The sequence below is a fragment of the Cygnus atratus genome, chromosome 1 (genome assembly GCF_013377495.2).
Source record: "Cygnus atratus isolate AKBS03 ecotype Queensland, Australia chromosome 1, CAtr_DNAZoo_HiC_assembly, whole genome shotgun sequence".
Taxonomy (NCBI): domain Eukaryota; kingdom Metazoa; phylum Chordata; class Aves; order Anseriformes; family Anatidae; genus Cygnus; species Cygnus atratus.
The window spans coordinates 20,742,828-20,887,006 of NC_066362.1; the positions used below are offsets into that span (position 1 = coordinate 20,742,828).

At 38.3% G+C, this 144,179-nt stretch overlaps 3 long non-coding RNA genes across 3 annotated transcripts; 1 reads left to right on the forward strand and 2 right to left on the reverse strand.

Annotated features, from left to right (window-relative positions):
* Nucleotides 1-15,305: 15,305 nt before the first annotated feature.
* LOC118254291 (uncharacterized) lies at nucleotides 15,306-21,522 on the reverse strand. The gene is made up of 4 exons (XR_004780645.2): nucleotides 21,468-21,522; nucleotides 19,598-19,847; nucleotides 18,926-19,462; nucleotides 15,306-15,693 (listed from the first exon to the last, which is right to left on the reverse strand). It is a non-coding gene; the product is annotated as an uncharacterized LOC118254291 (long non-coding RNA).
* Nucleotides 21,523-22,550: 1,028 nt separating this feature from the next.
* On the reverse strand, nucleotides 22,551-42,458 carry LOC118254289 (uncharacterized). The gene is made up of 4 exons (XR_007708719.1): nucleotides 42,335-42,458; nucleotides 42,058-42,153; nucleotides 26,333-26,433; nucleotides 22,551-23,139 (listed from the first exon to the last, which is right to left on the reverse strand). It is a non-coding gene; the product is annotated as an uncharacterized LOC118254289 (long non-coding RNA).
* Nucleotides 33,217-105,437, forward strand: LOC118254288 (uncharacterized). Its single transcript, XR_004780641.2, has 5 exons — nucleotides 33,217-33,328; nucleotides 69,583-69,736; nucleotides 72,921-73,095; nucleotides 98,141-98,220; nucleotides 103,424-105,437. It is a non-coding gene; the product is annotated as an uncharacterized LOC118254288 (long non-coding RNA).
* Nucleotides 105,438-144,179: the final 38,742 nt, after the last annotated feature.

Here is a 144,179-nt window from a genome sequence, read left to right on the forward strand (position 1 = left end):
CCCCACACCTTCCTTTCAGGTAGTTGGAGAGAGCAATAAGATCTTCCCTGAGCTTCCTCTTCTCCAGACTAAACAACCCCATTTCCCCCAGCCACTCCTCACAGGACTTGTGTTCCAGGCTACACTATTCCTGATACAAGTCAGGATGCCGTTGGCCTTCTTTGCCACCTGGGCAAACTGCTGGCTCATGTTCAGGCAAACATTGACCAACACCCCCAAATCATTTTCCTCTGCATAGCTTTCCAGCTACTCTGCCTCAAGCCTGTAGTGTTCTCAAACACCTGTGGGATTCATCTGGTCAAATGTACATGTTTATAGTACAGATATCTGTAAGCTAGCCTTCTGAAGGCCTTTCATATCAACATATCAACAGTCACTTTTAGGATGCAAATTATCTTGTCTTAGGAGACACTTAAAATCAATCAGGTTATGCCCTACAAGTCCCACTGACTGTGCAGAGAGCTACTTAGACATCGTCATCAAGCATGGTAATCAGCTTTTAAACAAAATTCCTAATACATTACACTATCCACTGGGGCATCCAGCTTGCTCTAGAAAGGCCTGTGTCTCTCACACACCATGTACCAAATCTCCCAGCCTCATGCAGAGGTCTCTTACATCCTACAATATTACTAGCCATTTATGTAAGAAGCTGAGTAACCCTTACCTGTGATCAGCCAAAGAGCTTTGCATGCTTTAGATTTTCTCATTGATTAGACTTCCTTTGACTGTAATTACACACCAATAACAGCTATTCAACTCACAGGCTGACACCAACATATAGATGCATACAATTCAGTACTGACCTCAGACTGAACACTAACTGTACAGCATCCACGTTTTGCATTTGACTCAGCCAGCTGAACATAAACAACCAATGTTATTTGAGATTTTATAGGGTGTCCAAGAGAGCTACATGGCCCTGACACTGTAACATAGGACTTAAGAAAAAACATGTCTTTCTCAAGTGATGGGTAGAGGCCAGGCAGGTCTCCCACTATAAAATAGCACTAGATGCCCATTTTTAGGAAATTAGGGGAGAATTCAGTTGTTTAAACATGTGTTAAATAATATCAGGTCTCCTTGCTGGCTTCCATATTCTGCTTCAGAGAGTGTAAATCAACCATGAGACCTGAACAAGATCTAGTGTCTATACATTATTTCACACAAAAATGTCTAGTACTATTTCATTTGTCCTACAGCATACTTCCTGGCTTCCCTGTACTGTTCCTGAAAGACGAGTGTCCTCTCAGTACTGCCTTGGATACCTCAGGACATTTCAAATGACACTAGACACTCCTAAGTCAGCAAACAAATACTGCCTTTAGAGTTACGTGAGAATGAATCAAGTCTAATCCATTTTACGAATGCTCAAGCATGACATACTACTTCAAGATTTTGACTATTCTGTGCCCGTATGAAAATGCAATACTGAACACCAAGGAAATTCTAAAAAAGAAGGATATTTCACAGCAAAAGAACAACTGAGTAAGGATTTTCAGATTTATACATTTTATTTTAGCAACCAATCTATAGTCTATACATCACTTTGGGCCTGTACTGGCCTTTAACATACTTTAACTACTTTAAATATAAATCAGTTAGTACACCAGTACTAGTTGATTTATATTTAAGCCCTTTGTTTTTACTTTTACTAAAAATCAAAATACTCTTAAAGTACAGAATTTGGGTGAAAAATCCAAAGGATACAGAAAATTCACTGTATTTCTTTAAAGATATATCAATATTGTTCCTAAAATAATTAATTAATTAATTAATTGATAATGTGACTTTTTAATTTTCCCCTTCTTCATATAAATAAGAAAATAGGTAAACTAATGTTGAAAGTCTCTGTCAAAATAGATATGATTTCTTGTCACTTTTACTTTCACCTCAGTTTCTTCCTTTGCCTTCTTCAAACATTCATTTTATTGTATCTCAATATAATACAAAATTGTGCAAACCATAAAAAATTTACATGTACAAAATATATCTAATATGGCTGTTGAAGAATTATAATGATTGCAGTTTCTATTTGTATCCTAGGTTGTTAGATATACTGATATGAATACAGTAATGCTGACATACTTGAATATTGTAAGTTATCATTTTTTTCCAGGTTGGCTTTCACACGCCACAATTTTGAGAATTTTTAAGGACAACAGAAATGCTAATGTTGATAATCAATACATTTATTTTATGCAATTAACTGTATAAGGCTACTGCCATTATACCAAGTCAATGTTGCAAATCTCAGTTTTCACAAGGCCAGCGAACAGATCTCAGCTTGGACCTTTTCATTTTTGTTGATAAGATGCTTTAGCATTATTCAACTGAATCCCAGGGTCACTCTGATCTCAAATTATGTGGTTATTTCCAAAGTACAAGTTGTTTCAAGGGAAGCATGGTCTGTTTATTTACTGATGCATGTCCAGATGTGCTTTTCAGACTTTAAAGAACAGAATCAGAAGCAATTCAGCTAAGTCCTAAATGAATAATTCATCTTGTTCTTGCACATTTTTAAGAGAAGTGACTTTATTTGTTAGCATTTTGCCAATGCAATAAAAAATGTTGCTAACTGGGATTTGTGTCATAAGTGTTTTGGTCACAGAGCTTGTCATGCTTGCACACTAGGTGTTTCATTAATCAAAGGTATGCTAGATTGTCAGACTTATTGAGGACAGAAAATCTGGATGCCCACTGATTTGTGAGTGTCATCAGTAATTTCCTTCCTCAGCTACTGCTGGCTTTAGAGCCAGCCTGACATTTTCAGTACAAATGAAAATGTTACAAAAATGGACTGCTCCTCTGTTGTGAGGTGGCACATTTAGAAAGTCTTTTATTTCATTTGTGAGCTCATATGCTGGACATGTAAATATTGGCATATCCAAACTCATGATGTGAGGCAGGCCTTATGGCCCTGTATATTTTCAAAGCACTCCCTTGTTAATGCAGTACACAAGCCTAAGCAATGAGGCAAGGCTGGGGAGCCAAAGTCTGATTAGGTTCACCTAGTATGAAATGTCTGCATGAAACTGTCAACCTTTGTTCAAGCAGGAAGTGATTGGCTGTCTGCGATGGTAACATGTCTCATCGAACACTGCTGAAAGGTTCCCTTGAACATGCAGGACAGTACCCGGTCCCAGCCACTTGTTCAGGAAAAATGACTGGAGAAGGTACTGAAATGAACTTCTAGCATGAAAAAGTGAATGAAGAACATTTCTTCTAAGAGGAATATGCAAGGATCTGGTTTCTCTAGCCTAGCAAAACAAAAGTTGAAAATTATATGACTTCTCCCTTTAAATACACTAAGAAGGAAAATACCAGGGAGGGACAAGAGTCACTTAACTTTAATAAACACTATGTTGGCACAAAAACAGAACACAGAAAACAGGAATAAATTTAGGCTACACATCAGAAAGAGATTAAACTATTAAAGCAGGAATGTTCTGGAACAGCCTTTCAATAGGAGCATTTGCACCTTTTCAGCTAGAGCTTGATAAGCTTATACAGCTTGATAAATTCATGATGTGCGTGAGTAGAGATTACCTAACCAAGAATTTGACCACCAGCTATAGCTGGTTTTCTAAGCCATACATATTCATAATTGCTGTTCATGGATTTATTCCGCTTTTAAAAGAACCTCATTAAGTCTCTAGTCTAACTTCCAACTGGGTCTTGAAAATCCCAAAGGATGGAGAGAGACCATATCATTTCTCTGAGTAACTTCTTCCAATGTTTTTCTGTCCTCATGGGGAAATTATTTTCTTTCTTACATGTAGCTGGACCTGTCTTGTTTTGATTTAAGCCCTTTTTCTGCCATTCTCTCACCTTTTATGCTGAAAATTCTGGCATCACCTTCTAAAAAGATTCTCCTCAGATATTGGGTGCTGCAGTACAGTTCTCAAAAAGTCATCTTTTCTCCAGGCTGGACAACCCACCACACACCTCCCATGGTCTCTTCTCACAGAGCAAGCATTGCAACCCCCAGTCATCATAGTGGACATCTGCTGAAATCACTCCAGATTATTGATGACTATCTTCTTTTACAGGGGACACTAAAACTCAGTGCAGTACTCTAGATGGGGTCTGATGAAAGACAAGTAAAGGGTGATAATCCCTTCCTTCTGTGTGCTGCTTTTGATCCTGTTAATGCAACCCAGAAAGCTGTTAGTCCTCTTTGCTGCCACGGCACTGCTGGCCTATGCTCAACTTGCTGTCCACCAGACCCCCAGGTCCCTCTCCCCAGAGCTGTTCCTCAGCTCTAAGTCCCCAGCTGGTATCATTGCAAAGGAGGGTCTCCGCAGGTGTAGGGTGTATTTGCCTGTGAATTTCATAAGATGTTAGTTCATTTCTCCAGCCTGTCTACATCCTTTAGGATGACAACTCTGTCCTTGAGTATCTCCACCGGTCATCAACAGTTTGTCATCATTCACAGAGTTGATGAGAGTTCACCCTGATGTCTTTCCAGGTCCCTGATAAAGATAGCAACAAGACAGATCCAACCCTTGTGATACTCAACTTGTTACTGAGCTTCAGGTAGGCAATGACCCACTTACTACTGCTGTCTGAGCCCAATCATTGAATCAGTTTCTACCCATATGGTTGTCTACTCATTCAGATTATAACATTCTAACTTGATATAATATCTTGATTTAATCTTTGAATCTACCTTCCTAGTCATTCCAGTTCTCTTGTTCAACTTGTTTTCTTGTTAGTTCAGTACTTGTAATTTCCCAAGATCTGTAGAGAAACATTTTAATGAATGGGGGGTCCAGGGACCAGAGCTAGTTCCAATTTCAGAGCTGAAAAACAGTTTCTTTAGTGGACAAAATTGAAAACGGCCTTACCGATAAGGTCATTTGTTTGAGTAGAGAACAGTCGCAAGGTATGAGCTTCTCACCTCATATTAGACATTTAAGAAGAAGCCAGTCATCCTGGATTCCCATGATGGTCAATAGAGTGAAATAGGTTTCACTAGAGGGTGATACATTTGATTTGTTTTAGACTTGGGAAGAAATACATCATTCTCTGGTACCCTTATTTCTCTCCATGGTCCATAGTCTTTGAACATCTGAATTAGGACAGATTAATCTACTTCCCCATGACCAGTATCATCCAGGAGATCCTGATAGATTATCACAATATTCTGTACCTCACTTATGATCTGTATTTGCACATAATGTATATAAAGGGTCCATGCCATGGTAGAGAGCAGTCATTTAATTGTGATAAATATGATATAAAAAGTTTGAAATTATATAAACTGATTGTAGCAGTAAAGATGTATTTTCACCTTTTAAAGAGAATAATCTGGACTGAAGGAGTGGGAATATAAATAAAGTGACCCTTAGACATAATCAATCTTTATGTTAGAATGATGTCACCAGACACTTCTTTTTTTTTCCAAACCGTATGACATAACTTGTTCATGTATGTGCTTCTGTAGTTTCTACAGGGTAATTCAATAACCTACTCTGTTTCATTATTAATTCTGTAAATACTATGGTTAGCTATTTTTTAATCAAAATTAATGGTTGCCCTTCCCAAAGGTTCTTAGACAAACCAAGCTGCCTGGACTTATTAGCAGAGCTTTAAACTAGATTCAGCAGGGGAAGGGGATGTGCCTCTGAGTGACAGAAAAGAACGAGAGAACACTCATACCTTGGGAAGCAACAGAGAAATGCCTGTGAACTGTCCCAAAGGAATTAGGGAGGGCTCCTCTAAAAAGATGATGTGGCTGATAGCCCAGCTGAAGTGCCTCTGTACCTATGCATGCAGCATGGGAAACAAGGAGCTGGAAACTACAATGCAACTAGAAAACTATGACCTAATTACTATCATAGAAACCTAGTGGGATGAATCACACAACTGGAAGGGGCAGAGGAGTGGGGACATGTGGGTGTTGCTCTCTATGTTAAGAAACAGATAAATTGCAGAGCTACCTCAGAAAGAGCCACAGTCAGGTTGAGAGCTTGTGGGTAAAAGTTTAGGACAGGACCAATAAAGGACACCTTTTGGTTGGGGTCTACTTGAGGCCAACTGATCAAAGAGAGTCTGTTGACAAGGCCTTCCTGCTTCAGCTACAAGTGTCATGCTCGTACACTCTCATCTTGACGGGGGATTTCAGCCACCCAGATGTCTGCTGGAAAGCTACACAGCAGGCTGTAAGCAATCCAGAAGACATCGAGGACAAGTTCCTTGTCCAGGTAGTAGACAGGCTTCAGATGGAAATACAGCTATTGTTACCTTAGAAGATTAAGTCCATTACCTTCCCACGGAAAAAAAAAAAAAAGAGAGAGAGAGAGAGAGAGAGAGAGAGAGAGAGAGAGAAGATGTATGAATACAGCTAGTCTATGGAGTTATACTGCCAACATATTAGTAGACTAGGCATAATGTCTATATGCCTACCATTGTGTAAGATTTAAATATTTTATATTGTATAGATTTTTTAATAAGAACTTTGAGCTGAAGTGTGTTGAAGAACTGTCTAGCAGGGTGGAAATTTTGAATGAAAGCCCTGCCAGTGCAAAGAAATTCCCAGACATGGGTAGTAACAACAGGAGCAAATCTGAGGCATGTCTTACAAAGAGAAATATGTTAATCCCTCTTTTCCACTGATGCCCAGGGGAACCAGCAGAAGAAATATTCATATTCAGGCTCCTTACTTTGTATGTGAAGCTCAATATATAATAGAAAAAAATACATAACTCTCATTTTTAATATATCATGGGTTCTTTCTTACTACTGAACTGGTATGGCCTCACCTGGGCATTTATCCTTCCCTGGCAATGAGCACAAAACCCCTTAACTGTAACACCAAACACACAGTGGGACAGAAGTTCTATTACCATTACATATTTTAACACATGAAACCTTGAGGGAGTCTTATGTTCTTCATCCCAACTCACAGTAATGCCATGAGTTACCATTTCTCTGAGTTACTTTAATGACAGAATTTGTGAAGCCACAGAAATTATACTCTCAAAGTTTTACTTTCAGTACTAACTCTTGAAGCGTCTTGCTCCTTAGTTTGCTGATTCAGTCAAAATAAAATAGCATAAATCTCCAGCATTTGTATTTCCTCAAAAAACATTGAAAGCTCTTTTCTGTCCTGTCATGGAACTAAACATGTCAGAAACTCTGCTCCTTATTGACTTGACTACTCTGTCTCTGATAAATGTAATCTTACCATGCGCACAGCCATCCATAAAGCAACTATCAAAAATTTACTCGGACTATTCACATCCTTTCTCTATTTCTTGTCCACTGCATCGAAGAAGGCCTGCCTGTTTCTACTCTTAAAGCTCTTTGTAATTTCTCCTGCCCTGGTTACCATTCATTCATTATGTTAGAGTTCAGCTCCTGCCTACAATTGTCTTGTTTTTCCAGTCTTATTTGTAAACTTTTGAGATTTTTTTTCCATGTTGCAGTGAGCATCCATAAATATTCATTGTTTTTTGCTTGAAAACTCTCTATAACTGCAATACATATACAGACTTGTACTTGTTATGCTCCTAATATATCAAGGCACCAGAAATGGATCACTGGTTACTCTGCTCCTCTGTTAACCTGTACTTGCCTACTTGTCTTTTTTTTTTTTTTTTTTTTTTCTTTCTTTTTAGGCAGTCAGCTGTAAAGGTAAGGGCCCTGAAAGATCTATAGAGACCATCTATCTGTTCTGTGTTTCTGCTTAGTGTCACAATTGTAAAAATTACAGCTAACAATAGTATTAGGAATTAAATGAAAAGCGGTCTCTATTTAAGTACCCTTAAATCTGCAGACAAACAAATCATGGTAACTGATAGGGAAATATCTCCGTTTATCCCGTTTTATTTTGTTCACCTAAATTTCAGGGAATTTTGGAGGCAAAACAATATTTTGCTATTAAGCAAAATACCTATACAGTGTAGTATCTCTGAAAGTGATTGGAAAGTTATTTGTTTTGCTTTGTTTACAACCCTGAATTTCTATACATTCTTGAAAGAATAGAGGGAAAAACTCCAGAGTTTTATCAGAGTACAAAGCAATGTGAATTAGCAGAGAAATTGTTGGACAATAAGAAACACAATTTCTGTTACTGGGTGCATTGAGGAAGTGTGTCTCATTGCCCAGACAGCAGGATGAAAGTGTTTTCCTTCTATGCATATTACAGATTAAGCACTGTAATATTTATAGCAGTCTTTTTTCACATTCCAGGCTGCAGGCTTCCAAAAATAGTCTTTCAACAAGGAATATTATTAAACCTTTAATATTTTTTTTCACTGTTACTATAATATTTTTCCCACAAAGGGAAACCTCTTTCTCCTCTGATACAGTGTGGCTAATCATTAGTTACTTTCTTTTTCAAAGCTGCAGACTCATTATAAAAATGTGAGTAGCTAGCACTTAGACTTCTAACTGAAAGCCACTTAAAGCCATTAGATCTATGAACCCTGAACTCCTTTGCAGTCTTATCATTGTTAAGGTATAAAGAAACTGTCGTACAGTGTTGGTAAGTATATCCACAAACCTTCTTTGTGCTCAACAACACCAATTTTATATATAATTACATGTTATAAGAGACAGGGAACATGAAATACTTGTAGAGAAGACAGCTTCCAATATTCGCAACTTCTAAAAAGCAAGTGATAAAATTTTGCCCAGCAAACTGTAATGGCTTAAATGCCAATAATAATAAGTGCTTCTTACTATGATCAATAAAGATTGACAACAAGAATAAAATAAACCAATACATCAGTGAAAGAAAGCAAAATTGTCAGCATGTATTATATTGGTGAAGCTGAGAGTAAATGTGTAGGTGCTTAGGCAAAAATTAAATTAGCCAAGTGAAACTGAGAAGCAAAAAAATCATAGGCCATTGTGGCAGATTACAGGGTAATTCCACAGAATTTACTGTACTTTGACAGAGTAGAAAATATTAAGTGGAGAATGTAGGGAAACAGCCTTTTATCAGCTAAGTTCAATTAACACCAAGATAACATTTCATACTAAGATTCCTTTTTCATTTAGAGGAAATAAATAAAATATGTTTTGTATACAAGTGTAACAGATATGATCACTGCATTTTACAAGCATTTCATTCTGTCAAATACATGGTCTCTATTACCGTTACTTCCTTCTCAGATACTCAGGGTAAGCCACTTATGTAATCGCTCCCTAGAATACTTCAGTCCATATCATCCAGGGATTACACAAAACTAAACATTAGCTGGTTTAAGTTAACCCATTGCATTTGGATAGAAGCATACCGTGGATGATTGGATTGATTTGATGAAATTATTTTAGATGTTGCCAGGATTTGCAAACAAGCTAGACAGAAATGATTTTCATTCTGGGAAAACTGACCAGGAGGTCTCATGATGAACTGAGAGTAAACTGAAGTAACAAAACAATGCAGTAGTGTTGATCACTCAAACGATTCTTCTTGGATAGATCTCTGATCTTGTTATGATCTTGTTCTCTTCTGTGGAAGACCAAATGCATTTGGGTTCACAGTGTCATGACTCTGGGCATGGTCCTGGAGCGTGAACTCCACCCCAGTTGTGTCTGCTGTTGTGGATGGAGTGTTAGTGTCTCAAGTGTTTCATTACCTCCCCACTATCAACCCTACTCAACAGTTCATACGTGGATTTTACATGTTTTGTCGGAAAAAAGGAAATCTTCTTTGTTAGTGCTATAAAAGGTGTGTCCTTCATGTCCTTCAGGTCCTGTTTAGATTTTGAGAGATGTTGTAATGTTAAGGTTTAAAAACTGTTGCTTCATGATAATAGAATGAATAGGGTGATTTCACCATAAAGTAGGATGTTAATGATTACAAATATGAAAGATCCAATAATGATTGCTGCATACAATGTTTTATGTGAGAAGCACTTGTAGGAAAGAATTGTGTCAGATGTTTACAATACAGAAGTGAAATCTAAGAATTAGAGAATGTTTGTACATAAATTCCTTTCATTGACCTAAAAAGAATCATTTTTACTCTACAAGAAACAAAGTTCAGTGAGAACAAACACTACCAGAAATGTGATGGATCCCAGTACAAAATGTGTTTTTTCAGTGTGTATTCAGCACAGAATTCTTCATAATTTTCCACATTTCTGGTATATTTATTCTATGATATATGAGACATTCTCTCTCTTCCGTCTGCTGCCAGTGACACGGTATTTACCTCTGTTCAAGTTCTTCAAGCCATCAGTGCCATCTTTTCTTTATGTAAGAAGCTTTCATTGGGGAAATACCCTAAATGGAGAATTCTTTTTAAAAAGAAAATGCCTCATCTCATGCATCAATTCTCCACTCAAAAATTCTTTTATACTGTAGTTATTTCTGTCTTGTCATTCAATTCAGATTTACTCCAATTTTAATCCCATGGACTATGAAAGAGTGCGGTTTCCCTACTTTTCATCTGCAAAGTCACTTCTCAGCTCACAAACCCACAGGCAGATGTAAGCACCATTTCATTCAACTTAATTTTTATCACGCACATGACTACACTTAGAAGACCTTTACAAATATCTGATCTAAACTTCTTCTGTAAGCAGTTAAGAGGGAGGTTTCTTCGAGATAAACTTTGGATATAGAAGCGATATATAGAAGTGTTTATGTGACTTCCGAAAGCACTTCCCATCAGAAGACAATGAAGCTTGTGCTTTGTTATCATTTAGGTGTTTGTGATAATCTCTAGCATCAGTTTAGCACTTTTGTTTGTTGGTTGCTTCAGTTCTGGCTTCATATAGATTCACATACTGGGATTCTATTCTTTTATTTAAAGAAAAGAAATCAAAGTAACATTACCTTGTCCCGTCCTCTGTGAATTCAGTAACTTGACATTCAAAAAATAGTAGAGTTGCTCCTATCCCATTTACCATTCTTTTTTTTTTTTCTCTAGAAATCTTTGTAATCATTTCTCATTATTCCGATGCACAAAGCATTTAAAGGCTTCATGAAGAATAGGTGAAAGGGTATAACCCTTCTTCACAAAGAGGAACTTTCCTATTGCACCTCCAGAAAATACTTCTGGCCTTTTTCATTGTTAACATTACGTACAACACTGTCTTATTTCTTACTTGTGCAATGTTGAGTGTACATGTAATGCCCAGTGCTGCTGGAAGCCTGTCAGTTAGGATTTATCTGAGCAGCCTGAAGGAATGCAGAACAGAAAACATTTTTTCTGCTGACCTACACAGGAACACATTGCAGCTCCACTTAGTTCTTCCTGCTGATTGCTGTGTAAGTGCTAACCAGATGGAGAGCAAGCCACTCTCCTCAAGGACAGAGAGCAGAGCCTTGTACCCATGGTGTATGGATGGCAGCAGTAATATACCATCTTTCCAACCACTCTTATGAACACAGTGACCTCCTGCTTAAGGAAAGGAGTTTGCTTTCTTCTGACTTTCCGTCATTAAAAAACAATTCAGCATTTGTGTAGTCTCCTCTGCTCACCAATCTGGCTGTGCTAACAATGATTCAGCACCTATAAGAAAAATAAATTTTATGCTGTATGCATTTTTCAGAAGTTGGGACATAATTAAGCTTTTTGATTCTGCTCATTAAGATAAGCCTGTCTCCTTCCTCACCTACGGCATAAAGCTGGCATGTGCATATATATTTATTGTAGAATAAATGGTTATCATTTCTACAGTTTGTTCTAAAATCAGAGGAAGAGTGAACACAAAAGAAAGTCAAACCAAATTGATGAGTGACCTGAGACAGGAGAGCAATCAGTTAATCCAGGGATGAGCATGGTATAGAACCAGATAAGTAGATTAGATGGAGCAAAATCTGGATCAGACAGCATAGAGAGAAAAATAAACAACATAAAATAGCAGCCTTCACCACTTGACTAAATAATCCAGAAGTCTTCTGACAATGCTAGCAAATGGTTGTATAATTTTAAGGCTGCTTCATAATACACATGTGCAGAGGGACAAAATTAAAACAGCAGCATTCTTTTAACTCAGGAATTAAATTTTTTAATTTTCATGGCTGTTTTTGTTTTGGTTTGTTTGTTTTTCTTTCAAAGTGGCTGGGCTTGTTTGGAGATTTAGTATATAATTTATATGAATCCCAGTAATTTATCAATTTATAATCTTAGTGCAGAGAAATCAGAATAATAAACTGCAAATCATTTCCAAATTAGTGCCACTGACATTCACACATTTTTCTTCCAAATCCCTCCTCAGACATCACTTCTCCCACAAAAATCATAAATACTAATCTATTCAACTATTTCTTTAAAAGAATAACTTCTGGATTTCTAATGGAATGAATGCATTATGACCATTTGTCTTGAAAAATGCTAATCTGCATTTGAGAAACATGTTTAAATATGTTATACAAATATATCTGTAATTGTTAGTCACTTAGGTGTAATTTTAGTAGAGTATGAATCTGTTGACTGGATCTTGGAAAGATGAGATGTTTACAGAATCACAGAATCACAGAATCACAGAATCGTCTAGGTTGGAAGACGTTTGCAATATCTGCAAGTTTAATAATTTTGTGTTTTCAGTTCTGTCCATGCTAAGTTGAAGCCACAAAATATTGTATTATTAGATATCTACTTGATAACTTCTTGGTGCAGGTGCTAAGGGAGCCAACTAGGAAAGATGCCCTCCTAGATCTGTTCCTGGAGAACAGAGAGGGTCTTGTGGCGGATGTCATGGTCATAGTGACTGTGAAGCGGTTGAGTTTAAAATTTTTGGTGACAGGAGGAAAACTGAGACCAAAACTTCAGCCCTGGATATGGTGAGAGCAGACTTCAAGCTGCTCAGGAAACTAGTTAGCAAGGTCCCCTGAAAAACTGCTTTTGAAGGCGTTGGCGTCCATCAGTGCTGGTCAGCCTTTAAGCACTGCCTCCTAAAAGCAGAGGATCAGGCAATTCCAAAATATCAGAAGTCAAGCAGCCAGGGCAGTAGGCCAGTTTGGCTGATCAGGGATCTTCTTCTGGAGCTTAGGCATAAAAAGAAAGTGTACGGCTGCTGGAAGATGGGTCAGGCAATGTGGAAGGACTACAAGGATGCTGTTTGCATTTGTAGGGAGAAAATTCGTGTGGCCAAAGCCCAACTAGAGTTGGAACTGGCCAGGTCTGTGGGAGACAATAAAAAGGGCTTTTTTAAAAACATGTCAATAGAAAATGGAGGACCAGAGAAAACATTGGTCTGCTACTTGATGGGGATGGTCACCTCACAGACAAGGACATAGGCAAAGCAGAGACGTTTAATGCCTTCTTTGCCTCTGTTTCAATGCTGATGATGGGCTTCAGGACCCCGGGTGCCCTGAGCTGGAGGACCATGATGGTGGAAATGATAAACTCCCAACTGACCTCAAATATGTGCAGGATTTGCTACTCCACCTGGATGAATACATGTCCACGGGTCTGGATGGGATTCATTCCAGTGTGCTTAGAGAGCTGGTTGATGTCATCGCGGGACCTCTCTCAATTATTTTTCAACAGTCTTGGGAATCTGGAGATGTCCCAGCTGACTGGAGCTGGCAAATGTTGTACAAATTTTCAAGAAGGACAAGAAAGAGGACCCTGGCAACTACAGGCCTGTCAGTCTCACGTCAGTGCCTGGTAAAATTATGGAGAAGGTTATTCTTGAAGTTACTGAAGTGCAGCTGGGGGACAATGCAGTCATTGCTCCCAGTCAACACAGGTTCATGAGAGGTAGGTCCTGTTTGACAATTTTTATTTCCTTTTATGATAAGATCACCTATCTAGTCGATAAAGGGAAACCAGTTGATGTGATCTTTTTGGATTTCAGTAAAGCTTTTGACACAGTTTCCCATAGGATCCTACTGGACAAAACATCCAGCATACAGCTAGACAAAAACATCGTATGATGGATGAATAATTGGCTGAAAGGCGGGGCTCAAAGGGCTGTGGTAAATGGGTCAGCACCAGTCTGACAGCCAGTCACCAGTGGGGTCTGCCAAGGCTCCATTTTAAGGCCAATTCTCTTCAATGTTTTTATAAATGATTTGTATGTAGGACTAGAAGGTGTTTTGAGCAAATTTGCTGATACTAAGCTCGGAGGAGTTGTTGGCTCTGTTGAGGGTGGAAAGGCCTTGCAGAGACATCTGGACAGATTGGAGAGCTGGGCGATCACCAACCACATGGAGTTTAACAAGAGCAAGTGCCAGGTCCTGCACCTGGGATGGGGCAACCCTGGCTATACGTACAGACTGGGCAACGAGATGCTGGAGAGCAGCCCCGCAGAGAGAGATCTGGGGGTCTTGGTTGATAGTAAGTTGAATATGGGCCAGCAGTGTGCCCTGGCAGCCAGGAGGGCCAACCATATCCTGGGGTGCATCAAGCATGGCATTGCTAGTTGGTCAAGGGAAGTGATTGTCCCGCTCTACTCTGCGCTGGTCCGGCCTCACCTCGAGTACTGTGTGCAGTTCTGGGCACCACAGTACAAAAAGGACATGAAACTATTGGATAGTGTCCAGAGAAGGGCTACAGAGATGGTGACTGGCCTAGAGGGGAAGACGTATGAGGAGCGGCTGAGGTCACTTGGTCTGTTCAGTCTGGAAAAGAAGAGGCTGATTGGAGACCTCATTGCAGTCTACAGCTTCCTCATGAGGGGGAGTGGAGGGGCAGGTGCCAATCTATTCTCTTTAGCGACCAGTGATAGGGCCCGAGGGAAAAGTGTCAAGCTGTGACAGGGGAGGTTCAGGCTGGATATCAGGAAGAGGTTGTTCACTGAGAGGATTGTCGAGCACTGGAACAGGCTCCCCAGGGAAGTAGTCACAGCACCAAGCCTGTCAGAGTTTAAGAAGCGTTTGGACTGTGCACTTAGTAACATGGTCTAAAATTTGGGGTAGACCCAGTGATCTTTATGGGTCCCTTCCAACTTGGGATATTTTGTGATTCTATGGTTCTATGATTCTATGGTATCTACCAAATTCTTAGAGATAGTCCTTATTAGCCTAGATAATTCATTTGGAAATATTACCAAGACAACAATTCAGTACATTCTGGGATCTTCCTGGTACATTTTATTCCCTGCAAGCCTGAAGATGTCAAACCATTTTATGAACAGAACGGATAACTTTAAAGTTTGAAGGTTTGAGTGACTTCTTAGTATGCCTTTATTAATTTACCTGTTCCTACTTGGGAAATTCTATTAGAAGTGCAAAACATCAGTTACCCCTAATTAGCAGTAACATTTAGAAAGAGAAATGTAGGCATAAAATCAGTTGCAAAATGAACTCTGAGATTCAAAAAATACCCTTTCTCCAATAATATTGCATCTTTGCAGTAGGTCATAAGTCATAGCAACAAAATAATAAAATGTAGATCCAGAAAAGAATACAGTGTAATATAGGTGACTGAAGAATCTAGTCCAGTTTTCTCTCCTTTCTTACACGAAGTCTTGGATATTTCAATAAAACCGACTACTGCTCTTAAAATATGTAATACCAATTAATTGAGTTTTTTATTGCAATATCTTTGAGTCATTGCTATAATAGAGTAATATGAGATACATTTTGGAATATTTAAGTCATATCAAATTAAATGTTAATCCTAACTTTTTATTAAAGTTTTTGTTTGCAATAATATATCTTGCAAAAGCACTTTCATCTGTCTTCTTTCTTTTATTAGGGTCTTCATCCTGTGTTATAACACCTCTTTTATTCATAGTAAGAGGTACCATACAATATGAAGAATCCCCAGCATGCACACTGAAAAAGAAAGACATGTTAAGAAGCAATCTCATTGATTCACTGTCCAATGGAGACTGAAATTATTAGCTGATAGAAATAGAATTCATAATATTATCTAGAGGATATATTTTGTCCATATCAGCATTTAATTGGCTACTCTTTGAAAGATGAGAACTAGTTGTAGAGAACCTAAATGAGGAAACCAAAAATGACCAGATGTTGATGAATCCATGATCCACAATAACAGATTGAATGAACAAGAGTTATTTAGCATAAACTCAACAATGAGGAAGGAAATCACAACATTCCTTCGTAATTTGTGGCTTCCTGTTCTTTCAGCTATCATACCGATCATTTAGGATCTCTGGTAAAGGTCTGGTTAACAATTCCAGTACGATTTTAACAATCCTTATTATTGGATTTCTCAAAAGGAGTCTTAACATAAAGTTATAGATATTTATAGATAATATATTATATACCTGCACCTATATAAGCAGAAATTGATTAGGAGTACTTAAATTATGTTCTCAAGATTTTAGCAATGTAACAGAGATTCTCAGTATTCACTAGATAATGATTGATAAAATCCATCTACCCTTTTAAAAAGATAGACAGATAAAATCTAGATCTAGATAAAATCTACCTCTACCCTTTTATCAAAATTAAAACTCTCAAAACTTTTTCAGAATGGACAATCCATGTATTTCAAAATACTTCAAATGCATTAAGCAATATAGCACCCTGTGAGTAAAGGAACATTATTCTTTCTATTTTACAAATGAAAAAGATTAGATAGGTTGATAAAAGAAATCTGACAAGAAATAAAGGAGAAGGGGGAGGCTGCATTGCAAATGATGTGGGTGTCTGTTACATTTCAGTCTTTGTATAGAAGTATTTCTACTCACTATTTTAAGGATCTGCTACATTAACAATAACATTTCCTTTCCCTTCACCTTTTAGAACTTCCATAAATGTCTTTATTTCTGATTTTTTTCCTTTTGACTCTACAGAGTTATTGTGAATTGCACAGAAGATCCTTAGTCAGGAACTATAATCATTTTAACATATATTTACTTAGCAAAGTTGAATCTTCAATAGCATCATTCAAAAGCACATGCTGCAAATTGTGTGAATATTCTGTTTCTAATACTGGCTGTTATACTATCTCTTCCACATAAATGCATGCCTGTGATTTATTTTGTTTTTTCCCAACTGAGAGTCAAGATATTTTTTCTCATCTTCTTTCTCTGTCTCTGAGCCAAAACTCTGGGGAGGTTCATTCCACAGATAACTTGGTCAAATCCACTACCAGCAGAACTGGGCACAACTTCATACTCTTTAGTAGAGATATGACTAATCATGAATTGTACCATTGAACTTGGACCAAAAGTACACTTATTTCCAAAAACAATAATGAATTTCATGGTTTCATATTACAGAGAAAGTATAGTCAGTTCCAAAATAAGATCATAATTTACTTAAGAGAGAGCTTTCATTATTAATGACCAACTGAGATCTGCTTGCTGTGCTTTCTTCTATTAATATGATGTGTGGTCATGAATACAAGGCATTGCCCTTATATCAGTATAGCTTTTTTCACATTCCTTTAGAGGAATGTGAATGTTTACCCATCTTGCTGTCTGGTGAGCTGTATTTCTATTTTCTTTTCTCATACCTGCCAAGTTGTACATTCTTAAGCATCACCACAGAATTGATAAGAGCTTTGTAGCATGAACTCACACATACCATTTGAAAACATCTCATCCCAGACCAGACAGATACTGACAGTTTGAACCATGTCAGTCCAAACATAAGAAAATATATATATACACTATACACAACTGAAAAAAAAAAAAAAAAAAAAGTGAACTTCTCAAATATTCCTCTTACTGCAATCAATCATCTAAGACTCAGGGGAAACCTCAGGACTGAGGTGGAAACCAACCCTGAAGCTTTTACCATCAGCCACCTACTACCTTCCCACCAAAAGGTTTTGAAGTGAGATCCTTACACAGTTATATTTCCACTTGGACCTCTTTCCTGGGAGCTGCATGCTGAATGAGCTCTTGTAGTTCACATATAATTTTTATTTGTGTCCTCCCAGTTGTTTCTACTGTCATGGATTGGGGCAAAGTTTTCATGTCTATAGTTATTTCATAATTGTTTTCTAGGAGACACCAACTTATTTCAACATACAAAAGTTTTGTACCATATCTTTGTATTATTTTCTGAATTATCCTATCTCAATTCCACCAGAGCTCACCCTCTTTCTTCCCATTTCTTTTTTCTCTCCTCTCATCCTATGTGGTCACTGCTTAACGTGCAGAATAGCTGACTGCTGATGTACCAGTGAGGATGAAGCAACAGCGGATAATATTCTCTGCAATATGAATTTTCTGCTAACAGTTTGGAAACTAAATGTACAGTTCTGTAGGTTCAGCAGCTCTTCATGCCATGTAGAGTTAAATGCTCTGTGCATACACAACTTCAGTGATGAACCAGAATCCATGAATGCTTTCTTTGTGCTGGTCATAAATCTGCTATATAAGCTGCTGCGAAGCATAGTTAAGACAAAATATTCTTTTAAGAGCTGAAACTTGTTTGTCCTCCCCCTCCCCCAATTTTAGTACCACAGAAATCTTGTAGGGATTATGATGCACATCTGAGATCACTGAGTGATTACTGCCACCTAGTTAATTCTCCATGCAATTAGTTATATGCAAGTAGTAGAAATGAAGAGCCAAGTCCTCAGTTGATATATCTGTCTGGAAATAATGAAAAAGTGAGGACATTGAGTCCTGTCTCCATTAAGGAAAACTTGCTTTCTGCCATACATTTATTTGTTGGCATATTGCTAATCATTTGTTTAGATGTTTATTTCTCCAATTAATAGATCTTCTTGCCTCAGATATCCTCATATGTGTGCTGAGTTTCCCCTCTCTATTGCAAGCAAGTGCTATACCACTTTTCAAGGTATTTTGCCTCTGTACTATAATCACAGCCACTGAATTCACAAACAAAAGAAAGAAAACGGCCATCCATTACATGGTGAGAATAGGGGTAGATTGTGCCTGCTCTACCCACTTGCTAAAGGAAATCATTCACCATTCGTAAAGATTTGAGACAAGGATATCCCATGATAACAGTACAAGCCTCCCTGTGACCCTACACGCTTGATTAGAGCAAAAGTCAGACATTTTATCATTAGTATCAATGTCCCACCACTGATATCGTTCTTTCCAATACTCACATTCTAACGCATTTTTTTTTACCAACTCCACTGCCCACCTCCTTCTCAGAACTCTCAGTATGAAGTGGAGAGCACAAGCCTGGGACTCATCTGTTCCCACCGTTGGCCTTCGTGGTGTGTCTTGTGGCAGTAAACTGTGTTTCTATGAAAAAGAGACTGGTCTGTGCACTCAGCTTCCCTCTGTCACAGGAATTATATAGCCCACAGCAGCTGACAGGAACCAGGTATTATTTGGCCAAGCACCTAAACTTCTGAAGGCTCAAGCATTTTACAGACAGAGTCCAGAGTCAATCTGAGTCCAGAGCCTAGCTGGGGAGAAACACCCTCTTTCTCACCAGGATCCAGCTCCCTTGGAACAGCGCCAGCTTCATCCCATTAAAATTAAATAAATTCTGCAGACAATCTTCCTGGCCCACAAATATTTTAATCAGGTCAAAACCTTCTTGTGTACAATCAGTTCTACCTTGTCAATCCAGGAGAGAAGAAAAAGCCATCAGAAGGCCTGGTGAGAACTCCGTATGCTAATTGCCTTTCAGACTGGAGAAAAATGCAGAAAAAGAAAAAAAAAAAAAAAACAGAAAAAAAAGCTGATTATAAAAGAGGACAATGAAAAATTAGTTGCTTTGTCTAAATGCTTCCAGTTGTTGATAAATGCTCACTGTTTAGTCTCACCGATTTTTTTTCAGCCTGCAGCTGCAAAGCCTGTGTTGCTCGTGCCTTGCCATGACTGACGATCTGACTGCGTGCCAGACAATCACCAGTTCCCGCTCTGCTGTCTGTTTCAGTTATTTTTTAACAGCATTTTTTTCTCCTTTTCTTGAACCTGATGATCTCACACCGGAAACTCAGCTTTTCTCCCAAAGAAGAGGGTCTTTTGTGATGGCAACAGAGCACTCTTACAATCAGCTGGGAGTTTTCCTTACTTAGGCAAGAAAAAAAATAAGGTCAAGAATTGACAGAGTTCCAGCAGTGCTTAAACTCTAACAGCACAAAAAAGCTATTTAAGGAGCAACAAAAACCTAAAGACACATTTACTCTGAGGTAATGGTGACATAATTTTTTGGAGAATAATTCCCAGTTATTTTAACCTATTTTTTCTTGCTGCATTCAGGACCTAAATGTGAATAGGATATAGATGTAAACTTTACATGGAGACAGTGTGTCTCACAAATCAGCGCAGAAATGTTCAGCACAGAAATGGCTCTTTACCTTGACAATAAAGGCCAGTTTGATAGTTTATTTTCTTTATTCCTACAATGAGTCCATTGAAAAACCTTCATCATTTTTATTCTGCTTCAATGCCTTACAGTTTTCTATCCCTTGTAAAGGAAATAAAGTTACTGAAGGCAATTTGGAGGCTCTGAATGAGATCTTGTTTTGAAGTTTTATAATGATTTCATGAATTTATTTTGTACTGCAAATTACAGTCTCTTGATTGCTAACATGAGACTTTTAGGTTTTTATTAGCATGTCTGTGGCCAAGAGACTGGTCAAATTTACTTTAGCCTTGATTCAAGCTTCAGCAGTGCCCTCACTTTACAAGTAAAAGCTCCCTTTGTGTTCAGAATATCTTTACCCTGCTAATCTAATTTTTCTGCTCCCATTTTTCATTTCCCAGTTGACTGCTCCATGTTCTGCTGCACAGACATTCCTGGAGAGGAGTTAGTGCCTATTTCTTCTGCCATATGGGAAAGCAAATCTACTTTTCACCACTCATTTTGCCCTTTAGAAAGTCTTTTCAATTCCATTAGTATTGCACGAAGGGGTAGAAGTGATCCAACTCCTACAGGAAGCCACCCCCTGTGCCCCAGAAAGTATATGAGCTTTTTCCCAGATGGCACAGAGAAGAGGTAAACCAAAGCTTCTGAAATGCTACCAAGACTTCCAAATTAACATTTTGACCTTTATCTTGTTATAGTAATCTCAAATTATCTTGCATCGGAGGCAGAGTGTAAGAATGAGGCCAGTTTTCCACTCAGGTAGCTTAAACTTTCCAAAAGGTGTTCACATTAGCTAATTTAGTTATACAGATAGACACAGAGACAGAGACAAAGGTAGAGAGATAGAGATAGACAGATATAGATAATTCTTCAACAGTCAGTAGAGCAGAGATGTTCACAACATTAGGCCAGTTCAGAAGAGGATGGATGGGGGGGGAAGGTGTTTTTAGTTTGCTTTTGTTTTCTAACTGCTCTAGTCTGCTAGTGATAGGCAATAAATTACATTAATTTCCCTATGCTGAGTCTGTTTTGCCCATGACAATACTTGGTGAGTGATCTCCCTGTCTTTATCTCAACCCTTGAGCCCTTTTCCATCATATTTTCTCCCCTTTTTCCTTTGAGTAGGGGGAGTGAGAGCGGTTGCAGTGGAGTTCAGCTGCATAGACAGATAAAATCACCACAGTAGCCCCTGACAGAATCTGCTCTGCTGGGGAGTATATAAGGACCAGAGCCTTACGGAAACAGGACAGGGACTTGCTAGGAAGCTTGCTGCAACGCAACATGAGCTTAAAGAAAAGCAAAAAAATAAAATAAAAAAATACCTGAGCTTTAGCTGGGATCCAGCTCTTAGATCACTATTTAAAATTTCCCATTGCAAAGCCTGGTCAGCTCAGTTCTTCAATGCTGAATGCATCTAAATGTTAAAGAAAGATTTGTCAAGAATAAAACCGCCCTACACAGGTTCAGGATTAGCTACTGATCGTGCATGTTAGGTTAGATTCTTTTTGAATATGCTCTCCTGAGTCCCCCAGCCTTCTCCTCACTATTGAAAATAAGTAGTGTACGTCAGCAGAACTGCATCTCTTTCACATTGCTTCTTTCTTTTCTTCCACCTGAAAAATAAAGTTATGCACAGAGAAACATCTCTGACTCTTCAAAAATATCAAAGAAATTCAAACAGTTTTTCAGACAACATAACATTTTAAGAGGATACATGGCATTATTGACAGCATCTCTGTCTTGTTTAAGGGAACACAATGACTCCAGACATTCTCAGTAACAACAGACTCTTGATTTGAATAGTAACAATTTGAAATATCCACTGGGTAGATCATCTCATCCTTTCTGCTAATACAGTATTGTTTCCTCTGTTACTTTCCTTGGTGCATCATTCTGTCTTACTTTGATGTTTGTCTTGATAGAATATTTCTTTGCCAAATAGGTCTATTGCTAGTAAATACAGCATATTTAGTCCCTATTTTCTTGTGGTTTGTGGGATCCCATTTTTTTTCAAAAAGAGTTATATTTCACAAGGCCACCTCCACTAAATGAAGAAAAAGAAAAAAAAAAAAACCCTTGGGAAACCACCAACAATTTATATATTTTTCAGAACTTGAGACCAATAAGTGTTGGTTTGGCAAATTCAGGCTGCAACTGTCATGCTATGTTCTTGTAAAGACTCAAACATGAATACTAGTCAGATATCATCCCCTCATTATTTTAGCACATTTGGTCCTGAAATAAATTCCAGACATTCAGAAAAGAATGAAAATGAAAGAACTGAAGAAAATATTTCATCCATATTTTGGGCAAGAGTTGACATTTATTTATAAATAATAAGCAGAAAACTGAGCTGAAAAATTGCTCTTTTTATTCTTGGTTACTTAACTGTTCATGATACAGTAAAGCCATTGTCTCTACAAAATAAAGTTATTTAGTTCTTTCATTATTTTTTTTTTAGTAATCATGAGTTAATTAAACTTCAATGTTTTGTATAATATAACAGCTGGATTTGAATCCCCCCGGATATAGATTGCAAAGCCAAAACCACATTGATCTCCCAGTGTGTGAATAAGATGAAACCAGACTCTTACATGAGAATAATAAGCACCACACATTTGTGATTCACATTTGCAAAATCAAACCAAGAAATAAATTGTGAAAATGCCAAAATAAACCAAGCTCTGTTCAATCTATTTTCTGCCATGTTTTCCTAAAGCAATAATTTTAATGTGATTGTGTTGTCTGGGCAAACATCTATCCCACTGTCTATAATGATTTTTAAAGCCACAGGGCAATTTTAGTCAAGTTTGAGTGAGGGATAAAGGTCACTAAGTCACAAAGTCACATTTCTACAAATTTTGCAAGAACTATTAACCAGGTGTGGGAAAGAAACACAAATTGCACTTCCAGTGAGGAGATGGTAAAGGAAACTTGTTCATCATACATTTTGGTTGATACCAGTCAGCTTCCCAATCATAGTTATAGGTGAGCCTAAAGGGGAAGAGAGGATAATATAGGAATGTAAAGTGATCTGGGGTAGTTCAGTACCAGAACAGAAACTTTGTCATATACAAAACATGTCAATAGGAAAACACATTTCTTTAGGTCAACTGATTACAGAACAAAATGTTTTTCCCTAAATCAGCAATTCACTTAATCTTTTGTTGCTGTTATTATTTTTCTTCTTCATTTACCCAAGCAGTCAGAGTTCAGGATCCTACTTAATAAATACCTGAAATTTCTGCAAATCTTTGTGAATCTGTGATCTTTTACCTGATCAGCCGAGAACTGTATTTAGCATAATATTCTGTGATTCTGTAATATTAGTGTTCTTATTTTCAGTACTTCCAATAACACAGAATCAAGATTCTAATGCTAAGCATGTGGGAAAGGTTGTTTTTGTTTTGTTTTGTTTTGTTTTACTTCTAGAATGCATAGCTGGTATTAGACAAAAATGCATGCCTAATCAAAACTTTGCTTATAGTGATCCTACAAATACTAACTTGATGTTCATTCTATTAGTAGTCTTGAATCACTGTTTGCATTTAGTTTTTTTACTGATCTGGCCTAACCAATAATTATATTAAAGATATAACAAACAGTAGCTGAAAATGTAGACGTTCTATAAGAGGCTTAATGTTCTTTTAATAGAAAACACTTCATAATTTTGGATGGGTATTACTTTTGTACAAAAGTGTGCATAATCATATTGGACTACTTAGTAAATGATTTACCCCTAAGGTATTTATTTTTTACTACATGAGTCTCACAGCTCCAAAGTGAACCTAAGTACGACATTACTGCAGTGACTGTTGAGCACATTCAAAGGCCTTTGGGACATGATCTGCAGAAGGACTTAGGCACCTTACTACCACTTGAGAACATAACCCCAGATTTTAGGTCTAAAGGCCACTGCTCAGATGCTACTTAACCTTGGAAGGAGTTTAAATTTGGCTGCTGCTTAAGTTTAGACCCAGAGCTAAAATGGCATGATGCCTTTGACTTCAGTGGAGTTACATTTGTTTACACCCACTAAGGGCATACCTCAAAGTTTAATGACTCATTACAAGTTCAGAGTACCCATGACACAAAGGTACATTTTAGGTTTTAAAATTATTTATCATGTTTTGTTTTTTTAAGTAACTGATCAGTGTTCTGAAACAATAGCATTGTTTTCGTTCTTTTCATTTATGTGAGTACCAAACAATTTGTGTTATTGATCCAGGCTTAGTGTTACAGCAATTTCTTCAGTGATTTGTTAGATTACGTGCTGTGGCAGTTGTCTATACCAGTGATTATTGTTAACACAGCCTTTGTCGTTTCTGTTCATTTCACAGTACAATGATTATAGTTATTATCATTACTATAATTATTGTTATGAGTGTCAGATTGGTTAACAGGTTCTATAAACACAAACGTTTTTTTTTTTGATATTTGTCAAATGAAGCAATATAAAATCACACTTGTTTTCTGTTCAAACTATTTTTACATTTTATTAGTTGTACTCTTATTCATCCTCTTTAAGGGAAAAAACAACAACAACAACAACAACAAACTTCCAACACGCTGATGAGCCTATATAGCTGAAGCCTTGGCTTTTGGCTGCTGGAAAGAGAAACATTTAGCAGTACATATGTTTGTTCTGAATAAAGTAAGTACACTTGGATAGAGTAGGATATGCAGAATGGAGATTTGCTGAATGGCAAGGTGCTACAATGACTACCACCAGCTGGTAAGCTCCAGCCTAAGAAAAGTAAACAGGAAGCATATCATAAAACTCTAGGTTTAATGTTAAGTATATATATCCCATCTCCTCTTCTGGCCAAAACCAGCTCTCAGGCTGCCTGCAGACACAGTCCTCAACCTTCAACCGGTGTGTCTACATGGGTGGTTGCAGTCTGGCAGGGCAAACCCTAGGAACATGTAGGACTACATGCCTGAGTGCACCCACGGATTTGGTCTTTGGACATGTCCCCTGGGTAGTCAGTTATCCATCCTGTGGGTCAGCAGGCAGGTGGCTACCACCACATCATAAAATCATAGCATCATAGAATCATTAAGGTTGGAAAAGACCTCTAAGATCATCTAGTCCAACTGTCCACCTACCACCAGTATTGCCCACTAAGCCACGTCCCTAAATACCCCGTTTACCCTTTCCTTAAACACCTCAACCCTGCACTCAGAGCAGCTTTTGGTGGTCGCCCATCAGCAGCTGCAGAGCCAGAGCCACTGAGTCACAGTCAGCTTATGCTTTCTGTCCCTCTGTGAGGACATTTACGATGGATGAGGCTGGAGGGATCCCATCAGTGGGGCAGCACAGAAGGCCACACCACCTGTCAGACACACTTCCATGGACCTCATCATGATACAAAAAGTAGAATGAGTACAGTTACACACTGCTTGCAGATAGTTTTCCCCAGCTGATGCAGAATTGAAATTATTCATATAATAATAAAACATTATTTTACCTCAAATAAAAAATAATCATTGGTGATTACAGTACCATACTGAATGGTGAGGATGGGGATACAGAGTAGGCTACTTAAGGTAATGTTTTGCTGTAGTCTAGTGCTGGCCAGGAAACAAGATCTTTCAATCTAAAGAAACCAAAGAAACTTTTTTGTTCATAAAAAATATTTGTTTTGTTTTGTTTTGTTTTAAGGTTGTAACTCTATTAGCAAAAACATCACTGGAGATTTTTAATGCTTTCACTGTGTCTGTTGACCTTTCCCCTAGCCATGAGAATTCTGATTCATCTGCAATACATTTTCATCATTTTACTCCAAGCTTTCAGGTCTGCAAGAAATTTAATAAACTAGTTTGTGTGTGTTTATACTTTAAAATGTGCTTAAGTAAAAATGACATCCATGTAATTTAGGTATGTAATAACTTCTTCACTGCATTGACCCTGAAGGTCAAAAAGCCACCGATAGTAGTTGGAGGTATTGTATTCTGATTCAATTTGAGTTTTAAGGTAGTGTACAGATCAGGTTTTGTTTTATCTGATCCAGCTCACCTACTATCCCTGCTTAAGATACAGTAAGACAGCACTGTGTCTTTACAGACCAAAGACAGACAGAAGGAAACCAGAGAACCAGGGAACGGAAAGTACAGGAAAGAATAGACTTTTCTTGCTGATACAATTAAATAGAAGACAGTTGTTGAACCATTTAATGTGTCTCACCTCTGCATGAGAAAGCCATAAATATTCTAAGGAGCAGGACTACTTTTCTTCGCAGTGCTGCACAATGGTGTGTGTTGAAAATGACGTGCACAAGACCCCATCTGTGAACAAATGTTTAGTTAGACCTTGAGTTCATGCACAAAGAGCAATAAAAAATTAAGTAGAGAGAGAAAGAGGAAAAGAATAGTAGACAAAGCTCATATCTCTGTGGGTTTATATAAAACCAAACAGAAACAGGAGGCAATATTGGTAGCTTTAGTATTTTTAGTACAAAATATTAATGATGGAATTTCTGGAATAATATATTGGAATTTAATATCCAGGTATCCATATCATAGTTATAAGTAGAGGCAACCAAGGAGAAGTTGTCCTGATGTTCCTAGGACTTACAGCTTCCTACATTCACAGCCCCCTACTCTTTATACTTATACCCTAGGAAAGGGTCTGATGCTCAAGGAATCCCAGCAGAAGTCTCCCTTACAAATATCCCTGTAACATCAGGATTTTCTTACATGTCATATCATGCAGTATCCACTGGCATATCCAAATGTCACCCCCAGCCCATTTACAGTGTAAGCCAGGGTCAGATCTTGCAAAGGAAGAAGGAAATTTGTTCATCTGCCTAACCACCACTCTATAAAATAAAACCTAGGAAAATACTCTGATACCCAGTCGCCACACCCTGGAAGGGAACTGAGGCCAGTATGGATGTATTTCTGCACATGAAGTGTGTGTCATCTCACTTAAATTGTGGTGAGACCCCTCTGATCCTCACCACCCATATGCTTTTATTCACTCTATGGTCAGAAAATGCCAGATTCCAAACCCAAACTACTTTACATACTTCTGTGGACAGCTTTCTGCTACAGAAGGGAAAGAAGAGTAAGCAGGGAAGATTTTGATGTTTTTGTTTGTTTGTTCATTCAGTTTTTTATTATAAACTTATACACAGAACAAGAGCAGAACTTGTGGGGCCTGTGGTTGCCCTTCGAGATTTGGGTGTCTTTAGTATGTGAAGAGACTAATCAGAAGCTGCTGACTAGCACTTGATGCCTGTGATGAAAAGAAAGCTTAAGCCTCAGAGGAATCAGGTGGTTGTATTGGTTGACAAAATAAGGAATCTTTCACAGGTGATGGTAGATGGGCACCTGATCTTGCGGGCACCTGATCTTGCAAGCACCTACTGCATTCATTTTTTAAGTCTGCTGGCAACCAGTGTGGCAGGTGCATTGCCACAGAATAGCTAAAATTTGCAATATCTATTGACCTCCCCCAGCTTGAGAATGCTTGGAACAAGATTAATCTAGATCTTTATAAACCAACCCATAAACTTTCAAGTCCATAAGAAATGTATTGAACTGTGTGCATTCCTGAATTTTCCTGCGGTGCTATGGAGTGGGTGATGCCAGTAAAATGTGCATGGTATACTAATTATTATGCCCCTGCTCTCCAGATGGCCACTAGCTTATTCCATGATTTACTTTTTATCACTTTTTTTTCAGTCTTTCCAATCTCAGTTCCTACTCTTTTCTAGCATATTGCAAGGATATATTTCTTATGACTGAAAGATGGAGAGGTTGATGCTGCTTTTAATGTAAAGGAAAAAGAAAAACATTAAAGAAAAAGTTACAAGCTCCTATAAGAATTGCTGTCAGAAGCTGTTCTAGAGATCAGCCAAGACTTGAAATGAAGCAGAAAGTCCTGAGATATGACCTGTTGTGTACAGGGCCTAGAAATAGAACAACATTGCCAAGAATCTCTGTTCTGAGAAAAGGTTACTTGCCCATTTGTTAGATCTATGTACACTTTGGGATTGCAATTGGATTTTATGGGCTGTCTGACTTTTTTCTCAATCACAATGTTTTTTAGTGTATTTTTGACTCATATTTCCTGTGCTAAGGAACCATAGGGTAACACTTGTGTGTCTGGAAGATAGAGTGACATACAAGCTAGATATATCTGGGTTATATATTGTGTATGGTTTGTGGTCTAACAGCCAGAAGTTGGTGAAACTAAGAAAATTATTTTGACAAACATTATATAGAGAGTAAATAAAAACAACAACTTAGGGGTGAAAAAAACCTTAGAAGTGGAATCAGGGCTTAAAACACAAAAGCAAACTTTATGCAAGACATGGAAACGAACGCTTCGGACAACAAGACTTGTACATTTATTTACTGTTCCCAAATCAGCCAAGTTTTCAGGACACCAATAAGATAGTACACAGCAGAGTTACCATCTGCCAAAGGCAAATAAAAACTTTGCTAAGAGATGAAATTGAAAGGACACTAGTCTGAACCCTGCAGGCACCTCTAATGTGCTCCACTTCGTGGCAGAAAAGGCAGGGAGCCCTGTGCAAGCTGGTACTCCAGGGACTTCCAGTTATGTTTAGTCTGAGGATGTGCCCACTGAAAATAAGAGAACACTAATCCTGTTGCATCTCCTTCCACAGAACGGTAACAAGCTAAAACTATGGAGCTTATCAGAGAGACAGTTCTGGAGCTCACTTTGAAAAAGGCAGCTGAAGAGTCCATGAGCTTATCACTGGGGATTCTGCCTGAGGTGGGGTCAGACAGACAGACACAGATTTCTAGGTTGGAAGAGACCTCAAGATCATCGAGTCCAACCTCTGACCTAACACTAAGTACTCCACTAAACCATATCGCTAAGCTCTACATCTAAACGTCTTTTAAAGACCTCCAGGGATGGTGACTCCACCACCTCCCTGGGCAGCCCGTTCCAATGCTTAATAACCCTTTCAGTAAAGAAGTACTTCCTAACATCCAACCTAAAACTCCCCTGTCACAACTTTCACCCATTCCCTCTCGTCCTGTCACCAGACACATGGGAGAACAGACCAACCCCCACCTCTCTACAGCCTCCTTTAAGGTAACTGTAGAGAGCGATAAGGTCGCCCCTGAGCCTCCTCTTCTCCAGGCTGAACAAGCCCAGCTCCCTCAGCCGCTCCTCGTAAGACTTGTTCTCCAGACCCCTCACCAGCTTGGTCGCCCTTCTCTGGACTCGCTCGAGCACGTCCATGTCCTTCCTGTAGCGAGGGGCCCAAAACTGAACACAGTACTCAAGGTGCGGCCTCACCAGAGCCGAGTACAGGGGCACAATCACTTCCCTAGACCTGCTGGCCACACTGCTTCTTATACAAGCCAGGATGCTGTTGGCCTTCTTGGCCACCTGAGCACACTGCTGGCTCATATTCAGCCGACTATCAACCAATACTCCCAGGTCCTTCTCGGCCAGGCAGCTTTCCAGCCACTCATCTCCCAGCCTGTAGCTCTGCTTGGGGTTCTTGCGCCCCAGGTGCAGGACCCGGCACTTGGCCTTGTTGAACTTCATACAGTTGACCTCAGCCCATCTGTCCAGCCTATCCAGATCCTCCTGCAGAGCCTTCCTGCCCTCGAGCAGATCGACACACGCACTTAGCTTGGTGTCATCTGCAAACTTACTGAGGGTGCACTGGACGCCCTCATCCAGATCATCGATAAAGATATTAAAGAGGACCGGCCCCAGTACCGAGCCCTGGGGGACACCACTAGTGACCAGCCTCCAACCGGATTTGACTCCATTCACCACAACTCTCTGGGCCCGGCTATCCAGCCAGTTTCTAACCCAGCGAAGCGTACGCCAGTCCAAGCCCCGAGCAGCCAGTTTCTTGAGGAGAATGTTGTGGGGAACGGTGTCAAAAGCCTTACTGAAGTCAAGGTAAACCACATCCACAGCCCTTCCCTCATCCACCAAGCGCATCACGTTGTCATAGAAGGAGATCAGGTTCGTCAAGCAGGACCTGCCTTTCATAAACCCATGCTGACTGGGCCTGATCGCCTGCTTGCCCTGCAAGTGCCGCGTGATGACCCTCAAGATAATCTGCTCCATGAGCTTTCCTGGCACTGAGGTCAAACTGACAGGCCTATAGTTCCCCGGGTCTGCCCTCCGGCCCTTCTTATAGATGGGCGTCACATTGGCTAGCCGCCAGTCAACTGGGACCTCCCCCGATAGCCAGGACTGCCGATAAATGATGGAAAGCGGCTCGGCCAGCCCCTCCGCCAGTTCTTTCAGTACCCTCGGGTGCATCCCATCCGGCCCCATCGACTTGCGCACATCCAAGCTCCTTAGCAGGTCGCCAACCATTTCCTCATGAATAGCAAAGGCCACATCCTGCTCCCCATCCCCTTCCACCAGCTCAGGGCACTGGGTATCCAGAGAACAACCGGTATTGCCGCTAAAGACTGAGGCAAAGGCGGCATTAAGCACTTCAGCCTTTTCCTCATCCTTAGTAACTAGGTTTCCCCTCGCATCCAGTAAAGGATGGAGATTCTCCTTAGTCCTCCGTTTCGCGTTGATATATTTGTAAAAGGATTTTTTGTTGTCTTTTACGGCAGTAGCCAGGTTGAGCTCCAGATGAGCTTTGGCCTTTCTAATTTTCTCCCTGCACAGCCTCGCTACATCCTTGTAGTCCTCCTCAGTGGCCCGCCCTTTTTTCCAAAGATTATAAACCCTCTTTTTTCTGCTAAGCACAAGCCGCAACTCTCTGTTGAGCCAGGCCGGTCTTCTTCCACGCCGGCTCGTCTTTGGGCACGTGGGGATGGACCGCTCCTGTGCCGTTAAGATTTCCTTCTTGAGGAGCGCCCAGCCTTCCTGGACTCCTCTGCCCTTCAGAACCGCCTCCCAAGGGACTCGGCCAACCAGCGTCCTGAGCAGCTCAAAGTCAGCCCTCCGGAAGTCCAAGACAGCAGTTTTACTGGTCCCCTTCCTGGCCTCGCCAAGAATAGAGAACTCTACCATTTCGTGGTCACTCTGTCCAAGACAGCTTCCGACCACCACATCTCCCACCAGTCCTTCTCTGTTTGTGAAGAGAAGGTCTAGCGGGGCACCACCCCTGGTAGGTTCACTGACCAGGTGTGTCAGGAAGCTATCTCCCACGCTCTCCAGAAACCTCCTAGACTGCTTTCTCTGTGCCGTGTTGTGTTTCCAGGATATATCCGGGAAGTTGAAGTCCCCCACGAGGACAAGCGCCGACGATCTTGCAACTTCTGTCAGTTGCCTATAAAACTCCTCATCCGTCTCCTCATCCTGGTTCGGCAGTCTATAACAGACCCCGACCAGGATGCTAGCCTTGCCGGCCTTCCCGCAGATCCTAACCCACAGGGATTCAACCTTATCATTCCCAGCCTGGAGTTCCACAACATCAAAACACTCTCTAATGTAGAGAGCCACGCCACCACCCCCTCTGTGCTGCCTGTCCCTCCTGAAGAGCCGATAGCCAGGCATTGCAGCACTCCAGTCGTGGGAGCGGTCCCACCACGTCTCCGTGATGGCAACCAAGTTGTAGCCTGCCCGCTGCACAATGGCTTCCAGCTCCTCCTGTTTGTTACCCATGCTGCGTGCATTAGTGTAGATGCACTTCAGCTGGGCCATCGCCTTCTTCCCCAGCCTAGCCATTGTTTCCCCCGGCACAGCTCCAACAAGCCTTGTTTGAGCCCCGTCCCCCTTCTCGCCTAGTTTAAAGCTCTCTCTATGAGCCCCGCCAGCTCCTGGCCTAGGATCTGTTTTCCCCTTGGAGATAGGGACCCGTCTGGGGCCATCAGGCCGGGTGCCGAGTAAAGCTCCCCATGGTGAAAAAATCCAAAATTTCTGTGCTGGCACCAGCCTCTGAGCCACCTATTAACCACGTGAGCTTTCCATGTCCTCTCCGTGCCTCTCCCTTCCCCCGTAGGGATAGACGAAAACACCACCTGCACTCCCGCTCCCTCCACCAATCGTCCCAGCCCCCTATAGTCCTGTTTGATAGCCTTGAGGCTTCTCTTTTCAAGATCATCACTGCCAGCCTGGACTATCAAAAGCGGGTAATAGTCAGAGGGGCAAACCAGGTTTGGAAGCTTCCTGGTAACATCTCTGACGCTGGCCCCAGGGAGGCAGCAGACTTCCCTATGCGTGGGGTCAGGCCGACAAATAGGGCCCTCCGTTCCCCTGAGGAGGGAGTCGCCCACAACAATCACCCTTCTTTCTTTCTTGGTGGAGGCAGTCCTGAGGCGTGGAGTCAACTTCCTCACCTCAGGCAGCCTCCTGGGTAGGCTTCCTACCTCGTCCTCACCCACCGGCCTCTCAAGCTCCAGGGCCTCAAACCTATTGTTCAAGGGCACCTGGGAAGGCGGCGCCAGAAGGGGAGGGCATCTCCTGCGAGGTCGAGAAGGGACCCGTCTCCATTCCTCCTCAACTCACAGGTCCCCTCCCTCTGCCCGATGGCAACAGGGCAGGGGGTCCACCCCCCTTTGGGGCGTCTCACCCTGGTCCCTCTCCCTCCGGTCCTGCAGGGAGTCGCTCCACCAGTCTATCTCCCGCTCGCACTCCCTGATATCCCTCAACCTCTGCACCTCCTCCTTGAGTTCCGCCACCATGCGGACCAGGTCGTCCACCTGCTCGCACCTCATGCAAGCAGTCCCTCTGCCTACCGCCGATGGCAGCAAGAGGCTCAGACACTCCCCGCACCCGGAGACCTGAACTGCCGCATGCTTGGACGGGCAGTCGGTCTGGGTGTGTACTGACTTCCTAGAGAAAGCACCATGCCTGGTGGAGACCATTGCAGCCCAGCTGACGGGAGAGTGCCGTTAGAGGAGGTGTCCCTATGGGCGGGTGTGAGCGCTCCGCCCTTCCTGCCCGCCCTGCCTGCGCTAACTGCCTCGCTAACTGCCGCGTCACTCCCTGTTTGCCGGCCCTGGTCGCTCGCGCTCCCTAAGGGCTGCCTTTGAACGGCCGGGGGGAGGAGCTGTCGCTGACGCTGCTGGCTCCGCCTACGCCTCGTCAGCCTCCCTCACGAGGGCTGCTGGTGCTGGGCGGCTCCCTCATGTAGGCTCGATGCCCAAAAAATAGCCCTGCCTGTCCCGATCCCGCGCGCCGCTGCAGCACGCGTCTGCCCCGGAGCCGGTCGCCTCGGCAAGTGGATCTGGTCCTGCCAGAGTAATTTAATTCAGAGCCAGTGTACAGGTAAGAAAAGGAGCATTCTGAGACTAGAAAGACTTCTGCTGTCCTCCAGTAAATAACACAGTTCTCAGACTGAACTACCACAATTTGTGCTTATTTTACAATTTCACCAGCAGGATGACCAGAGCACTAGATCTAGGATTTCTGGGAAGCAGGGAGGGAGAGAGAGTTGTGGTAGTGTGCAAGGGAAAAAAGACTGAATACAAAAGCCACAGAAACAAAAGTAACTTACAACATGAATGAAATCAGTTTCACATTGCAAGGGAAGACTATGAGGTACAGGCATGAAAGTGAGAAACCGCAGGTTTCCTTCAAGAATTACTTGTGGGAACTACTAAATTTGATAAATTAGGGAGACAGCAAAATGTGTCCCTGTCCCTGAGGGTACAAAACTGATGATACCTCAGAGACAGGAATAGAGAGTGCCTGCTGAGCTCTGTCTTAACACATCTGACCAGATGCAAAAAGGAAATGACAAAAGCTGCTGTGGTGGATCAGAGCTAAAGGAAGTCAGAGTCCAAGCACTGAGAGCAGGGGAGGGAGAGGAGTCTAACTGTCTGACCTCACAGGCAATTTACCAGATCAGAACCTATAAACAGGCTAATTCTGACATAATCACATCTATAAACATATCCTCCCAAGCAGATGACACACATCTCACTGATGCTTTTGTTCACCTCAGACATTGTTCACACAATGTAACTTGATACTCATTTGGGCGAGCAGCCTGCCTGCACATTAGTGTAAAGATACTTGTACAACCAGGGAAGGTGAAGTCTCAGTATTAATTAGAATTAATGGATATACTGGGCAATGGTGTAATTTAAAGCATATTTAAATGTGCTTGTGTATTCTTGTAAAGTGTTTTGCTTATTTTTTAAGTTTGTGATGATATCTATGAAGAGCAACATACTCAATTACCTTGGCGTGCAGTACAGTGACCTGTTTAAAAAGCTTTGTTAATCAAAGAGTATGAGATTCATCCATTCTAAGGCCAAAAGAAACCACAGTAATTTTATAGCCCCATATGACTGCAGAAATGGAAAAAAAATGGGGCCAACAAGAGCTGCTTTTGGCCCAGGCCAGAAAAAATACTTAAGCTTTGTTACTGACCTTACCCTGGCATCCTTCTTATTTTCCATTGACTTATCTTATCCCCTTTTCCAGCTCTCTCACCTCTCATGTAAAAACAAAATAACTCCACATAAAAGCCACACAGAGGGAACCAACATGACTGCAAAGGGAGAAACTGAGAAATGGCAGTGTAAGGAGCAGGGGATATTAAAGAAAAGAGCTCAAAGGGACTTCAGTTCCTCAGATGAACAACCCCTGCTATTACTGTGTCTCTTCAGTCCTGCATTCCTCTTCCATAATGTAGGTGATTGATACTGAGCCTGAGGAAGTATCAATTATGATTTATCTTTTGCAATTTAGACAGTAGTAACTAAATACATTTCATTTAACTATTTTCAGAGCTAAGTCCTTTTGCTTGGAAGAATATCCTCATCTTCAGTAAAACTGCTCACACTCAAAGCCTCCCTTAAGACTCTTTCTAACTTAATATTAAGTCCATTTCACCCTTTAGCACATTACTAGCAGAAGCAGAAAAAATGTTCACTACAATTCTAGAAATGGAAGGATGCTGAAACCTAACCTGTGAACAACCTTTCCATTTTCACAGCTAAATGTTACAACTACCCTTTATTTCTTGACAGCCTGCATTCTTGGCTCCCAGGTGTAAATTCTTTGGAAATCTGAGATGCAAGGCTTTCAACTATATGCTGAAAGCTGTAAATATCAGGCACAATTTCCTTTTATTTTAATGAGTGAGTTGTCATGGAAACTTTGCAGTGGACTGTGGGCTTCATACTTAAAACTCTCGAGGTTTCTGGCAGTTCCCTGATGGGTCCTGTCAACTGCTCTTTTCACAGGAAGTGATAATAAAAATTCGCTTTCCTGTTCAGTGAACCTTGAATGAACTGGGGGAGAACAACCTCAAATCCACTTGCTTCCTCTCACTCCAAATTTCATATGCATGACTGATAGCATGCTACTTAACCCTTTCTATAACTTTGTAAACAGCTGAGATGTGTAACAGTTAAAATGTCTGTATTATTACCTGATATTGAAATTCATTAGAGTTTTCCATGAAATGGGCATAAAAAGCTGCCTTCTTACAAATTTATAAATGATGACCTCTAAGTGAAGTTGGGGAGTTAAAACGTAAAAGGACAAAGCCTTAACTGTTCTAATCAGAATACATTTTTTCTTCCCAGATTTATTTCCTGAGCTTAAAACATTTCAAAGTAATGGCAGAATGAGGTTAATTTCCTGTTTTCTTACTTTTAATATATTTTTTCTCTGTAAATGTCATACAGAAATATGTCACATTAGTGAGACAAAGACAATAAGAAAGCCTAAGCATCCTTTTCTGATACATGATTAGGTATTTTTCAGCAAGGTTCATATATTCAGAAAGTTCTCCAGCTGTACAGTACTTCACTGTTATGAAATGATTTTATGAGAACTATTCCCTCAAGGCTCCTGCTTTTACTGCTGAGGAAAGATTCCTGAAATCTGTCCTGAACATGATCACCAAAATGCTTGCATATCAGGCATATAAATGCTTGCATATCAGGCATATATGCTGCTGGTCATGCTTTTTCTCTTGTTTTTCATATTTCTCAGTTTCACTGCTGTCAGTTTTCAACGCATTGACCCTAACAGTGTCTATTAAGCTAACTTGTCCCTCTCATGGCTGACCTTAGATATGTCTGCAAGGGAAAGCAAAGAACTTCTTGAAACTGGTGCCATTATTGAGTATTTGCTAGATTGAATTATTGAGTCTCAGTAACAACTCTGGGAACATTTTGCTTCAGCGTGTGCCCAGCCTCCCTGGAAGGTGAATAATTTCAGCAAATAGCATAAGTCGGCTGTTGTGCCCTCTTTTCTATCAGTTGCATCCCCAGTACATTGCACAGTCAGATTTTTAACCTTACCATCTTCCCCTAATGTTAGATTCATGGGGGGAACTCCTATAAAGAGAGAGAGAGAGAGAGTGAGAGATAGATAGACAAAATAGATATAGATAGGTAGATAGATAGATAGATAGATAAACATTCTAGCTGCCTATCCACCAATATCTGAGCCAAGTAATAAACAGGAGAGAAAGTAGAATTGCTCACTCATGGATGTAAATTCAAGACAATACTACTTAATCCTGCTGCAAAGTTTTGCATGATTAAAAAGTTAGAAACATTAGTTTTAACTATTTAGAAAACATCAGATAGCAAAAGGAGAAAGGAAAATGAGAAGGCATTACCTGCCACTGACAATTTACAGGCCAGTGTTCAAACAGGTAAATGGGCTCAAAGTTAGTGCTTCCTTTCCTCCAACAATTTACATGGGTAAACTATATCCATATATGCTTATATACAGCATATGTAAAGAGGAAAAATAAATATATATACACCATTAAAAAAAAAATGTCAGAGAAGATACCTTGTGTTTGCTACCTGAAACATTGCTGACTAGACTATTCCTGAAAAGTCTACAAGGAATATTGCTACTTTTATGTGAAACTCATTGTGGTAGATGAATGGGAGCTGCTTGAAAAACTGAAGCATACTGCCTGAATAAGCAAAACTGATCACAACTTGAGCAGGCTGAAATCCTGATCCATAGTTAGATACTTATCCCTTGAAAAGAGAAGCAACGGAAGCCTCAGGCCTCAGTGAAGGCCTTTGTTCAGAGGACAGAACAGAAGTCAGTGAAGGGAAGGTCAAGTAAGATGCAATCAATAGAAATAAGATACAAATATTTACCAGTAGATGTGTTTAATTTTTCTCTGCTATAATTTTAAAAATCAAGGTTGCCTACAAATCCAATCAGTATTTTGTAGATAATCCATAGCTACTATTCTTGAAGGCAGATGCAGTAGAAAATCTATGGTCTCATACAGGAAGGACGACTAAATTATGAAATGGTTTCTTATGACATTATAATCTGAGAAAGTGATTATCATTGTGTAAACCACAGAACCTTCAAAACTCGACTCCAGTCCCACACCACCACCACAATGACAAAAGTTCATGCTTGTTCACACTTTCATGAAGTAGCCCACAGTACACATCACTGCTATAACCCTCCTTGTCCAAGTGTAGCGTCTGCATTCTGATTTTGCAATGGTGTTCAATGGCGTTGGTACAGTTTTGTCTGCACTACTGTCTGTATTTATACTGACTCCCAAGCCAACTTCAGTTCAGGTGCAGAGACACCCCACAGCACTGGGTAGGTGTAGACCTTTCATAGATCAATAGCACCAATGACCCCAGTGCCTCACTTCCCTAAAATATTATCATAGAATCATAGAAAAGACCTCTAAAATAATCTAGACCAACCTTTAACTTAGCAATGTCAAGTCCAAAATTAACTATGTCACTAAGCACTACATCTAATTAGGGACATAGTTTAGTAGGTAGTATTGGTGGTAGGGGGATGTTGGACCAGACGGTCTTGGAGGTCTTTTCCAACCTTACTGATTCCATGATTCTACATTGACCTTAGTATCTGAAGTGTTTAACCCAGTGAAGCATACACCCATTCAAGCCATGAGCAGCCAGTTTCTCCAGTAGAATGCTGTGGGAAATAGTGTCAAAAGCCTTGCTGAAATCTAGGTATATCAATATAATCATCTTCCTATAAGGATGCAGCTGAAAATACCGGGAAGTGAAAAACTGATTTAATTCATGCCTCACATGCTAAACTTACACACAGTTTTGCATTCCTTTTTATAGGAATTCCATACTGGTGATTGAGATTCTTTTCTCTTGGAAAAAATATTAAAATAACAATCAGCTGCACTGAGTGAACAGTTTCTGTTTTCAAATACTGTCTCTCCAGAACACTAATATTTTAGTGGTCTTGTTTTCCATTTGATGGTACGGTTCTTTCTTCATGTTAAACCACGTTGTGATGCAGCAAGACCTTGCATTTTGTCTTTACACAATGTGACTATCCCCATTGACTTCAAGTGGCCTTGTGACTTCAAGCTGTCACAAACATAAGTCATCACAATGTCAGTCAGACCTTTAAACAGCAACTATCTGGTCTTGCTACTTCTGCAGAAGAATTCAGTCATTTACATACTGCACTTTTGAACCCACAGATCCCATGCTCTCTGCCAGAGGTTTGAAGAGAGGTGGGGAATGAAACTAAATCATTCTATGTATTGTTAGGGCCCACTATGAAATTCAGCCTGCTTTCTGTTTCTTCCATTGTACAGTGTTTTAATTAATTTATTAGTAAGCTTAAAGATGGTTAAAATTAGCGACAAGAGGTTCAATAGTTTAATAAAACAGCATGGAAACTCTAGGAAGCACAGATCTGTATTTCTATTCATACATCTCAGACACTTGCCTTTCAAACAGTGCTTATGTGGTAGTTTTATAATCCCCTCATATTTCTATTGCATGCATAAAAACAAAACAATTGTTATGGCAACATGCTGAGAATGTATTTATAGTGTTTCACGCAAATAAATAGAGGTTGGCAAACCACAGGGAGAAAATGGACATTAAATTTCCTCAACTGAAGAACAAAAAATGCATAATGATGTAAAAAAAATACATTCAAAAAGTTTGCTTGATGCTGCATGTCTCTGCCAGTTATCACCAAAGTGGTTCTATTTTCTACAAAAATAAAGGTAGTAAGCATGGCTTAAAAACTGTTCTAAATTTCCAATTTTACTTTTAAAATTTACATCACAATTAAAAAGATAGGTGTCTGAATTCACATAGTGTGGGAAAAAAATATTTTGTTACAGAAAACCACACAATTTTTTTAATATAAAAATCAAAATAGAGAGGCAGGACACTAGTTCTTATAAATCATTCTGAGACTAGTTAATATCATTGTGAAGCATTATGTAATGAAGCCTGGAAAAAATAAGGGAAAATGTATATTTATGTTAATTCACATATCAGTGTTTAGAGCAAATGAAAAAAATAATAATAATAATTCTAACACTAATTCAATGGGCAACTGGAGTATTGTAAACTGGTGGCTACAAATTGATTTCTTAGATTAAGTCATCTACTAGATGAATTCTGTTTCTCTTTGGCTAGATGACAGGAAAAAAAATAAAACACTATCTTGCAACACATGCATGTCAAATGGGTATTAGCAGGTAATCTGATTAGGTGGAATCAGTACAACATCTTTTAGACAAAGATTTTACCTTGTTCAAGTCTGAAAAGGAATTCAGAAAGCTGCCTGACTAATTAGAAAATGCATTCAATAAAATGTGGATGCTTAGAAATAGGGATAGATAGTTTGGACATGAATTAATATGAATTATGATTCTAGGGTTTTACATTTTGAAACCTACGCCATCTTCTTAGAAAACTGGCCAAAATAGACAGAAAATTATGTACTATGCTGTTAAGTTTGAATAATGGATGAGGTTATTGCCCAAGATGTTTATATGATCTGAAAGATTTAAAGCATACAGACTAATAGAAAGACTTGGACTTGTTTCTTGCTGCTTCACAGCTGAACACAAACCTCTGTAGTTTGCATCCAGGCATGGTGGTTCATCATGGGTTCATCATCCAGGCATGGTGATTCACCCCAATTCCCTCAACCACTCCTCATAGGTCATCACCAACTTTGTTGTTCTCGTCTCGTCTCCTCTCCTCTCCTTTCTTCATGCTTGAGCAACTTAATGTCTTTCTTGTAGTGAGGAGTCCAAAACTGAACACTCAAGGTGTGCTCTCACCAGTGCCACACGCAAGAGGACAATCAATTCCATAGTGATGCAGGCCACACTTTTTCTGATGCAGGCCAGGATGCCACTGGCCTTCTCGGCCACCTGAGCACACTGCTGGCTCTTGTTCAGCCAGTTTTCAAACAGTACACACAAGTCCTTTTCCGATGGACACCTTTCCAGCCACTCTTCCCCAAGCCTATACTGCTGCAAGGGATTGTTATGATCCAAATGCAGCACCCAGCAATTAGCTGGTGATGAATTGAATGTCTTGTGCCTGGATGTGGCCCAGCCTATACAGATCCCTCTGCAGATCCTTCCTGCCCTCAAGCAGATCAACACTCCCACCCGACTTGGCATCATCTGCAAACTTACTCAGGGTGCTCTTGATCCCTTCATCCAGACTGTTGATAAAAATATTAGACAAAACTGACCTCAAGACTGAGCCCTGCAGAATGCCACTGGTGATCAGCTGCCAGAAGATTCATTCACTATGGTGTTTTGATCCTGGCCATCCAGCCAGTTTGTCACCCACCAAAACTGTACACCTGTCTAAGTCACGAGCTTCCATTTTCTCCAGGAGAATATTGTGGGAAAGTGTCAAACACTTTGCTAAAATCCTAATAAAAAACATCATAGCCCTCCCTCATGTACTAAGCATTCTTGTCATAGAAGGAGATAAGGTTAATTAGGCAGGACCTGCCTTTCATAAACCTACACTGGCTGCTTCTGATCACTTCATTGTCCTCTATGTGCTCTGTGATGGCACTCAAGATGATCTGCTCTGTAACCTTCCCTTGTACCAAGGTTAGACTGACAGATTTGCCACATTGCTGGCTGATAACTGACTTTCATTAAAAATTGCATTGTTTTAACATTGCCAGTTTCACAGTACCCAATCCTGGAAGAGCAAGAAGTTCCCAGTGTGCATCCTGGTCCAACTGTTCCTGTGCATGCTCTACCACCACCTCCAGGCACAAATGAGCTGACCCATCTCTTTGTGGGGCTGCACCATTACCAAGATCACTAAATTTATCTGGCTTGAAACTAATTCTTTTTTATTATTATTTTCCTTTTTAATATTTTTGACCTGGGTTCATTCACTGTTTCATCTGAGAGCCTCATGAACACTTGCAATTGCACATCTGAAGGGATGAAGGGGTTGGGAATGCTTTAAACTGTTATTGTCACTGAAGCTGACATACTGTGAAGCTACAGCTTGAGGAGGGGAGCACATGGTATTTTCCCATATGAAACCAATATATCACTACATTAACTATTTTGTATCTCCAACAATACTACATTTTTGGTCATTGTGGTCAATGGGAATTGGATTTACACTGCCCACAGAAAATATTTGGTAATAATCTGCAAAAGAAGAACAACAAAAACCTTATTTAAAAACATTAACTGAGATGTATTGAGGATCTTTTCTTACAAGGCAAATAAAACATTTCATATAAATTCTATTTTTTTCTCAGTGTATCTTTTTAAAACTTCTATTTCTAATCACCTGTGTATGACTGATAATATCAGTCATCTCATGTTTCTTTATAACTGATGAGGATCAAAAAATGTACTGGGCATTCTCAGAAGTAAACAGGTGTTTAATACTAATTTATTTAAAAAAATAAATCTTAATATAAGGTAAATAATAAACACTCTATAAGATATCAGCAAGATGCATGCTGAACTCAATAGGAATCGTGTATGGACAGATCTCAGTATAGGATCCCTATTTAATGATGGTCAGTTCCTCATGTTATTCAGCACTTCCAAGACTGATCAGGAATTAAACACAATATTGATTTTAACATATCTTCCAAGCCTCTCAAAAGAACATAAATAATGAGTGGACCAAGCCAATCACACAAAGCATTCTTCTGTTGCTCAGTAAATTCACAGAATACATTTAAACTGAGCCAAATGCAAAGGAAAAATCTAGAAAGAGGCAGACTATACTTACAGAGTGAAGAACTACATCCTGGAAAGCTGATATTCAGCTGAGTAATGATGGATGAGCGATTTGACATGCATTCTCAGTGGTTTGTATAACATTCTTCTGCCATGGCAAAAAAAAAAAAAAAAGAAAAAAAAAAAGGCATAATTATAAGTCTGCATAGTCAGTTGAGGCTAGCACTGGAACGTGGTATGACATTTTCTTATTGCTAGGTTTTTAAAATGACATTGGCAAATCATGCAGAAAACAAGCCATAAAGATATTTAAAGTTGGAAGGAAATACCTCACTGTGAAGACTGTAACAAGTCCATCCATTTGTTTTATCAAAAAGAAGACTGAAAGGTGATTTGATTGCATTGTATGAAACCTTGTGGAGAAATATACTGAAGAGAATCTGATCCAGTAGAGAAAAACTGAAAATAGACAAATTCAAATGGGAAAATAGGTGCTCTCCTCTAAAATTGGTGGTAATAAGTCAATGAAGGAAATGACTGAGGGAAAAGATGCATTCTATAACTGTTGATGTCTCTGGATGATGTTTAACTCAAAAACATGATATGGTTCAGCAACACTCCTGATTTAGCCCAGAGGATGCCCAGCTGGGTAGATTCTTTCCACCTGTCATATCAAGGTAAAACAGATGATCTGGTGTCTCCTTTTTGTTATAAACTGTAAAAATACCTGCTTTCAGTTCCTGGAGGTGCTTTTACATACCATCACACGAGCACAAGAAAATCCGTTGTCCAGTGGTAACAGAACTGTTATTCTTAACATTGTTTTCAGTGTTATTCTGAACGAGATGCAAGTCTTAAATCACTTCTCTATAAGAAATATCTGCAGCTTCCTATAATGGAGGTTGGCAATTGTTGGCTGGCAACAAAAAGGCAATTGGCCCATTCTCAGGCTTATGTTTTCATTATTTTCTCTGATTTAGAAGACCTCTGATATTATTCTTAACAGTGATGAAACAATGACTTACTTGTGTCTTCAATAAAACTCTGATTTTGAACACTGGCCTGATTGTTTCTAGAACAAGCTCTATGACCTTAGTGAGGAGAGGAAATTTACTCATATGTACATATTTATCTCTAATCTGATTCTAATGCTTAAGAGTCTCATAAAGGCAGAATTTCTAAAAATAAATAAATAATAATAATAATAATGTATGATTCATATTGGACCATTTAAGTATGATATCCTTTAAATGATATAAATACAGAAATGTGTACCTTAAAAGAGCAAAGATCAAGCTAGGGCCTTCAACATTTCTGCTCTTGAAATCTATTGTCACTGAGACAGCAGCCAAACAGTGTTCAAATTAGCCTCAGAAAGATTTTGGGCCACAAAGTGACTCAAGACCTTGGGTATTGCCATTGCTGGATTTAGGCTCCTAGCCCTGGTACTGGAATTCACACCCTACAGAGGTGCTTGTACAAAACATGCCATGAAGGTGGGGGTGGGATAAAAGCTGGGAAAAGGACTGTGACAGCCAATGCAAAGAGCAGAGCAGAGGCCTAAATCAATCAGTAAGAAATATTTAAGAGCACTAAATCCTGCCCTTCCTACAGGTTTCTGCATACATATGAGACTGAGCTTTCTGTCTGACTGCCAGTTCTGAATACAAGTGTCAAAGCCCTTCTTCAGGCAGGGATGACCAATGGCCTTTCACTGTGACAGCTGTCCAAGGTGGAGCTGGTGGAGGTGGCAGTGCTCGCCTCTCGTACTGCAAGGTTTTATGCCACTCACTTCTTCAGATGAAATTGTATCACTGAAGAGAGAGAAAAAAAAAAATAATAAAAGTAGGATTCTACAAGAAAAAAAACGGTTGACACTTCCTAATGCAGAATCTGACAACCAAGGAAGTCCTCAGTCCTGAGGGCTGAACTAGAGGAACATGCATCTTGCTGGCATGAAGTAACAAGTATTTTGGCCAGACACTACAGCAAAACCTTACATCTATGTCCTTAGACTTCCCAACCTTTGCAGCATTAGCCTGGAGGTTGCATATATCTTGAATTTATGTATTGTTATTACACCCGTGTCCCAAATAGCCATTCTGTAGGTGTACTGCTTAGATCCAGCTGAATTCTGAACTGTTTCCAAAATCTAGCTACACATCTCCACATTGTCTCAGTACAAATTTAGGCCTCCTGTGTAGTTGCATTAACATAAAAGATTTCTGACATTCTTGCCTGCCTCATACTGTCAAAAAGGCAAATGAGTTACATGAGAATGACCAAGACATGCCAAGGTCCATTCATACTTCAAATAAGCATACCACAGAGTGTCTGCAATGTCCCCAAGGCTTTCCCTTCCCTCCCTCTTTTTTCTCCTAGATAGTGATGAGGAAAACATATTCTGAAAATACCTGGAAGCATAAATTCACACACTGGGAAAAAAAAGAAAAAAAAAAAAAGAATTATAACCCTTTAAGCAAAACAGATTGACAGTTTACTTGAAAAGAAGCATTTCTAAACACAATACTTCATTAACCAGCTAAAATGATAACTTCTTTCCACAAATAAAGTGGTGTCTCCCTGAGAATTACATTCTAGAAAAATGCTGCCATTGACATTGTGTAAAAGTGACAAAATACTTTGCTTTGACAGAACCGAGAGAACATTTCATTTTATGTTTCAGAGATTTATACTCATGGATTCATATTTTCAGGGCCAAAAGGCTCCATTAGATGTTTTGCATAACACACAGTTGAATCACAACTCCTTATTCTTGTATAGTTTTCAGCATTTTCTGTTCAACCTAACATTTATCTTTCAGAGAGGCATCTAGGCTTGATATTCAGAAAGATCAGAAAGAAGTGAGAAGTGTATTTCTTTTCTTCTGTTTTTTTTTTCTTTTTTTTTTTTCATTTGGTTTGGGGAAATTTGCAACCAACTTCTTATCTTGTAGCTTCAGTCATTTTTATGGATGTTTGGAATATTCAAAATATTTGAAAACAGAACAACAGATTGCATATTAACTGAAATAATTGAATTCTGAGCGGTTAGTGGCAAGGACAAAAACAGGAGAAGTTATTTGCAAAGTAAAAAGTTTGTGGATACACCTGGAGAGTTGCTTTTATTTGGATGTAGCTCTTTATATTGTTAGTTCGTGTTTTTTTTTTTTTTTTTTTTACTTTTTTTTTTTTGTAGATGTTACACAGATAATGGTAATTCGTGAACTACTTTGTCATGCAGGCCCACTTTATTTCTGTGGTTGTGAAAAATTACCTATCCATATTCCTTCAGATTCCCAATTGCATGTAAATGCTGAACTAGTGCCCTCTTTAGAATTATTTCAAAGTAATCTGAGGGGACACTACTACAAATTAGATCTAATTACATAAAGTACATTATAGTTGTGGTTGTAGACACTGAGTTTGTTCTTTCAAATTTGCACCTTTACACAGGAAATTAGTCAACATTTCATGCACAAGCTTATATTTGCCAAAAGGGCGTAAAACTTTTTGGGAATAAAATGAGGATGTGAGCAGAATGGCAACCAGATTAAAACATGTGAAGTAAATCTGGATATTGAAGAAAACTGTACTGAATCTTCTACTGACCAGCAGTTAGAACAGATGTACCCAAAGAATTTTTAGCATTTAAATTATGTGAGCAAAAACAATTTGAAGTTTCTGTTTAATTTTTCCTCTAACATTAATCTACTGAGAAGTTCAAATGAGTAATTGATGTGATAATAAAATTCACATTTCTTTTTCTGGGGGAAAAGTTTTATGCAACAATGGAATGCTAATAATCTAAGAAATGTTTTGGATAACTTCCTTACTGGTTTAATTTGTGGTTTTAAATTAGACAATAAAGGAAAGGTTTAACAATAGCTGCTTTAATATGACTTAAATACTGCATGGACCTCATCCAGGATATGGAATGCAAGGAATTTCTCTGCTGCCCTTCCAGCATTCACTGAAATGAACGAACAGAAAAACAGTTACCAACAAACATGCGTAGTCACAACCCACCAATATATTTTCATCTGTTTATGCCTGCTAGTAGATTTTCATCTTCTGCATGATAGATGAAATTAGACTCTGAAAAAAAGTTATTATTTTCTCCCAGCTATATGTTAATATACCAAACAAAATCAAATGAAGTTCTGTTGCCTTTATTTTTAACATATATTTTTTTCTGTGCATTTTAGGTTTTTTGAACATTAAAGATATTCTGAGACTTCATCAAAAAGCTATTTTCTAGAAAGTTACTTCTATTTGTGTCCAGTGCATTATATTAATAATAACAAAACTAGAAGATGGTGTGGTTATGTTTAGAATTTAAAACACCTGTGTCAGTACGCACACAGTATCTCATGCTCAATACTGAGATTTAAAAAATAAATAAATAAATAGAAAATTAGAAGAACTAAATTTTTAATGAATAGTACATACATATATAACTGCCTGGAAATGACTCTAAGCAACCTACAACTTGGCTCTACCACAATGGATTAGATATTTAGTGTAATATCTAGTAATTTTTTAGCAACACTTTTAAAACAATTTAAAACACACATGAAAACACTTTGCTATATTTAAGACGTACCCTAGATTTATCTAAAATAAATAAATAAATAAATAAATAACAGCACCTCAAAATAAATAAATAAATAAATAATTAGCTTCAGCAAAAGTCATTATGCTAAGAAAGCACTTGGTGACTCTGAAGATTTGCAAAGCAAAATTGAGCATTGTAGATATGACCCCAAATTTCTTGTCTAACAGAATAAAGGTCTTACCAGATTCTTACTTACAAACATATCTCAGGATACATGCAGAAGGAAGAAAAAAAATAGTTGACTACAAAGAATTTCCACTTAACTTGTCTTACTACCGCAAATTCACTGGAAATCTTTTATGCTTTATTCTTCATATTTAACTTCAGCTGAAATCAAAATCAATAAGAAAGACATTGGCAAAACTGTAATTGCAGTTTCTCTGGTGGGGAAAAAAGCTTCAGAAAAATCTGATTGTTTTAATAGCTTATGTTAAGGGCCTAAATATTACATGGGTGTGCCTTAGACTACATCTGCCCAGGACAATAGATTAATGTCCAGTTTACAGAACAAGAAAAGGCTCTGCCATTGTTTATAGCTGACATTTTAACAATGGTCTCAACTACTAAGTTTGGAATATGGAAAATATAATCATATGGAAAAGGTTAATATTTAACAACATAATATATTTTTATCAAGTATTCATTGTTTTACACAATGCTTGTTTTAATTAGACAATACAATTAAAGGAAGCCACAAAAAACATATAAAGCAAATTTTTTTGGATAATTTAAATATAGAAGTATATGCATGCACAATCATTGCAGTTGCATGAACAAATCAGATAACTGTATACACAGACACAGTGAATTATGCACATTTGCAGACATAATTATCCTGTCTGTATATCCATTAAGTTAATTGCCTGCATGTACAAATTTGGCATGTAATCACATCTGCACTTTAAACATGCATACATATGGCTAAATAGTCACAAAATCAAGCTCAAAATCCTTATCCTATCACTTGTGAGAGACATTACTGACTCAATCAAAACATGAATTATTAAAGTGATGGAAAGCACATGGAAGTTCCCTTTACTGTATTCCTAAATCTTTGTAGGTCCTGAAGAAAAATTCCTTACTAACTTTCACCTTTGTGAAGCAGACAAATAGGCTTCTCCATTTTCTCCAAACAAATATTATTTTCCATGCCATATAACAGAGACAGTTATGGACAGAATTAACCTTATAAGCTCCTGTCTGTCTCCTGCCCTTCCCACTGCAACATGCCTCTTTATTCATCTGTGTGTTACTAGCATCTACACTTAAGCATCAGCCTTCTGATGGTGCAAGCTGCAAGTGGCCAGTTTACCTCTCTCCTAGGTGGCTATGGTGACCCCTGGTTTTTGACTCAAAACAAACCTGCTAATTACTTCCATTTTTCTTACCCTTGTTTTCTTTGAAAATTATGCAAAGGTTAACAAAGGGAATTAATTATTGTTTCTGCATAAAGTTAAGGCAATTTTATTACTTTCTTTGGCTGAAACAACCTGGACAAGCCTGAGAAGTGGGCCCACGTGAACCTAATGAGGTTCAACAAATAAAAGTGTAAGGTTCTCGACCTGGGTCAGGGTAATCCCAGACATGAGCACAGACTGGGAGAAGAACTCATTGAGAGCAGCCCTGTGGAGAAGGACTTTGAGGTTCTGATGGACAGTAGGCTTGACATGAGCCATCAGTGTGCACTTGCAGCCAAGAAGGCCAACTGCATCCTGAGCTGCATCAACAGAGGAGTGGCCAGCAGGTCAAGGGAAGTGACTGTCCCACTCTGCCCTCGTGAGGCCTCACTTAGCGGGGGAGCGGGGGGGGGGGGGGTGATGGATGGATCTAGATCTGGGGCCCAAGCACAAGGATGTAGATCTTTCAGAGCAGGTCCAGAGGCTGGCCATGAAGATGATCAGAGGGTTTGAGCACCTCTCTTATGAAGAAAGGTTGAGAAAGCTAGGGTTGTTCAGCTTGGAGAAGAGAAGGCTCCAGGAAGACCTCATTGAAGCTTTTCAATACTTAAAGGGGACTTATAAAAAAGATAGAGAGCAACTTTTTGTTCAGACAGACAGTGACAGGACAAGGTGGGATGGTTTAAAACTAAAAGAGGGGGCATTTAGATTATATATTGGGAGGAAATTATTCACTCAGATGGTGGTGAGGCACTGGACTGGGTTGCCCAGAGAGGTTGTGGATGCCCCATCCCTGGAGGTGTTCAAGGCCAATTTGGATGAGGCCTTGGGCAAGCAGGTGTCATTCCTGCTCATGACAGGGAGGTTGGAACTAGATGATCTTTAAGGTCCCTTCCAACCCAAACCATTCTATGGTATGATTATGTGAAACAAGAATGAGATTCTAACCTTCTCCTTCCTTGAGGATTCTGTAAATAACTGAGGAAATACAAATATTCATCTTTCTGAAAATATTAAGAGATACCCCAAAGACCTGCTAACAATTCTATTTAATATGGTGATGTTATTTATTCTTTCTATAGTGTCAGTGTCTGCAAGTCTACCACAGGTCAGATTCTCTGTTGTGTAAATGAAAATAATCACCATCATAACAAAATAAATAAATAAATAGATAAATAAATAACAGTTTCTGCATCAAAAAGGCAGTCTGGTTGCATTCCAACTATACTGGAACAGTTATAAGAAGAACAGATCATTAGTTTTAACAAGAATTTTTCCCCCCAATCTTATTTGTTTTTAGTATTGAGTAGATCAGCTTAAACTGCTGCATTAATACATAGTTTGGAAACTGCATTCTCTCATATTATATCATCTTTTATTACAAAACCAGCATGCAGTATTCTCAAGTGTTCCTGAACAGAGCATTCCCAATATTTATGTATCACATCTTTATTATGTCAGTACTTTTACTACTTTCATGACTTTACTAGATCATAAAGAAGTGCTTTTAAGCATTGTTCCAAATCCTTTCCTAGAGTTGTTGAATATTCTCACATTCCAGCAAAAAGCACTCTGGCCAGTGCCTTAGTCGTGATTGAATCCACAAATATTCCTGGTTTATGTAAGGGCAACATGTCTGCCATGTTGCCATACTTACTGAATAACACAGGACACAAGTGTCACTACAGAGCTGGTGATGAGAATTTCCTTTGTAACTTGTTTATTTTTATATTTACTTCTTTACAAACATATTTACTCAAAAATTCCCACAATATGTCATGCATTCCTGATGCATTCATTTCTCATTTATCAAATGTGTTTTGACTACATTGTTGGTTGGATATAACAAGAAATGAATCATCTCTCCTGTACCATGTGATATACTTTTATACTTCAGTTAAAATCACAGCCTACTGAAATGTGGTCATTGAGCTTGTATAACAGGGAATTGTTTGTTTATTTATTTATTCTAAAAGGTTAATGGCTCCTTTCACAGAAAATTCTCAACTGTTCGATACTTGTCTTTACCTACAGAAAGGAATCACAGAATCACAGAATATCAAATTGGAAGTGACCCACAAGGATCATTGGGTCCAACTCCTGGTTTTCTAAAGACTATGTGTCAGAGTATTTTCCAATGCTTCTTGAACTCTGGAAGGCTCAATGTCATGACCAGTTCCCTCGAGAATCTGTTCCAGTGCCCAAACACCCTCTCAGTGAAAAACTTTTTTCTGATATCCAGCCTGAACCTCCTCTGTCATAGCTTCAAGCTGCCAGAGAGAATAGATCAGCACCTGCCCCTCCGCTTCCCCTTGTGAGGAATTTGTAGACCATGATAAGGTCTCCCCTCAGCCTCTTCTTCTCCATGCTGAACTATCCAAGTGACTTCAGCTGCTCCTCATACGTCTTCCCCTCTAGACCCTTTACCATATTTGTTGCCCTCCTTTGTACACTCTCTAACAGTTTTATATCTTTCATATACTGTGGTGCCCAAAACTGCACGTAGTACTCAAGGTGAGGCTGAACCAGCACAGAGCAGACTGGGACAATCACTTCCCTTGACCGGCTAGCAAGGCTGTTCTTGATGCACCCCAGGATAGAGTTGTCCCTCCCGGTCACCAAGGCACACTGCTGGCTCATAATCAGCTTGCTGTCAATCAAAACCCTCAGATCCCTTTCTGCAGAGCTGATCTCCAGCATCTCATCCCCCAGTCTATACGTATAACCAGGTTTGCCCCTTCCCAGGTGCAGAATCGAGCACTTGCTCTTGTTAAACTTCATATTGTTGGTGATTGCCCAGCTCTCTAATTTGTCCAGATCTCTCTGCAAGGCCTTACTGCCCACGACGGAGTCAACAGCTCCACCCAATTTGGTATCACCTGCAAACTTGCTCAAAAAAACTTCATGTCCTCTATCTAAATCATTTATGAAAAACATTGGAGAGGACTGGTCCTGAAATGGAGCCCTGGGGAACCCCACTAGTGACAGGTCACCAGCCTGATGTAACCCCATTTACAAGAACCCTCTGGGCCCAACCTGTCAGCCAATTGTTCAGCCATTGTTATGCCTTTATCTAACTGTATTCTGGTCATTTTGCCAGAAGAATATTATGAGAGACAGTATTGAAAGCTTTACTGAAATCCAGAAGATTACATCGACTGGCTTCATTTGGTCAACTAGCTGGGCGATCTTGTCTTAAAAGTAAATTAAGTTTGTTAGACAGGACCTTCCCCTAGTGAACTCCTGTTGGCTGGGACCTATAACTGCATTGTCCTCTAGATGTTTTTCAATAACTCCCAGGATAATCTTCTCCATAAATTTACCAGGCAATGAATTGAGACTGACAGGCCTGCAATTGCCAGGATCTTTCTTGCCCTTCTTGAAAATTGGGACCACATTTCATAGAATCATAGAATCATAGAATCATAGAATGGCCTGGGTTGAAAAGGACTTTAAAGATCATCTAGTTTCAACCCCGCTGCTCTGGGCAGGGTTGCCAACCACTAGAGTACACTGCCCAGAGCTGCGTCTAGCCTGGCCTTGAATGCCTGCAGGGATGGGGACATTTTCTAACTTCCAGTCAACTGGGACCTCTCAGGATTCCCAAGACCATTGAAAATAATTGAGAGGTCCTGCAATGACATCAGCCAGCTCTCTGACTACTCTGGGTTGAATCTCATCAGGTCCCATGGACTTGTATGCATCAGGTGGAGCAGCAAATCACACACAATACACAGTTCACATGTACAGCTCAGAGTCCATGTATTTGTCCAGTCTTAGGACAACCTTTTTTGAGGCTGCCTGCTTCAAAAATTGCTTTGCATGGGTATTGAGAAAATGCATCAAAAAGAGCAGTATGACCTTGTCTAAAAAGTTTTTATTTGACATGATTTATCATAAATCAAAACTTGTAAATTTTTTTGTTTTGATTTGATTTGTTTTTCCCCTGTTCAGGTCTCATGATAAAATTGAACATTTAGTTTTTGTAATCCTCTAGCCAGCAGCTATTATACAGAGCACCAGAAAATTGATCTTTGCCTTTTTTACTTCATGGTCTTTCAAATAGTATCTTAACACCTTTTCCAGGTAGTACCTGAATCTCTCCCTCACAGTGAAAATTCTGTGATCAGAATGTACTTTTTTTGTGAAAATTACTGTACAAGGTGTAGAATATATAGAATTTAAGTGGGAAAACAGGTGGCCAGAACAATGAGCTTTTCATGAAGGTTTTTCTTTGGAAGATACTGAAAAAAGTAAACATGCATCCCAATTAATTTTATATTTTAAATTAGCAGTTTGCTCTGCAAGGCAACAATAGTTTCAGATTTTTCTCCTTCTATAATCATTTCTCACTTATGTCAAGGGTAGAGAGGAAAAGATTAATGAATTCTTTGGGATTCCCCAGGCTGATTTCTGAAAATTTGAAACATTTTTAAACCTGTATCTTGTTTCCACTTGTGACTCTCACATGTATATATATATATATATTAAATATTTATATGTACACAGATAGGTTTTAGTATGTCTGTCTTGGAATATAGAATGTTTCTAAAGATTTGAACAATCTATAATGTTATTTTTCAATAAATAGTACAATATAAGAAATAATAAAAACGGAATCAGTCAAAACTACATGAAGGGGATTTGGAATAGGTGGAAAAAGAGGCATGAAGATGAAACTAATTTTAAAAGCCTTGCATTTACCAGCATTTGAGTAGTATCATATCTCTGATTGGTTATTTTGCCAGCTCATAAAGAACAAGAGAGGGCCTAAGGGACAGTCTGTGTACACTAAGATCAACACTCTTTCTTTGCTGTTCTTTTTGAAACACTGAATCAAACTAAGGACAAAGGCTGGAGATTTTTAATAGAGGAAACAAATGATTAAGCTTTTACAGTAAAAGACAAGACGTGATTTGAAGACAATACCAGATTGACAGCAGGCTAATAATGCCTGTAAAAGTAAGTATTTTTACTGACTTTTTAAGTGTAAAATAATTCCAAAATCTTGTGCTTTTAATGTCCTTATCTTCCATGGAAGATCAGAGCCAATCTGTTTTAAAAGGATGTTCTGGGAGAGAGAGGAAGGGGCAGAGAAGGGGAAAGGAAAGAGGAGAGGAGAGGAGGGGAGGGGAGGGGAGGGGAGGGGAGGGGAGGGGAGGGGAGGGGAGGGGAGGGGAAGAAACATCGTGTGTCTTGCATCAAAGCATGCTGGAGAAAGAACCAGACACGTTCCCGAATTAGTCAGTATAATATAAATTGTTTGTACACATATAACAGTAACCTTTCAACTGTTTGGGGGCTGATTGCCTCACATTACTTTGGCTCCTATACTGACCGTTCTTTTTTGCGGGAAATCATAAAATGCATAATAGGGAAAGTTGAACTACAGCTTGAACTACAGAGCAGCTAACTGTCTTCTGATATAATTTCAGAATATATTTCTATTCTTAAATATTAATGCCCATAATTGATTGATTCTGTAAGTTTTTTTAATTATTTTCATCAATATTCTGCCTTCATCCCATTCTGCCTCGAGGAGGGTCCACAAAAATGAAATTCAATGAAAAATGAAAAATTTTCAAATGAAAAAATTGTGTACTTTATTTTTATTAATAAGTTAAATCTGGTGAAGGCTGATCATTGCTTTCTTTGCTCTGTGAACTTTTAGAAAGTTCAGTACTTGGTCTGGAGGAGATTGGGTACAAGATTCGCAGAGGCCTACTGACTCATACAGTCTAGCTGTCTGTTATTATAGACAACCATACCATATAATTTATTTTATAAACTAGACTTTACCTTAAAATTAATTAAGCTGATTCCATTACTTTTATTAGAAGAACGTCCATCATTCCTCTGATTGGTCCTCTAATTTCTAACCTAAATTTTATAATGACCCTTTGTTTTTGTGCCAACAATGTCCTTTAGATTAATTAGTTCTTCTCTCTCCCTACTGTTTATTCCCCTCTGATGCATTTGCAGAGTGCAATCATATCTTTTCTCAGCCTTCATTTTGGGAGACTAAGCCAAGTTCTGTTGCCGTTTTTCTTTTGCTATAGTAATATGTGCCTTCTATTCCACTGATCATCCCTGAACAGAAATTCCTTTTAGTTCTTGAGTGCACAGACTTCTTTCTGTGTTTTAATATTTTATTTCGTTTCTGTTACCTCAATTCTCATTTGTCCCTGTCATCTATTTATTCCTACGAGATCTTCCAACCCACCTCTGATTTGATGACAAACACCAACTTTGTTTCTTCAATAATATTTAATGAGCATTAATGACTTTTGCACAAAAAGAAAATCAATAGAAGTATTAAATAAGATTGATTCTAAGACTGATCTTTGAGGAACTTCGGTAATAACTTTCTTCAGTATTTTTCTTAATGATAACGTGGTGTCATGTTCTTCCCAACCAGTCTCAGACTTACTTTCCCATCTGTTTAATACTATTCTCTTTGTTGGTTGGTACTATAGCATATGCTTTAATGAATTAGAGGTAGATTAGATCTACCATTCCCCTTGTCTAAAAATATCAGTTCTTTAATAAGTGAAAGATACCTGGCTAGATTAGTACAGTCTACCTATAACAACCTTTTTTAATATTTGCTTCTATTTTCCATAGAACTCCACAACTTTCATTATTCTTTCCCTCAATTTTTCTATAAGCTTGCATAAAACTGAGGTCATATGAATTGTTTTGTACCTGCCCAAACTATTTCCTTGCTCTTCTTATTTATTATACTATGTTTGTTATTTTCCAGACGGATTTGCTTGTGCTACTGTATTGTATGTTAACACTTTCAGTGTTCCGGGATAACCAGCAACAGAACTTCAGTATAAAATATGGAGTTGAAAGGCCATAGACTCATAGTCCATCTCTTTTTAGCAGGGTATTAAAATAGGTGATTATATGTCTTTTTAGCTGATTTATTTCTAAGCTTTAATTCAAACATCCATAAACTGAATAAAGATGGATTCAATTTCTATGCAGAAATAGTATTGTAACTGCTAATCCACACTACAGACACCAGAGGTTAAGAATTACCTGCTACTTAATGCACACTGTGTTTGGATATTATGTAGCTTCATTCCCTGTATTTTTCAAGATGAATATGACCACATGTTTCTTGTCTGAAGTGAAAGGATTACTGAGACAGTACTTCAGGTAATGTAGATAAACATAAGGCTCTAACCATCAGCTACCCTGGAGCCAGTAAAAAAGAAATCACTTATGAAAGCTGATTTGCTATACAGTCTGTTAACCCTTAACTTGTAAATTAATCTCGGAATCATTGGTCCAACAGAGACCAGAAACAAAATATATAAAGCTAAGCATTTGTGGATCTCAACAGTGATGTGTATGTGAGTTATTCTTTTATCACAAAGGTGAAAACCTAATCCTACAGGAGAAAAAAAAATATCTCCATTAACAACCCACTTCACACTTCATTTAACAGCGAGCATCAACAGGCAGTGGTTGTAATAGAACTCACAGTAACCTTTCTGGCTTTCTGTCACATTGAGGGGAGGAAAAAAAATAAGAAGGGAAGGGAAGGGAAGGGAAGGGATTAGCAAAATGCATAAATACATGTGAAGAAGAATGCCATCCTGCTATCCTACAGATCTTTGCAACTGCACCATTCCAGAGCCTTAAATTGCAAGCAATATTACATATTATTAGTATTATTAGTATTACATAGTATTACATATTACTCACAGCAAAACCTGGAGAATATCTAAAAAGCCTCAGCCAAAGCAGAGTTTATTCAGAATTTATTTTATAACTGAAAAGGCTGCCTGAGGGTGCCCTCAAATAAACTCCTTATGTGTGGGCCCAAAACAAACCTGACGCTGTTGTATTTATAGATCATTTCTGGAATAAGTCTAAAGGAGTCTGTGTGTTCTACTGCTTAGAGCCAAAGAGCCTGGAACAGGCTTTCAAAAGGATACCAGGTGTTACTCCCAGTAGTGCCATTGACTGACCTCTTTATACCTCAAGCTGCTCAGCTGTAAAATTGAAGGCTTTTTAAAAATAAAATCAAGAACTCTGAGAAAAATCAACAATAGCATGGTTTCAGGCAGGTCATGAAGTCAAGCGATGGCATTTCTATTCCTGGCTCTGCAACATACTCAGCCGATCCTGAAGTGAGTTATTTAGGGCAAACCCATGCCATGCAGCTATGCTGAGAACACTGAGCCAGCTCAGAGCAAGCCAGGTTCACAACCAGAAACAGAATAACTGCAGCAGGATACTGTTCCATCTGAGCTAGCTCACTAATTAGCTCTAATTTGGGCTAATTAACCCAAGCATGCGGGCTAGGCTAAATCATCTATACTGGTTTGTACACGCAGGATAGTCTCTTTGAATGGCATTGCTCTGTGTTGGATAGCAATGCCAAGTAGCCTGGAACTACCCAGGATGTCTCTATCACAGCACAGAACAATGTTGTAGGATGCTCCTCAAAGTCATGGGACCTACTAATTGAGCCCAAACCACTTTTTTATTTTTGTCTTTTTTTTTTTCTTTTTGTTTTTATTGGCTCACTGGAAATTCTAAAGTGTATCTTCAAATAAGCTTTACAAAACAGTAGTAGAAATCTCATACAAACTCATTCTTAATACCAGATGTTAATTTTTTCCCCACAGAGGTGAGATTACCATAGTTTGAGAAAGAACAGCTGTTTCAGTTGTAAAATGAATATAGTAAATAAAAGCTAAATAAAAAATATATTTCTAGAGGACATGAAAATGATGTAGTTTTCTTAAGCCATTGCCAGCAATTGAAAGTTGTAAGGAAGATGGAAATGGGATTGTTTAAACAGAATTTCTATATTCTGCCAAATCTTCAGCAAGACAGAGAAGAAAGCAACGAGATATATGAATACCTTGAGACCAGTGCTGACTCCCCCAGTACCCTGAGCTCTGTTCATGTGGACTGGCCTTTGCTTTGAATGGTGTGATTTAAAGGAACCAAAGGTGTGACATAAATTGTGGACAAACACAGCCTTTTGTTCTCTTGCAGTGTTCTTGTGCAAGTCCTAGGAGCAGTCAAGAGGCTAATGCTAAAGCTTCCCCTGCAAATCAGTAATTGGGGTGCTCCCTACAGAGCCATCTAAGGCACTCTCATGCAATAGAAGATGATGGGAAGGCAGGGTATAAAGTACTAGCTCTAAGAGAGTTTGTCCTAATGCTTGTCATAGAAATTAGATTAGTCACAAGACCTTTCTCAATGTTTTAAAATCACCTAATAAGGGATCTTTTCACTTTAGCTTAGATATAAAATCTCTCTCCTCCCCCTCTACCTCCCTCCCCCTGCTTCACTTTCTTTCAATTTGCTAAAAGCAAGGAAAGAAAAAAAAAGTCTAACCTTGTCCATTAGGATGTTTCAGCTGACTGTTGTTTAGACATATTTGCTATTAAAAGCATCCATTAATTTCAAGTTGATAGCAAAATATATGCTCCGTTATATATGGATATTAGACATCAGCCATTCTTTCTGAGACTATAAAACGTTCCTGCATTTCTAATTTTGCTTGGCCAAGAAAATGTATTGGTTTTGGAAATCTTTTGGTGGGACTTACAAATTCTAGTGTTAACATGAAACTCTTGTATTAGTGATTACCTTTTTAGTTGTGGAGTAACCCACATTTCAGCAAGGATGTTGTCATTGCCTTCTCAAGCCAAGAGGACTGCTGGATATTCTGCTTGGATACAAGGACTTAGAAAACAGGAAACAGATTTGTGTTAGAAGCAATGGGGTTGGAGAAAGAATTGTACTATCAGCTCTTAAAAAATGAAGTTGGGGGAGACATGACTAAAAGTTTACTTGCACAGATATTGTTTTGCATTTTAAGTTCACACAAATCAAAGAAAAACAAAACCACAAGCAAAAATGGGAAAAAGGATAAGCAAAGAGAAAAAGAAAAAACTGTATAGTCTGGAAGAGAAAAGGTGTGGCAAAGGGGAAACATGCTGTACACCCTACAGCAGTGGACTTTTAAGAGATTTTTTTTTTTAAGTTTTCCGAAAGGTAGCAGGAAAACCAAATTCTTCATCTCACAAGCATGCAGATATTTCCAGCACAGACAGACAAGGAAGGAAGGAAGGAAGGAAGGAAGGGAAAGAAAGAAAAAGTCAAACCAACCAACTAAAAATGGCTAGCAGGACTATGTGCAAATCCCACAGTGCACCAGAAAAATGAGGAAAGTAATCAGAGACAAACACTTAACTGTTTTAGCATCCTATCTAAATTGGTTATATCCCTTGTACTAATTAAAGCAAAAATTACTTGTGTAAGAACATATCCACTTATGCATATGAGCCATAACATCTAAGATAGCACTGACCCAGACTAAATCAGGAAAGAGAAAACAGTAATTGCAGCATCACAGCCCTATAATAGCCTATTGACATCAAGTCTCATGCTAACATGCTAACAGGTGGGGTTTTTTTGTTTGTTTTGTTTTGTTTTGTTTTGTTTTTTTAACAGAATTTGAACTGCTTCGTTAATAGGTATAGAAATATTGGTTTATTTAACAATTAGCCTGAGATGCAGCACCACATTTCACTGCAATGCAGAAACATGCTTTGATTGGCGTTTGCAAAATCCTCTGTAGTTTTGTGCTTTCCCCAAAAATTGTTCCAGAAAAGGTGAAACCATTAAACTGGCCTGTAAAAGTTGAAAGTATTGGTACATTACTACAATGCAAGATTAACAATTAATCTCTGCTGAACATATCCAAACAAGTTCAAAAGGAGAGATGATATTCCAACTGATTGTGCTCAATGGAAATAAAAGAATTTCCCAGGTCCTAATATGGTCTCACACACACACTGCAACTGGGTGTGTTTCCATCAAGGAATTCTTACATGGTGCTGTGCTGCAAGCAGAAAACTTCATGGCACTGAGATCGACAGGATTAACTGCATTCACATTGACACACAGCTGTCACAGAGAGCTCAGCATTTGAATTTACATGGAAAAAAAAAAATCAAGTAGTTGCTTTCCCAGTACAAAGCAAAGCAAAGGAACTATTCTAAGCCAGTGCCAAACTATAACATTTGGAAAGTGTGCTGAACTGAGCTGAGTTAAAATTTAGAAATGGCACACAGCTTTGCTTTTTGGACTGTTGTTGTATTTAGGTAGCATTTACCCATGATAAATTCCAGAAATCGTAATGATTTGTTATTCAGTTGGAATGTGAATCAAAACACAGATAGTAATGCCTAGACTTTTTTTCAACTGACTTGTACAGTAGTAAAGTAATCTAGTGTTTACATGCTATAGTTGTGCTAACATCAGAAATAATATGTGGTACAGTTTCACCAAAGTGACTTAGTTTCAGGCATGCTCCAATTTTTGTCCATAGAAATTCTTGTTAAATACAAATATAAGCTTGTCCATATATTTGTATCAAAAGTATTATGGTTTAGTGGGATTAGAGGTTGCTTATAACAAAAATAAAAAAGAAAATAAAAATTGTTGAAACTCCTTGCTAAGCACATTTTAGCAATTCTGAAGATGTGTTGAAAATTACCCCCTGTAAATACGGCAGGTAGAGCTGGTGGGAATTAAGGGAGCACCTCTCCTACGTAGAAAGGCTGAGAGAGCTGGGGCTGTTCAGACTAGAGAAGAGAAGGCTACAGGAGGCCCTCATTGTGACCTTTCAGTACTTGAAAGGGACTTACAAAATCAATGGGGAGCAACTCTGCTCAACAGGTTAAGGACAGGATGAGGGGGAATAGTTTTAAACTAAAAGAGGGGAGATTTAGATTAGAGGTTAGGACGAAATTCTTCACTCAGAGGGCAGTGAGGCACTGGAACAGGTTGCCCAGAGAGTTTGTGGATGCCCCAAATAGTGCCATTAGTGTTGTTTAACAATCAAGTCTCTCTTCTGCACAGGGCTCGTTAGCTCAGGCTCTGCATTGAAGAACTAACTGCAGCTGATTACAAAGGCATTCCATAAGCATTTAACACTTTTTAAAATGTCTTTTTCTGTGTTTGTATCTACCATCTGTAAGGTATCTCCAGTCTTTCTGATTATACCCCAGGCTCACAGAAGTCTTAATGTGTTAGTAGTCTGTGACATGCTATTGAGATCAGAAACCAGAAACAATAGCATGTGGCTAACATGACCATTCACAACTAGCCAGCAGATTTCTGCCTGCGAACATCAGGAACCCTATTTGGGAGAGCTTGCAGACAAGTAGCTTAACATACAAACATTAAGATTAAAATCCAGTAATAAGTAATTAAAGAAAACTACTCTGTGCTCAGGTATCTGGGATGTGTAGGAAAGTTGTTATTTGCTGCAGATTTTTCTTTTACCTCCTATAAATTAGCTTTGTACATACTTATCAAAAACTATAGGTAAAAGAATTAAAAATGAACTTAGTTTGCTTTGTCACTTACTGCTTGATCCAGAAATGATTGATGTTAAAGGAAGAATTGTGCTGACTTCCATGGGCTTTACGTCACTGCTCTGGTGATGAAGTTAGTACTGAAGATCTATAAGAAATAGAGATGTTGTTATGCACTTTTTAGAACTCAAGGTTTGAAAAATAAAATAAAAAGCCATTCAGGCCGAAGGAGCAATGTTCTTCAAAGTCTGTAAAATGAAATTCAAAATTTGAGTATATACAAAACCAAGTGATCCTATCCTTTTGAAAGAAGAAGAGTGTTCCTGTTTAATCTATGAATTACAAATGCGAGAGCATCTGATCCACAAAGCCATGTTGTTGTATTCTTTATTAAATTCAGGAGCTTAACAAGCTTATCACAACATGTTCTTCTCTTATCTCTTCCTGTCCTCCTTTTCCTCTTCTGCATTTTTCTGAAGAAAATATTAAAGGAATAGAATACTCATAACTTGGCTAAACATGACTAAGGAGTCTTTAGTTAAATCTTTTATCAAGTGTCCAAAGAAGATATCAAACAAGCAAGAAGTCGAGCTGTTTAGTGTGATGAAGGATTAGTAAAATGAAATGGATTTAATATGATCGTTTGCTTTGATTAAATGGTTAGTTCTGTAGTTGAGGAGACAATGGTAGATGTTAGTAACTCAACAGCAAGATTTTAGATATGGTCTCCCATAGTATTCTCTCATCCAAGCTGGGATACTATGGTTTGGGTAGATGTTCTACAGAATACCCGTTTAGTGGGTCAACCTGCAGATCATTGCGATCAAAGAGTAGTGGCTGATGTTTCATACTTGGAGGCGGGTTACAAGTGGAATTCTTTGGGTGTCTATACTGATAATGCCCTAGTGTAGTATCTTTATCACTTGTCTGAAAGAGATGGAATTCACCCTCACTATGTCTGTGGATGACATCAAAGTCACAGGTGTGAACAATGTAGTCCATGGCTAATTGGGTCACCGTTCAGACTAGACAAATGAGACAGCAGGAACCTTAGGAAGTTCAGCAGGGACATATCCAGAGTCCTGCATGTGGGATGGGCTAATGCACTGCAACTGTACAAGTTGAGACCAACTGGTTGAGGAGGATCTCTGCTGAAAAGGACCTGGGGGCCTTGGCAGACAGTTGTCAGGGCCCTGGGTACACTTCCCAGTCCTCTGGGGGTTTGGCTGCCTAAGCTGGCTACATTTGAGACCAGCTGGCTGAGCAGAGCTGTTGAGGAGAAAGAACTGTAGGAAGTCTCAGCAGGGCTTCTCCCCTCCTGCCCTTGGGAGCAGCTTCCAGCCAAGGCTTTCTTTGTTGGCCCTTGCCTGAGCAAGGTGGCCCCAGCCACCTTGCGGTCCTGCCTGTGCCTATCCAAGCCCCGCTGATCCTGACCTGACAGATAATCTAGCCAAGTCCTGACTGACTTCCCAGCCTGACCTATGACCTACCTTTTCACCATGGACCTGCCTGGCCACCACCAGGCTTTGTCTGATGCTGGGTACTGTCTCCAAACCTGCCCTGCTCAGGTCCTGTGGGACAGATTCTGACTAGTGAGATCTGAGGATATGAGACAATAGACATAAAATGGAATAGGGAGGTTCTGACCAGACATAAAGAGAAAATTTTTCCCCATGAAGGCAGTGGAACATCAGAAGAGTCTGTTCAGTTTCACAGAGATCTGCAGGACCAAACTGAGCAGCATTGCCTTCATGATCCTGCTTTGAAGGACATGCTTTGAGGTGGACTGATACCTTCTCAAGTCTCTTCTAACCTGCACAATCATATCCTAAGAGAAAAAGCTCCCTGAAAGCAATGTGCATTTCTCTGTGGTTTGGTAAAGGCATAGTGCCCAATAACGTAAAGTACATTGAATGGGACTAGAAATACCATGAGTTTGAATCTCTCTGCCTCTGACAGCTCCACAAGTTTAGAGTGATATTATGGGTGTTAGGCAGCTCCATGAGGACCTCATTCTTGATTATTCAGATTTTTAAAAAATGTGTAGAGATAATTACATGGAAGTGTAATGTTTGAAACACTGAAACTTAGAAGAAAACTTTAAGAAGAAAACTCTAGAAGTAAAAATTTCCCGTGTGACCTCTCTTACTGTAGTGCATAACATATCAGTACATATGGTCTGGAAATCTATATGCATGTATCTTTTGCACATGCACAGTAAACTCAACACTTTTAGGACATGTTGAACCTCCTGGGCATGCACAGAGCAAACCACTTTGCACATCTGCAGATGGTTTCATGCACATGGAGCTGGTTTGCAATATTTTGAGGAATTCCAGATGTGTGGATTTTGGTTAGAGGGATATGACTTGCTAAGGCCAGAGACAGCAGAAAATCCTGGAAAAATGCATAAAGTCTTTAAAATCCTCATAAAGAAAATCCCAATACCCCACCCCACCACCACAAAAAAAAAAAAAAAAAAAAAAAAAAAAGTCCAGGAAAACTTAAATATAACATTTTCATACAAAATTTAACCACTGCTTGATTCTTTCTCTTCCAAAATCCAGCAGTGGCATGTGTGACGTGGCTGCTGAGGAATGGCAGATAGGAAAGGTCTCTTATTTCTCCTCACATTTACAAAACCTGCCTGATTAAAGGAATTTACAGTTTCCCCCCACAAGAGATTAGAGGTTTAGCAGCAGCCTCTGCAATATGGCAGCCTTAGGTCTAAAAAACATTGCAACTATATCAGTTGTTAGGTACTTGCAGATGTCTATGAAACAGTCTAAAGCCATAATAATGTTTGTACATGTGCCTGACAGTTACATTCTCACCCTGTACAGCCCTAACAGGCCACAACTAGAGAGGAATGACTCTCTACCCTTGGCTGACCTAAAGCTAAGAAAAAATGATTAGACCCTGTAAGGCTGGAAACACTTGAGAAATCGTGTTTTTTTGTGCACATCGATCAGCAGCCCTGAGATCTCTACTCTGTGCCAGCTAGCGACAGTGGCACTACTTCTTGCTACCTACAGTTCTCTCTTTTCCTGTTGCAGCATTTATTTCCACTAGTTACTGTGTAGTCACAGCAAACTCAGTTTCAGAAGCCTATTGGCAGCTGCCACTAGTGTGGCAACTGGTACTTTGTACGGCTTATTCAGAAACCCAGTAAGAAACAAAAATTGGAAGATTACTTCTACAGCTGTGTTGCTACATATTGAGTCTCGAACAGGATATAACTTTTTCGTCAATGACTTTTGTCCTAGCTAAAGCCACCCTGGAACTGTAAGGAAAGGAAATAGGATCATGAAGTAATGGCAGAAAAAATATATTAAAAAACAAAACAAACAAAAAAAAACTCTTTTTTTTCCTGAAAAGGCAAATAAACAAACTTGGTAATGCCAGAAGGTATTGTCAATGACCATTATGGGACATGTCCTTCTATAAGGGAACACTAATAGAAATGAAAAAGAACTGCTTATCCTTACTAATTTTAGAGGGTTCTTCCTTTTGAGCCAGACAAGGAAAGACAGGAACTGAGGTTGCTGTAATAATCTATTTCTTCTGAATTTTTCAGCTCTACATGTGCAACTAGTCACAGCAAGAACTGGAGATTTAAAATACAGCTGTTGTCAAAGGGTAAAGGGCATTTTCCTTCCTTCAATACAGGCCATATTTTCAAGAAAGCAAGCTGTGGATACATGCAATTAAAACATATCATTAACTCACAAGGCAAGGGGTTAATTGCCATGAAATATGTATATGTAGATGTAATTTTCTGCAGGCTCTGTGTCATTTTGCACGTATGGTACTTACAGGTTGTTTTTGTTTTTAATGCAAGGATTTTGATAAGTAACCTGTGTAGCTGGTTCAGCTATTCACTGTATGTATCAAACCTGACATACATTCTGCAGTAAAGTCTGCTTTAAAGAAATGATAATTAATGCAATATTTGTTTCCCAGCATATCCCAGAACATTCTAGGAATTTGAGAAAATGTACTAAATGCACATAAACACAGGACCTGTATTCCATGTACATATAGCACAGTCAGCTCAATGATGACAGCTATAAAATGTTGAAAGTGTTTTAAGTATTCTAAGCTTGCTTTCCTTCTTTTCTCTCCCTCTCTCCTTTCTCTCGCCCTGTCTCCTCCTCTCTCTCCCTCTCTCTCTTTTTTTTTTCCACAGTGACCCTTACAGCAGAGAGTTATATTTAACAGTGGATTTCTAACATCTGTTTGCTAACGCAAATAACGTAGGCAAAGTTGTGGCTGGAGATAGTGCCTAGAAACAGCAAGGCCATAGAAAAGGGGGAAAATGCAAGCTTATGCTGAAGGATCCTTTTGTTTAGCCCGTTTGAGAAAGACCTCGGTGACCTTAGAAAACCTCCAGCTGCAGCCTGCGAAACTGGGTTAAGAGCCTCAGCAGAGGGCTTTGAGAGCCCTCTACAGGCCACCACCGCGGCCTGTTAGCTCCAGGGAGACTGATCCTTTCCCTCCGGCTCCTCCTGGAAGCCCTGCTCTGCTCATCTTCATCTGCCTTGATGTGTGGATGAAAGACATGTTTTATTTGCCATTTATCACAGTGGGGGTTTCGGTGTGCAACAGTAAGCCATCCCTTTAATGATGCATTCAGCTGGCAGCATTGTTCGGCTTAAATAACTACTTGCCAAAAAAGGAAAAGAATTTGTCCTCTCTCCGGATTTGTTATTCCATTAGGGTTCCTCAGGAGAACTCCAATAAAGGATTTGGGTCTATTAATCACCCTCCACAACCTTCTCAAGTAATTAGTCTTTAAAAATGTTTGCTAGCTCCTTAGTAGTACATAATTTGACGGTGCTCAGTGAATCAGCCGTGGTTCAGCCCCACTAACCTTTGGAGGTTTGGTCTGTCTGAGCTCATCAGTCTGGGCCCCCAATTGAACTGAAAACTGCACTTTTTTTCATTCTTTGTGGCAGGTTTATAGTACAGCCCTGCTGGACGCCTGCCATGAAGGAAAACTCAAAACATATAAATTCTTCATAAGGCAATGGTAGAAGGTGGCACAGAGAAATAATGCGCTCATGCTGTCAGAGCTGCAGCAGGGGGAGCTGGGGTGGGGGGTGGGCATTCATTCTAAGACAGATGTAGCAACACTTGCCCCTGTTTAACTCCCTAAATGGGTAATCCTAGTTTATGGGGCCCCAGTGATGGAAATCTTGCTGACATCGCTCTGAGGATTTTTTTTTCTTTTTTTCTTTTTTCTTTTGGCAGGGATTATGGGCTCTCAGGAGAGCACTGCAAGCATCTCAAAATTTTAGATGCAGACACCTTGAAATAAGAGTGAAGTGCAATTTTCTTTGAGGATGCATACATTTTAATGACATATTTCACAGTGGACGTAGCTAAAATATTTGCAGTTTATTCTGTACATAAACTGGACAATGAGGCAGTTTCATACTAAAAAAAATACAAAGTTGCTAACCTCTACTGCAAAAATACGTTTGGCACCACTAGATAACACAGTTCACATGCCTTGTTACTTTTTCTTGGCATTCCCAGTTCCACTGGCCTTGTTTCTGGTAAATTAAGAAAGCAATTACAGATTCACAGATCACTTTGGGGACATTCCAGGGTTTTGTATTTGGCATTACAGAGAGATACAAGCTGCCCAAGCTAGAGCTGTTTAGAGGATAAGCATTTCATTTTGCTGCACCCTTTGAGGTTTAGACTTCTGCTGGAGATTTTGTTCTGACCCTGTCCTGAAAATGAAGTCCTTCAAATGATTTTGCAAAAGAAATTTGAGCTAAAATGTCCATTTTAAGATTAGACCTTTTTGCATTTTTGGTTCAATTCATTATTCTCTTCTGCTAACAGACAGACTCAGATACACACTGACACTACATAATTTGAAGATCAGGGGCAGTAGGTAAGGATATTAAAGTTACCAGCTCAAATCTGTACTCTTCCTGCATCCAAGTGCAGCTTTTCACCTGAGATCACATTAAATGGGTCAGAGGAAAACTATGTGACCCAGACACTAATATTTTAAGTGAGCACCTTTTAAAATACAAAATCTCAGTCAAATAAATTCAAGTTCAGACTATCATTTTTGCCAAGGTGAAGTACTGAAACAAAAACAAACAAACAAAAAAGACATTTTGGAATTTAAATAAAGAGACATGAGTCTATTTGAATCTAATCCAAACAACATTTGGGGGGCAGGGGAAGGAGAGAAGTGTGTTTATCTCTATAAGCTCACCCCTTGCTATCAAAAAGGAGAAACACAAAATATTTGCAGATGGGAGCATCATCTCTCCAGTCGGAAGAATTTGTCTCAATTTCCAGAAATGACCTCATTTGTAAGTCATTTATACTTGTAGGCTCCTCATGCATAATACGCAGCACTTGCATTAGCGAGTCATCCTGTTTAATTAAATGGAGAAAGAGTTCCCTAAAGTCAGTAAATGACAACATATTATATCTCAGTATTTCTGGCTATATGGTATACATTGCTTAAAATAATAATAATAATAAAAATTAAAAGCTGACACTTCACTAGGAGCTGCATGAATTCATTTTCAGGCCAAAGGCAAGGTCTTACAGAAGGCAGGCTTGTCACACAATAGTTCTGTCCTATAGATTCAACAAATAAAAGTACACTTTTATAAGTAGACATTAATAAATAAATTATAAAAGGTGAACTGATCAGCATGTTGCCACAGATCTAAAAAAATATATGTCTTGTTAGAAAATATGAACTCAAAAGTCAATTCCACTGCATATATTTGCCAGGAAACTACAGATTGGCAGGCTCTGTGATTGCTTATCTCTTTATTAAGAACTCTGTTAAATGATTCTTGCATGTATATGTGTTTGTGGCTACTTGTATATATAATACTCACCACAGCATATCATTATGTGTATCTTAAGCTATTTTAAGCTAATTGTTAAAACAAGTCTGAAAACTCCATTAGATAGTTATTTTTTTTTGAGTATCCTTCTGCAGGCTAGGGTTATAAAGACCCAAACATTACCAGGCCTTAATCTAGACGGAGGATGTGCTTTTTATAATGCCTGGAAAATTCATTGTTTCTAAAAAGACTCCCTAAAACCTAACTGTCTAACAGATTATAACTGCAAAAGGCAAATCAAAATATGGACCTGCAACACCTGTCAGGGTCCCTTTAAAACTACCCCTTATAGTGATTGAGAAGGATTTGAAGTAAACTCCTTACAGCTGTTTGTAAAATCTCAGTGACTGAGGTAGATGTAGGAATTAGTAGGTAACGGAGCACTAAACCTTTACAACATTTTTACTTACCTTTGTTACTAATAACATTTCAGAAGATGGGGGGGGGGGGGGGGAAATAACATGAAATCTAATATTTTTGCTTCTATTTACGCAAGTTGTTATTCTTTCCCTGCTTCAAGCTGTGAGAATAGAAGCTATTTGTTAATGTTCTGGTTCTCCTTCTGGCTCATGTAAAAGGGCAGGCAGATAACATCAAGTAGCTGTGCTGGGTTACTGCATGTACTTTTCCACTCTACCACTTAATGATATTGGGTTTAATTAAAAAATATGTGGTGTCATATTTTCAGTGATATTATGGCTTATAAAAGGGTTCTGCATTACACAGTTGATATTGACTGTGTAGTGTCCTAGACGCACTATGCCAGCTTCCATCTGGTTACATCTGTGGTGAGTCCCAAGTACGCAAGTTTGCAGAATGCTTCACTTTGGAACGCTAAACTTGTCCTGTAAGGACAGAGTATGTCTAGGAGCAAGAAAACAGGACCTGGAGAAGCCAGCTGCTGCATTCTCCTTCCACCAAGGACTTTGAATTTCCAAAATGACACTGTATAGTCAGTGCAACGTGAGCAGGAGAAGTAAACAAATCATTTTAAAATGTAAAACTGTTTTTAAATATTCCTATAGAGCAAATAACAGCTACCATGATTGCAGGCATTTTTGTTCCCAGGTTATCAGGATACTTGTCCTGATTTCTGCAAACATAATAATTATTCATAAGTGTGGGATTCATTGTCCTGATAAACTGTGACTTTCCCATCAGAAGTATTTTCCTACTGCATGCTGAAAACTAATCTTGCTGTGACTGGTTACCTAACACTTGTCATGTTTTATTTCAGTTCTTTGATTGTACGACTGGAATAATAAATGGAAAACAGCTAATAATGAGTGAATTTTCAAATGGATAATTCATACTAAATTACTTTCAGATGTAGGTTTTTGTAAGCATATTAAAATACTGCATGGAGGACCAAAAATCTATAGTATATAACAATTCACAAGTGAAACAAATTTAACACTTTTTCAGAAATATGTTTATAAGTCATATTTTTCATCTTATATCAGCTTTATGCTTTTATACCTAGGAATTATGAAATGTTACAAAGCCAAATTTAAGTGTTTGTTACTATCAATAAACACACACTCAAATTAGGTTACTGCTGTAAACCCTTCTGATGTGATCTATACACGTACAATATTCTTGTATATGTACTGTTATATTTCCATGTACCCTACAAACTGCAAGTTTCCTATTAATCCTACACAGGGAAACTACATAAATGTTTGCAATGTTTTTCTGCATTTCTAATCATTTTAAGATGTTTGCTTAAAAGAAAGTTGATTTTCAATGCAGAGGTAATACCACTGCTTCCATTGTACATTAGCCAACACAGCAGTAACAGACAAATCTTACTTCCCACACAAAAAAATCCTATCTTTGAATAACAAAAGCTCAAAGCAAGAAAATCTTGCTTTGAGCAACCTGGTCTAGTGGAAGGTGCCCCTGTCTATTGCAGGGTGGTTGGAATTTAGGTGATCTTTAGGGCCACTCCCAACCCAAACCATTCTATGATCTCATCTGAATTAAACCCTATTCGGCAATGTTGATCAAATGATGCATTGCTTTTTAATCTTAATACAAATATTTAAGTATATTATTATTTTTCCTGAAACTTGAAATTATTTTATTTAAATCAAAATGCTCTCACCAGAGTTGATTTTAAATAAACTGAACTTTCAAGAAAAAGTCACTCCATCAGAAAGCTTATGGTTGGCTCTAAATCCTTTGCCTGCTTAGTTTGGGTTGAAACTAAATCTTCTGTGAGTATAGTATAGTAGTATATCTTCCATCTGGAAGAAATATTTACACTGTTTGGTCAGCCACTGCTTTGGACTAAATATATTCACAGAAAATCTACCAGAACTCCAGCCCACCATGTCTCTGACAAACAGGTGAGAAGGCCAGAAAGTTTTAATGAAGATAATTACCATCCTGTTGTGGAAGGACATGTTGCTTTCTCTCTCAAGTTAGACGTCTCAGGACTGCTCTAAACAGCATCACAGGTCAGTAAACCCTCTTCTTTTAATCAAAGCAGTGGTGTTCAGCATTTACTAAACTGTTAAAATTCAGAGCTAGATGGAGCCCAGGAGGGCTAAAAGAAGTCCAACTCCCCTTTCTTACTCTCAAGTATCATCCAAAGTGCTTTATGATTCTAAGAATGTCCATGGGAGTTTCTGTGTGGTTATGAAGCCTACCTCATTTGTATTGGGAGAACATCCAGCTCCTGATGTGCCTAAAATGTCTTAAGCTTATAAAACTTTTGAAAGCTCTATAAATAGTATCGTGTGACAAAGCTATCATTTTGAAAACTAGTCTGTCAAAATACATGATTAAGTATGGAGAAGGAGCAGATTCTAGTGAAAATAATAATTGTCTTGGCCTTGTAATTGGTATCCATTTCTATTCTAAAATATATATATATACTTTGCCCCCAAAATTTAATAAACACACAGATTCTTTTCTGTCAAACTAAGATGGAAAGGGAAAACAAGTCTTTTCACAGAGCGTTTTAGCTTTAGCCTTTTTTTTACAAATTTTCCTCTACTCATCATCTATCTAAGCAAAAAGCAATCCTTTCTACCCTGTCTGATCTTCAATAACTGTTAAATTCCCCACAAAGTGCTGTCCAGGACACAGTCCATGTGACCATGGAACAGTATCTGTATACTAGCTCACTCTTCTGGAAGCCTCCATAAACACAGGATGCTTGCTAAATCAGAGTCTAACTTAAAAAGCATAAAGATTAGTAATTCTGGTGCATTTATAGTATGATTAAGAGCAGATTTTCTGAGGTGCTGCTTTTCCTTACCCTGAGTGTGTGTAAACTGAGGATGCGGCAAGCACAGCGAGTGTGGATAAGTAAAGTGGTTTCCCCAGAAACAATAACAGCAGAAACTATAAAGCAGAACATCCTCCCAGCTGATGTGACTTTTTAATGGTACTGATAACACAGAGAACAGACGTAAGTAGCCTCACTGTTTGTACACAGCACAGAGCATAGTTCTCCAAATAGCTGAATTACTTTCCATATAAGATCATGAAATCTAGATAGAATCTCACAGGGCTGCCATTAAGGACAGGGGCACGGCTGTGACGTTCCAATATTAGTATTATAAGTTAAATATAGCAGCCAGCATCTCTGGTGCCCACTTGTGCTCATTTCTTCTGTGATAAGTAATTCATCTCCCTCCTTCATGTTAGCAGTGTGTGTTCATTGGAAAGACTTGATCACTGCAGCAAGTATGCTTCTAAGAAAACCAGCCTAGAGCCCACACCACTCCTAGATTTTCAAAACTAGGAGCCCAAATTAGGTATAGAGATGAGCAATTCCTGAGAGCACTGAACATCCAACAGCATTTCAACAGGATCAGGAGATGGGGAAGGGAAAAGAGAAGGAATGCATTTGGTTAGAAATAATTTGGTGAGAAACCTTCATGTTCTTCTCTTGATGTCACAGGAAGTAAGGGACTACAAGCAACTGTGCACTGTCCTTAGTGGGAATGAGTGATATTTTGTTTCAGTTAAAGGGCATAAATGCACTGGCTTCAGGTTATTAAGTTGATTTTAGGACTGTTCTGTGTTTCTGCACCCACATGCACCACTCAGGTCATAGAGAGTCTTTGTAATCTCCTTTACTTTATGATACAGTAAATATAAACTGCTATCTGCAAGATCAAAAAAAAAAAAAAGGAGAGGCAATGGGCTAAATGAGCTAGGTCTCTGCCAAAACCTTTGGCTCAGTCAGTGCACAGAAATTGGCAGAGGCCAAGATTGCCGCAGAGTTTTTGTCTCTGTGATTATAGCAGACACCTGCATCACAGGCAATGCTCTCAATACATGTTATTATTAAACTGCTGGATCCTAAGGGTGCTGTTGGAGATACAAAGTCAAAGAAAAGTGTTAACAGCCATCCAAGAATACCTACATGGATCCACATCCTAGATTGGCTTGGAGAGATTAGCTGTAACTCTTTTTTTTTTTTAGAAAGGAGATAAAAATTATCAAGGTGTTTTTCTAACGTGCTTTCAGTTTTCCAGAGCACAGGTGTTCAAAAAGAAAAGGAAATGGTCTGGAAAAAAATATAATAATTTTTTTTTAGTATTTTCTATTGTATTTGAGGATAATTTCTAATGGTACCAGTGGAAACTCTGTGGCAGCCAGCACAAATGTCTTTGATTCTGGAATCACTTTTCATTCTAAATCTTTGGCAGTTGTCACTTCCCTGTCTTTCTGTTCCTCCTTTCTCTAAATTTCTGACTTATTCTCTTTCTCTTCTTTATGAAGAATTATTTCTTTCCTTTATGTTATACATAGCATATCATATGTTATACGTGTCCTTTAAAATTTTAAAATTTCCTCTACTTTTGGTCAAGGTATGTGATATACAGAGACATACAATGCTGCAGTTCTGCAGAGCTATGACCTTTGCAGAACAAGACCTTTCAAACTGCCTTCTTTCTTTCCCTCTCACTCACCTGGTCTCATTCACCTCCATCCTTTCTCAATATACAATTTGAAGACAAAACGTAACCCATTTTTATAGTTATATATTAAGTGTCAACGTGCTGTTTTGCACAGGTGGGTTTTATTCTACCAGTTCTGTGTCAGTTTCATCTAAGAGTTTAAAGGTTCTTCAGTGGATTTCCAAAGCCTATAACAGAATCAAAACATAAATTAAAAACAAGATAGGTTGTCATAGGTAGCTCTAAAGAGAGCGAAATGGTTAAGAAATTTCAGAATAAAATGAGGAAGAACTTTTCTTCATGGCTGTTATAATGGGAAAATGCAATTTATGCCTGTGTGTATGAATGCTAGGAAAATTTTGAAAGATGTTTGTGTCTAGAGATAATTTTAGCACAATTTACATCTATAAACAACATGTGTCTTCTACCACCTTTGATATTCTGTTTACACTGAAACCAGCTAACAGGTTTAACATTATTACAAAACATTCCTGTATCCAGTATATGAAATGCTCTGTACGGGCTATAAAAAAGTGACTCCTTACCAAATACTGTTGCATATGCCACGGTTGACTCTGACATGGACAAGCTTATAGATCAAGGTGCTCAGGAAACTGAAAAATACAGATGCAAAATCGTAAAAATTTCTCTTATTATTTAGCTTTTTGTAAGTGCATTGCAGAAAGGAGTATCATACAGCTGCATTTGTCTATTGGTGTTTCAGGAAAGAAACTAAGAAGCCACAATTTAATCCACTTCCCCTTTGCTCTTGGGACTCATTTGCTGCTGTGTATCACAAACATCAACCCTATCCCAGATGTATAGAGCAAGGAACCAAGAAAGTTACTTGCAGCCTACACATTCTTTCTTCAGAGAAGGCAAACACACACTTGTGGAAGGTAAGACCCAAATCATTTAAGTACACGTATAGATTTAGAAGGACAGGTTCTTGCTTCCTTCTGTGCCACTGTGCAGCTAAATCCATCCTGCAGTTTTAACCCTTCTGTATATGCACACACATGTCTGTGTGTATATGTAAAATCTTTAACTGTCTAATTAAATTACAGGTGCCTTTCGGAGATATATATCTGAGCAAGAATGTTAGTATGACTAAGGATAGGTAGTTTTAGTATTAAATCCAGTTGATTTGCTTGACCTTTTGACTGTTCTGCTCCACACTTTAGTCTATCATTACTTTAGCCGAAATTCCCATGTTACAACAGAATATATTCTCTCTGCTGATTCCTAAAACATTCAGAGTTAACTACATTTAACTTCCATTTAGGCTGATAGGGATGACGGTTCCTCCACCAGCAACTGTAGTGAAAGTTACAGTTTCCAACTAAAGTTATATCAACTAACCAGTGTTTAGATGAACTGAATTGCAGCATTGATTTCTGCTACTGCTACACTTCACACAATCCTACTCCTTGGAAGTGATCCAATGGAAAGTTCAATATCTGGTAGATTTGTGGAGGGCTTTCATCTAGTCCATTAGGTTTTCATCTAAGAAATGGAGTGCATGGGAAATGCCCAGGCTCTTTCACACACAGAGTCTTGAATGAGAACTCCAATCCAAAGCTGCATAGCTAATAGCATTATTCTAAGTAATCTGCTTTTGCCAAACGTTGTATTTGTGCCACAAAACAACTGGAGAACTGCACATGAGGGAAAAGGCAGCTGCTGAAATTTCAGACTCTTTAAATTATTGTATTCACTGATGTCCTGACAAAAATCAGAACTCTGGTAACTTCCTAGCGAATAAAGTGGCAAGCACAAGTAATTTTTAAATGATGTTAATTTATTGTAATATAAAGAAGAAAACTTTTAAGTAGTCATAAGTTACATAACTGACATTTTAAATAAACAGCTTGTTGCTAACAGCCTGGCAAACCTCTCAGAACTAACTGACAATGACAGTGCGAATGTGAGAGTGAGAGAATCGTCTCTCATGTGTTCTTGTACCAAACACTGAGAATGGGATTCATCTCACCTAACTCCAGGCCTCTGTCAGCTAGAGGTGGATTTCAGCTCCAGATTCAGACATAGGACTATAGATGTAAGGTCAGCGTTTATGCTCCTGTTAGTCTTTGGTATTCTAGTCAACTGAGTCAATGAAGTACAGAGAGATTATGAGAAGGTCAGAATGGTCAAAAGTGGGTGACTATCTTTGTATGAGCTGAAAACTTCTCTCTCCTGCTACCTGTATTTACTTCATTCAACTGAGTTGTATAGCCTTTGCTGTTTAGCATGATTTGAGTGAAATTCCCCAAGTGTCCAAGATATCAGGTGAAGGCTGTCAGATATGGGATGGAACCTAGAGGAGACCTAAATCCTTTTGGTACAGCAGTGAGAGACCATGTTATGTACCCTGGGGCATCTCAGACATGGATCTGTAATGCTGTTAGAGTTGCCTGAGAAATTTCTACCTATGCTCTTGTGAGGGTTTTACCCAGCTATGCAGCTGAACTCCACCACAACCACTCTCTCACCCCCCCTGCTCAAAGGACAAACGGAAGAAAATATGATGGAAAAGGGCTCAAGAGTTGAGATAGGGACAGTGAGATCACTCAACAATTAACATAATGAGCAAAATGGACTCAGCACAGGGAGGTTAATATTATTAATTGCCTATTAATAACAGATTAGAGAAGTGAGAAACTAAAAGCAAACTAAAAACACCTTTCCTTTCTCTCTGTCCACACTTTTTTTACATCCTCTCCCCAAGTGGCACAGGGTAACACAGAATGGGGGCTGCGGTCAGTCCGTAACACTTCGTCTCCACTGCTCTCCTTCTCAGTCACTCTCTGCCCCTCCTCCACGTGGGGTACCTCCCACAGGATGCCATCCTTCCTGAACTGATCCCGTGTGGGCTTCTTCAAGAACTGCTCCCACATGGCTCCGTACCACAGGGTCCATCCATCAGGAGCAAACTGCTCCAACGTGGGTCCCGCACGGGTGGCAGCTCCCCACTGACCTCCTGCTCCTGCGTGGGCTCCTCTCCACGGGCTGCAGCTCCATCCCATGGCCTGCTCCTGCAGGGGCTCTCCATGGGTCGCAGCCTCCTCCAAGCCACATCCACCTGTTCCACTGGGGGCACCTCCACGGGCTGCAGCGTGGAGATCTGCTCCATGTGGGACCCATGGGCTGCAGGGGGACAGGCTGCTCCACGAGGGGCCTCTCCACAGGCCACAGGGGAACTGCTGCTGTGTGCCTGGAGCACCTCCTGCCCTCCTTCTGCACTGACCTGGGTGTCTGCAAGGCTGGTTCTCTCACATTTTCTCACTCCTCTCTCCCAGCTGGTGTTGAACAGCAGTTTTTTCCTTTCCTATATATGGTTTCACAGAGGTGTGACCACCTTTGCCCATTGGCTCAGCTCTGACCAGCGGTGGGTCACTTTTGAAGCTGACTGGAGCTGTCCCTTATCGGACATGTGGCAGCTTCTGGGCTCTTCTCACAGAGGCCACCCCTGCAGCCCCCTTGCTACAAAAGCCTTCCCATGTAAAACCGGTACAGCTCTTGTTCCTTCTTCAGAAGTGCCTGAATGCTCTTTAGGCCACCAGTCATATTCACGAGCTTTGCAGACATCTGGAGTACTCTAGGCAAGAAATTACATTAAACACGTATGTTAGGCAGCTGAAGCCTTCCTTCAGTTTCTAATCTCAGCTAGTTGTTAAATTTCCTCTCCAGACAACAGAAAGGCATAGGTACTTCTGTGGGTTTATTCACTTTTCTCGAATGGTGAAACTGTTTTCTAACACTTACTATTTTCACTACTGAGTACAGTGGGTAATAACACAACTTGCTGAGAGCAAAAGAAACAATTTTCAGGTGATAAAAGGGCTAAGAGTGTCCAAGAGTGTTAGCATTATTGCACAGTGAATCGCCACTGGTATTGACTTGGCCTTTGTGAACAGGCAACTTAAGCGCCCCATTATGAACTTACTGACCAGAAACAGAAGATTACAGACTTGTTAGGGAACATAAATAGTAATAAACATTGGACTGTTATTAACATACAGACTGTCAGAAAAAGTACTGAATACATGGTGTACACAACGTGATTTGTGAGTTACATAGACTCATCCAGAGTGTTTTTTCTGTGTGCAGATTGTCTATTAAAGAAAAGATTAAGATATTACAGAATGCTCCTGAAGAAGTACCATGATATTTTGCTTTGCCTCATTTGGCTTGTGTTATTTGTCTTCCATGTTTGTGTGAATGAGGAAAAGCCCTTATCTTATACACTCATAACTCCACTTCAAAGGACTATTGTTCTTTTGAGCCTTGGCCTTACATTATGCACTGTAAATTCTCAGTCTGCTGCCTAGACCTGTGCTTGTTCTGCTTGCATTTCATCATGACAGGAGGTATATAAACTCTGAGCCAAATGCACCATACACTTAACAGGGCTTTATCACAACAAATGGAGCACAGACCCTCCAGACCAGAACTTGTTTGTATCATCCTGATTTGAAGCTTATACAGGGCAAGTTCAGGTATTTCCTAAAAAATGACTTAGTAAATAAACTTTCTCATTAATTTTAGCCAAGTTCGTGTCTAAACTTCACTTACAGTATAACTTTAAACACCTCATGATGGCTTCATAATAAGGGTACAGAAAAACTCTGACAATTTCACTGCTGGTGTTTTGTTACAGGAACCCTGGGCATCTTTGACCAGCATTTCATTGGATGTAATAGCCAAACACGGAGACTCTCTGAAAAATAACTTGAGCTCCAAAATAATGTAATATTTTATTACATTATGAAATATGTAATGTGTGTATATGTAGATAATGTAAAGTAGTATAATAATGTAATATTGCATTACATTATGCAGTATGCATATGAAGGTTGCAAGGCTATTGCATTCTGTTCTGGTAATCGTCTAATATTTTGAATATAACCTCTACAGCATTTAGGAAGGATGATCAGACACAATGGGCCAAAACTTCCTTACCAAGACAGGATTATACTTTGCCTTCTACTTACACGTTAATACTTATCTTATTCTGTAAGGGAACATTTATCCAGATTATAAAAAAAACACCTAATAGTTTCTTGTAGCTGATAGGATTTATGTTATTTATTTATTTACTTTTTAACCTCTAGAGCTAAAACTCTGTATATCACTGCAAATTCTTGAAGTTAGCATATGTCCTGTAGCTCTCTGGCTTCATATTAACAGGGAAATCTATTTTGGGATTGCAGTGTACTCATAATCTCATTTCTAACAGATAAAGAACAGTACATCCAAAAGGCCAGAAAAAAAAATCTATTATGTAACTTCAATACAGAAAAAAGATAAGTTGAAAGTGAAGAGGAGTCTTTTTCAGCCAACATTTTAGTAAAAGTTGCATTGTAATTCAACAGATCTATGATCAATGCTTTATTCAAATTTAGTAATATAAAACCTAATCACATGAAAGAATTTTGACAAATATGATCAATAGTATCTTTACGTATATTTTATCAAGGTATATGTTGTGCAAAAGTAATGCAAAATAGCTACAATAATCTACAATAATCAAAAAAGGGATTTGAGAATGAGTTAAAAATATACAGTTACATTATTATATATTTTTGGCCATTCGATTTTGTCAACTTTTTAAAATGAATGTAACGTTTATAATTGTAAATGAGAAAATTAGCATTGGAGCACATTAAAAAAAAAACAAAACATTATGGTTAGCATGCATGACTCACTGAAGTGTGGTGAGTAGGAGGTTCTGTGTAGTAACCTGAATTATACTGAAGATAAAGTACATTTTGTATTCTTTTTTGTCTCTCTCCTCAGAGACTCGTGAACCAAACCTCCATGCAACACAGATGAATAGAATTTGGTCTATTTTTCTCAACCAACTTTATATAATTATTAAAGATGTACAAGCTGTTTTACAAACAGTGGGATGGAAACTGGCTGGAGGAACATAAGCAAAGGAACAAAACTGAGACAAGACTGTCTACTTTTATGAAAATTATTTCATTTTCTAATCAGTATAGCTTTTATAGTAGGAACTTCTTCCACATGTCAGCCAATATGGCCTAAATAAATCTTTTCTGTAGTTTTTGGGCTCAGATCCATACAAGTCAGTAAAATCACGTTATTGCATGCAGATGCTGAAAACACTGCTGATGTCAGTGCTCTACAGTCTCATTCTTCATTCAGCTTATCCTGACTGAGACTGTAAGCATAAAATACTTCAAGAGAATAACCCCCCAGAAATACAAATTCCTGCTGTAATGAGTAATTGGACCCATCTGAACAGTGGACCAAAAAAAAAAAAAAAAAAAAAGACAATGTTATAGCATTGCATTATAGGAAAAATGGATAAAAGGATAAGTCATTTCGATAGAATGCACAGAGGAGAAATGAACAAAGCATGAAGTTAATTAAGCCCCACAAAACTTATCCCCAAACCAAAAAAAACATACATTAATTCCCGTTGCCCAATCACTCTCTCAACTTCATAAAATTACTTCAAATATTCTCCTTCATGCCACTTTTTCTTCGAAGCCATTTTCCCTCCTCAGGAGGAAGAAATTGAAGTGTGAATTCAGGAAGCATGAACAATTTCAAGTACGTTTGATTGTACTATACAGTCTACAAGCATATTTTCATTGTTATTCTTTGTGACGTTTTCATCAGTAAGAACAAAAAAGGCAAGTTCATTCTGTTAATACTGTTAATACTGTTGAATATTATCGTATTTTAAAGTTTTGGGCCAGCTAAGCAAGAAGAGGAACCATCACACCTTACAAACATTGGCTTATCTCAGGTGACCTGTGATAGTACCCGAGGGAACAGCATGAAGTTACATCAGGAGAGGTTCAGATTGGATGTTAGGAAAAGGTTCTTCACTGAGAGGCTGGTTGGGCACTGGGACAGGCTCCCCAGGGAAGTGGTCACAGCACCAAGCCTACTGCAATTCCGCATTTGTACAACACTCTCAGACTCATAGTCTGATTTTTGGGTGGGCCTGTGTGGAGGCAAGAGTTGGACTCAATGCTCTTTGTGGGTCCTTTCCAACTCAGAATACTATAGGATTCTGTGAAGTATTGACCACTTACAAATTGGCTGTTATTCACATGAACTAAATAGAATAGCTACAGTAAAAATGCTGTATTCTATGGATCTGTTAGAAAACAGGGGAAAACCTATTTCCTACAAACAACGCAACCAGCCCAATTCAGTATTTCTTGTTACTCTCACAACCAGTGTTTTGCTCATGACTTCCCCGCTATCTCTGTAAAACAACTCAGTGAAGGTAGGGAGGTCTCAGTCACCCAGTGATTTTCCTATGTGACTGAAGGAAAGATCAAATCAGCATGAAAGTTTGGGAGGACTGAGAAGGAAAAGGGTATACAGAGCAACAAAATATGTTGGGACTATTACAAATAGTTGTTTCAATCTGATTTACATAAACACTGTTCTGGTTCTCTAACTGACTTGCAGATGTAGTTGCAGTAGCTATTGTTACCCTGAGTAGTATCCCCATTCCCAAAGACTACCTGTGAAAGCTGAACCTTGACCCTTGACATTAAAAAAAAAAAAAAAAAGTCTGAAATATCATGTACATTTGTGTATATGTGTGTAAAAGAAGAAGAAATCTAAATTTAAGACAAAGCTTGAAACACGCATTTTAAGCAGCCTTTGATGGGAGTAGCCAGTAGTCTCATCTTAAGGCTGCAGCTAGGCAAAGATAGAAATGGAAGGATAACAGGAGGGTTTTAAAAACAAAATTGTTTGAAGGGTAAAATAATGTCCTAGAGGAAAGAGGTGACAGGACATAGAGTGACAAAGTTATAAAGATAGTCTAAAATGGCAAGCAAGAGCATCATTCTTTCAATCTCCATCGACTTCCCTGATTTTGATTGTGGCCTCAGGGCATGACTGTAACATACACAATAAATAATAAACAGTGCAATAGGTCTTCAAGGCATTCTCTATTTCAGTAGAGCTCTTGACCTATGAACATCCTGGAAATAGTTTTTTTGGCACTGTCATAAATAAATCGGGCCATTTGTTGCTTGCGGGGGGCATTCTGGCAAGTTTTTTCAGGATATAAAATAAACCATGGCTGCCGACAGTGGTTCAGCATGTCCTTTTGCATGCTATGAAAAGACTCCAAAGAACCTGAATGAATGAAAAAATAAAAATAAATGCCCAGAACACACAAATAGGAAAATATCACATCTTTATATTCCTCATTCTTTTCACGTTTAGAGCAAAGCTTCAAGACTTTGTTACATTAATAATATGAGTCAAGAGCTTAAGAGGTCTGGGAAAATGGTGACCTCCCCTCCACCCCACAAAAATGAACTAAAAACTTCCTAATGTTTCTAAAACTCAGGTATGCTAGTGAAATTGAAATTTCACAGTGTTTGATTTTAGAAATGTTATAGGACATAAGATCACAAGGGTGCTCAAGTATTTTGCATTACATTTAAAATAGTAATAATAATAAAAAAATCTAATGTTAGATTTCTAACAACTGGTGACTAATAGCAACATAATTGTTAGCCAACATACTGATTCCTTCAGTTCCTGAAAAAATACTAATTCATTTCTGTGTAGTGGACCAGATTAAATGGGGAAAATTGCAATTGTGTTCAGCAGTTGTATGCCTTTCCTGGAAGCAGTTCTGTAGAACGAGACAGCAATAAAAGCAAACCTTTTGGACTGAAGACTGTCTACAAACCAGTTTGCTGTATGTGGAAATAGCCATCTACTGTAGAAAACATGAGCATTGCCACAACTACATTTATAATTGTACTCAAGGAATGTAGCTTAAGTGTAGCAAGTACCCTGTGAGAATTCCTATGACTTAGAGGATGAGATATCTTTGTCCTGAGTCCCTTTTGACTTTTATCATCACCATGGAAATTTACTTCCTGCTTTGATTTAAAAAAAAAAAAAAAGAGAGAGAGAGAAAGAACCAAAATAATTTACAAATTGACCACACAGAGCTATCTTCACTACTTGACAAGTTGTATTGAAGCTGGAGATCCCATAAACCCCAGTAATCTCAGCTATCTGATACCCATCTGAGCAATTATCAAAAACCACCGAGTCTGAGACCTCCTATAGATGCTGTAGTGGGCTTTTCAGCCAACCAGGTGAAAAATTCAGAACCTTGTACAGAAGAAAGTAATCCTACTTAGATATTTTCTAATGGAAATTTTAACAAAATGAAAATTCACTAGCATGTACATATTCTGTGGGAATATACAAATCTGCATGCATTTCTCTTGGATGTTTTAAATATGTTTTAAAATATATATATATTTATGTTCACCTATTTCTGCAAACAGTGTTTTTTTCCCTAGTAAAACTTAAACGATTTCCAAACACTGGAGGTATTCAGCTAGATAATAATATTGGTTTTCCTTGACTAGGAATGCAGCTTGCCACTCACCTCCAGTACTGAAAGTTTATGTTTCCTTGCTTGGCTTAGATGTACTACTTTCCTATTTGCAGATTCTCTTTATTTGTGTAGGTGGCCTAGCCTCTTCATCCAAACTATCTTCCCCCAAGACTCAAAAATCGTCTGTCACACCTCACAATAAAACAAAGCACCAAAATCACATGACTTGGCCATTCTTTTGGAATTCTAGTACTAGGAACATGTGTCTCATAGAACTGACAAAGCTCTTCAGAAATATCCCTTTGAAACTTCACTTAAAATTCTTAGATTCAGTGAAATTAGAACATTTGCAGAGCAACACAGCTTCAACAAGTATCTACCAAGTCTACTGCTCAGCCCTGCAGCAGTTTAGTTCAAGGTCAGGGATCCCAGAGTTGTCAGTGTGTATGCCAGCTGGAATGGAAGAGAGATAAATAAAACATGTTGAGCAGGAGGATGGGAGAAAGTCAATGTTCCCTTCCTATGCATCCCTGCAGTGGTGAGCACACTGCTTCAGCAACCTTTCTCATGCCACACTTTCTAGGACTAAATAAATGTTGGTAATTTAAGTAGGCAGACTGCAAATATGAAATTGCATTCATCATGCAATCAGGAAAGTTTGCATACAATGCAAACTGAGGTGTGAATGCTACACCTGTACCCAGGCTGACAGTTCTCAAACTGTAATCTACCTACCACTGGTAGCAGCAAATTTAGACAATATTCAATGCCTAGGTAGGGATCCAGAATCCCTGGCAAGCATGTTCCTCCAATCAAAATGTTTACTGTTATTGGAACTTACTAAACTTTAACTATTTTTCCTGCAGTGTCCTAAGACGTGTCTTTTCAAAGCTGATTCATTTCAGTGTTTCTGCAAAATTGGTTCAGTCATTTCTGAGAATGATAGCAGAGGAGACTGTTCTGAATGTTCTGAAAACCTCTTGCATCTCTTTCAATTAGAAGTCTACATACCTTAAATGCATGTTTTCTTGATATAAGTGATACACAAGATAGAATAAGAGAAGATAGAAATGAGGGGAAAAGAATGAGAGGAAAAATGCAAAGAAAATTAGTTAAATAATTTTTCTCTTCCCATCATAGCTGATTCTTTCTGTATGTGGTATTCAAGATATTAAATTCCTAGAACCTCTGGCATAAATTTATCCATTATTACCTTAAATATTTTACCATAAAATAACCCCCAAAAAAACTCTGCCTGATATTCAAGATGTCTTATCACATTGTCTTCAGTTAGCAAAACTAAATTTGTCTGACATCATCACATTAGTAATAACACCATGTTTTCATATGCCACTGGCACACTAGCCCATTACTTAATTGATTAATAAACAAATATATTCAATAATCATGGTGGACTCTGCCAAACTGCCAGTCTTTGTTCTAGAAACTTATGCTGGCAATTAATAATGATGATTTAATACAAATGTTTATTACAAGTACTTTTCAGTTGCCATGAATTTGTATAGGGTGAGAAAGCACATTCAGATTTTCAAGGCTTTCAGCATCTAAGAGATAAGAAAAGAAGCAAACAGACTGGAGTAATAAGGGTGTTTTCCTTTTATCAAATGGAAAGGGTGAAGAAGAAAACAAGCAAACACAAGGAGATCCATCCAGCTTCAGGAGATATCAAGCCATAGGGATTCTACAATAACAGTACTAAGAGACTGCATTAGCACAGCCAGAAAATACAAGCAGATAATCAAATGACAGTGAAAATGGCAGGGTGAATAAATCTGGTCCAACAGGGAGTCTTTATTCGGAGGGGCTGATGCTGCTGTGCTGTGACGCAGTTCAGCAGGCTGCAGCGAGGCCGGCATGTGGCTTGGTGAGAACAATAGCGATTGACTACAGATGGGCACTTCCTCTCCAAGAACACTCCTTGCAGCTTGCTGGCAGGGAGGGATACGCAGACATACGCTCAAATCTCCATGACAACCCCTTACTTCAGTGTGACATCAAGTCCAGATCAGAACTCCATAGGCGTCAGATAGTACATGCTGTTTCTTTCCCTGAATTAATAATATTGATTTAAAAGGCAGGTTCCATTAACTGTTTCTCCTCTATACTGGGGATAATTACTGTCTGTGGTGCCTGTATTATTCTGGTGATTTGAAAACAGGAAGTGCAGCTTTGAGTTAAATAATTCATGCTGTGCTGCTGCTCACTCTGTTCTTAGAAGCAGAGTTACTGCTAGCTGGACACGATAATTTCAGCACAGGGGTGACAGGATTATGAAATGTCTAATTGCCCTCTCATGTGATGAGATTACTTTTCTGAAAATGCTTTCATTCTTCCAAGCAGAATCAAACAGTCCTGATGAGTGACCAAACAATAACAGCTTTCATGAATACTGCTGAGGTTTTCCCTCTGGAAAAAAAAAAAAAAAAAAAAAAATTGCAGTCGAAGCTTCATTCTCCTTTACCCCCCGGGAGAAAAAAAAAAAAAAAAGAGAGAGAAAAAAAAAGGCAGTGTGAAGAAGCCTTTTCAAAAGTAAATATCCAATCTCATCTTGAGAGTCTGGTGGCAAGGGAGTTCCTTATACTACTCTTTGGAGCAACCCCTCAGTCAATTATAAGAAGTTAGCAGGCTCTGTGGGGTTTCTCAGTTAATCTTCCAAAGCTGCAAGGTTGCTACTTGTGATACTGTGTCTCAGGGTGGTTGTGATACAGCGTCTCAGGGTGGTCTTCCTTGTAAAGCTGGAGGAAAATGGAACAGAAATCCTCAGGTTTCTGTGATACATGCAGACTGCCTCAAGGAGGAAAACCTGAACAAATCAGGACATTGCCACTTCTTAGTGAGCGGTGGGAAGCAGTGATTTTTTACCATCTAGGCAGAAATATTTTTGGCATCTGAGCAAGCCTGTTCATTCAGAAAAGGAAATCTATTGCTTTGGGAATATAATAGAAGACTCAGTATGTGATAGCATTCAAGAATGTCAAAGTGGCACAGAGTTGTCTGGGCAGTAGGTCGCCTACTGCCTGAGCAAATACTCCTACTCACTGTGGGAAGTGTTGTTTAGCTGGCTGATTTTGAAATCCTGAAGCAGAGAAGGTTTCTTGAAGGAGCTGGAGGCTCATCTAATTCTGAACTTGCACTGGGGAGGAACATATATGCTTAATGAACTTCTACACCAGACTAGAAGGTGCCTACAGAACTCAGGTGCTCACACAATTAAGCAGTTAAAGAAGGCAAGAACAGATGTACTGCTCCAAACCAAGAGTTCTCTTAACCCAATACCCTGTTCTCAATAACAACTTTATGGGCATTATGCTTATGCCAGCAAAAAAGAAGAAGGCAAGGGTGGGCAACCAAGAGTAAGAATGGGGAAATAACATTTTCCGCAGTTGTTTTTTGTTTGTTTTGTTTTCAGGTCTGTCTACTATCTGTTTATGGAGATCTATCAAGCTTGATGCACTTAGTCTATTTAATAATCTCTGAAGGATATTTCTTTGTTTTGTACAATTTATCTTGCTGTTTTCATCCACAACATCCTTTGGCATGAAGTTTGATAAATTCAATGATTATTGTAAGTAAAGATGTTTTGTTTTGTTTTGTTTTGTTTTGAAAGTGGAACATTCTAAATTCATTCAAGAGCCTCTGGTTTCTGAACAGAGACAGTGAAGTGACAATTTCTACAAACCCCTTCCAGGTCACTCAGGACAGAGCTTCCCTTCATGAATGGAGTGAGAGAAGGCATTCTGAATTGCTGTCCAAATTTTGGTGGGTTTCTAAGTATTGAGTCCCTATATAAGAGAGGTTTACCTGGACACAGCTATTTCTGTTCAGATAGATACTTTTTATCTTCCAGTATATGCTGACCAAGAGGGTTAGCCAGAAAAGTTCCCCTGTCATAGATGTTAGCAATGATATCACTTTGATCACTATCATATCACTATGATCATTATCATAGCAATCACTATGATATTCTTTCAGACATCCTCTAACTGTTGAGTAGTAGTAAAAGGAGCTACAAATCTTGATAAAAGCTTGTAAGAACAAAACCTAGCATATGGAACACCAGTCAAAAAGATTCTGCATTGAGATTAAGAACATAAGAAATTACAATTTATACCTTCTACTTGTCTTTCCTACTGTAACAGTACTGCAAAGCTGAACAACCAAATCTAATGATCTCTCTTCCAAATTACTTCAGACAAACAGATTAGTCTCAGGATGAACCCACAAAGAGTGATACTAATATGACTAGGAGAGTAGGGACTGTTTTCTTTTTTTTTAATTTTTATTTTTATTTTTATTTGAAAAGTGAAGATCCAAATTTGGACAAACTTAACTATGGAAAGCCAGGCCTAGTTTAAGAAGCCGGATGTGCTGAGACACTGAGTGTCATGTCTGTATTAAAGGGATTCCAGATAAATGCAATGTGAGACCTCAGTCTGTATGTCATATGCAGTCTGGACTCACTACACACATGGTGTATAACCTGCAGTGGTGGTTTCCCCCAGCTACATGTAGCATGAGAAACTGTTCTGAGGTGTTTGGCATTGCACCTACTACATGTTGTCAGCTGCTAGTCATGGCCATCTTTGAAGCTCAGGATTAGGGTCTGGGCACTGTGAGGGGCTGTTGTTTTCTGCATAACTCAGAGCAATTGGCATTTCTAAAAATGGATTGTTGAAATGTGCTAGTCATAACATTCTGTTCTCTCCTCTCCAACTTCATGAAGCACATGCTTAGTTCAGCCACTCGGTCTAAATGAATTTTACTGTGGAGATCTCATTGTCTTTCTCTCAGCCGTCTGTCAGTGGTACTGATTCAGTTCATATGGCTTTGGAATGAAAAATCAGAATGACCATAACCAAACTCAAGGAAAGCTGTAGGATATTGTTTTCTTCCTTACACACACAAACATATATATACAATACATATATTACATATGTAATGTATATATAATGTAGTATATAATGTATATATATAATAATATATAACATGTAATGTGTAATATATATATATAATATGTATACATGTCTGTGGAGAAACTGATGAGAATTTTTCCATTTCTATCTTTTAACACCACAAGGGTTTATATTTTTAACTTACCCTTCTCTGTCCGCCATCACCATCTTGTATTCGCATATGAGTCCTTATCACGGCCAAACGCCAGGCCTATTGTAATATGTATTATGCATATATGAGACAAAAAGATGGTCTGTCAAGAGATATCAATATACATATATATATATATATGAAAGGAAAGGAAAGGAAAGGAAAGGAAAGGAAAGGAAAGGAAAGGAAAGGAAAGGAAAGGAAAGGAAAGGAAAGGAAAGGAAAGGAAAGGAAAGGAAAGGAAAGGAAAGGAAAGGAAAGGAAAGGAAAGGAAAGGAAAGGAAAGGAAAGGAAAGGAAAGGAAAGGAAAGGAAAGGAACAGTCAGAATTATTATCTAATTTTAAAGACAGTTTAAGGACTGACACAGCAGCTCACAACCAGACATACAAGAGAGAATCATAGAATTGTAGAATGGCATCATAGAATATCCTGAGTTTGAAGGGACCCACAAGGATCATCAAGTCCAAATCCTGGCTCCACACAGGACTACACAAAAATCAGACCATGTGTCTGGGTGCTTTGTCCAAATGCTTCTTGAACTCCAGCAGGCTCAGTGCTGTGACCACTTCCCTGGGGAGCCTGTTCCAGAGTCCAACAACCCTCTTGGTGAAGAACTTTTTCCTGATATCCAACCTGAAGGTCCCCTGATGCAGCCAGATGCAGAGGTCACTGGTCACCAGGCAGCAGAGATCAGCACCTGCCCCTCCACTCCGCCTCATGAGAGAGTTGCAGGCTGCCATGAGGCATCCCCTGAGCCTGCTGTGCTCTGGGCTGAACAAACCAAGGGATCTCAGCAGCTCCTCATACATCTTCTGTTCTAGACCTTTCAACATCTTTGTTGCCCTCATTTGGACACTCCCTAATAGCATTATGTCTGTCAAGGTTTTGGCTACGCCAGAGTTAGATTTCTTTGTAAAGGCTCACACAATGCTGTATTTTGGATTTTTGATGAAAATAGTGGTGATAATAAAACATTGTTTTTAGTTGTTGCAGAGCAGTGCTTATACAGAGCCAAGGACTTTTCAGCTTTTCATGTTGCCCTGCTAGCAAGGAGGCTGTGGGTGCACAAGGAACTGGGAGGTGACACAGCCAGAAGAGCTGACCCAGACTGGCTAAAGGGATATTCCTTACTGTATGGTGTCATGCTAACAATAAAACTGGACTAAAGAAGGCGGAAGGGGGAACACCTGGAACGATGGCATTTGTTTTCCCAAGAAACTGTTACGTGGGATGAGCCCTGCTTTCCTGGAAGTGGCTGAACACCTGCCTGCTGATGAGAAGTAGTGAATGAATTCCTTGTTTTGCTTTGTGTGCATGGCCTTTGCTTAGCCTAGTAAATTGTCTTTGTCTCAACCCATGAGTTCTCACACTTTTACCTTTCTGATTCTATCCCCCATCCCTCGTGGGGAGAGTGAGCAAGCAGCTACATGGTGCTAAGCTCCCTGCAGGGGCTAAATCATATCAATGTCTTTTTTATATTGTGGTCCAAAACTCCATGCAGTACTCAAGGTGAGGCCACACCAGCGCAGAGCAGAGAGGGACAATCCCTTCCCTCAACCAGATAGCAATGCTGTGCCTGATGCACCCCAGGGCACAGCTGGCCTTTTGGCTGCTGGGACACACTTCTGGCTCTGATTCATATTCATATTCATGTCCAATTTGCCACCAGAGCCCCCAGATCCTTTTCCACAGGGCTGCTGTCCAGCCTCTTGACCCCCAGTCTGTACATGTATCCAGGATTGCCCTATCCCAGGTGCAGAATCTGACCCTTACTCCTGTTGAATTTCATATGGTTGGTGATTGCCCAGTCCTCTGAGAGAGCTTGCCCATTCCACATGAGCAACCTATCCAAAGGGTAGGATGTAATATGAAAGTGATTGAAACTGCCCTTTTGAAAATATATATATGGAGAGGAATATATCTAGGAGAAAGTGAAGGAGGAGATACTAAAACTAGAAGTGAAAGTTCAATACCTGTTGTGAAATTTTCATCTTTAAAATAATTTTAAGCGGACAATAGCTATCCTAAGCTTCATCCACCCTTGGAAATCAGGAAACCAGCTAACTTGTTTGCCTGCACAATGTAGCATAGCGTAGGAGTTGACTGCACTGTCAGTCATCAGACAGCAGTGTTGTAGTCAAAATAGTTGTAGGTGAGTGAGAAGGAAAGGCTTTGTAGGAAGAAGCAGTATATTTTCTCAGGCCAAATGATATAATGGGATGCAATGGACAAACTTCTGAATATAAAGTCCATTCAAAGCAGGTGAACAGACTGCATTGTCTTTATTCATGTGAAGTTCTTCTTGTAAGGTTTTTATGGCCTTATAATTTCAGGCAATTAGCTTATGGAATATTTACATAATGATGATTAACAGCATATTATAACAGTATTAGCATAATAGTATTGTCAGTGCTTAAAGTTAAGTTACATGCAGTGGAAGACCTAACAAGTGGAGATATACAGGAAAGTGGATGAACCTTCACTAAGCTGTACAAACAAAAAAGACACGGAGGTAAACAAAAGATGTTGGATAGCCTTTCAAGGCCAGATTGCTTCACAAAACTTTCTTTTCAGGTGTTTCAAGATTGATATAAGCATTATGTTTTCATTCCTTTCAATGTAGAATACACCTTAAGTTAGAAGAAAGGCCCCTCCATATACGTAGTTTTCAATCTGTATTTTCACGTTGGTTTCATAAGTCTTATGCAGTTGAGCTGTTGGTACATTTGCTTGACAGACCGCACCTACCACATTTTCATTATAGATTAATTTTGAACACGTTGGAAAGAGGAGTTGAAGTCTCAAAGATAATGAAATTCCTGCAAGTTTCATGAAGAATGTTGGCTGGCTTAAGGAGAGTGCTAGAAAGGGAAAGACAGGCAGAATTCATCTGTTATACGTCTTGTTTTGGCAGCAGAATACATGTACCTATTGGCCAGTCAGCCAAGCATACTGACTTGCAAACAAAAACGTGCACAGCGTTGGGTAGTCACAGCTAATGACTAAGTTCATCTGTTCTGTGGTTCATGGAACAACCTACTCTTATCTGCAGAAGTGTTGCAATACAAAAATTCAGCAAAATTGTCAGTAAAGAAATGTTTAAAACATATGTTATTCTCTACTCTCTGGCTGATTCAGCTTCACATTACAGATAGCCTTCCAAATATGTGGGAAGGCCCTTTTATGTAGAATGACATCCTACAAATACATTACTCACAGGCCACAGGCATATATTCAAATTACGACTTTTAGTCCTTTATCAAATGAAAACTAGGGCTCAGCATCACTGGAGAATGCAAACAACAATCATCCTGTGCTTTTCCTTGGTGTGTTAAGAACACTGTGGAGTCCTGGAAGAGGGGAGTACAAAAGGAAAGATTTGAGGGTGCAGTTACCTGACGTTGGAAGCTGATCTGAAATCCCTGAACCACTCCACCCCTGTCCATGTTCCTGCCCCCTTTTCTGCTTCCCCCTTTTCCCCCCCAATCCCATGTCAGCACTGTACCACCAAGCAATCAGACACATCAGAGACTATTCTCCTAAAAATTAGTTCTCTTTCCTGTGGGGCTGGCTCTGAACTGGATGAGGTCTGTGATCTGGATAAGCACCATAGCATATCTGGGAGTTACCTGGAAGCAAAAGTGAGGGAAGAGTTTTCTCCTTTCAGTGGCAATCCAGACTGGTGAAACCATGGCTCTGAGGTATTTTGGCAAACCACAGTTTGCAGTATTTGTCCTGTCTGCTTTGCTAAAGAAACACATTGGAAAGACAGGACTCTAAAAGAGGTGCTAAGAGAATTTATTTGCCTTGATTTTTGATTAGCCTGAATCTTCATTTTATTATCTCCATCTGCAATAGGAGCTCTGAAGGGGCATTCAGCAAAGCAGAGTATTTTCTTAATATAGAGTATTTCTTTGTTAGACAGAAGAATATTAGAGTGAATACAGGCTCACTAATATCTCCATTGCAGTAGACAAGTTCATTGATTTTGGAGTCATTTTTGTAATGGACCACAATTTGGCCCAAATGCTTCCTTGAAATGTGTTAGAGATATGCTGAGTTCATGCACAATGTATAAAAGAAAGAAAAAAAAAATACACAAACACACATAAAGTATTAGCTCTCATTTGGCTGTATTGGCTATTCCCTTATATCTTAATACAAATTGTTGTGTACATAAATTCTAACACTGCAATAATAAATCTTGGCACTATAAATACACTGACTTGCAAACCCTGACTTTTTAAAAGCACAGTTCTATTCTGGGCTGGAACAATATGTTGTCCTTGGAAGCCTATTTGAAAGCTTTTCTTTCAGTACAGGTTTTCTTCGCTGGATGCTTTGTCACCAGAATGCTGTGCTTGTATTGACAGTGGCAGCAAGAGCAGAGAAGGCTTTTTGCACAGAAGTTTTTTTTGTTTGTTTGTACATATAAACAGCACTGTATGCTGTTTATATGTTTATATATGTTTATATACAATTTCCTTTGAAGGACAGGAAGAGGTCTTCAGCTCCTCACACAAACTAAGTGCTAGAAAATTCTTGAACTTATAGTATGTACCTGTCTGCCCACTTATCTCTTACTCACTCTTCCTGTCTTTAATCAGACCCTGTTGTTACTGAGTAACAGTTTTCTCTGCTAGAGGGGGAAAAAAATTATATATATATAAGGAGCCCTGCAGTAAAATATTAACACTCCAGGGTTCTAAGATAATACAGTTTACCTTTAATTTCATATTCCATCCCATTCCTCAAACAATGTGGAGAATAAGAAAGAAAAAAAATAAAAAAAATCCAGGAAATCCCTTCTTATGTATTCCAGTTCTGTGAGCATGGCCAGGATGTGTATATCACAGAGGTCCCACATGTATGCAGTCAACATGCTTCCAGCTGGAAGCTTCCTGCAAGCCCCACGGAAATGCCACCTGCATGTTAATCAAGCAAGCAGTCTCTGGAGGTTGCCTCTCTAGCTAGGATTTCGTCTTAACGAGAAGGGGGAGGGAAGGAAGGGCTCTGAATTATAAAGGCAGAACGGGAAGCCCCTGAAGTGACAAAACACTGAATTATTCATTGTGCAGTTTCTAATTGTTCTGGAAGTTAGCAGTACTATTTGTAGCTAAATCAGCTCGACATTGCTGTTTTCCCTTCCTCTCTCTCCTTTCTTAGGACTAGAGAAGGGAGGGAGAAGGAAAGACATCCCTGAAATGCTCATATCAGTCCTGCTGCAGCTCCTGGCATGCACTGAGCCAGAACTGAGAACCAAATGCACACTAAAAACTAAATGTTGCCAATTATTTATAGGCATACATTATAATCTCAATTCTGATATTTAATAGACTTTCTCATTAATGGTCTCATCAATTGCTGCTCTAGATCAGACCAATCTAACATTGTGTCCTATTTTTCACAGTGGTTAGTTAGCAGTAAGTGCTTCAGATACAGTAGCAAGAAACCCAGTGCTGGAAAATTACAGACTAAACTGTCCATGAGGAAAATATTTTCCTATCATTCACAAGTTAGTGGCTGGTAAATGGCTGGCTACCCAGAGATGTTCATTCCATTAAAAGAAGAGAATCACAATTGCATGTGGCATTACCCAAATTAACCTGCAGTTCCAGCTTGAATACGACTGTAGGCCTTGTCACAGTAACATCAGACAATAACAGTTCATTCTATAAATTAAGTATGCAGCAAGTGAAGAAAAATTAAATTTCAAGTGTATTCTTATTTATGTCTGTTATGTCCTACATAAGTAGAACAGCTAATGAGGGACATACACTTGGCATCATTTTGCCTGTCATTATTATATATTCCTTTCACATATATCATTTCACATCTTGAAACCATGTTTCCCCATCTAAATTAACTATTCTGAATCCCACATTTCTGTTTTCTGAAATATTTCTGTCTCTGAATTCCTTCTGGTTTTACTCCAGCCTTTGAGACAGGAAGATTAGAACTCATTGATTCATGTAATGGCATTATACATGCTAACATGTTGTTTCCTTTTTGACCACGAATGCACAGTGAGCAAAGGTCAATTAATCTGACACCACTGCTTATCCTTCCAATCAATATTACCTCATTGTTTCCTTGTTCTCCCACATCTGCCTGACTGTTGTTACACTTGGATTGCAGGGTCTTTCAGGCTGTACACTTTTCAATCTGTGCAATGCATATGCACAGAAGATGTTCAGTCAGTGTCTGCAGGCTCTGTTGCAATACAAATAGTTAACAGAGAAGTGGAAAATAATAAAGGATTCTCATTGTTTCCCTAGTTTTATATATATGTGTAAATAATTTCCCCCGGAGTGTCTTCAGTTAATTTTGAACCCAGTAGTGTGTATAAATCAAATTATTTACTGGAATATACATTAATTAGCATTTATCCTTATTGAATTTCATTTGACATCAAGCTGTACATCCAACTAGTTAGATACCCTGAATCTATTATCTTCTGTCTTAGAAAATCTTTTTGCTGCAGGTAGGTGGGAGCTAAAAGGATATACCAGGAGAAGTATTAATGCTTTGCTTTCTTCTTAATAAGGTCTTTCTCTAAATGGTTGCTGTAAGAAACATGTCACTGGACATAGTTGATTTATAATCTGACCCAGAATAACTGTTCTCATATTCAAAGGTCTTCCAGCATTTTCCTGAGTTGATTAATGTTAGTAACTCTCATATACAGAATTTGCCACCTCATTGCTCCTTCCTGTACATGGATATTTCTAACTCTATGTAAAAAAAAAAAAAAAAAGAAAAAGAAATATATATATATATATATTCTTTTTCTTTGATGAAATTTGAACTCCTTTTCTAGCCCTTACCTGTGCTTTAATCTATGGTGGTACTTTTCTGGTAAACCAATTGCTACTTAGCTTCCCTAACCTCTTTCTATGTGGGATTTGAAAACCAGATAAAATGTTACAAAACCTGTTTTGCCTACTTTTTTTTTTATACACACTGGCAAATCTTTGGGACCAAAAAGACATTGTGTTCATGAATGAAGCCAAGCTTGTTTATCTTCGTCACACCTGGAAGTTTAAAAAATTTATATTTTTTTAAATACTATTTCAACCAACATACCTGCTATTCAAAGAATATTTGTCATTATTCTGTGTTCGAGATCTCTCTCAAAGCAATGTTAGATGGACGGATAGCTACACTTCACCCCCTTAAACACTCACACAGGTTTTAAGATTCAGAACTACAAAGACTTTAAAGAGACAGTGCAAACTTTTGTATTACACTCAGCAGCTTCACTCTCAAACTCCAGAACTCAGATGCTCACACGCTCCTTTGCTTGGGAGCTACTGCCTATTGGTTTATTCATTTTTCTGAGTGTCTTTGTTTCTAGTAGTATGTGATCTTTATTAGTTTTCAAAGGGTGATCCTCTGCAATGGTAGAAATCATTTATCTTCTCTGCAATGTTCTTTCTAATTGTCACTCTCTGATATTTATGCCAACCTACCAATTAACTCCCTTGAAACTTCTAGTATAGTTTAGCACAAAGTGTTATTTATTTTTCTCTATTTATCTATTTGGTATTCAAAATCTATCTTATCACTCTGACTTCTCATTTCCTGTTTTATGTATGCCATTAGTTGAGTTCCATGTTCTGATAGATGTCTGTTTGACTGGAGTAATCTCAAGAGTCTTCCCTGTTACCTGCGCTATCCAAAATGCAGGCACCCAAACTTTTGACTGCTTGCCAATGCTGTATACTGTTTGCTGTTTATTATTTGTAGTTACTGTATATCCATCCTAACCTCACAGGCTTTCAGGATCCCACGGTCTTCATTTCTTTGTACACAAAAATGGGTTGAGCATGAAAGAGCCACATGTGCAGGATGTGCCTTAGAAGTGCATGTTAATATGCAACCATAGGTATCTTCTTCACATCTCTAATGTATTATTCATGAGGAAGTCTTTAAAGAAGCATCAATTCAAGGGGTATTCTTTTTCAGATTTAAAGAAACAGTTCTTTGTTTTCAATTCCATCTTTACAGAGACTGTTGGTTTCTATCTGGAAGGGCTGTTCTACTTTATTGGTCCAAATGGTGGACAGATTGAACTGAATCAGTAGGTTTCACCAAATTAACTAGAATGTCTCTAAATTAGCATATTGTGACTCTGCAGGTTGTCCATTAACTGATTCATTAATTAGAACAAGGTAGAACACTACCTACTGTTACATAGCAGAGTTTATGAGAGAAGATAATTAAATAGATAAGTATGAAATCACTCAGAGCACCATGAAAATGCTTCCCTAGAGCACTTCCTAGCTTGGGCATCTTAAATTAGAAGAGCAGAGATAATTCTTTCTAATGTAACAATCATATTTTATTTTCAAGAAAATAAGCTTTTATGCAGATCTAAGAAACAGTAATTTGGAGTGCTGCTGACATCAAACTGAAAATAACTGAAAAAAACTGCTGAAACTTTTTTCTTCATGTTTTGTTGTGCTGGCCATAGTTCTACTGGCTACATCTACACCAGTGAATTAAGTGGTCCATGGATCTTTCTGTGGTCCTGAGGCCAGCTGGCACCACATAGCTCATATTAGCCCATATAGCTAAGCCCTCTTCCCTCCCAGAACAGGGTAGCCAAGTTGAAATGGCCTATTAGGAATGATCCCCTCTCCCTGGTGACTCCCCAGTTGTGCTAGGCACAGTTGGCACAGACAAAAAACAAGTTAAGGATCATGCTAACAATTAACAGCATAGTTAATCACAGTGAGTGCTTGAACCCATGGCTGAACTGTTCAGTTTCCCAGTACAAACATAGCCATTGTGTTTCCAACAGGACTGAACAAATAATGCTTTTAATATATTCACAGTCTCTCCAAATAAAAAACAAATGCTTCATTCTTTCTGGAAAACAGAAGGGAACGACCAAAAAAAAAAAAAAAAAAAAAAGAAATTCAGATAATTTATCAGATAATTTATCTGATATTATGTCAAGCAGGTAGGTTACCAGTTTCTCAGAAGTTATTTATAAACTGTAGGCAAAACCCCACAGGAGTGACATGTATCCACTTATCCTAATAGCATTGATTTTCAGCTACTGTTAACTGCAATGACAAAGAGCCACATTTCAGACAACAATTCAGCTGGAAACACTGTCAAGAAATTGTGTGACTGACAGGCCCACTATCAGGGAAGTGTATTACCAGTCGTCAGCTCATCTGCAAAAAGCCAGTGGTTGTGGAAGAGACCAGAGTTGGGGTTTGGTCTTATCAAACATACAGCTTATCTGCCCAGAATTTACATAGCTGTGAACTGCCAGTCCTCATAAGGCTTTATTCAGCAAAGTGAGATGCACTTTAGAAGTTATTTTGTTTTCCATGGGGCCCTATGAAGGGCTCTCAAAGCTGATCAAAGTACCCCTCTTTAGATTGATAACATACTAAAAGCAAGTGTCTATGGGTCAATACCTGCTGGAAAGTGAGAGAATTGAATAAAACCTGCAAATTTCTGTCAATTTCAACGTTTCAAGACCTTAAAGGAAAAACTTCATATAAGGAGTAATAACATACTTGATTTCAAATGGAGCCGGATGGGAAACAGGTTTTCCAGCCTGTAAAATACTGAGATGGATCTTTTTCTTACAGACTGGACGAAATGCAAAACCCTTTACAAAGCCTTAAACAGAAGGAAGCCAACGCACAAAGGAGCTAATGGCTAGGGCACTTACCCTGTGAGATAAGATTTAAGAACCTTTTATGAGTCTGAGAGAGGATGATCATACTTCAGGCATATGTCTTCTGGCTTAGTTCATACTGTCATACTTCAGGCATATGTCCTAACCACCAGACTATTGGCTTTTTCACATTTGGCCAAAAATGTGTCCCCATTATAGTTTTTTGTTTGTTTGTTTGTTTGTTTTCAGTTGTACTGCTGGAAGCAATAAATTTCTATTGTACTATTTGATTTAACTAAACTGAATTTTTCAACCAGAAAAAAATCTTACCCTGCTCTTGTAGTGAGTCTTAATTATTTTAAGTTGTTTGAAGAATTTCACTGTGCAAAGTATTCATTGTTGATATTTTCTTCTGAAACACCAAAAAATTGATTAGCTATAAATGTCAACACAATCAATAACTAATTTCTTTAATGCTGTGCAGTATGGAAATAATTAGAATAGCAAAGGGAACTGTTATTTCTCTTCGTGTTCCCCACGTGCTGAACATTAACAAAGCCTATGAAGAAAGACACAACAAAAGACTTAGACTCTACAACTCGGTGAAGGAAACATTTTCAAAATTATTCATGTTCTCCTTTATTCAGACTTCCAGTTCCATATTCTCTTTTTTTACTTACTTCTGCTTCTTATGAAGTACTATTTCTTAGATTTCCAACAGTCTGATTTGTTGAAAAAAAAATCAGGCTGGATATCAGGAAGAAGTTCTTCACTGAGAGGATTGTCAAGCACTGGAACAGGCTCCCCAGGGACATAGTCACGGCACCAAGCCTGTCGGAGTTTAAGAAGCATTTGGACTGTGCTCTTAGTCATATGGTCTGAATTTTTGGGTAGACCTGTGTGGTGCCAGGAGTTGGGCTTGATGAATCCTGGAAAGAATTATGCAATGCTTTTAACTATTATTATTTGAATATTTCAGCATCTACCAAACAATACTTATGACTTACTTGAGACAGTAAGCATCAGTACAAAGGAAAAATTTCATATATTTCTCAAACTTTTACAAGATACAGGGCCTGTTGTACTTAATTGACAACCATAATAACAATACAAAACAAAACAAAACAAAGTCATTTCATTTTGTAAAGAAAGTAGTTTAATAACATTTGCATGCAAGAGCATTTTTTAATCTTGCCCTAGTCTAGGGAATGGTTTAATGATATCTCATTCTACACATGTACAAAAAAATCATAATTGATAAAAGACAGCAAATATGTCCCAGATAGACATTTGCACTGTATATTTCATAAAATTACTTACTTGGTCATGTCACTTATTTGTTAATAATTTATATGCTTTCAGTAATGATGAAACATCTTTAGTTTTTGGGGATTTGACAAATGAAATCCCTTTCTTTTTGTTCTCAGTTCCTTTTTCCCTAATGGCTCAATATTTCAAGCTTGAAGGCAGTAGAACCAGTGTAGAACAATCAGTATTTTAAAACACTTTGTATATGCCAGGCACCTGCATTAAATTGTATGTCATTAAAATGACAATCTATAATGTGTAAACAGTTCGATAAGGCATTCCATGTAGATTTAACAATTTCATTGTAATTCTTTCAAAACGCATAGCATTTTTGTGGGTTTCCGTGCTTTTTGTCATTATTGAAGCCAATAACCTTGACCAGTGTATCTGCACTAAATGCATTAAATGCCATTTCCACTCTATATCTTCATCCAGTACATAATGCTGCTGTTTGCAATATTGCCAACATTACCACTGTCATCATATTTTTTTATGTAGGTTATACTGATGGATAATAACCTCAATTAAGCAAACGGGAAAACATGAAAAAAACATCATGATTAGATTAAATAACCATGGTAAGTGAGTGAATGATTGAGTATCTGACAGCTAAATCAAAGATTTCTGCTTATTTTGGAAGAATCAAGCATGAAAGAGTTGCTGTCAATAAATATAACAAGCCTACTGCATAGACATGTATACTATGTAAGATCAAATTGTATCAGCATTGGTTCAGTATCATGACTACAGCAGTGTATTTTATCATCTGACTGAGAATTGAACAAATTATGAAAAGGAAAACAGAAAAAAAAAATCAACAGAATTTTGATTATGCTGTGTAAAGATTTATAACATATCTTTTAAAAAATATTTATAGTTATAGTTTCAAGATTATCCTCCTTTACAAATCACATTTTTTTTTTTAAATATAAAATATATATTATAGTTATTATAGTTAAGCTTATAGTTATGTTACATATAAATCATCTTTTTAAAATGTCATCAGGTTCTTGACCTCAGTGATCTCTTAGTGTATTCAGTTTGTTTTCCTTTAATTTACTAGTCATTCTTCTTGCACTGGCATTATGGAAGAGTGTCTAAATGTTGCCAGTGAAGCATTAAATTTAACACATTTTGAATAATATTCTAAATCCCTGAATTTTACAAGAACTTGAATTTTAACAGTCCATGCATATGAAAATATACTTTTATTTTCTGCCAGCTTTGAATGAGTCTTCATTCTTGCAAGTGTCACATACTAAACAATGTCTTTTAATATCTGCTGGGCACCTGGCCAGTTTACTTCTTTCACTGCAATTACAGCTTTGGCAAGTTTTGACACAACTATGAAACCATGCTTATGTCTGGCATATAGTAAAACTTTACATTGGGTAAATTATTATTAATGATCAGCACTTAAGCAGCTCTTCAAAATCCTTCACACACATTAACTGATTAATGCACAGCACTTGCGTTGGAAGTATAATGTCTCTATAGTAAAGTCACAATGTGCTGCTAGAAAGTTGTGCCATAATTATATAGAGCTCATTGATATTTTTTTTATTTAGTATGAGCATCTGTTTTTCCCAACTGTTCCAAAACATAGTCAGCACTTACTTGCTTTATTTGCAAAGCAACTAATCAAGAATAATCAATTGCTTCTATTTAAAGTAATTAAGGTTAAATTCTTATAAACTAAAGCAAACGGTAAAACTCCTAGTGACTTTAAATAGGGTCTAGATTTCTTCTCTAGGATTTTTTCTGAGTTTAGACCTAGAAGAACCACTCTAATCTTTTTTTGTCTATTAATCACAAACTTCAAGCAGAGTATATACCAGCAGATTTTCCTGAAGGAATAAAATACTCCATAACTGGATGGCTAAACATATTTCACTAATTTTTAAAGCCTCTAAAGATATTTTTTATTTAGTCTACTGTAACTGTTTCCACCTTCTTTCTATAGTAAAAGATTACATTTGCAACATAAGTAAAAATCGTGAAACTCATATATATATGTCCATATGCATGTAACACCTGCAAAACAGATGTTAAAAAAAAATTAGCATTACAATAGCAAAGTCAAGGTTTTCAAACCTAAACAATGCTATAACTAAGGTTGCTTATGCATTAATAATTCAGCCTTTCTTTGTATATTCAGTACAGTAAATTCTTAATTAGTATAATTTTTTTCTATTAAACCTGAAGCTCAGTTTCAAGATGGACAGTGTTCACTTTATGACCAGCTTTTTAATTTTTTGCCTTTCCTTATTTGCCTTCATGAAGCCCTGTGCTCAGGTTTCTACATGCCATGAAATCAGCCCCATCCATTTGTTCATGAGCTTTTTTACCGTTATCACCACTGCCACATTTGAAAGTTTGATAATATTTATATACTTTCATCCCAATATTGTGAGCTAAATGGAGAGTATTATTATTATAGGTAAGGAACTAGGATAGTGTGAAATCAAACTAAAAGTGCCCATTAATTTTGATAGAGAAGTCCTGTATGGATAGAAAGATGCTAACAAAGTGTTAGATATTTTCAAAATCCATTTTCCAATGATTTTGCAGAAAACACATACAGAAAAAAAGTTTAGTACAACTCCTTAGCAATTCAAAGGAATCCTATGGCAAAATCAAGAAGGACTTCTGTGGGTCCTAGTCTTTAAGAAAACATTTAGTTACAATAAGTATTTATAACTATTTATAAGTATATAACATTTATTACAATAAGTAATTATAGGACAGTTATAATTAGGTATAATTACAATAAGTAATTATAGGACAGTTTAGCATAGTCCCTGACCACACTTGCTATCAATTTCTACAATGAATGACACAAGATTCTACAGGCAACAGCATCGTTCATTATACAGCTTTGATGCATCCATAGATTTCTAGCCTGCACAATGGAAGAAAGCCGGTGGAAAGCTACTTTAAGTTGTTTGTTTTTTTTTTCAAATCTTAGTTAAGGTCCATGTATTTGAAAAACATGTTTTAGACAACCAAAGGTTATCTGAGAGTAACTGGAACTGTTTCAGTTCCAATTGGGAATTCACAGACATGGTGTGAAATGCTTCATTTACAACAATTGATATGTTAATACAAAATAAAAATTAGTACCTTTGGAATCAAACTTGAATCACATTCAGCATTAATAATCACATCTGGAAACCTAAGAAAAATGCAACAAATTAATTCACTTTCCTTAAATATGTATTGCTCTGTAATGTAGCTTCCCATGACCATACATATAATACAGTAAAGTGGATTATCTGTCAGAACAAAGGAAAAGATAAGATCTCTTTGCTAAAATTGAGTTTTTCTTAACAGCCCTGCACCCTGTAAAAGAAATTCTTTTCAATATAGCCAGTCACTTGGCACTTAAGAAGGATTTTAAAAAAAAAGAAAAAAGAGTGAGTAATATTGTTTGTGTCTGTTCAGGTTTCAACAATGAATTTCAGGCAGTTTATGCTGTGATTGATTGAGAATATGTAATACCTTTGCATCTGTTTTTACTTTCATAAAAACAGACATGAAGAAGAATTTAAAACAAAAATGAATTTAATCAGATTGGCTTTTTCTGCTTTCCTCCTTTATATCTAAGCCAAGTGCAAAATGAAACTGGTTCTATGGTCTGAGATCATATCTCTGCCATACAGTGAGAAAATGAGTAAAATATATTCCACTCAAGTACCCTGACTGTAATAATTTTTGCCTCAAAACCTGCAGTGCTGCACATAAGAAGCAAAACACAATAAAACGCAAAGCTATTGCTTCCTACACACAACTCCAAAGCTGTTTTTAAACATGCAAATAAAATTTCATGCAATAGCAGGAACAGTATTGAGTGCATTTTAAATAAAGAAAATATTACCATTTCCAGAAGGGAGGAATTCCATAAGAATTTATATATGTATATCATTCAGACAAAAATGTATACTTTGGCAAACTGGACATAAAATGCTTCTGTGTATTTGAATTAAGTTTATCAGAGTCGTTTCATGGCTTTCTGATTTGGGGCCCAAGTAGATTACAGTTTGAAATTGCCCAATATCTGAAAAAGACAAAGACTTGTGAAACCAGTTACTTTTGAAAATAGTTTATTTATATTAAACAAAGACTTATGAAAACACCTTTTCTGGGGAGATTTTCCTATATCCAAACTGTCACTTGCCAATGACTGTGTCAGCATTGGTAACTCAAATTTAACTTAGACATACAATCAGAAAAGTGAGTTTGAATGTGAGCAATTTCATTTTTACCCACTCCCACCTTACTAGAACCTCCAAATATTTTATGATTATTAATTCAGTTTTATCTTATCAGCTAATACCATACAATGAAGCCAAAATCTGTTAGCATTTAAGGGGCTGAGGAACTCCACTGACAACTGAATGGCACTATGCCCCTAAGTTGTTCCCCCACTTCAGAGATGCTCCCCAAGTTTTTGAGTGTCTTCCAAGAAATAAAAAGTCTGAATTACATTCTTTCTCTTGCAACAGAATAATTTAGCCCATATATCATACTCAGAGCCTTAAAAAGTGTAAGGACCTTCAGCTACTGCCCTTGGATAAAGTGAGACACCAAACTCAGGAAAATATGCCAAAGCTATTGACATCTATTCCCTTTCCACCCCCAGGTTTTAGAGCCTTCTCTGCCTGCTCGATATTTAAAGCCTTTGTATTGCTAATGGCCACAAATGACAGTTAAGAAGAGAAAAGAAGGAAGACAGCCATCTTCCCAATCCATGTGACATAAAATGTGTGTGATAATTTAGAAATCATTGTACAAAGGGCATTGTTAAAATGTTGTATGTATGTACCATCAGAGACACTTATTTAGAAAAGACAGTTTATCAATGAATATCAGATCACAACTAGCCTTTCATCTATGGTTTCTGCAATTTGCTCAGTAAAGTATTTATCCTTACGTACAATATTTTACCCTTTGGCTATATAGCAGATTAATAATTTTCTAGTTATTAGCCACAATTGCCAGTAAAGCCTACAGAAATTATAAATGAGTCATCAAAGACTATCATCAAAGTCATCATTTTGTGCTGTTGAATTTGTAGTGTTATAAACTTTCTGCATAGGTTACTGTGATTTATAATATCCCAAAACTCACTTTAACAATGATTTTTCTTATGACAAGTCAAGTCATAACATTTTTTAATTTATCATGATCACTACAATAGAAAATGCAAACTGCTCATGAATCATACCATCTGGGGACAGAGGGCTGGGGAGCAACTCTGAAGAAAAGGACACTGGGGTCTGGCAGACAACAAGCTGAACACGATCCTACAGTGCTCCAGCATCAAAGAGGAACAACTGTCTCCTGGGCTGCATTAACAGGAACAGAGCCAGTACATCAAAAGATGGTATTATCCTCCTCTACTCAAACCTTGTCAGACCATCAGACCACAGCTAGAGTACTGTGTGCAGTTTTTGACCTCCCACTATAAGACAGATATGAATAAACTGAAACAAGTTCAGTGGAGGGCTGCCAAGATAGTCATGGACTGGAGAACTTGCCATGTGAAGAGAGGCTGAGGGAGCTAGGCTTGTTAAATCTGGAGTAGCAACAGCTTCAGGAGGACCAAAGAGCTGCTGCCCCAGAACCTATGGGAAGGGTATCAAGAAAATAACCAGGATTCAGGGTCTTCATGGAGAACCATGGCAGAAGGACAAAAGATTGTGTGCATAAACTGAAACAAGCATGTTAAGATTGGTTAAGGTTAAGATTGGGTGTAATGAGAACATTTTTCCTTTTCAGGACCGTCAAGCATTGGAAGAAGTTTCCTGGAGAAGCTGTGTAGTTTCTGTCTGTTCTCGGAGATTCTCATGACACAATTAGATAAAGCCTTCAGCCACCTGGGTCTGACCTCAACTTGACCCTGGTTTGAACAGGAGTATGGACCAGATTGCTCCTAAGGTCCCTTTCAATATGAATGATTGATATGATTTATGATTTTGTTTTATGACCTATGATTTTAGGACTTTCTCACTCTAAGCTAAGGACCAGAATGGATTGTCTGAGAAGGTTGTGGCATTTTTACCCTGGCAGAATTTGAAGAGGCTAGAGGGGAAAAGGAGGAGTTTGGCAAACACACACCTGCAAGAAACACATTAGATGGTGTTGTGCTGGGATTGGGACATGGACTACGTGAGTTATATAGGTCATTTCTAATTCCAATTGCCAAGTAAAACTCTGAGAATTTATGAATTGATTAACCTTCTATGATGAATATCTGATTAAAATGACATCAGAACAAAATAACCCCAACAAGCTGGAGCTCATACTATATAAGCAATTCCCTTCTTCCTTAGAATTCTACAGAATCTATCTAGTGGGTCGACACTTTCCAAGCAGTTTCACTGTTTTCTGCTGCAGATCTGTCTATGTTAATCATATTTCAAATAAGATGCAATACAATAGTGATTCTCAACCTCCTGTCCACAGACTGCTCATGGTGTATAAGGCATCAGAAAAGGCATCCACAAAAAGTTTGCAAAGATGTCCGCATAAAAGTATGTACGTATGCATATTTATACAATGTATGGGCATACCTACATTCTCTTTTGAAGGATGCACGCTGATGTTGCCTGGCCCAGCACAACTGAGTACTTTCTCCCAACTGCTGTTTCTATCTGTAGGCAGGCACTGTAAAGAAACATGCAGATCACATTAAATTGTTTTTATTATTTTCAACTGAAATGTTTACAAACGTAGCATTCTATCGTTATACGTTGATATTAGAAAACAATAGGGAAGACTTTTTCCTAAATGGTAAGACCTTAATTCATCATTCTTTCCATACGTGCTGATTCATTAAATATTTCTGCAATGCAAGATGGTTTGCAGACATGTTTCATAAGATTTAGGCAAAATTAAGAAAAGCAGACACTTTCCTTTGCAGCTTGAGAAATGGCTTTAAGGGTGTGTTATCAATTTGCGATGCATGATTTTGCTATTAAGCTTATTAAAGAAAAATATGTATCACTGTACAACTGGTTGTGTTTATGCTTTCAAACCACAATGGTCATCCATAGAAAATAAACACACACCATTAGCTCCCCTTGTTTTCTTGAATTCTTGAAAAAGCAGCAAACTGTTTTGGCTCCTGGGTTCAGATAACAAAGATACAATTCCAAGAACTGAGATAGCATTTTTAATTCTTTTGATTTATATAGGAGAGTACTTTAATGAGTAGTGTAAATTTTTACAATTTGTGTAAGGGTTTTTTTTGCTATTTTATTGGGTTTTGCTTTTTTGTTTAAATGACAACGAGATTTCTTTTGTTTGCTCTCTAACTAACAGATTTTTTTCCCTTCTGTATGTTCGATACAGAAAGAAATGTGCACCATGCAAACTTCTCTGTGGCTTTTATCCTTTGTGAAGGTTACATTCATGAGAACTAGCATTGTAACTGTAGTAGAACATGATATGTTATTCAGCTGGGATTCTTGAAGTCAAGTTGTTTACAGTTCTCTTGTGCACTTGTAGTCTCAGCCCATAGGTCTGTTTATACTGGTCTTGCCAAGCTGAAAGCAATTCTGTCACTGCGCCATAGGCTTCTACATAAGACTCAGCACTGCAGTGAGTTGAGTCAGTGGTATTGGCAAGCAGCCAGATTTCATCACTGCCTCAGGTTTTCTGGCATTTAGCTAGTGTCCAGGTCAGGTTGCTATAAAAGATATGGAAAAGAAAGGCTGTGTCTTCCTTTCAAATGTAGTTTATTAAAGCCATTATTTGACCAGAACATTAAATGAATATAAACCTTTCTGACTAAATTTTTTGTCTGTGTAATAAAGTTATAAATCCTTAATTTAGATGCCTGAGTAAACAATCACATATGGATTTTCTTCTCATTGCTAAAGCTAAAAAGGAAAAAAATATATGAAAATGGAGGAAACATAGGATTATTTTCCAAATTTCCTAATTATTGATTCCTTCTCTGCTGAATAAAAGGTTGTAACTAACCTCTAGTCTGGACTTCATCACCGACTTTGATGGGACATCTCTTATAGTTGTACTGCGTAGAAGTTTTTCCCTTAAGTATAATAATGCTTATGCACCTCTACATATTACTGATGGGATGGGGAGGGGAGGGGAGGGGAGGGGAGGGGAGGGGAGGGGAGGGGAGGGGAGGGGAGGGGGAGGGGAGGGGAGGGGAGGGAAGGGAAGGGAAGGGAAGGGAAGGGAAGGGAAGGGAAGGGAAGGGAAGGGAAGGGAAGGGAAGGGAAGGGAAGGGAAGGGAAGGGAAGGGAAGGGAAGGGAAGGGAAGGGAAGGGAAGGGAAGGGAAGGGAAGGGAAGGGAAGGGAAGGGAAGGGAAGGGAAGGGAAGGGAAGGGAAGGGAAGGGAAGGGAAAACATAGTGCATCTTGTATCAAAGCATGCTGGAGAGAGAACCAGACATGTTCCTGAAACACTGACATTCCAAAAACAATTAAAGTATCTAGTATGATACAAATTGTTTGTATACATATAATAGTAACCTTTCAACTGTTTGGGGGCTGATTGCCTCACATTACTTTGGCTCCTATACTGACTGTATTTCCAAAAGGAATTTGTAGGGAAAAAAAAAGGAAAAGTATTTCCAAAAAGGAATTCTACTGCACTCTTTCCAGTCATTGCTGTCAAGTACAGTTTCATGTCATAAGTGACATGTTCTGTAAGTATGTTGTATTCACAGAGTGTTCACGTAAAGGCATGCTTATCAGCAAAGCACCTCATCACAAGCCTTGGTCTTGTGAAGCAGAGTGTGACTGACAGAGGCTGACACTGCTGAAAAGCATAGGTGTGAAGCTGGTATGGATGGGGTTGTAGTGTGCTACCTCAGTGCTGCAGTGTGCTGATGTAGGATAGTAGCCCCTGCGAGTCCTGAACATGTGATCAGAGAACATCGTACTCAAAGGAGGTAAGAAATCTTGAAGGCCATGTGAATGGCAGTGAGCAGTCTGAGATAGTGAGCAGTCACGAAGTGTCTTCTTTCTGCCTCATTTCCAGTCCATCACTCTTAGCTACTTTCAGATGCTCACTCCTGAATCCAAGAAAAGGGAAGCAAGAATAGAAAAAAACCCTGAGTAGACACCCTCAGCAGCACAAAAGCAAGATCCAGTGGCCAAAACTTATGCTGTTGGTAAATCCCTGAACTTTTGTTTGTTTAGTTTTGTGGAGAATAAATTGAGGCTGCAAATATCTGAGTAGACTGCCAAGAACGATGCTGCATGACTAGCAGTTATTGTCAATATCATGCCCAGAGAAGTTGTTGATATCACGAATCCCTGGAAGTGCTCAAGGCCAGGTTGGATGGGGCTTTGAGCAACCTGGTCTAGTGGGAGGTGCCCCTGCCAATGGCAGGGGGGTTGGAATTAGATTATCTTTATGGTCCCTCTTCCAACCCAAACTATTCTATGATTTTATGATTATTAATTAATCCTTCAGACAGTTTTTCCCTATTGGTTGACTCCCTTTGTGCTTCCTAAGTAGTCTGAATTCATAATACTGAGGTGTGAATTGTTTGCTATTTTTTGCAAGGGGGGACTTATTAACATACAACTTCTTCAGACAGTTTTACTGCCTTAACATAGGCCTTTATCTGAATTTCAGACATTCTAATGTGTTTGTAACTGTCAATCCAGAAACACAGAGATCCATATAAGGTCTGTGACAAATCTAATACACAGATATTTAAAAACATTTTAAACATTCCATATAGGCAGCAGAATCAAGACCTCTACTTCCAAATTTGATAACAAAGTTCCTAAACCGACGCTAATCTTTCCAGTCATCTTCTGTTACCTTGACACATACAATAAGAACGTCTATATTTCTGAATAGACCATGTGACATGAATCCCACCCTAATGCTGCTGTTTTGTAGCAGCACAGAGAAGTCCATCCCTCCAATTAGAGCATTACAAATATCTGTAAAGATTCAACAAGAGACATCCTTATTCTGATCAATCTTAGGCTAGCTATGGAGACATATGAAAGCCCAGATCTGTATTCATTGTGATTAGGAATAAATTTAGGTTTGCAGTATATTTACATAAGAATGTGGTTGTAAGAGAAGAGATTAATTTGAAGAAGACAGGAATCCTGTGGTTTTAACACATGCAGAATATCTGTCTAGTTTACATACCAAAATTAATTCAAGACACTTGCCTAACATTAGCATCATCTACTTTCAGTTAGCCAAAAGTTGTATGCCTAGTTTAAATGGTTCATATAGACTCCTTCTGTAAAGTGGAACAGGAAGGAAAAAAAAATGGTGTGTCCAGAAAACAATCTATCTCACCTGAGGCTCATTTTATTTGAGAAAAATCACTATTTGAAGATTCCTTTTTTAGCTCTTAGCTATTGAGGAAACCTAGACAAATTGTCCAGATTAGACATCAAACTTTAAGATGATAGATGAGATGAAACTTCTCCTGTGTGTTTTATCCAGACAAGCATGGTTCTGACCAAAAAAAAAAAAAAAAAAAAAAAAACTAAACTAAAAATCCTACCTCTAACACATCTATTAAAAGGGAGAGGGTGAATATATTAAACTCTGCTAGAAGCTTTTAATACTGTCTGTGACTGTGCGTGGATGAACTGGTCAGTGAGTGATAGGGGATTATTTTGCCTTTGCAGTACAAACACAATCATCTTTCAAGGTCGTTCACTTCTCTACTGTAAAACTTTGAATTGTTTTTATTAAAATAAGGGCAAGGAAAGTAGATGACACTGTTTTGAATGGATGACCATACCACACCTATATATTTCAAAAGTTAGAAAGGCATACATTCTGAATTCACTTTGTTTTAATAAAGTATGAGCCATTACAGGAAGGGAGGAAAGAAGCCAATTCAATTAAAATAGAACTCAGACTTTGCAAGGAATCCAAAATAAGTCTATTTTTAAGACTTCATAAAAATCATATTTTTCTGGGATGTTCAGCTTTGAGGAGTTTAAACATTCTTAACCTCTAAAACATATACATTAAACTGTGTCTGCCTTCAAAGCCACTGAGGGTCAGACTCAAGTGGCCCACACACAGATCCCTAGCGCCAAATGAAATACCTTAGGGTATTAAATACATCTGCTCAGAGATGGCATATAATAGAGGCCTATGGGTGACTCATGTCTTCCTGAAGGAGCAGGGTACTTCATCACTCTTTCTCAACCCTATTTCAGTATAATGTCAAAACACTGAACTCTATTCAAGCAAGAGCCCTAAAGAATTCTAATTTCTATTTACAGATAATCAAAAATCTGATTCCAATTATACTATAACATAAGGAAAAATAAAACTTGAGTCTGTCTATTTTCCTCTGTATTTCTTTTTTTCTGGAAAGGAATGAACAAAATAAAGGAAGAAAAAATAAAATTAATTTTCTCAGTTCTTTGAAAATGTTGTAATTTGCATTATAACAGTTTAGAAAGAGATGGTTGAAACTGCTATAAACCACATTTTATAAACAGGAATGAAGATGATCATTAGCTGGAAAAGAAAGCCTGTACTTTGCATGCAGCCAATGTGCAATGTGAAGTCAGAATGTAAATAGACTTTATAAGGGGGCTGCAAAGGATCTTCCAATTGGAAAAAATTAAAAAAAAAAAAAAAGGAATTTCTAATCCCATTAGAATGGCCAAACACTACTTCATATCCAAAAACATCTCTACTACATGAGGATTCTGTGGAGAGAGGAGTAGTTTCCACAAATTTCCATCACTGTTACAAGCTCCTGAGAGTACCTGTGTGATATTACCTTGCATGAACACGGAGTGAGATTAAAAAAACATTACTACAGAAATCAAGCAGGAACAGTAAAACAATAGCATATGCTAGGAACATTCCCTCAAACGTAAAACCAAACTTAATAGTTACCAAGTGATACTTTTGCTCAAATCTTAGGAGCATGGATAAATATCTACATGTTACTAAAACCAAGCAAACAAACAAAAGCGCTAGTCTTAGTCAAGGAAATTTTGAATTTCTATAGGCTAATGAGGGTGATGGAGTGCTACAGCACACAATCATGATATGATTTTGAGGAGACAATGGATTAGAGCTTAAAAAACAAGCTGAGATGAGAAAATGCAGGTATCTCATTTTCAATCATTTTCTTCAAGTGCTGTTTATTTTGTCAAATAAATCATATTTCCGTCAGAATTCTTCTGAATCATTATGTACAGGTACTACATGCAGACTTCTGAACCAAATCTTTTGCTTATGCTTAGTCTGTTGAACTGGAGACATTGTATCAGGCTAGAAGAAGGTTAAGATTCAGAGACTAGTCACATATTCCTGTTACCAAAAAAAAAAAAAAAAAAAAGTGAGAACAAGTAGCATCAGACAAATAATTGCAACAGGTAGATCATTTGGAAGAATGGGAAAGAAGCAGGAGTAGAGATTTCTCCAATAGTTTAGGTTAAAAAGCACATGATGGATAAGGTATTACAAAGATAGAGTAAAAAATACAAATAAATAATAAAATAAAAAAGACAGAGCACAGAAGAGATTCTAAGCAACTTCTTGGGAAAGCCTTAAAAGGTTCAGTAAGCTTAGGTATTTGAATGCTTATCTAAACCCATTTGCTGAATCTTATGAAGATCTGTACAGTATTTCTAACAGGTTGGAGGTCATCCAGGAGATGACATCTTTGTACTCTCTCAAACTATTCCTTGGAACTTCATAGGCATAAGGAGGGTATAAGTAGATACAAAAATAAATACTTTCTGAATCAACAGCTATCATAAGTTACATGGTATGTTGACCATTGGGCTATAAGAATGGACAGACTGATTTTGTCTGCCTTGCACACCATCAGATTTTAGCGATGTTTTGTGTATTTCTTTTTCAGTGATATAACATGGAAAAAAACATCATGCCTGTAGGAAGAATGGAAGAATAATTAAAATGTGTTGTCCTTTTGTGGTGGTTTTACTCAGGTGGGCAGCCGAGCTCCACCACAACCACTCTCTCACTCCCCCTCCTCAAAGAGGAACGGGGAGAAAATACGATGAAAAGGGCTCAAGGGTTGAGATAAGGACGAGGAGATCGCAAAGTAATTATAGTGATGGGCAGAACAGACTCAGCATAGGGAGGCAGTAAGATTTATTGCCTATTACTAACAAGCTAGAGAAGCGGGAAACAAAGGAAAGAAACCAAAAGCACCTTCCCCTCCATCCACCCTCTTTCACCTCCTCCCCCCGAGTGACACAGGGGAACGCGGGAATGGGGGTTATGGTCAGTATACAGCGCTTCTTCTCTGCCACTCCTTCTTGGTCACTCTCGTCCCCTGTGCTGTGGGGTCCCTCTCACAGGATGCAGTCCTTGCTGAACTGATCCGATGTGGGCTGCCCACAGGCAGCAGCTCTTCAAGAACTGCTCCAGATATGGGTCCGTACCACGGGGTCCATCCCTCAGGAGCAAACTGCTCCAACCTGGATCCCCCATGGGCAGCAGCTCCTGCCAGGTCACCTGCTCCTGTGTGGTCTCCTCTCCACGGGCTACAGGTCCGGCCCGGAATCTGCTCTGGCAAGGGTCTTCCACAGGCCGCAGCCTCTGTCAGTGCAGGTTCACCTGGTCCACCATGGTCTCCTCCACGGGCTGCAGTGTGGAACCCTGTTCCACTGTGGTACTCCATGGGCTGCAGGGGGACAGCCTGCTTCACCATGGTCCTCACCACAGGCCGCAGGGGACTTCTGCTCCAGCGCCTGCAGCACCTCTCCCCCTCCTTCTTCACTGACCTTGGCACCTGCAAGGCTGTTCCTCACTCCTCTCACTCTCCCAGCTGCTGTTTTTTTTTTCCCTGTCTTAAATATGCTCTCACAGAGGCGCAAACAACATCACTTATTGGCTCAGCTCTGGTCAGCAGTGGGGCCCTTACCTAACATGGCGCAGCTTCTAGATTCTTCTCGCAGAAGCCACCCCTATGGCCCTCTGCTACCAAAACCTTGCCACGTAAACCCACTACACCTTTGTCCCAGGCACATGGACTGTTTACATTGCCTTTTGAGTCCAGGTTCAAATTTAGAGTTCCCTCTTGGTGATATTACATGGACACAGTTTGCACTGAGATGCCAGCCTGAGGAAACCTCACAGCACCCCAAGCCTTGATTTTCATTGTAAATGGATCTTATACACCTAACATAATCTATCCCATCTGTGCTTTGCTTCTGATGTGTCCAGTATCAGGCAGAGCCACTGCCTCTGCTGTTGCTGCAGAAGGCTAAGTGGCACCACATGAATAATTGCTACTGAAGTTTGACATCAACATTAGCCTAGATAGCTTTTTATGCAGGAGGCATGTTTCACCAAGCTACAAGTGTTCTGCTTCCTACTAATTCATCTTTGTGGTTTTGGGTGACAGACTGCTTCAGGGTTTAGCCTACCCCTTTCACCCACTTATAAACAATTCAAGTAATAGAGCATACCTAGTTGATGCAATAAAGGTCACATACTCTTAGGAACTAAGGCTATCTTCTGACTGAGAAATGACATTTTCCTTTAACAAATCATATCAAATCATATTATCTCAAATTAGCTGCTGGAAGGACCAAATGTTCCCAGGAATGGAACTTTTCTTTAATTTATGAATTCAAGACCTAAAAAAAACATTCCATCTGCAAGAAAAGCTAAAAGTAAATCATTGGAATTAGCCACAGAAAACTGAAACCAAACACAATTTTGCATGCCAGTTTTACTCCTTGGTGCATCTTGAATGGAATCTTTTTACCTATGTATACACACATATACATATTCAGATGACAGAATCAGAGAGGGAGAGCAGGTAGAAAAATAAAGCAATAGGTGAAATTGTGCGTAGTTTGTGAAGCTACTTTACACTGGCAGTCCATCAAATTCTGGGCTGGAGAGGTAATACGTCCAGCTTCAAGAAGACTGCTGAGCCAGTATTTTAGATCTCCTGGTAAAGTTAGCTCATCATCTGTGAGTATAGGGAGAGCTTCTGGGAAGACTAGAGACTGTTTTTTAAAGCAACAGAGGTAGAAAGGAAATCCATACAGAAACTTTAGCTGTAAAACTCAGAAATGGTTGGCATTTGTCAACCTCACCCAAACTGCAAAACAAAACACGTGTAGAGCCTATTAATAATGAAATTACATTCAATTGCAAAAGGTTTCTATGGAAACCAAACAAGTAAGACTCATGATAGAAATACTCCTGCTGCAAGGAGTACTAGTGTATCACGTGGAACTCTGTTTTCATACACTGTGTCTGCTGAAAGGATTATTTATACATGATTAAATTCTAACCATAGTTTTGTGATATTTTGGTACAAAGAGCCAGCACAGTAATTATAGTTAAAGTACATGAATAAATATAGTTTAAGCAGGCGAGAGAGATGCGTCTTTGCATAATTTAAAATGTACATAATTTTCTTTTTGCAATTGAACTGTGATCAAGAAGTGATGATGTACTAATTCCAGCTTAACATACAATGCCAAAAGCAAGACATAAACAAGAACACGTTAAAACTGGTGTAGCCATAGGTCAATAAAAAAAGAAGCAATCAAACTTTCTCATGATATATTACATTCTGTACTTCAGCTATTGAAAGAGGATGGTTTTGGAACACGTATGTAAGAGGAAGTATAGCAAGTATATCATAAATTGGTGGCATCTTTGAAGGAATAGATTTTACACCAATTCCCACAGTCATAACTGAGCACTTAAAAGGGTTTGAAAGTCCGATTAAAAAGCAGTACTATCTCTATGTTTCTCATACCTTCCTGGAAATTGAGAGAACAATTGCATATTGAAGGATGTCTCCCCTTCTGTTTTTTTTTTTTTGTTTTGTTTTGTTTTTAGCTCCTTTCACTCCTTTCACCTCAAATATTTCCTTCTCTTTATTTCTTCCTTAAAAATGAAGAAAAAAAAATCCTTTTTTTTTTTTTTTTTCTAAAAAAGCGTGAGCTTTCTGGTAGGGGTAGCTTCCATTCTCAGAGGGCTAGAACTGGGGAACTGTGCTTGGCTGAATGAAACATGGCACCCAAAAATTAGCTGTAAGGAGAACCTCTGACTCCTTTCCTTTACCTGAAGTCTGAGAAGTGTGAGGAACTTAATTTATCCTATCTGAAGTATAGCTAGTCTTTTCTATATTTTGAAAATAGGAAGATTAGAATCAAGTTTCTTCTGTCATTCCAAGTCCTTTCTCCAGCTGTTGGTTTGCAGAAGGACGTGTTAGATGAACAACATTTTTCCTTTTCTCTTTTGAGCACTACAAACTGACTAACCCTTGTTTAGCTGAAGATAGGTTTGGAATGTTATCACAGCCTTTCTCACAGGAAAAAAAAAAATGTTAGTATAAGAGCATGCCAGCATGTCAATATTTTTCTCTGAAACATCTTTTACTAAATATGAGTCCACACTAAGTATTTTATATACTAAGCAAAAGAATTCCATTTCTTAAAAATAACTTTAGTCAGAGGTTCAAAAATCTTCCTGTCTGCCTGTTAGAACCACTTAAAAATGCAGAATTTCTTTTATTTTTTCTATTTCTCCAGAAAATTAAAAACAAAAACAAACAAACAAACAAAAAAAACCACCACCACCACCACCAACAACAACAAAACTCTGACAATAGAAATATCGTATGAGGTCATTTTGAACATTAAAAAGCTACATAGTAATGCTGCTCTAACAAAATCTATGCTGTGATGTTAATAAGCTATAAGTTGGAGATGACAGAAAAATGTGAGCAAATAATTCATATAACAACAATCTTCAGTGGAGACTGTAAGAATTTAAAACTTTAGCACTGTATAACAACTGTTATTTATGCAATATCTAGTTTGAGCAACCCATGGTGTTCACTTTGATTTCTCTGCCTGTAACAGTCCCATTGGAACCTTGACCATCTACAAGTATACATCCCCCCAGAAAATTCATGTCCGGTGGCTGGATGGTGGTTCTTAGGACCCAGCCCCCCAAAAGAATCTATATTCTTCCAGCTCAAATTAACACCTCACAGGCTGCACAAGAGAAATATTCTTCACAAATGCAGAAACAAAGGAAATTACATTAATTTCTGTTAAGATATTTTACATAAGACAGATATGTCCTGATGTGACCTTTGTTTTGTTCTTTAAAAAATAAATAAATAAATAATATCCCAGGTTGGGTTATTTTTCCTGGGTAGTAGAGGAAAGGTTGCATCTATCTTGGGTGACATTTAAAAATAGTGCAAACAGTACAACAGATGTTACTTCTGTTTGGATAGTGAAAACATGAAGAACTTTAATAGAACATTTGAACATTTGAATTTTCTTTTCACATTGACTTTCTGCTTTTTCTAACATAATAAGTTTGAAAAAAAATGTATTATAATCTGCAATAATTTCAACTGTTTTCATTTTGTGGGAGAAAGAATGTTTTACCATCTATTCTCTCTGTGAATACAATAGCAAATTGATTATTAGGAATTTTATGTTTCTTTGTAGAAGACAATACCATACTGGGCATCATCACATACGTGAAGCTATAAAAAGGACAATTCAAACCTCAGTGTCTCTTGAGTCAGCACTGGTGAGGCCTCTGTTGGAACCAGTATAGCTGGGATGGCTAATAGTCAGAAAAGATAAACTGAAATCTGAGAACATGCAGAGAAAGATTACTAGAATGAACAGAGAAAATGGAGAGATTATTTGATGACGGAAGCCTTAAAGTATTTAGGTTTCTACATTTAGAAAAAATGGTACTTAGTGAAAGAACTATATGGCAGTTTTATCTGCTATAAACATATGATGTAACACATGAATTAGCTTTTCCAATTCAAAGAAAAAGATTTACAGAAAGCAACATTAACAACGCACATGCTACATACATATCACATGTAGAAATGGGTGTCTCTGTCAATTCCCAGATCCCACGGTTTCTCCAGTAGTTGGCTTGTACTTGCCCTTCCAGCAGCCAGCTAGTGAGACCCCCCCCACACACACAGAAAAGTAGAAATGGAGTTTAATGAGACAGGGCAGACAGCAGTGATCAGACTCAGGACATGGAGGCAAGTGTACTGATGAGTCCCAGTTTACACACATCCATACCCTTTTAACCTCTTACCCCCTTATTTTCTACATTTGGTCCTTCTCAAATTGCCTTGACCCTTCCCTTTCCTCTCCTTTGGTTCTTCCCCCTAAACAACTCATGAAGAGCTTTGAACAGTCCCTAAATGCTCTTCCTGTATTGTATAATGCCAATCTGAACACTCCTCCTGAGATCTTCACAGGTTTCACACCCAGGGAATGGGGCTGAGGGTTTCCTGTGACGGCCCTGGGAGGAGGCAGGGCAGGGCATTGTTAACTCTGACTGGGCTAGTGTGATTCTCCTGCCTGCCATTGCACCTGTGTGCTCCTTCATCTTCATGTAGGTGAGCCTTTCATGGGCTGATCGTGCTTCTGTATTAGCCCTGGGAATAGCTGTGACAGGGTACTACACAGGTTCCCTTACCTGCTATTGTGTCTCTGACTCCATGTATGTGGAAATCCCTTTCCTCGCATAACCAAATGCACTTTGTGTTTTGGTCTGTGATTCAGGGCTCATTGGCATCCTGTTTGGTATAAAAGTGGTATTTCCCTTTTACTTATGACTGCAAATAAAAGAAAAACAAATCAGTCAAAGCAATCACTGTCAGATACTGGAAACACACTATCACTTAATGTGTTACACTAATTTTCAAGGTCCAGAGTGCACTACCCTCACTTCTAGGAATCTGACGTTGCCCAGCCATCCTGAGGCTGTGTATGACCCTGGTTCCCTGGACCAGGCCTGATCTTGCCCCCACCAATGGGCTGATGGCCTCAGCCCATGCCCATCCTTAGGGAGGTTCCCAGTGCCCATGTCTGGGGCTGTCCCCAGCTGCTCCCAGGCCACCCAGCTTCTGGCTGGAGCATGGGACGGGCCTTGGCTGCCAGACACTGCCCTGCCACCCCTGGGAGACCCTGACACCCCTGGTACTCCAGTCACAGGCAGTTGCTAGACCTCAGAGCACCCTTAGAGGAAGCTCTGAGTCAAGCACAATGAGGCCTGGACTCACACTGTACAGGAGCATCCACAAACCCTGCACAAAGACTCATCTGATGCCTTACCCTGAGGCACCCCCAGACCCTATGTCAAATGTCACCATCTGACACCACACCACCTCACCAGGGCCCTGGAGTTAATTATTGGTATCCATCCTCCTCAAAGACATTTGCATCTCCAGAACAAAGTTTTGAACCTTGCATGAGGTTGTCTTGGAAAGACTGGCTTTGCAGGCAGTACTACAGAAGGACTCCAGATGAAGTTCCCTGCTATGCCTCCTTCCCTCTTCCTGAAATGCAGCCTAAAGTCAGCACATTCCGCCACTTTGCACCAAACCCACTTTGAGAATAAATAAATAAATAAATAAAGGACTACAGAAAATCCTGCAGCTTCACACTGAAAATCATGTGTAGTGCATGACCAGTCTAATGTTAGGGCTGGCAGAATGTGTGAAGAAGAGCTATAGTTACATATGACATGCTCAAACCTACATACTACACATTCATGCAATTAACATACAGGTTAAATTCCATCAAGTTTCCAGTGATAAGACTGAAAGCAAGAAATAAACTTTAGCTTGGACCATTCTTTATCTAGATGCATTTGGATGCAAAAGCAGTACTTAGTTGACTGACAAGTTAATTAGAGCAAAAATGATAACTCATCAGAACAAAAATGAACACCCACTCACACACACACTGGCACATATCCTGGTCGAGTGAGACACTGCTTTTCTTTAAAATAAAATGGCATTTTGTTGGTTAGCATTCTGACCATCTTAGCATCCAACCTACCTTCATTTCAAGCTGTGGTACACGTATAGATACACTGATGTATTACTGTGATGAAGATACTATTTTACACAGAAATTATATTGTGTAGGCACATACTTATAATCATCACAACATATGCTGGTGTTTTAAGAATTTTGTTACCCCAGAATAAATATGCATATTTTTTACAAAAGCTTTAAAAGTGGGAACCTTATTCTAAATTTAATATATTCATTTCAATCCTTCTCTAGCTTGCTTGTCTCCAAACCACCCTTGAGTATATCTGTGTTTGAAAAGATAATTCAAGGAGCTCAGAACATCTTTATAAAAGCGCAAAACATGGTATTTTATATCTGAGATTGGGAAGACCTTAAAACCTTGTGTGTGTGTGTGTGTGTGTGTGTGAAAAAACCACACATATCAGCAGGAAGCCACTATGTACCAGAAACTTATCATTAATTTCTACTCCACATACATGACAGTCCTTGAACTGCGGTGGTGAATTACTTTTATGCTGAAAAATGTTGATAGACCAAAATTAAAAATAGAATATTATGTCTCTGCAATACTGTATATGACTCAGTCTTACTTTGTTTCCTAATTGAGTATATTATTAAATATAAAACCTATCCATACAACTTCAACACACATAGTTCTTTATGAAAAAAACCTTATTTTTATATCTGTCCAAACATACTCCTTGGGATTCTTGAAGGGGAAGGGAAGGGAAAGGGGAAGGGGAAGGGGAAGGGGAAGGGGAAGGGGAGGGGAGGGGAGGGGAGGGGAGGGAAGGGGAAGGGGAAGGGGAAGGGGAAGGGGAAGGGGAAGGGGAAGGGGAAGGGGAAGGGGAAGGGGAAGGAAAATAATACTTTCCAACTCTTTTCAATTTCACAGAAGAGCTAAAGAACTTCACACACACACGCAAAAAAAAATAAATATATATATATATAATTTTACATCTGTTTTACAGAGGACAAAGAAGGATATGTGGGAATAAAGTGGGAAGAACCAGGATCATGTCATACAGCAAATCATTTTGAGAAGGAAGTTGAGTTTCATAACTGAATTCAAGTTCATAACTGAATTCTCACACTACGTATGGATTTTTTTTTCCACTAATGGATTACCTTGATGAAAACTTTAAGACAACGTTTTAATTTTCTAGCTCAATCATCTCCAAAATAAAAGTGTCCACCAAAGTCACTTTTCTCACATTTTACTAATGTATATGAGCATTCAATATTTACAGAAGCTGGAATACTTACATCAACAAGTGTAGAAGTCACTTATATTATCTGTGGCCAGAAAGAAGCAGACAAACGAACAAACAAACACATTAAACAGTGTAGTTTGGAACACGTAGCTGTGCATCTTTGAGCTTCTATTTTTATTCTCAACAGAAACCATAGACTGAGGTTGTGACATGTTCAAATGTGGAAAAGAAGAAGAAGGATGTGCAAAAAGGTGTCCTGCATCTTATCAAAAAGATTTAAAAAACATTCAGAGTGGCAGTCTGACCTTGTTAAATAGGTGAGCACGGCACATTACAGTCCACTGAGGGCTTTCCAAATTCTGACATGTGTAGCACATCTGCCAGTCTTTTCAAGTTTCCCTTGAAGCCTCATCTAGCAGCTGTTTTCCCTTGGTACCAACTTCTGCCCTCTATTCTCACATTCCTCCATCTCTGTTTTGTGTTGCCTTCTGGTCTTAACTTCTCAGCAAAACCCACTGTTCCCTTGTGAAAGGTAGCCCCAGGAAATGGTTTATTTCTGAAAAAGTTTCTAATCTGAAGATATGTTTATGTAAATTACCTTCTTTAAAAAGTCACTCCAAGAATAGGATATCAGTGTTCCTATGATAAATACAGAAGATACACGACAGACACTTTAAATTGAGATGAAAACTGACTCTCCATCATGAGGACTTGCATCTTGTATAAAGTAGAATATAGCAAACATCTCAAAGAGTGAAAGGACAAATTCAAGAATGATTAGAGTTTTTGCAGTAAGGGAAAAGAAAATAACTATAAACAGATAATATAACTACAATCTCTTCCACTGATTTTACCAGTTAGACATATTTATTAAAGACGATGTTATACAAATTTAACATTTCTAAATTCTGTTTATTTCTTTCTAAACATAAGATAGTCATTGACAATAAAATTTACTGATATCTCTTACTTCAATTCTGATCACAAAAGTGAAACAACATAACACATGCTTGAATTTCTAGCATTACATACTAATACTTGTAGCAAACAGCCTTCTCTGCAAATTAAAAACATTATTTTGATACGGGTATAGAAAAAGCTTTTTAAATTTTAACAGACACATTCATAGAAATCAGAATGTGATGCTGGAAAGTTAAAGTACTTAAGAGGCCAGATGTATCAAGTAAGTGGAATTATTCACGTACTTCCACAGCTCAGTATATTTTACAAGACAGTCATTCATGTGAGCTTGGGAAGAGAGGTTGGATGCAAGAACAGTGACACCGATGCACTCCCACAGAACATACTACACATTTATCAGAAACTTGTTACTTTTTTAAATAACAGCCATGTCTGTTTTACTTAATATTCATCTGCCTTCCATAGAAACCCTGAATTCATTCCATAGACCATCCAGCACTAAATATTTTTATCATTTCTGTCATTAAATACCACATGTGACACACGGTCTGAAGAAACAAGTAAACTTTTCCCACCCTTCTTCACTTGCCTTGATTTTTTTTTTTCTTTTTGCCTCTGGCTATACTCATATCCTCTTACTTTCACAGATTATTTATATAGATTTATTCCAAGCATCTAGAAGTACTCATTATTACTCTTTTCCAGAATCGACAGCCAGCAGCTATTATAAATGATAGTAAAATATGCACAATTGAGAGTAATGGGTAACCACATTAAAAAGGCCTATACATAAAAAATAAAATCATCTTCAAGCTGCATAAATATTAAACTAAACTTCATACAAATTCATCTATTATACCATTACATATTGGATTTATTTTCAAATTTCAGTGCTTAAAGAAAGAATTATAGAACATCTTTCTCCATAATTTAATACTTTAAATATACACAGTTTGCTTTGCTAACAATACAGGGGTTAGTTCCAGCCCAGCGTAAGTCTTACACTAGTCACACTTAACTTGATAAAGAGTCCATTGACTTTATAAAGAGAGAAAGAGAGATTCCTCTAATATGTAATTATGCCACATTTCAGTTTATGCTGTATTGATGGAGGATAAAGTACCTTAAGCAGAAACAACTGTTTTCCTCTTCTGTGCTAATTAGTACAGGAGTAGGGACAGCTCTTGTACCTTCAGTCTACCTGGGATTTCTTCTGTGGTCAAACAGCTGCCCCTAGAACCCTGCAGCAATTATTTTGTAAGTGTGCTTTTAGCTTAAATTTTCTGGTATCATGGCATGTGCAGATTACATTCTTTCAGAGCAACATATTTTACCATTAAACTAATGCTTGGTCGCATGTGTTAGGGACCAGAGTGTAGGCCTTTAGGGACCAGAAGAAGGCCTTAATTTTCCTGACCAGACTCAGCTAGAACTCAGCTAGAATGGACATCATGGGGTCCATTCTCTTTGTTGGCTTAGGTAGCTGGGCATTCTGGGTAGTTCTGCAAGGCATGTTTTTGAAATTATTCCCTGTGCTCTTAACTAGAGTTTTTGTTTGTTTGTTTGTTTGTTTATTGCAAATAAATGGTCTAGTGAAGGAAATTATGTGTATCTGGAATTTTATGTCTTACATTTGACAACCACTGATTCCTACAGAAATCACCCAGGATTAAGGTTCTCAGAGAACACAATACCTCTAAAACTACATGAGCAAAAGTAAACACTCTGTTGTTCATCTTCTCATATTATAATAGCAGTTACTATTTGTGAGCATGTTCACCTTCAAGCAAGAACTGGAGAACACATCCACTTGTCATCAACCAGATGGTTACATGCAGGTTTCAATATAACTAAGCACAAAAGAGGCTAAACCTTGATCTCTGTCTTCAGGGGAAACACTTTGGTTGCAAAACTGTGTATAAATATATCTTTTATTATCATTGTTGGAACAAATGTAAATACTGTTCTAGCAGGTGCAGTTTCAGAAAAATAGTCATTGTCTCTGTAAGCTAGGTAACAAAATCCCATGCCCTGATATAGGTGCCAAGGTGGGACTGTGAGTGGGAGATGACTTCAGACAGTTCTAAATTAAGCATACCTTGTATGTTTGTGTTAAATTGTGATGCACTTGATCTTAGACACTTTTTTTTTTTTCCCAAGTAAGCTTGTGGAAGAAATAAATAAAATGTTGGAGATTTTTTAAATGATCACACCTGAATTCTGTTTGATCTTAATACATATGAGGAATATTACAAATATTTACTAATTAACTGGCAGAAACACCATGAAGTATATGCATGTTATCTCCAGTACCTTTATTGCAAATGTTGATACTTGCAGAAAAATTGCAGCTTGACTCAGATAATGCTTGGCAACAGGAAATCTTTTTTACATTGAATCTGAATATGTTTAGTATATAAATTATTAAGAGACAATAAACAAAGAACCTTCTCAAGTTACTTTTATGTAATTAGTTTTATTACTTTAGAGTTTCCCACTTTAATAGTTTAGCTTTCAATACGATCTATACTTCTTTTTCTTTCTCATTGCTACAACAACAACTGTTTTATCCTCTAGTTATAATAGAGGAAAAAGACTTGCATGGAAGAAAATACTTTTCATAGAAGAGTGTGATTTGATATGCTGATGCTTTATATCAGAATTACATTAACCTAAGGGATTTTGCATTTAAATATCTGATATCCATTCGATCAGGGAAGTGGATTAACTGGGAGATCTTTTCCAACACAAAGTTTGCTGCTGGCATAGATGTGAACACTAGTATGAAGGTACTACCAAAAGACCAGCTGCAAGACTAAAACACAGGAAACATTTTTTTGTTTGTTTGTTTTTTGTTTGTTTAACTTTTATGGAGCAGTGGTATATATACTATCAATTTAGAGCACACCCAAACACAAATTTTCTAAAAACAACTGTATTGATCGAGATTCATTTTAGAAGACATTCAATATCTGTTCTTCAGCTTTCCAAACAAGATACATATCAGTTCTTTCCTCTGGTATTAGTTCTCAGAGATACAATAATAAAAGATAGGTATTAACTTGAAGTCTATTTTTTGCAGTGCCCTGGTTTTGAATCAATAAATGTTCTGAAACTTACTCGACTTAGTGGAATATGAACAATAAAGGATTCTATCCAGAATTCTGCTTCTGTCAATTAATCTATAAGAATTTCATTCATTTTTCCTAGAACAAGAAGAATGATGTCTCTGATGTTATTTTGCATGTTGACTCCACCCTATCAATGTCACCGAGTAAGGACTATTAAGTCAGTCATTTTGTATTTAACATATTGGAACAGCTGATAAGTTGATAGAGACAACATGCTTGCTAATGTGACTCAGTATACAGCATTTTGATATTGATTGAAATATTCATTACCTTTCTGGTTTTATAACCAACAAGTCAACTTTGTTTTTAATTGATATTTCTGTACTTTTCCCTACAGCTGCAGATTCACAAATTTAAAAAGGGACTAACTGTCATTCCCTTAAATCAGATAATGCATAGAGTAATTCTTTACACTGACACTTCTGCATTTCAGATTAGGCTTGGGCTCAAGCTGTAGAAGTCTCATTTAGACCATATGGCTTGACTGTCGTATTTGATTTAGCAAATGGTGAGGGAGTGTTTTGCTAGATTGGTATCTGTCACTACACTTGTTTGAGAGGTTAACAGGCCATTACATAGAATATGGTAGAAACCACTGTAGCATACAGAAAGGGGGGGGGGGGGGGGGGGGGGATGACACGGGATGGACAAGAGCAGAACAAGAGAAGCTCTGTAAAAGTATGCCTTTATACAGGTGATACGTATCAGCCTATTCTTTCTCCTTTGTTCTTGCACATCAGAAATCCACCTTTGCCCACTGCAAGTCTAAAGACAATCTCCATTCCAGCGTAGCTCTGTAGGGATGGAGAATTACTATCTTGTTATTTTAAAGCAAAGAAAGCCTTCCCCCACCACTAAATGTAAGGGGAGTGCAACTTCTTTACTGAGAGAATGAGAAAGAGAGATTTTTTTTCACACTTTGTGCCACGGTTCAGGAGACTGCAGCCAGAATATGGAAAACTTGGCACTATTAGTTTCCCTTCTGAGCTGCCCAGGTGCCCATTCGACCAACAACTCAGTTTGAAATTACTACATAATCATACCTTCTTTTAACATATTGAGGGGGTTTTACTCAGCTGGGCAGCTGAGTTCCACCACAACTACTCTCTCATTCCCCCTCCTCAAAGGGAAAGGGGGAAAAAATATGATGACAAGGGCTCAAGAGTTGAGATAAGGACAGGGAGACCACTCGACAGTTATTATCACAGGCAAAACAGAGTCAGCATAGGGAGACTAATGTAATTGATTACCTATTACTAACAAGCTAAAGCAGTGGGAAACAAAACAAACAAACAAACAAACAAAAACTAAAAACACCTTTTCCCCATCCACCCTATTCTACATCCTCCCCCAAGGCAGCACAGGGGAACGGGAATGGGGACAGTCAGTTTGTAACACTTTGTCTCTGCTGCTTCTTCTCAGTCACTCTCTGCCCCTGCTCTATGTGGGGTCCCTCCCACGGGATGTCATCCTTCCCGAACTGATCCTGGGTGGGCTTCCCACAGGCTGCAGCTCTTCAAGAACTGCTCCCACACGGCTCCATACCACAGACTCCATCCATCCCCCAGGAGCAAACTGCTCCAGCACGGGTCCCCCACGGGCGGCAGCTCCCCCCAGACCCCTGCTCCTCTCCACAGGCTGCAGCTACAGCCTGGGGCCTGCTCCTGTGGGGGCTCTCCATGGGCCGCAGCCTCCTCCAGGCCACATCCACCTGCTCCAGCAGGGGCCTCTCCACAGGCCGCAGGGGAGCTGCTGCTCCATGCCTGGTTGCACCTCCTGCCCTCCTTCTGCACTGACTTTGGGGTCTGCAGGGCTGGTTCTCACTTCTCTCTCCCAGCTGCTGTTACACAGCAGTTTTTTCCCTTTCTTAAATCTTCTATCACAGAGGCGCAAACAACATCGCTTATTGGTTTGGTTCTGGCCAGGGTCAGGTCCCTTTGGAGCCAGCTGAAACTGGCTGCATGGGACAGCTGCTGGGCTCTTCTCATGGAGGCCACCACTGCAGCACCCTGTTACCAAAACCTTGCCACATAAACACAATACACATATACATGGACTTCGGCCTTTAGCAGCAAAGAAAGAATCACAGAATCACTTACGTTGGAAAAGGCCTCCAAGATCAAGTCCAACCTCTAACTTAGCATTGCCAAGTCTACCACCAAACCACCTCCCTAAGAACTACATCTAAATATTTCTTGAAGATCTCCAGGGATGGTGACTCAACCACTTCCTTGGGCAGCCTGTTCCAATGCCTCACAATCCCTTCAGTGAAGAGTTTTTTCCTAATATCCAACCTAAACCTTCCCTGGCACAACTTGAGGCTGTTTCCTCTTGTCCTGTTGCTGGTTGCTTGGGAGAAGAGATATGAACAGAAAATAAAATCTGTGCAAAACACTTAGGGATTGAGCACTGCTAATTGCAGAGGAAGATTAAAAGATAGTATGTGGTTTGGTGGTCATTCTTATTGCATTTAACAGTCTGTATTGGTTTATAGTTGGACATCTTTATGCTAGCTGAGATAGCAATAAACATCATTTCATGAAAAGACGAGCAGCTTTTTTCATAGACGAACTTTTCAAAAGCTATAGGGAGAAGTGTACAACTATTTTGAAGTCTTTTGTATTAGAAAACACAAACTTTTTACACAAACGCTTTAACTTTTGTTGGGATGTGATGCTCTTAATGAAACTCTGACCTACACACCATAAGATTGGCAATTCTGCATTTGATTAGATTTTAATTTTACTAAATATGTCTATTTCAATTCTGCAAGTTTCAGCTGATCAGTCTCCAGTTTATGTTTTGGTTCCTATTTATGTCATATAACAGGGCTTCTTTCTAGCAGTACTCTCTGCATTTTCTGTTGAACAACTTTTCAAGCATTCAAGCAATACCAGTTGCTGTTGTATACAATAATATGCAAAGATTTGTTTGATATTTGTTTTATTAATGAATACCATGAGAAAGAAGAACATTAGGAACAAACTTTGCAATCTGCTACTGCTATGAAAGCAGTGTGTTCTTGTAGTACTGTAAGACCGGGACCCTACAATATTAACTCATGTAAAACCCAGAGATGAAAGAGATTATTCTCCACTCCACAAAAGAGTTTACAGCCTATTTGTCCAACATCAGAATGGTCTTAGATGTGAGATAATGCTCAGCATGGTAGGCCATGTCATCAGTGCTCTGGGAGGTTAGTGGCTATCATGATTCCCACTGGAAATTTCTCACAAACAATTAAAAAGTGGTGAGGGATTTCTGAGTAATGCAGGAAGTTCCTCCTAAGTGTGAGAGACATCGTGGCAAAAAGCATGAAGGTATTAGAAAGTTTAACATACAAGCGATCCAAGTTGACATCAGAGATGGACAGTATACATGGAGCTTACCTTAATGTATGCATGAGGATAGTTAAGGAATTGCCCTAATGATGATAATATTTTATGTTTGAGGGAAGTGAGTGGATATGCATAGCCAGTATTGAAGAAACGGAATAAAGACAATCTCAATACATTCAGCTTTTAATGACATTCACTACAAGAGTTCTTAGGTTTAACCACTGACAGTTTTAGCAGGTCTGTCAAAGCCAAGCATATCTTAATCATACAATATACTTATGTATATTATACTTAGTTTTCCATGTCTTTGAAATTCAAGTTTTGTACCCTCAACATTCTAAATCAGAAAAGAGTTGTCCTTTCCTTTAGTCAGTTTGGTTATGAAAACAATGAGAAAAAAAAATCTTAATTGTGATATTGAAGAACAAATTTTAGAGAATATATAACATGACAAAACAAACATGTTCTGTCTTCTGTCTCCTCTCCAACTTTCTCATATTTCCTGGACTACTTCCACACATATGATCCAACTACTCTGAAGAATATTGGAAGTTCTTGAATTCTGTAGACAACCTCCTTTCATATGTGACATAGCAGCAGTAAGTACCACATGGTACCAATCAGTGCCTGCTTCCAATTTCTGGGGAGGTGAGAACCCGTGAGAAGATTAGACAGCCCTCTAATATATCACTGTCCTGGTTTCAGTTAGGACAGAGTTAATTTTCCTCCTAGTAGCTGGTAGGGTGCTATGTTTTGGATTAGGATGAGAAGAGCGCTGATAACATGCTTATGTTTTAATTGTTGCAGAGCAGTGCTTACACTAAGCCAAGGACTTTTCCGCTTCTCGCTCTGTCTTGCTAGCGAGCAGGCTAGGGGTGCAGCAAGAGCTGGGAGGGGGCAGACCCAGGACAGCTGACCCAAACTGGCCAAAGGGGTATTCCATACCATCTGACATCATGCTAAATAATATATAGGGGTGGTTAGCCGGGGTGGGGGGGCTGGCTGCTCAGGGATAGGCTAGGCATCGGTCAGCGTGTGGTGAGCAATTGCATTGTGCATCACTTGCTTTGTACACATTATTATTATTAATACTATTATTATTATTATTGTTGTTATTATTATTTCCCTGTCTTAATAAACTGTCTTTATCTCAACTCACGGGCTTCACTTTCCCGTTTCTCTCCCACATCCCAGAGAGGGAGGGGGGAGGGTGAGCGAACGGCTGTGTGGTGTTTAGCTGCCAGCCGGGCTAAACCACAACAATCACTAACTCTTATTTTCAGGAACTTTTAAAGTTGTTTCCTCAAATAACAATTTCCCCAAGCTAAGAAGTGAGAGGCAGCAATTCTTTCCATATGCCACCTTTTTAATAATCAATTAAGATAACAAGAGTTCTGCCATCTGCACCTGATCCAGTGACAGAATAGCACTCCAGAGGAGAATCATCTTCAGTTTGTAATCACCTGAATCACAAATACTAAAGAAAGTGAACAGAGGAATCAAAGAGAATGAAAGAACAAGCAAGGTAAAGTCCCAGGTGAAGGAAGGAGCATGGCTGGATCTTTCCTTGTCCAGCAGGAAAACATTCAATCTGAGGTGCTTCACCAGAGAGCAATAAACCTTAAAACTTCAGACAGAATGAAAGGCCTCATTTACAAAGGTTGCCCATTCAGCAAATTCAGTTTTTCAAATCTGCTACCAAAGTTAAAGAGAACCCAACAGATCCCATTTTTCACCTAGATATACCAATCTCATAAATTTCCAGAAAAAAAATAAAAATAAAAATGCCATCTTTGTCCTGATAGTAAATACCAAAGTGCTACTGAACCTCCAGCATGTAGTTACAGTCCTGTCTGATATATACTGTTGTAGTGTATATATTGCTAGACCAAGGCCTGAATCCCCTTTTAAAACAAAGCAAATGTCCTTCACCTCAAATAATTGCAGTCTTTTGTGTTATACCATAAAAGGGGAAAAGGCCTCCTAGTTGTCAACCTTTTGCAAGAAGTTACCTGCATACTGAGATACATAGTTCCTAATTTCCAGAGTGACAAAAATAAGATAAATGGTCAAAACAACTTAAAGGGATAGATACCTTGAGAGAAATTTCAGCTAGAAAACATGCAGCCTTATTATGTCTTCTAAATAGTTATGGCTGTAAAATATTCACAGCCCTTCTCTAGTCAGCTGCATAAGGACAGACAGAGATAGCTTGGAGAAAAAAAGGAGCAGTAGCAAACAACAGGTATTCAAAATGTTAATAATAATAATAATAATAATAATAATAATATTTCTCCTTGGAAAGGCCACATATATTTGAAAATTCTGCTGTAACATGAAGCAAGCACGGGCAACGAATAAAGGTCATTCTGTTGTTTGTAACTTATTCCAGTATCCAGATAATATTTACTGCTCATTACCATCTCCTCCATTAACCTTCAAATTAGAGACCTCAAAGATGAGCAAACTGTTCAAGATACCTGCGTTTTCCTGACTGATCATATCAAAGTTCCATAAATTAGGATTAAAATCATATGGCTTTGCTACTTTTACTTTGCCTTAGAGAAGAACTCACTGACAATAACACACACGTAGTCTATCTCCAATAGGATCCAGTGCCAGATAGTATCAACAAGACCTCCAGTAAAGCCTGCACTAAAGAATTTATGGCATAAATCTTCTCATTAGGAGGAAAATCCTATGATTCTGTCAAATTCTCTTTCAGCCCTAAACTACACATATTTTCATAACCTTTAATTTTTAATTTTATCCCAGCTACCATTCAAACTATGAAGTCTAGCAGTGCCTAATTAGAAATGTTTTTTATCTGAAAAGATGTAGACTCAGTGTTAAGACAAAGGTCTGAATAGGAGACTGTTGCATTTCAAAATAAAATATATATAAAAAATAGTTTTCCAGAAAGTGATTTTTTATTTAAACTCAGCTAAATTCTTTCCTGTGAGCCTTGAATGTTTTTTGTTTTGTTTCATTTTGTCTTTGTTGTTTTATTTGTTCATTTTATGTAAAGGAAGTTCTTTGATCAGATTTAGAGGCAGATGTCAGCATGTATGACACATATCCATGTTGGGGCAGCATCAGTATGGTTCTATTTATAGAAGCTGAGGCACAAAAGATTATTCATTTTCCTTTACATGTTGCCGCAATACAAAAGAGAAAGTCCCTAGGTTCAAGATAGGATACTGAAACAGAATACTGCCAGGTGTTTTTTCTCCTGACAATTTTATCATTTTGAATAACTTGAGAAACTCCTTGTTAGCTATGACAAACAGTTTATCTATTTTATTTTCCAGGGAGACTAAAATGTTAAATCTCACTTTTCTTACTCACTTGAATTAATTTATTTCTTCTAGTTCACTCTAGAACTTTTATCAGTGGTAGTTTAATCTTCTACCTCTTTATAATAAATGACCACTAGTAGTATAAACATATTAAATAAATCATCTTATTTAGACCTTTTCAGAACTCTGGAGGAGAAAGCTTTAGGATGACAGATGTTTTATGAGAGAAAAAAATAAATAAATGGAAGAACAGGTAATTAATAAAGATGCTACTTCACTTTAAAACATGTTTGGGTAGGTAGACAGGATGACCTTTCAAAACAGTGTAGTCTTTATCTGCCTTTTTAAAACAATTTTAAGAATAGGGTCCTGAATGATAAGATCATCCAACTATCTCAAGAAGCCCTGGATATGCTCTGAAACTGAAAAGACATTTTACAACCTTGTCCCAACCTTACCAGTCCTGGGTTTGACTTAATTTTACACAGCCTTGAGATAAAGATGAGAGGGACATTTTGCAAAACAAGGCTGAGGAGATCACAGATGCTTTTAGAAATAACTTACACATAAACATAAGCCATTCTTCTACCCAAGAAGAAAGTTAATGCAGATTCTATTATGTCTGGTTTAAGGGTATCATAGTTCTGATTTGAGTAAATCCAGTCTGGCTGTAAGAACGTAGCCTGGAAGTGTATCATGCAAACAGGCTTTGCTGTTCTCCTTTATGTTTGGAAAGAAGTACACAATCATTTCATCTTTTTCTACATTAAAATATTACCAAGTTCTTATTTATGTCAAGGCTGAAGAGGAAATTTATACAAAAGTGCATTGTTAGTGATCACTCTGGCCTCTTTATTTTGCCATCCATCTTTTGCCTACTATGTGGCAAGAAAGCAAGTGTTTGAAGTGCTTCCTAGGTTTTTCAAAGCCTCTCAGACTGGACCTGTTCTTGACTGAGATAAACAAAAGTTATGGTCAACAATGCAGAAGCCTAGAGCTCCCATAGTAGACTGCAATATTTATAAAATATTTTTGTTTAGTATTTCAAGACCTGGTTAGATGAGCAACCTGATCTAATGGGTGGCATCCCTCCCTATGGCAGGGGGGTTGGAACTAGATGATCTTTGAGGTCCCTTCCAACCCAAGCCATTCTATAATTCTATGATTCTATGATATCTGCCCGGTCATCTTAAGGAATTCACAGGTCCATCACTTGTCCCTGTGGAGTTTTCTGCTATCAGTCTGTTTCAGAGAGGCAGCAAATGGGTCACAAGAGCAAAGCCAAATAGCTGACCTCTGAAACATCTGCTGCTAACTCCTTTTAGTAATAATAATGGAAAAGTATTTGATGTAGAGGTTATGTTCCTAAAAATGTCTTGAAGGGACAGAAGTGAGACAGCAAGAACAGAAAATGAGTCCAGCATTGGCACATTGTCTGAGATGTGGCAAACAGGTTTCACACTCCAGAAATGTTCTACCCAAGAAAACTCTTTGCACATCTCTATCAAAAGCATTATTGATTTATACAGATAAGATAAGCAGCCAGCCAGAAGAATATGACAGGAACTATCATCTCTGTTCTCCATAGGGTTGGAAATACCAGACATTTAATTAGAGCCTATCTTATTTTCCCACTATTCTGACAGAATATGTTGAAGAGTTTTTAACTGTCATAAAAAACTGAATGCATTTTTTAATTGCCTTTAAAGCTACTCTAGGAGTTAAATTTATGAAGCATATTGTCTTTGAAAACAAAGATAGTCAAGTATGAAATCACGCTTTGGCCACAAGACCTAAATCCAGTATGGAGACAGTGATAATTCTGATTAAGAACTTAATAATCCTCTAAAATATTTTTTAAATGGCAGACAAATCAAAAGGATGTAATTTTAGCTTATCAACAGCCAATGGCAGCACTATAGCTAAATTTAGCCATATGAACATTGGTTCTGCTGCAAGTTGTATAGTACTTAATCATAAGACCTTGTAGCTGTATAACATGGAAAAACTACTTATCAGAGGAGAGTAGCAAAAAAAGGTCCTTTTCAAGCAGTGTGACAAACCTTACAAGTTTAAAAATAGGAGTTAACATGAGGGCTAGTCATATATAATCTACGTTTGGCACCTAGACTTTTCCTGCCTTTTCCCTTCATCTCAAAGTCTAAGGTTGCTCATGCTTTCCAAGATCATGAGGTTCTAGCTGGCAAGTTAGTCTATAAAGAAATTAATTTTAAGTCACTTTGATGTATAATTGACAATGCCCAGTCAAGTGTTCCTGTGCTTGCAGTATCCAAATCCCTCAATAATGTCTTGATACTAGGGTCCTTCAAGCAGCCTTTGCTGGCATCAGAAACCCAAAACAACAGGAAAGGGATCAGTCACTGCCAGTCACTGGAAATTTAACAAATTTAAAAGATTTTTATTCTTACACAGTAAATCTTTGCAAGTAGCACATAATCAAACTTCACAAAGCTCAGTGAGAGCCCTAAAAGCTAGTTACATTGTTAAAGGCAAGTTACTTGACTAAGGTAGTCGTTCAATGCCAGAGTTGTACTCAGAATTCCATTCGTGCTCTTTCCACCTGTAAACTGTTCAGCAATTAAATTACTCCATGCCTCCATTGCAGGAACAACTTGTGCATTATTTTGAACCAAGTTAATGTAAAGTAGCCAATGTATCTGGAAGATTACAGAGTTTACGTATGTGTGCAGGGCTGACCTTGGCTAGCTGCCAGATGCCCACCCAGCTGCCTTCTCAATCCCCTTCCTTAAAAAGACAAAGACAGAAACTAAGATGAAAAAGCTTGTGGGTCGAGATTAAGATAAGGAGGTCACTTACCAATTACTGTCATGGGCAAAAAAGACTCAACCTTGGGAAAATTAATTTAATTAATATACAATTAATATAGATTTGGATAGCATTAAACAAAGAAAAAACAAGACTCCTTCCCTAAACCCCTGTTTTCCCAGGCCCAACCTCACTCCCTCCATGCAGTGCAGGGGGAATGAGGAATAGAGGGTGGTGATGGTCAGTCCATAACAATTCCTTTCCACTGCACCTTCCTCCTTACAGTTTTCTCGTGCTCCGGATGAGTCTTCTCCAAGTTTTGTAGTCCTTTAAGATAAACCTGCTCCAGCATGGGCTCACCTCAGGATTTAGTCCTTTGTGAACTGCTTGGCATGGGTCCTCCAGGGTCTGCAGTGTGGAATATCTGCTCCATTACGGTCTTCTCCATGGGCTGCAGGGAAATCTCTTGTGCAGCATTTTTCTTATCCTTTCTTAAAAACATTTTCCGCAAGGCACTGCCATTTTTGCTGCTGGGCCCAGCCATGCCCTGCACTGGGGCTGTTGGAGCCAGCTGGAACCAGCTGTGTCCATAATGGGGCAACCCAAAGCTCCCGTCACAGAGGAGCCCAGCAGCCCCACTGCCAGCACCTGGGCACAGACACACCGTACAGACACACCGTACAACATGGTATGCAGAGGATAGTGGCAATAGAGAGGCACATGAAAAAGTATCATGTTCAGCTCAAAAAAAATAATTTATCTCCCTGAAAAAAAAAAAAATAATAAACAAAGAAAATGAGAGAGAAAGAAAAGATGTCTCTGTAGAAGAAGTACCTTACCGGGAAGAAGGATCTGTGTACTTTATATCTGAGCAACTGTGTAAACAGAATATGCAGAGACATATCTGTCTGGAAGACACCAGTCTGAGCTACAGCAGTTATTGAGGAAAAATTCCTCCATTCATATTTTTGTTCTGGGATATGTTGTCTCTCTAACTGGCCCTACTGCCTTTCTCGTCCCTCAAGAGATGCTGACCAGGCTTCCCCAGTGATGTGAGTTACATGAATAGACACATTTTCCCAGCCAAATATGTTAGAGATAAAAGCAAAGAACAATGAAAAAAATAATAATAATAAAATAAAATAAAAATAAAATAAAATAAAATAAAATAAAATAAAATAAAATAAAATAAAATCTTGACATATAGTTGAATGGGTCAGCCTGACCTTGGAGAAAGCAGTGATGGGAGAGAAAACTTGAGGACAAATATAGCTGAGAAAATAAATAAAAAAGGAAATGAACTCAAAATTGTGAGAAGCAAAATGCATAGCAGTGAAGGAGGCAGTGGTTGACACTTGAGAAAGTCATTCTCCAAGTGAACAGTGAGCCCAGCTATTTATTACCGAAGAGCTCACCTACATGGAGTTGGAACTGGCAGACAGTTGAGGAGGTATCAGCAATAAATTCCTCTCCTTAGAGAAGCAAAATACATCAGAGAAGAAAGGATAGTGGATCAGGGTGAGAAAGAGAGAGGCCACTGATGCTGAATTTTATTTCAGTCAAGCATTCTCACACAAACAGTTGCATGAGGAGTTTCAGCAAGGACTTTTGGTGAGATGAGGTTTAGCTTTATGCAGAAGGTGTCCTCTTGCCTTCCATCTTCTTACCTTCTCCATTGTGCATCCTCTGCCATCCTGGCTCTTTCCCCTCTCACCAGCCCCTTTTCTGTCTCATGTCCGTGCATGCCTCCGCCATCCTGGCTCTTTCCCCTCTCACCAGCCCCTTTTCTGTCTCATGTCTGTGCATGCCTCCCCTCCTTTTGCTCTCATTTCTATGTGATTCAATTAAAATAAAATAAAATAATAAAAATAAAATAAAATAAAATAAATAAAACAAAACAAAACAAAAAATAATAAAGAAAAGAAAAGAAAAGAAAAGAAAAGAAAAGAAAAGAAAACAAAAGAAAGAAAAGAAAAGAAAAGAAAAGAAAGAAAAGAAAAGAAAAGAAAAGAAAAGAAAAGAAGAAAGAAAAGAAACTCAGCTCTTCTTTTCTAAGTAGTGTGAATATAATATTTCATTAGTTTCAGATGTTTCATACCAAAAATATGACACTAATGCAATATATTCAAACTACCATTCTTTCATGTTGCTTTCTCACATTATTCCATTTTGGTTTATCAACTGGTGCTACAACTACTATTTCTTGGCTTAGTGATCATCTACTCTGTATGGAGTTTCACCCAAAGAGACCTAAACACTAGCTGAAAACCAATATTTCACATGTAGTCAGTAATTTCCCCTTCTAACCTGAGATAGTAACTCTCTTGGTCTTCAAAATATTTCCATGTAAACAGTAACTAATCATTTTATTCTCCAAATGATACAGGAATACTTTAGTGGAATTTGTTTAGTGCATACATTGCATTCTAATTCACACAAAGCTTCAGGTGAAGGAGAGAAGGACTACAAGCTGCTCTTAAGTAATCCCACAAATGAGTGTGTGTCTGCGTTATGAATCTTTACATATTTATCTCCGTCTATGCATGCCAATCACAAGACTACAGAAATTAGTCAGCTTAATCAAGTAACATTAACTGTTCAGACAATGAAAATAACAGGCCAATAGCAAAATTAAATGTGAGTTTTTGTGACTGAAAAAAAATAATTTTAAGAGAAATTCATAAGATGGCATTCACTACTGGTGTTCAGAAAAATGCAGTCAGCATGTTTGTAGGTTACAATTATCAAGAGAAAAACACATTTGCATGTTCAATATGTAATGAATGGTTTCTTACATTACTTCTACACATTGTAAGTTATTATCTATCGCAGTTTATTCACTTAGATTTTCATCTCTTTTTGATAAGAAAATGTGTTTTGTTTTTTTTTATATGCTATATAAATATTTTGTAATCCCAACAAATGTTTGCTTGCTTTTTTATTATTTCTGAGCATATTGTCTTGTGTCAAAATTTTCACTAAGTGTAATATGATGCCAACCTAAAAAATTGTTTTGTAAACAGTTTGGAGTTCTGTTATGATAATGCAAAATTTAAATCTTTATCTGTTTTGCAATTATTTGGCTTATTCAAAGAGAAATATTAGATTTCTCATAGTAATATTTTTTATTTTAGGTGCACTTGAATATTTCTCTGTGCTATTTTAAATTTCTGTGGTAAGTCTGTACTGACTGCTTTCTTAGTACTTTCCTGATTTGCATGATTTTAAGAATGAGATTTCACATGTGTTAGATAATTCCAAACAAGTAAATGTATGTTCATTTTCAGGACCAATATCGATAGTCAGCAAAAACTGTTTGGAATATTGAAAGACATCAATAATCATAAGATATATACTTTTATTGATATAGTCAAATGGAAGTTGCAAGAAGGACAGTGTTAAGTGGCAAAGTATATGAATTATTTTAATATAATTCGCAAAGCTTCTGATTTTTGTTTCCTTCTTATTAATATTATTTTTAGCATCTTCACGCTTACTTCCTGCTTCCTGCAATCTGGGAATGCAATCTTTTCTAAAGAAAGCTCATCACAAGTAACAATTAGTTTACGTAGGATCTTGAACAATTAAGCTATTGCTGGCCTACAGCTACAGTGTTCTAATACCAGATACACTCACATGATGGTACTATAATTAAAAACAGAGGGAAGAGAATGCAAAACCAACATGCAGTTACACTATAAAACTTATCTTCACTAGCTACTGAAGAGTCACATGGTTATAATCACAGAAAATTAATAAGAATCTAAAAATAGTTGTATTCATTTCCTGGGAATTGCACATTGCATATCACTGATAGATTATTTTCACACTGTGTTGCAGGTCACCAATAAATTAGCTATAAACATTCTGTCCTCCTGAATAGATTAGTTCATCATTAGCTACACTAATGCTTTCCACATAACTCTTAATCAGGAGTTAAGAAAACTACCCTCAGAGTCATCACATCTAATCCAATGTGTGCTATACAGAATCTATCTACAGAATCTATCACGTCTAATCCAATCAGTGCTATAAAATCATTATGAAAGAAATTCATTTTTGCTGTATATTACTTTAATGGGATTAATTGATCTTTCATTGAATTTTTTTGTGAAGAAGGGCAAGATAATGAATATTTTATTGTTATAAATCATAGTTTGAGTGAAGAGTGTAAACAGAACAATACCAAAAGGAACTCTTTTCTAAATCATTCCCCTTGGCACAATTGAAAAAAACTTATTTAAAGTACTAAAGGTAGGATCCATATTAAAGTAAAAATCATAGAGCAAAGAGCATTAAAGTCAATAAAATGACTTGCTGTGATTGTAATGGGTTGTAAACTCAACTGAAAGGTAAAAGAGCAGTTGTACCTGGGATCTTCATTTTTTTTTTTTTAAACTCAGGTTCCCAGTAGCAACTCCAGAGATTATGTACCCCATGGCTCTCTCTTTACCACTGAGCAATGACCATTAACCAGCCTATCATTTTTGCTGGGGTTTGATCTTCCTAGCTGCCCTTATGGACAAAGTAATATTCTCTTCAGAAGCTTTAGATGATTCTCAAGAAAGCAAGATATACTGACATACATTGAAGAAAGGAACATGTTAATAATGTGTATAAAAAAATTGCCTATCAAAGAGCATTGCTGTTGTCCATGAAAATAATTTCTTGTGTGGGTGCTAATAGAATTCTCCTGTCACTCTATCATTCTTGCAGAATGGAAAGAAAATGTCTCATTCAACAGAACTATCTGACAGCGTTTCTCAAACTTTTTCACTGAACTGGGGTCTACATGTCTTCAAGGAAAGAAATATTTTATTTCCAAGGGACTGGAATGAGTTAAATTAGTGGCCATTTTCCCGTATTCAGATTCTTGCCTGTCCCTTTGTAGCATGCAGTAATAGAGCATTTCTAAAAGATGCATCAAAACTGCAGGCCTACCAGGATACATGGTTCCCTATATTTGCTCTTCTGACCTCTGACTTCTGGTTGCAAGAGGGCCAGATGACAATTTTGAACTTATAACTATGGTATTAAATTACTTGGTTGTGAAATAAATGACTCATATCATTTATGAAAATCCCAACTCATAATTCATATCATAAATTACATGAATCAATGAAGATAAATGAGTTGGGATTTTCTAAGACTGAGGAGGTTAAAATTTTGATAGCAAACCAAAACACTCTTCAGATAAGTATCTCTGCAAATTACCAGATTCTTCTCATAATTAATAAAATTGTTATTCCTTAGATATTTTTGTTCCATAAGGAACAAGTTAAACATCTCAGAATAACAGCAAACTTTGGAAATCATGGAAGTATAATGGACTTTAAAATTGAACTTAAGGATTTATCACATAAAAACATGTCTTTCTTTAAACTCGGTAGGCATACTGATAAAACCAAAGAGGAAAGGGAACTAAAGATCACCTCTACACATGCAGAAAAACAGGAGCTCATCTATTCCTATCTTTTCTATTCATCCTCTTCCACTTTTGGAAGTGGAAGTACCTTATTGCCTTCTTTTTGGAAAAAATAAAGATCCTAGTAGGATCTTTATACTAGGACATACTAGGTAAATCTCACTTCATATTTTCTTGTAAGAAGATCCCAAGCAAAAGCACCATGAGTTGTTTTGGTATGATAAGGGACTTGTATTTTTTTCCTCAGTAGCGTTCTTTGCTTTTTCTGTATCATCGTCTTGCATTGTCAAAAACAGAAAGGAGGTGAGAATTTAACAAGTCTGCAAATTACTGCAGAGTAACACGATAATATTTTGTTTGTTTGTTTGTTTGTTTGTTTGTTTTAAGGTGCCTTTCTTGAGTCATTTTTGGTAATTGTTAGTCACAGTTCTCTGGCAAACTTAAATTTATGCCATATTATAATGATTGCAGCAAAGACAAGGTGAATGAAGGCAATAGGTAGTGATAGCTCTGCAGAGATCTAAGCCCAGATAAATGGGTTTATTGCAGTCCAGAAAGTAAAGACAGACCAAAATTACTTGACCAGGATGTCTCCAGAGAGAATCCCAAATTGCTTCTTGCTGTGCAACTTCTAAAGTTTTTATTTCATGCAAAAAATAATAGAATATAGAAAGAAGTGTTAAAAGTGAAAAGATGCGCTGCAATTCCTTTTTCTATTTCATTGTGTAATGGGGGAAAAAAATCCACATTCTTTACTTTCTTGGTGTTGCTCAGTAGTAGAAACTAACTCGACTAAGTAAAAGTGATATGACTTCAAGCCTATCCAACATTTTGGGGTAAAAAATGGTAACTGAATATCAAGAATTTCAGCAGAGCACTTTTTCAATCAATACCTGCTACCAGAAATATTTTTAAATTGGTAAGCTATTTACCTAGTATTTGCAGCATATAGCTGAAAGCAAATAACCAGTGGCCAATTAAAAGAAATGTAGACCTGGAGATGGACAAAGCTGGTTTTAGAGTTAACAGAGAACACATAGCATATAACATACAAAAATGGCACAACCCACAGTAAATTCAGAACAGCAGCTGCAGACCAGTGAAAGAAGAGCAAAAGTTGTAAAAGTATGCTAGCAAACATTTAAAAGACTCCAAATGTATCCTAGAGTGAGAAGGGAGAAACCATTAAGATTATATACTTTCTAATGAAGGACCAGGAACCACAGGACAAAGAGAGAAGAGGAGGGGTGAGCATAATACAAGAATAATGGGTAGAAACTAAGAGTGTGTATAACGTTTTCAACTGCATTTTTATTCCTCTTTTGTTGTTGTTGTTGGTTTGGTTTGGTTTGGTTGTTGTTGCTGTTTTGGTAGTGGGTAGATCTAGACTGATAGGGACTCTTTAATTAGATTGTTAAGATTTCATTTCTACCTACAATAAATTCCTGTTTTATAGGTGTGCTTCCACTTTACCCATAAGCAAGATTTTGAGAATAACATTGTACATGCAGTATCCTTTTGAAGCAATATAATTCTATTCAGATGATGCAGCTTAGTTCAAGGAGGTGTTAAAAAAGCCTCTTTCTCAAGTTTTCAAAGCTGAAGCACAACGTTATGGAAGTACATAATTAATCATATTGTAGCAATATATTAGATTCTAACTCATTGACAGATACAAAGTATGTATTGCTATGAGTAACTGCCGAATTGGCATGGGCCATCTGCCTACAAAATTAGAGCCCTTTTAAAAAGTAACAGTTTCACGGATATTATGTGGTGGGCTTTAAGGTATCAAGAGGTGTATACTTCTGTAAAGTATATTTTAGAATGAAATATTCATCAGTGCAAGGAAAATCTCTAGAAAGCACTCTGGTCTTGTCTGAAGGGTGGTGTCTGAAAAATAAATAAATAAAATAAAAAGTATTCTCCATTCCCCCCAAACAGGGAAAAGAAAGTACACTTTTGACATAAATTTATTTCATTACTCTTTCAGAGCGTTGCAAAAATGCTGAGTGAGGTTTTTTTTCTGGCTGGTACAAGTTCAGTGTCTCGTAATCAGATCCATGGAGCTTATTGCAGTATCTAATGATCAGCAAGCCAGCTTTCAAATGGCTTTGGCTTTATAATATGAAGCAGAATTGCATTATTCGGGTATGACTGGAACAAAGGTCCTGAACAACCCTTAATGTGCAGTAAGTGACAGGTCAGGTCTTTTTTTGGAAGAAAAGAATTTCCATACCAATCACTCCATTGTGCAAGAATGGGAACAGAGTGCAAAATAATTCTGTTCTGCTCCTCGTGAAGAAAATATATATATATATGTATGTATTTTTAGCAGATTCTGTTTCATGAATTGTTTTAAGTTGGATTGAAATGTGAATCCTGCAAGCCTACAGTCCCCATAATGAATTTAATCACACAGTAAAACTAAGTTAAGGAATTAGCCTGAAGCTCAAGAAGCCAGACACACAGCTGGACACTTGCTCTCTTTATCACTACCAAGCATATTCCTAGACTTCATCAAAATCCCCAGTGATGTCTTTTACAGAGTGCCTTGAAAAATCAGTACATCTGAGAAAGAGAAGCAGTCCAGAGATCTAAACACCTGTTAATTTTTTAACAGAAAAATGTTTTCCAATAGTCTCTGCTCTGAATGCAGCAAAGGCAGTAACACATGGAGAGAAACATCCCTACAAGTGAGAGCAGACCCACTATATAAATCATATAATACCTTTATATTTGACAGGGAAAAAAAAAAAAAAAAAGATAAGTCATTAATTTTTGTCTGCTTGTGTGTATGTATACAACTTCTTTTCCTGCACTACTGTGAATATCAAAGTGCATGTTCAGCAAAACTTTTGTTTGAATTAACATTTTTATGTTGAAAAGTTAAAGTACAATGGTGTAAAATGGAATCACATCTAGCCTCTCTCTCAAAAAAAAAAAAAAAAAAAAAAAAAAGTGGTACTATTGACTGTTAATAATTGAACTGTTTTTATCTCCTGTAAAGTCCACCAATGCAATTTCAGTGTCAGATTTCAGGCCTGAAGTACATCATTAAAACCTTCAAAATTTTTCATTTCTAAGAGATTAAATTAATATATTCTGGGTGTTCTATTACTATACGGGATGCGGCAAGTGTAAAAGCACACATAACAGTTGGTATGTTTGCTTTGTTTGCAAGCTGTTTGCAAGCTTATCTCAAGACAGTGTCAATGGTAAATGTTCTGCAAAACCAAACATGCTGTCCTTAATCAAAAGCGGGTAAGGGAGATTAATGCTCAAAAAGTAATTCTAAGATTGACAGCTGTCCCTTGTCAGCAGGCAACTCTGAGAGCTGTATCTTACTCCCAATTTGTATTTCCAACCCCTCAGCTGAGAGAAAACCAAATCCATCCATTCACAGTTCCACCCATCTTACACATTTCCCTTTTGAAAACAAAGAGTTGGTAACTTACCTTTCAATTCTTTACATACCTGTACATCAGATAGCCTTCAGCCTAGTACAGGCCTATATAAATTGTATTTGCATGACTTTTAGATCAAAGTGTTTGCCTCCTCAGCACCTGAGAGACACTGACCACTGTTTGACCTGCCACAGCCTGAGAAGCAACATGGTGTCCCAGTCAGGAAATTGTATGAATTCTCTGGTACAGTGGCAGGTACAGTAGTTACACATTAGGTGGGAGGAGGTAAAAGGGAATGGGTTCTGTTGCACCAAGAAAGGAGAAAGCAGAGGATGTTGAATAAGCAGCAAGGAAAGGAGAGAAACAGGAAACAGTTAAGAAGTTTATGAGAAAAAGAAGAACAGTACTGCAAAAGGAGAGGAGGGACATAGACATGGGCAAGATATTGTGGGAAGACAGACACTGCTCCAGAAAGGGAATATACCAACCCTGTTTGTTGTCTGCTTTATTCTTCACAAAGAGAAAGAAACAATTTACTTTGCTGATTTTTCACTTTGAAGAAAAAATATATATATCTCCAAAAGTTTTGGGGTCTCAGACTTAACTTGTATTAGCACCTATATACTAAACTGTCAGGTGAAGGAGATAGGGAGCTCAAACTGTGCTTGGGATCTTTAATCTCCCGTCCAACTTATGAAGAAATACCCTTTATTTAAAAAACTTCAAAATTCCCAAGGTTCAGCAGTAAGGAGATGATGACATATATATGATAAAATACTGTTCTCTGGTCTCTTGCAAATAGGAAACAAAAAAATATAGCCTCTGGAAAATTTGAGGATGGAGGTCCTTAAACAGGTTCAAGGATGGTGTGTGGCCTTATTGTTCATGTTTCAGATTCCACAAGAACAGAGTACTGGTGCAGCTAATCCTTCCCTTTGACACATAATCAGTAGGTATAGGTACTGGGATTTCCCTTTGCCTCTGAGCTGTCTGCAGCATTACAAGTAGTGATTAAAAGCTAATGAAATGAAAGCATGCTTTTGTCAACATTTTTTTTTACTTAAATCCAGAACAGATTTGGAGTGAGGTATTCAGGTTCTTTAGATCTCCTCATTTTATCCCTCAGAAAAATTTAGAAAAAGGGAGTTGCAACAAATCATATGTCCTTGCAAGAGGAAGCAGTGTGGCAAAACTTTCTGTTTCTTTACACTCACAAGGGCACAGTGGGCTGGCTCTTAAATGTCAGCAGTATTAGAAAACAGCAGTGTGCCCTTGCTTCCTGATAAAGAATCAGCTTAGCCAGCATAGGACTTCATGTCCAGGCAGCAAGGGCAACACATGCTTTTCTGAGAAGTTTGTACAAATACCATTGTTGATACATAAGCATTGTGTGTATTTGAAAATGATCATTTATAATTTGACAGGCCATCTGTGTTCCCTAGTATAAGCTTTGAACCCCAATGCAAAACTAATGGTGCATTGGCTATCTGCCTCCTCCACTGATCCATCGCTGACAAAACTAACCTACGAACATCTTGTACATGTACATGCTACTTTTGAAATATATTCATAAAAACACCTTTACAACTGATACTCATGATACAGTCTCCTGATTTGACGTCTTAGTGTAGAACATCATAGATGGTTAGTACATATGTGCCTTGATTAATATATTGTTGAATGAGATTGCTAATCTTCTCACTCATACCCATCAGGATTCATTTTCTTGAATTCCCAAACAATCCAACATAAGGATTCAATTATTTCAGTTTTATAAAAAACAGTTTGTCATGAAAAACAAAATTTGGCAAAAATTGCAGTTCATCAAGTTTTAAATTAACTGAAGAAGCTTTATTTCAGGAATCCAATAAAACTTGCAATTTAGGGACATTTTCTTATCATTTATAGAACTTTTGCACACGGAGTCCTCACTTTATATTACAAATAGGGAACAATTTATCAAGTCTGACTTTATATTCTTCTGTAATTATTCTGTCTGTAGAAGAAAGTCCCATATTAGAAAAAGAATCCCCATTATTTTCTGCAAACTTAGTTGATACGGACTTTATATGATCTCCAGGAAAAAAAAAGAAAAAAAAAAAAAAGACAATAAAATCACACAGTAACATTTTGATCAATTTCTCTTCTCTCTGGTTTTATAATCTTTGTCTATATTTCAAAAAGAAAAGATACATCATTAAAACCCATAGTTTATGCAAAAATATGTAACAGTCAAATTCCAATTATATTTAAATGCAAACCCTGTTCTGCTTTGTACTACAAACACAAGGAAGATTTAGGGACACAGTTTCTCCTCACAATCACCAAAATCAGATACCCTCACTGACTAGAGTTCCCTTGTTTGCAAAAGAGCTCTAAGTCATCTGACCCCCAGATTAAAACTGCATAAGTAAATTGATTTTTCTTCTTTCCCACAAAAATGCTTCACCATACCCCTCCTTTATTTCCACTTCATACATAGAAATACATGTACTAGCCAAAAATGTTCAGAGCAAGAGTGCAAAGGTATGGTTGCAAATGTACTTCTCCTACTTGTATTGTAACAGTGAGCCTTCTGTAGACCACTTACTTAAACAGGTGGCAGTAAGGAAGATGAAAAACTTCTTTGAACTCTAAACCAGACAGTGTTTGTCTTCTACTCTCATCTAAGAAAGAATTAAACCCTTCCATTTCTCTAGGACATTTTAAATTGCATTTAATTTTTCTGAAGGCTAGACAAATGGGAGAACAAATTAGTAAGGATAATTTTATTACTTTAATGTTCTCATTCATAGGCTCCATTAAAAATTATGCTAAAAACTTTTCTAATCAAACATGCTTGTCAAAGCTTCAGAAGAAGTCATCAACGGCAGCAGAAATCACCATGTGTGATCATCCTTAGAAAGTCCTGCATTTTTGTAATAGTTTGGTTCCCATTAACTGGCTATATTTATTTCTCAATTATGTGCATTAAAACAGGTAAGTTGGGGTTAAAGCAGCAGTTCTTTCCAGCAACTCATTCATATTCAGGCAAAGATACCAGTATGCAGCAACTCTTCCTACTTCGCATGGAAAAATGAAATAATGACCTCCTTTTTCTCACCTCTTAACCCCTATAGACAAGAGTACTGTAGGGGTCATAATAAAGAATTGAAATTGGGTTTGGAGTGGTGAAGAATGACAGCTGCCCTCCCCCTTCCTG